This window comes from Seriola dumerili, unplaced genomic scaffold, assembly GCF_002260705.1.
Source record: "Seriola dumerili isolate Sdu_G_001 unplaced genomic scaffold, Sdu_1.0 BDQW01000147.1, whole genome shotgun sequence".
In the NCBI taxonomy this organism is placed as follows: domain Eukaryota; kingdom Metazoa; phylum Chordata; class Actinopteri; order Carangiformes; family Carangidae; genus Seriola; species Seriola dumerili.
The window spans coordinates 2,553,108-2,697,286 of record NW_019174402.1 but is presented as its reverse complement, the minus strand read 5'-3'; the positions used below and the strand labels follow the sequence as shown (position 1 = coordinate 2,697,286).

The 144,179-nt window shown below is 40.3% G+C and overlaps 5 protein-coding genes across 7 annotated transcripts in view; 2 read left to right on the top strand and 3 right to left on the bottom strand.

The window, feature by feature from the left end:
* The window catches only part of kcng4 (potassium voltage-gated channel modifier subfamily G member 4), a 38,194-nt gene extending 34,663 nt beyond the window's left edge, over positions 1-3,531 (bottom strand). The window contains exons 1-2 of the mRNA XM_022749965.1: positions 3,332-3,531; positions 1-463 (exon numbers count right to left, since the gene is read on the bottom strand). The exon at positions 1-463 is cut by the window's left edge and continues 315 nt beyond it. The gene's annotated coding sequence lies outside the window, so the exon portion shown is untranslated. The remainder of the gene's footprint in view (positions 464-3,331) is intronic.
* A 33,130-nt stretch (positions 3,532-36,661) lies between these two features.
* On the bottom strand, positions 36,662-81,874 carry LOC111225230 (PQ-loop repeat-containing protein 1-like). 3 transcript variants are annotated; one of them, XM_022749975.1, is made up of 5 exons: positions 81,806-81,874; positions 78,502-78,762; positions 77,812-77,945; positions 53,298-53,514; positions 36,662-37,296 (listed from the first exon to the last, which is right to left on the bottom strand). In XM_022749975.1, exons 2-5 carry the CDS (start codon positions 78,708-78,710, stop codon positions 37,122-37,124), a joined length of 735 nt encoding a protein of 244 aa, XP_022605696.1. In that variant the 5' UTR covers positions 78,711-78,762; positions 81,806-81,874; the 3' UTR covers positions 36,662-37,121. The 3 variants fall into 3 exon arrangements, with proteins under 3 accessions (XP_022605696.1, XP_022605694.1, XP_022605695.1); XM_022749973.1 differs by lacking the exon at positions 81,806-81,874 and adding an exon at positions 81,586-81,673; XM_022749974.1 differs by lacking the exon at positions 81,806-81,874 and adding an exon at positions 81,015-81,139.
* A 163-nt stretch (positions 81,875-82,037) lies between these two features.
* On the top strand, positions 82,038-84,452 carry hsbp1 (heat shock factor binding protein 1). Its single transcript, XM_022749849.1, has 4 exons — positions 82,038-82,216; positions 83,327-83,393; positions 83,645-83,771; positions 83,931-84,452. The coding sequence occupies exons 1-3, from the start codon at positions 82,172-82,174 to the stop codon at positions 83,764-83,766; spliced, it is 234 nt and encodes a 77-aa protein (XP_022605570.1). The 5' UTR covers positions 82,038-82,171; the 3' UTR covers positions 83,767-83,771; positions 83,931-84,452.
* A 162-nt stretch (positions 84,453-84,614) lies between these two features.
* Positions 84,615-111,217, bottom strand: LOC111225167 (DNA topoisomerase I, mitochondrial-like). The gene is given in 19 exon segments (XM_022749860.1): positions 84,615-85,195; positions 85,857-86,006; positions 86,895-86,995; positions 87,235-87,362; positions 88,057-88,171; positions 92,811-92,879; positions 96,338-96,523; positions 97,086-97,229; positions 99,195-99,339; positions 99,751-99,938; positions 100,029-100,151; positions 102,351-102,472; positions 104,253-104,368; positions 104,534-104,661; positions 104,787-104,874; positions 104,979-105,098; positions 108,631-108,677; positions 109,680-109,734; positions 111,093-111,217. Coding segments are annotated over 19 exon segments (2,253 nt in total). The 3' UTR covers positions 84,615-85,092.
* A 2,803-nt stretch (positions 111,218-114,020) lies between these two features.
* mlycd (malonyl-CoA decarboxylase) lies at positions 114,021-127,425 on the top strand. Its single transcript, XM_022749848.1, has 5 exons — positions 114,021-114,628; positions 120,073-120,185; positions 120,544-120,700; positions 121,097-121,249; positions 126,069-127,425. The coding sequence occupies exons 1-5, from the start codon at positions 114,083-114,085 to the stop codon at positions 126,612-126,614; spliced, it is 1,515 nt and encodes a 504-aa protein (XP_022605569.1). The 5' UTR covers positions 114,021-114,082; the 3' UTR covers positions 126,615-127,425.
* Positions 127,426-144,179: the final 16,754 nt, after the last annotated feature.

Sequence of the window (144,179 nt, the reverse complement as noted above, 5' to 3'; positions counted from 1 at the left end):
AAAGAAAGAACAGTCGTAGCTTTCTGTGTCTATGGTCTCACAGCCAGCTCATAACAAGGAGTTTTCTCAAGAACAGACAATATATGGCTTTGGCTTCCAACCAAGAGAGTGAAAAAACCCAGAGAGGAGAGGAATGAGGAGAGTCAGGAAACCTGTTGTCACATTTGAATGTGAGTGGGTTTTGATGTTGCAGTCAGAGGTCTACAGTAGACTCAGCTGGTGCATCAGGATTCAGCATCAAATCAATAGGTAATCCTGGTGTAAAGCGAGAGTCTGGAAAAGGAAAGCCTGAATATAGAGAGTGGGTTAGGACTGATCAGCGGCTGATAGCTACAGAGGAAGATCGAGATCAGTCAAAGATCAAAATGTGTGGCGGTGATGTGTCCTGGGACTGAGGGGGATCCTCTGTGTCGCCGCAGCAGGATTAGGGAGGGCCTAGACACGTGGTGGCATCATGCAGGCACTGAGAAGGAGACAGAGAGAGAGAGAGAGAGAGAGAGAGATGTCAGAATGGAGGTAGGATGGACTGAGACTGAGGCAGGTGTCACAATAAAGAAGAAAATGGGCAACGAATAAAAAAGACAGATGGTGTGAAGGCAGTAAAGGTTGAGGAGGAGACAGAGAGCACACCTCAGTGAGGCTGCAGTGCTCTAGGCTCCACCCACATCTTTCACTCCCTCTCAGTGAGAATCAAGAAAGACAGACACATTAGCTCTGCTGCTATAAAAGTACAGTCACTGTGTTTCATACAGGACTTCAACTGATAGTGAAGGAGTTTACAGTGAAAGCAAATTCCATTAATGGCAGTGTGGTGGCCTTACTTGGCATGGCTGTTAGAAAATTTAAGGAATAACAGTAGAAAAGAACATTCAGGTTGTGTGGTGTTAGTCACACTTTGAGTGAGTTACTGGCTGTTGAAGATGGGCAGCAATCCTTGCAACACACACTGAAACACAGGGTCCAAAATGTTTTTCTTGGCAATACGACTGCCCTGGAACTTATTGGCACTGTTAGCTGTCACACTTGCCCAGAATGGTTTGCTGTGTATCGAAGCCTTAAATAGTTTTGGTTAATTCCAAACTGGGTCTTATTATCCCAGTATTTTTCATTCACTGACAGCATCTAACTTGCAGTTCATTTATTTTCCTACTATGCACCATGCATGAAAAACGACATTTAACATAGCACAAATGTAATTAATAATGTTAATAAAGGCTGCATTTTAAATATGCAGTACCTGTGCCTTTCTTGCTATGACAAGTCACAATATCTGCAGTGAGAAGGGTTTGTCATATAAATTATTACATAATTCTACATTTGTTATTTAAATTTGACTCCTTTTCATTTTATTATTACAAGACACAGCAAAATGTGTGTCAGTGAGTTGCACAACATGCTGATACAACTTAAATCTCTCAGTCTTTATATAAAGGTTTTAGTATTGTCTTTGTGATGGGTTTTACAAGCAGCCCGTTGTTCCCATTTCTCATTAAACGTCGAGTGTTTAATTCTCAGAACGTGTGCTAATTCTGCGTGTTGATATATGTGTTTTTATTCGACAGATCAGTCAATCAGACAATCAGCTCCTAAATCTTTACAAATCAGTCTGCAGAGGTTGTAGGCGAGAATGTTTTTTGGTACTGAGTGTTGTAGTGGCAAATGATGAAAGAGGAAGGCCTGGGCTGAAACAGCTGGCATTATCCTTTGAGACACATTGTTCAGTAGCTTGTTGTGTCCAGCTACTAACAATGCAGCTGACTTATGTTTGGGGCGGCTGCCTTGCACTTTTCCCCTGCCACCTTTTATTGTGAATATGAAGGTATAATAGAATTTCTACACATGCCACAGCAATTTCAGTTAAGGCAGAATCTCTAAGGGCAAGTCCACACTTTTCTACCCATTTCTACACACACATGTAGGTACACGTTTCCCCTGTGAAAATGCAACACTCATCCTGTCACTGTGACTAGCCCTGACTCACAACCCTGATGGTGAGCACAGCGGGTTGTCCTGTAAGACTAACACAGACCTGGGAGTTTCTCAGAGTTACACAAACACTGCTCACAGTAAGACGAATATTATCAACAGCCTTCACATTATTCTGCACAGTAGCTATCTACAGTAACCACAGGCTTATTGAATGTGTGACTGGACAGTGCAGACAGTTTGAAGCATTGGAACGCACTAACATGCTTTACTAATTTAGATCCAGGGTAGGATCCTGTACTGGAGGAACCAATAAATCACCTCTGTCATAGTGCTGGTGTTTCATTTCCACCTCACAGAGGGAGGGGAGTATGATAAACTATTTATTAATCGATCTGTATTCCCTGTGGATGTGGCTGGTTTTTCATAGTGGAAAGTTAATTGAAGGAGGTGTTTTTAGCAGCACACTGGTGTGAGCAGCTTTACTGCACCTCCTGGCTCTGCACTGGACACTAATGACAGACAGCTGAGGAAGGATATCATTAGCTTGTTCTGTTATTATCAGGAGTTGAATCATGTGAAGGTTGACATTTTGCAAGATTAATTTATTCCAAACACATGCAAAGTACTGTTGAACTAAATCAAACTTATATAAAAGTTCTATAAAAAAATTGGGCATAAACAAAAAACACAAGTCCATAACTCAATACTTTTTAAATTTAATTTTTGTGTATATTGACAAGGAGTTTTTTATGACGAGGTAATTGATGAGTTCATACTCATTCAGCACTCAGTCAGTCAGCTTATATTATATTCATGGGCATGTCAACAGTGGCTGCAATTGCCAGGAGCTGGTTGAGAGTCCCACGTCTCGTATGGATGGGTTGCTTTAATGCAGGAAAACTCTCTCTCTCTCTCTCTCTCTCTCTCCCTCTTTCTCTTTCTTTCTCTCTCGCTCTCTCTCACTCTTAACTTGCAAACGTGCGCGCGCGCTCACACACACACACACACACACACACACACACACGCACATTTTGCGCCTTTATCAAGCCTAGACATTTAATTAAACTGGGCGTTAAATTGGGCGCTTAATTAAGATCTCATAACGATAATTTGTGGAAAGGAAAACAAACAGTGAGGGCGCCTAAAGTCAAAGTCGGATGTTGTTTAAAGGGTACTGTACATGCCTCTCTCAAGCCTATTGTGGTTTTTAAGAAACCTCCTTCTGGATCAAACACTGTAACAATTTGTCTTAACCTGCTTTATGACGCCGTGTTGACGAGGTGAAGAGAAACCAGCATTTCTCATTTTAAGTATTGAGGCAGCGCATTACAACTTCAGACTAATGCAAAGCTACGAACACAACCCCCGCAGACATCACTGTAACTTATGAAGTGCAGCTTACCATCCGGTGCCCCGCACTCATCTCCAGACGTCCAAACCAGCTCGGTGTGAAATCCCTGTGTTGCCTCGCAGTCCCTCCGATGATTCAACACCAAATCAGGGTGTCACCGACCATTTCCGACCGCCACATTTAAATGATAATAACAAAGATACCTCTCCGGTATCCGCATCATCCAAGCCGGTGTAATGCGCGCAGACAGTCTTGACATACCAAGCGGGTAAAGGTTTGGTGCGTTGAAAGTGTCCCGTTAGTGGTGCTGCAGGAGGAGGAGGAGGAGGAGTAGGGGAGGGGGGGAGTAGGAGCCACGGTGCGCAACAGAGGAGACTCCGGGTACCCAGGTTCAACTTTGCGTAAAGGTGACGACAAGCGTAATTGTGACCGGGAGCTCCCGATTAGAGAAAATAGGTATTTTAACAGAACTGTATGAAGAGAGTGGCTCTTAGAGTCCGCTCGAAATCTCTAGTTTTGCTTTTGGATCGTATAAAATTCAAGGACACTGAGGAGATGCTCTCAATGTTTCCTGCCCTGATCGCCTCGCGCGCAACAGGGGGCGCGGTTGCCTCCCAAATTACCTTCACTAAAGGTTGGACAGAAATCTGCAGTGAAGCACCAACTGACAGGCTACAATTTGTCTGTTATCATATAACTGACATGATTTATAGTTACACCAATAAATCATGACGTTGACGAAAACGCAATTTAAGAAAGGATAATATCACTTACTTACTGATACTGTGTTACTCAGGCTGGATTTTTTCGATGTGCTGTCTGAACCATGTAGATATGTCACATATGAAACATTTAAAATTAGCCAGTTGGCTGCTTGGAGCTGGGAGATAAACTTATGGTCTGAAGCAGCACTTTTCTGTGTCGAATTCATCTGGATTTTTTCAACATAAGTATGTTTTTTTTTTTTTGAAGTAATCTAAAAGTAGTGCTATTTATAATGGTTTGTTTTTGTAGCCTATATGTATTACCAAAGCTGCATGTTATGTAAAATAATCCTCTGTGGGATGGGCCAAATGTTTGGCATGACACAAAAATAAAAACAAACTTAAATTTGAATGCCACATAGAAGAGAAGATCTCTGTTCCAAGCAGGAAGGGCGGTGATAGTGACAGTGAACAGCTGGCCAAACTTCTGGCTGTGAAATAAGTGAATAGACCTCAGTGTGCACAAGTGACTTTGAAAACCCTGACTGTTCCAGACCGACACATGCAGTATCATGCCAACCTCTGCAAAACTGGCACCAAATTTGCACAAGGTGAAAGGTCAGAAAAAAATATATCATTATGCTTGCAGATTTATCTGAGTTGCCGCCCTCACACACACACACACACACACACACACACACACACACACACACACACACACACACACACACACAAACACACTTTGTCCTTGAAAGGCAGCTCATTAGGTTGCATGTGCCTGAGGGAACAGCTAAAACAAGCAAACACTTTGTCCAGGCCCTTACGGCTGCTAACGGAGCAGACAACACATTAGTGAGGGTAGAGATGGAAACTGAAGAGGTAGGGATCTGTATATGTGTGTGTGCATGCGCATGTGTGTCAAGAACAGAGGTGTTCATCTTATTGAATCCCTCCATCACTATTCATTAACCTACAGTGCAGCATATGCCCAGGGCTGGTTAGTGCAACATGAGACTGATCACACACGCTGGGCTATTCTCAGTCAGCTTCTTTTTTTTTTTTTCAAAAAGAAGATGACGTTTTAGGTTCCCTGCCATCTGCCTCAGAGAGACAGTAATAGAATAAGATATTTGCATTCTGTCTGTCATTTTCTTCTGTTATTCAGACACAAAACACAGGTACACACACGGACAGAGAGGCATAGTTCTGGCACAGGTGGTAGATAGGGAACACCCAAGTCCTCCAACACTAAACCAGCTAACTTGTTTATCAGGCCCCTCTGTTTCCCTGCCTCATTGTTTCTTTTTTATTAATCTCACACACATCCATACCTGCAGCTGCCCACACACACCACAATGCCAATACACCAGAAGCCAGCACAGACATGCACACATGCAATAGAAAACACAAAGATAGCCGCAGCCCTGTTGGTACTAATAGCAGGCTTCAGTCTGGCGGATTAAGAGTTTAATCCCTCACAGGCAAGAGGGGGCTGAGATGAGATCGCAGCAGCCGGTGTGCCGGGGTCTGATGCGCAGTGGTGTGAGGTGCATGCAGGAGAGGAACAATGAGTCACTCAGCTATTTAAAAACCGTTTGAACACACACTTTCACAAGGATGGCCACCTGAAGGTCCCACCCGATAGCCCTGTCCAACTTTTCCAACCTCTAAGCTCTAAACCTCACTCTTCTTTCTGCCTCTCCCCTGACTTTTCAGTGTCTCTTCTCTCTGCAATTCTCTAACCGCCCTCCCCTGCTGAAATTTGTTTGATCTCTGCACTCGCAAGTTTTGATCAGGTTAATTGCTCTCTCAGCAGACGATGTGAATAGACAGATTAACACTCAGCACTAAGGATGGAATAAAGAGACGGGAGGGGAGGGGGGAGGCAAAGGGACAGAAATGAAAAGAGACAGAATCGGGATAATGGATAGGCAGAGGTGAAGATGAGGCTAGGCGTTTGATGGGAAAAGGAGAGGGAAAGGTTGACATGGGGAGAAACATCTTTTACAGGGCAACAAAAGAGATGATGAGAAGACAAGTGGGAAAGCAAGGGTGGAATTAAAAGGAGAGGAGGACAGGCTGATGAAACACAGTGGCGTGCTGTCAGGACAAGCAAGGCAAGCAATGCTTGACCAGTTAAAGCTAAAAATAGATTTCGACTTACAGTGGTCTGTCCTTAAATGATCTGATTTTGCCTGTTTACATTCATCTTGTAATTTACTGTCCTCTTGTGGCTGCAGTAGGCCACTGTCTCTTGAAGCTAGCTTGACTACCAGCCATTGCATCTATCATTTCTGTCATTTTCGAGCAGCATCTTTTGGAAGTTTGCATATGCGCATTGAGGATAATCCTGGAATCTTTGACGGGTGACTAGTGAGATATTGCACACATTATTTTGCACATGCACAGATGTGTGTGGAAACTACTTGTGCATTAGAAAATTACTTCCCAGTCTTTTCTTCCTCAAGCCCCACATATATTTTCTGCATCCTCTTCAGCGGACAGCCCCCTACGTTTCTCCCCCATCATACTCCATTCCAGTTGGTGGCAGTAATGCACCACAACATTGTTAACCAATTTTGTAATCTGGAGCATGCGCAGTCCATGCACTTGTTAAACGCGCAGTTTGTACGGTCACAAATTTTGGTCTGCATGTGGACATTCACGAAGGGACATTTATGAACGTGGACATCAGCGAATGACAACATTTGCGTCACGTGGACACACGGACACGCAGATGCAGAAGGTATGAATTGGAAAAGGTGTTGAGAGGTAGCAGGTAGCAACAGTAAGTAAATGAGCAAATTACATTGTGATATATCATCTCAAATTGATCAGTGTTTGATGACAAGGAGTTCGGGTGTATTGTGTAGCGCCTTTTAATAACTCCTTTTGTAAGGTAAGCTTTCACAGATATTCATCAAATTACATATTTTCAGTTAATCTTGTAACTTAATACCCAAGGCTTTTAATTCTGTTCCGCCTTTTAGTTATCACATTAATCTTTTCCTCTCCGTTGATCAAGATGTGCAAGATCGACAGTAAGTGGAGAAGTTTGAGAAGGCATGCTGAGGCAGGAAAATGCAGGATTCTGCATTGTTACGTGATTGTTTCATTGTCAGTTAATGGTAAATATTTTTGTCTTAATATTTTGTAAATATTTTCTGTATACTGTTCATTTGATGTTACTGTCAGTTCAAAGAGTTAATCCTGAAACTTCTTCAGCCAGGAAGGAGTGTAGAAAGGTGAAGATGTCCAGGCAGAGTGCAGCAAGATGCAGGAGAGAGTTTAAGATCGGCAAAGACAGGCAGAACAAAATCATGAGAGAGGACAGGCCCTGAATGAAAGAGGTCTAGTCAGGGTAGTGAACAGCTGAATCTCATATTGAGATGGTGGTTTATGGGAGGAGGGGGGGAGGGTGATTAGTTGGTTCTTCGGCTCTGCTTGCCTACCGCACACCTCTGATGAAACACTAAGTTAACAGGGGAAGACAGCGTTTGCATCAGGTCTGTTTGAATTTGTGTCTCTGATAAAAAGGTTCATATGATCCCAAGATAATGATTTCTTTTCGTATGAATTAATCATCTAAACACTCTTGTGCTTTGCCTGAAATCTTTTGGTTTACATGAGACTTGTCTCGTACGCTGCCAGGCAAAAACTGCTCATATATGGACAAATGAGGATTCACAGCAGCAGTGACATACAGTACACACCTTGTAACACAGTTTAGCCCAGAAGACCTTGACAAATAGCTCTGAGACACAGAGTAACTGGCAGGTCTTAACAATGTTACAGTGATTAGATTAGATCAGAGTGGATGATTGCTGCTCCAAACATCACTTGACTTAAATTGAAACTGGATTGCAACAAAAAATAAGACACAGCCATACTAGTTGCTCTGCAAGACTGTACTCAAGCTAAATACTTTACTCGAGCTAAATGTGTATATCAGGATGCTAACATACAATGATAATGCTTGCATGTACTTTAACAGGTTTGGCAGGTGTAATGTTACCACATTCACCGTCTTAGTGTTAGCATACTAACATTTGCTAATCAGCACTAAACACCAAGTATAGCTTAAGCTGATGGGAATGTCATTAGTTTTGCAGGTACAGAGAAAAAAATTTTTACAATTCATCCCCTTGTGACCATGAATGTGATTGAGAAATTTCACGCCAATCCATCCAATAGTTGTTGATACATTTTGATAAAAAACTAAAAAAAAACCTGGCGATCAGAGGCTGATCAAAGCCATTAGAATTTATCCTCTGGGGATCATGAATAACTTTACAAAATTCCATCACACCCAAAGCAATAGTTGTCGAGATGACCAACTGACTGACATGGCTGGTTTTTGTAATTCACCTGTCTCTTTACTTAAGCATTATGTTTAACCTATACGTTCAGCATCACTTAATGTTTCACTTGCATGTGTCATCCTGCCGCCCACGCTCAGCGCATTACTGCACTGATTTTGAGAAGATGTTTTGCTGTGTCTTAACTTGCTGCTGCACATCAGGTAGACTGCTGAGTACATTGCCCCCCCCCCCTACTTGTGAGAGGGGTGGATAGAGATTGTTCTTTATTTCCCGATTGGCGCTGATAGATGTTTTAAACCTCTCTATGGACTGTAGGTGCCCACAGAGTGACAAGTCAGGGGGCAAAGATCCAAACTGTGGCTCTCGTTCGCATCTGTTCACATCAGCTGCCTGTGACTAATGATGGGAAAGTGGTCCGGGCAGACAACTCAAATCACACCACTACACAACACACTCCAGTTTGTTGTATATCGAGCCACCACCCTTCCTTTCCACACCGTCCACTTGCAGGGAATGACAAGTTGAGAGTTTACACAAAACTACTCAATAAACACTGTAATTTCTTCTAAATCTGTGGCTGACACAAAATATAAGCATCAAATTAATTAATTTGATAAACCTTTACAATAGGAAGCATATACATGTTCCACATGTTTTTGAACATAGTTTACTCTATTTACATGTTGCACATTATTTACAGATCTATTCTTTTTTTAATATCATTTGCTACAATATATTTTCAATGGGATGTTGGAATACGTGTCAGTCCCTAGTCTCTGTGTAGCTACAGACCCACATAGCTTTAGGCCTGATTAAAGTGTCTGTTGTTATTTAAGTGTAAATGGAAAGTGAAAGGTGATGAGTTAGTTTGTGGTTCAGGTTGAGTAATCTTTATTCAGTAATCAATAATCTGATAAGCCTAAAGGTAAAGCAGTGTGGCCCCAGCCTTTGCTGTATGAGCTAACACTCCTAAATCAGGTTGTCCTGTCTATGTGCCCACACCCACTGCACCCTCCTCCAGGCTTTCTCTCAGGCTCTGAGGGATTTGGCAGGAGGTTTGGCCACTGCTCTGCATGTGCTCTTACTGTATGTCACACATCTCCTGCGGGCTGCTGGAATCCAAGGTAAATATAATTCATGTCATTCTTTAAAAATGCTTCCAATCAGCAAGTGTGTCAGTGTGACCTTTTCAGTCGTAACAGTTGCAGGTGAAAGCTTGATGCAGTTTGTAAAAACATTAGAGTACCCTTTCTTATAATTCAATGTGTGAATACACAAGTATCAGAGTCCTTGTACTGTCAGAGTATCAGAATCTGTGTACTGACATGGTTTTGAGTTTATTCTGCGCGCCATACTTCCCCCACGAGTTGACGGGATCGGTTCCTTAGGTTATATGACGTATGAAACCCTGGCTGTCTGAATCTGTTGTCATTGGTTCACTGCAGTTTCAAGGTGGAAATGCACAGTCATGGCATTGACTGCTTATTTCACTCATGATATGTCTTGTATTGTATAAAAAAACACCATATGGACATGTTAACAAAGTTCAAAACTTGATTTTCATCGGAGGGGGTCTAATATTTCCATGCTTGTTCATTAACTCTTGACTGCATTGTGTCCAGCGAGCTCTTAATTAAGCCATAGAGTAACTTAATCAACACGTGGTAACATTAGCTACTGCTAGCTATACCAATTAGCTAGCTATTCTGTTGGCTTGGGCAAGCAAATTGGGAAAAAAAACACTCATGAAAATGATATAGTTTCTTAAGCAAGGCAGCTGTCCAGCTGTGCTTTCTCTGGTAGCCAACAGTGCCACATGCAAGAACTGATGGAATAGAAAATTAAAAAATGTTGGCATTGATGGAAATTCTGGGTGCAGAATCATCCTATAATGACATTTTACACTTGAGAGTCAGTTGGTTATTACCATGATTAAACTGGATAAAACTGAACTCGTGCTGGAGCTAGAACAGCAGCATTTTGATAAATAATGGCTACCTAACTCAGCCTTTATAATGATGAGTGATGTCTGATTTACAGAATCCAAATGGGTACTATTAATGTAAAAATATTCAGAGCTGCACACCCTCCATTGGGCTAGTCCAGTCCAAATGAGCCAGCGCTGTATATGCTGCTCAGGGTAAAATAATTCCTATTCAAAGCAGGTTCACATCAACAAGGCTCCCTACTGACTTCAAAATCCCTTTCAGCATAAAAGGGAAGCCTTTGCAGCAGGCTACCAGGTGGGCAACACTGACTGCTGTCTCAGTTCTCTCACTGCATCCATCTCTGCCATTAATTTGAATTTCTTCTTTTGATCCTTTTTCAGTCGTATCCATTTCGAGACTTAAGTTTTACATCCTTATGTCCCTGTTCTTCTGGACATAGCCCACATCACCTATTTACTTGAAGTGATTAAAATTAGATTCTCTGAAGGAATCAGTTTCAAATGCAAGCTGATGTCTGTAACTGAACTGCACAGTGGTGCAGACAGTCCTATTTCAATCCACTTAAAGAAATAGATGGAAATAAAATAAGCAACCCATTAAAACCCACTACTTCCACCATCTCTTTCCCTCTCAGAGGTCAGGTATCTTTGAGAAGACTGTTCTAAAACTATCAAGCAGCCACTGGAAAAACTCTCAGCACTCACTTTGTTTCAGCTTTTGGCTGAAAGCTTTGCTGCTGCATTTTCTACGAGCCTAAAGAAGAGAGGAACTCTGTACAGGCGGGAATAAAGAGAGCTGCCATCAACCAAAAGAGGAGATATCGCCAAGTTAGATAAATGATCTCATTCTGGAGAGATTTCACAGCTAAAGAAGGCAAAGCTGAGAAACTACCCTTGTTCATCAAATCTTGGATCAGTATTACACACAGCATTACTGCTGACTTCCAAGCTGCTTAGATAATAACAAATCACATGAAAGGAGGATGAGTCCATTTCTTTTATTCATGAAGGCGGTATAAATGTGATTTCAGGAGAGCAGTACTGAAAACCCTCAAACTCTAAAGGCCCACACCTGAAATATCTGAGATGTGAAAGTTTCTGTCAGTGCATTAAATCCAGGTGCCTTTGGGTGGGACTGTCTATCCATGTCCCCAGATGAGATGGACCTCAGTAGAGGTTTGGTCAAAGGTCACCAGAAGTGTTTATCCTCCCCGCTACCCTGATTTGATCCTGGAAGTTTCCTTTCTATGAGAAGGCAAAGGAAACACTAGCTGGACCACTGAAGAGATGATCTATGCCGACTCTTATTACACTCTCAAGTTCTCACTCAGGTATGCTTCTCTCCTTCTCTATCTCATTACAGGTAACAGAATACACAGTATCTTGCCCTGGGATCAAAACAGAGCTCTTGATAGAGTGATGATATCGCTGGTAAGAAGAAGAAGAACCCAATCTAGCCAGCTGATCAGCTGTGGCCAGCTATTCATCAGCATTAAGTTAATTGAATAGGTATTGATTCTCTTGAGGGCTTTGCATTTAGTTGGTTTCACAACTCTGCAGGGCAGCACAACGTGGCTCTTAAAATTCCCATGCATATGATTTCCTCTATCTGTCAGAGTGTGTGTTTAGGTATATGCGTGTAATGTGTTTATTAGGCATGTGCAGCTCTCCTTTGATACATATGTAGACACACAGTCCACGATCTGGAGATCTGTGACAACACAAAGATTTAAGGGTAATTCGATACAACTCAATTCAGCCATGATTAAGATGAGATATTTTTATTTTTTATCATAAATGTGCAACTAAAATAAATCAATTATTTCCTTGATTTTTCCACAAACAATAGCGAATGTGGGCAGCGATCCAGTGGATGATTTATTGACTCAACCCAGAGGAGGATGAATTATTCACTAAAACTTTTGACTTGTGTAGGTTTTGTTTACCTCAGTTCCTGGCTCAGTGTCTGAATTTGGCATTTTCAGTAATGATGCATGTACCTGTAAATAAAAGAGCACATGGCTGGAAGTAACATTAGCTGCTAATGCTAGCGTTACCTGCTTTGTGATGACTGCTCCTCTTGGTAACTTTACTGTCAGTGTCTGTCATATTTCATGACATGTGTTGGGCAAGTTACTTGAAAACTGTAATCAGTTACATTACTCTTACTCTCTTACTAAAAAGTAATTACATAACTTTATAGAGAGGGACTTTGGATTTGTTTTTGATATGTAGTCGAATCTCTGACTCTCTGACTCTCTGAATGTGGACATATGGTGTGAAATGTTCATGCATAAGCATTCCTTTTTTGAACATATAACATTATGCTAATGTGGGAGCATATCGGCCGGTGGCTCTGTTTCATGCTGCTGTGTCTTGCCAGTGGTGTGTTTGCAGTTTTCCCTGTTTAATTTGAGCAGCCTTGTGTGTGAGAATCAGCTGCCCTCATTGTTAATCAGAGCGTCCCCTAAACATGTCAGCATGTTATAATACGTGTCGAGTGGTCATTTTTTACCCAAACTGCCCGTGGGTTTTTGGAGTGTGAGGGAATATAGATGTGCTTTCACTGCCAGAGGCACGCAGGCAATCAGTCTTTATGACAGAGGGAGAAACAGAGGAGGAGAAAGAGTGAAGGCAATGAGAATTGTGCTAACAGGAGGTGAGACATAGACAGTTAGACTTATTGAATCCCTTCATCACTGCACAGTGACCTACAGCAGAGCATATGCCCACAGCTGGTAAGAATGAGACTGATAATACAAGCTGGTTCGTTGTCGCTCATATGCGCCAGTCACAACTGAAATGGATTAGCTGGCCTGCAGTCTGGCTCACTGTGACAGCGGCACCACAGTGAGCTAGACAACCTTATCAGTCTGTCCCTCCACTGCTGCCCATTTCTTATTCATTTGCTCTAACATCACGCATAACAATGAAGCCATGTATTTTGTTGTTACTAAAAAACCTGTCTCTAACACTTGTTGTGTCATTTGATAGTGTTGACTGCCTACATCATGTAAGGATGCTACAAAGATAGAACAAGCGAGTGAGTCATCAGAAAACACCATCGCCACCAACATCACCGTTACCATCATCATCATCATCATCATCACGAAGGTGATGATACTCAGTTACAGTCACCACTGTCATATCAAAATCCAACCAGTCTGAGTCACGGGTGCCTGGGTGACAACAGACACACAAACAGAAATGCATGCGCACATAGTCATTTTCATCAGGATGGGGAACAATTATTTCAGCACTAGTCACAGCCTTGACAAGGACACAGCGGTTGATTGACACACATACAGACACATGGTGCATTGTTTATGTTTTTATATTGTGTTAGGTAATAATGAGTAGGACAGTTTCACAGATATTTTTTGGGACTTGGGACACTCAGCTTGAAACTGGGACAATCCTTGACAAACCAGGACGTATGGTCACTGCAGGAAAATGTCACAAAACTATCATAGTTTATGTCTGACTGCAGCATTTGTTGCTGCGCTGAATGAATGAATATTAGCTGTGTGCATTGCTTTCTTACTGAGGGGCAAATGTGAAGATTGATACCACTCTCACATTTGTATGGTAAACATATAGCTGGAACCAGCAGCACGTTAGCTTAGCTTCACATAAAGACTGGGGATGGGAGACAGATTAAAAATCCAGCCTTGGAACAGAGCAGTATATCATATGTTTGGATAAGGAAAGTAGTTTTTCAAAAGCAACCATGCAATTCATTCAGTATTTATGTTCTTTAGTTGCTTGTAACAAATGTTGCTTCCCATAAGCCCTAGACCTTTGCGGGCTAAATGTCACGGCTCAACAAAAGAGGCAGGTCCATTAGCAAGTTGAGGGGTCGCGGTCAGCTCAGACATGGCTGGAAAAATGGCTTTAAAAAGACATTTGGTTCATTTTAATGGGTATGGACAAAACCAAGTTATGATAACGGAAGTTTCCACATTTGTACATTTTCATAGGTGCTGTAGTTTTTTCTGTACTCACAGAGTGATTGTTGTTTAACTTTGTTAAAAATCAGGAGGGTTAAATTAAAAGTGCTGTGGTGGATGTTCACTTTTCTTTGAATATAAAGAGTAGACCTCAGGAACATGCTTTAATTTTCCATCAAGACTAATGAAAGAAAAGTTGAATGAGAGATTGCATGGAGTTACAGAATCTAGTTGAACAGAGACTAATGTGATGTCATGACTTCAGCTCTCTGGTATCATCCACCTAATCTACCCTTGACAAGACAAGCTTGTTTCTCAAAATGCTGAACCATTTCTTTAAAATAAAGGCAAAGAAAGAAAAGAAGATTAAAAAAAGAAGATTAAAAGAGTGACTATTTTAGATTAATTAAAGGTGTGTGTGATCATGTCGGTGAGTGTTTGACCCAGAGCTCAGATTTTCCATTGCAAACACACAGACATGGGTCTCCAGAGTCGACTAAGTGGAGGTGTGTGCATTTGCCAGTAAAAGGACACACGCACACACACACACACCCGCACACACACATTCAATCCATCCATATCCACACACTCATCAAATCCATCTCTGTATCCCCAGCTCCCTCTCCATCCTCGCTTCCATCCCAAGCTCAAACCACAGCACTAATTAATTCCCACCCTAGAACATGACGTGAGGAGAGGAGTGGAGCGAGCAGGGGGAACCGTGTCAGCCGCAAGCAGAATAATAAGAGAAGCGAGAAGAAAGAGGCAGGAAAGTGGGGAAAAAAACATGAAGGCTTTCATTGTAGCTTCCACAGCAATGTGGACAACAATTAACCGTTGCTGCAATGTATACAGCACGGTGAGCTCCTACTTGAGTGAAATGAATGTTATGAGGTCCCTCATGAATGGGCCATCAATAATGTACCATACCTTGTATCTATAGCCCTGTTTCTCAATTGATTCAGATTAATGGAGCAAACAGAAAACCATGAGAGGAAACTGGAGAGCGGAAACATTTGATCCTCGTGTTGCCTATACCGTATATAGAATCTGCCTGAGCAAGCAGGTTATTCCTCTGATGCGGTCCTCAGCTACTGCACTGTACGGTTCACTGTGCTGTGCTTGTATGTTTTCATGTGTGGCTTGAAAAAAAATCACAGGATGGATTTGACTTGTGATCAAAAGCCACATACAATCCTGACTTGATCAAAATTAGTTTAGTGAATAGCGATTAAAAGGGGTTTGACATCTTGGGAAATATGCTTTTTCACTTTCTTGCCAAGAGTTAGATTAAAATTTGAAGCTACCACCAGTAGCCAGTTAGCTTAGCTTAGCACAAAGACCAGAAACAGCACTTCTAAATCAGATTTTGTTATCTTTGAACAAATCAAGGCAAGCTGTTTACTCCTGTTTCGAGTCTTCTAGAATGACATTGATCCTCTCACCTAACTCTCAGCAAGGAAGCTGAGTACTTCCCAAAAAGTCAAACTATTCCTTTAAAGGCTCTGTGGTGAGTTGTTATGACAATGCTTGTGTTCATTTTCCCACAAAAGTGAAATGGAAATGCAACTGAAACAACTACCACTTGGGGTTTTTACATATGTATTCAAGAGCTTGTGTGTTTACATGCTACACGGTTGCTTGTATAAGTGAGGCGGCGATAATTTTATCTGTTTGAAGAGTGCTCTTTTGACCTCAGGCACTGGAAGCCACAGAGACAACAAACGTTCAAAGCTAGCCAGAGAGCTGTCTGACAGAAAAAAAAAGTGTGTGTGTGTGTGTGTGTGTGGGAGAGAGAGAGAGGGACAGAGTGATAAAACATGACTTGAATTCACTTGAATTCCTTAGGTGCCCAAGGGAAAACCTAAGGCAAAATATACAGTGGTGAGATCAAACACGATCCTTTCATCAGTCTTCCACTGCTCTCCTCATTGTCAGCTCATCACACGCTACATCTCTACCTTCTTTTCTCTCTGGCTTTCTAGGTTTTTCATTTCTTTTCTTTAACCACCTTCACTCCCCCTTCTTGTTCTCATTTTCTCAAATTATAGTGTGCACACAATAATGAGGGGACATATTAAATTATGATTAACCTACAATCATCGCTCACTGTTGAATGGTGCAGAGACATTGCGCGGTGCATCAACATATGGATGGGCAGAGCTGTTCTGGGAGGCAGGAAGGGCCAACTGTTCTCTTTAATTGTCACGCAAGACTCAAAACCAGGGAGCACAAGGCTGCAGGCAAGCTTGCTGGTTCAAGAGAGAAAGGGGAGGACGTACTGCAACGCAATGAGTTTAGAAAGAGAGATGGAAAGAAAAGGAAAGAGTTTAATGAGTCATATACTGTCACCAGCTTTTCTGCTATTTTTCTTATCCACTTTCCATAAATTCTAATCCCTTCATTCTTATTCACAAAACCTCTTCCAAACACATAAATTAAACAGTATCTCAGAGTAAAACCTGCACACCACAGTAATTGGCTCATTTGTAACTTTCTGGTTTACATCTAAGTTCTTGTGCTCTGTGTTTGTGTGATTTGCAACACTCTGGCATACACTATTTACCATCACACAGCTAATTCAGAGATGCAAAGATGCAAATGAATATGTGGTGTTGCTCTAGTTTAATCCTCTTTTCGTTTTCTCCTGGCTGTTATTTTTGAGGATATTATATAAATGATAAACAAGCTGGCTAACGGCCATGTTCATGTGCCAGCGGAGTTCCCTTCAATGTGCGATTCGCAACTTTTCACTTTGATGAAGGAGGTATATTTAGTGCTGCCCTCCTCCCCCTCAGACGGCCAAGTCTCTGCCCCAGCGTTTGTCACTCATCATGATGAGCTGTCTACCTTCAGCCTGAGGCAGAAGTAACTGGCGTCCAACAGGAACAACAGAAGAAATCAACAACAAACACAAGGAATGAGCAATCGTAAAAAAAAAAAACAACAAAAAAAAAAACACGAGAAGGTTTTGTCTCCCACTTATTTAAACACATTTACATTAATGTTTATGTATTAACATCAATGTCAGAGAAATATCACAGAAAACTGAAACGACATGTTTGGAAAAAAAATGAAGTTCTCAAGCTGTAGCTGTGGCAACATGCTAATTATCCCTTTATCTCAAGACAGCACCTTTTGTTTTTCATATGATGGATAATTTCAGATCATTTAAGAGAAAAGACTTTGATTTGACAGATTTTTAAATTTTGAATGTGATGATTAAATATCACAAGTAAGAAAAAATCAGCACAATCATAGCCGCTCTTGGCTTCCTCAGCCCTTAACGAAGCAGATCTTATTTGTTTTATGTGGCCATGTTTTGTGAAATCCATGCTATTTCAGCTTCCATCCCCACACAACGAGGGTGGCTGTAATTTCTATTTGTGGTGGTCGAAGCAATAAAAAATATGAAGTGAATATGAAAAAAAACTCAACAGCATCTATTTGCAGAAACAGCTCCCCCATTTCTCTGGATAATCCAGTTTTCTCTGGGTCTATTTTTTTTCCTTTAGAAAATAGTCATTTCTCTGCCATTGTATAAATCTCAGAGGCGGATATCTCAAAACCTGTGTGCACAGAGTAAAACTGAAGTGACCATTCATAAGCAGAACCAGCCAACAAACCCATTCTTGTCTGTGAGTCGTGTCTATATCCATCCCCATGCTTTGATTATTCAAGCCTATCAGTGAACAGGCAAAGAGTCACGTATCACACGCTTGAAATGATACGTTGAAAGGAACTGGGGATCCATAATAATCAGATGATCAAATGATTTCCGCTTTCTGAATCACAGGCTCGCTGTGACATACAGTAAAATGCAGCGCTTGCACTTTGTGGCCTTGATGGTGAAGACTGTATGGAGCTGTACGTGTTGTCTCTTCTCTTCTTACACGTCTTAAAGCTCAGCTCTAAACACACACACTCAGTGTTTTGCATGATGTGGTTCAGGAGCTCCCCTGACAGACCCGGATGCAGAAATTCATTAAATGTATATGTAAAAGGAGAGAATAACCTCTGTGTGTCTGTTTGTCACCCTGTGTGTACCTGCATAATTCTCCCTTTGCCTGACACTGGCTTTTCAGTGATGTTCCAGTGATTCTGGGGCACACACCATTTGCTGTGGTCACAGTGAGCACTGAGCTGGGTTTTCTGCTATCACGCACTGGGAAGTCTGAGCTAAAACAGCATGACAGAAAGCAGTAAAGAAGATCACAAACCCATTCAACCTATTCCCCAGCATGCTGAGACTCTGAGGCTGGAGAAGCTTAATGAAATCAGAGTATGATGCTTTAAAGCAGCGTAGCAGTAACAGGATTATCCCTACTACTGCACTCACACACAAACACAGACATGCACGAGAACACACACACACACACACCTGGCATAATTCGTATTGATTTTAGTGTCTTCTATCACCTGACATTTGGTTTCTTTTTACACATTTTTCATTATTTTTCAGGAAATGCACAAGAAGTAGATTCTGCAGATTTTGAGCAGACAGTAAATGGAGCAGGAGGACTCCCCCACCTCAACAACACCCTCCAGATTTTCCACAAGTGTTTGCATGGCTGGCTAGAAAGTGACAGGGAAGCGCTGCTAAAAACAAAAGTGAAGGTCTCTTCTTTTAAGCTGAGTGTTTGAGAGATGCCCTCCTCTCCACTGGCCTGTCTAGGCTTGTAGAGCTATAGTTAATAATTCACACTGGGAAAAAGAGGTTCATAATGGCTTGCAATGATACGGCAGAGGAGAGGAGAGGTGCCTGTTTTAAAAGGCTAGGTGCGTGGGATGAGAAAAGTCTACTCTCTCTATCTCACTCGGCCTCTCTCTCTTTCTCTGTGCCATGTATCTGAAAGCAACAGAGACAGTGAGTGAGAGAAAAGAAAGACAGTAAGAGTGTGTGTGAGTGTGTGTGTGTGTGTGTGTGTGTGTGTGTGTGTGTGTGTGTGTGTGTGTGTGTGTCAGCAAACTCTCCGTGTGGGAAGTCACACAGGGGATGTGAGTGTGGAAAAAGGTCAAGGAGTTGTTTACCAGTAGAGATGAGACACAGTGGGCATCCCCTGTGTGGTGTTGTGTATGTCTGTGTGGGTTGTATATTTGGTGATCAAGTGTGCTTTTGTGAGTCTGTGTCACATTGTTCTCCAATACAGAATAAGTGAACTGACCAGTGTATAGCCTATAGTGTGCTGTCAATATTATAAAAAGGTGATGTGACAAAAAACGATCAGAGATCTACTTTTTGCAAGAGAATCATTACTGTTTTATAAAAAGTTTACTTTGGGGGAATCTGGTGCATGACCAGCAGCTCATTTGGCATTTTCTCTATTTGTTTCTCTTGTTGTTCTTTCACTTTCTGTTATTGGAGATTTTGTAACTGTGCTCATCAGGAGACAAACATGTTTTCTGTCAACAATTGTGCAGCAGAAACACAATGATTTTTAATGGCTGGAGACATAAAATACAGGTGGAAATCTGTTCAAAGCAATTCTATTGCCAGACAAGAACATGGCAGATTCTGCAAATCCTTTGATTATGTTCAGTAATTTTTTTTCCTTCACGTCCAGGAGCAAAATTCGAAAAAAAAATCTCACTTACTAAACTATCTGTGCATGGCAACTATGATGTGGTTAAAGTTAGGGCAAGACTGCGGTTTCGGTTAATAAAAAAGGTGTGTGTAAAGATGCCAAATCAAACACACCACCCACCATCTCAACCTCCGTTAGTGGTGGAAGAAATATCCAGGTCCTTTACTTAAGTACAAACGCTATAAGAATACTCAAGAATATGTTTTGCGTTTAAAATCATACTTAAGTAAAAGCACTAAAGTATTATCAGCAAAATAAAGTATCAAAGCAAAAGTAGACAGATATATTATTATATATTACATCACTGGATGGTTAAAACTGAAGCATCAGTGTATATGCAGCATGTTACCGTTGTAGCTGAGGTGGAGCTAGTCTCAGTGTATTGTGTTTTAAAATACTATGTTTTGTATGTAACAATATCTACTAACTATAGCTGTCAGAAAAATGTAGTGGAGTGAAAAGTGTAGTATTTGGTTCTGAAATGTACTTGAGTAACTGTACTTACTGTGTGTGTGTTACTCATGATTCCACATGTCCCTGCAAAGCGACTGATAATGACATGCTCTCTCCTTTTAGAGAAACTTATTTCTTTCCTTCTGTTCTAACTCAGTGAGAGCACCATGGTGAAAAACCACTTTGCTGTATTCACCCTTTAAATCAAGATAATGGTATGGTCAATAGAGAACAAGGCCTTGCTGATAGCTTCTCACTTCAGTCATTTTTTAGCTTCCTGCTGCAGGTTTGCTGCTCAATACGAGACTGTGTATCCTGGTGAGTTCAATTGTCATAAAATGATGGGCGTCAAAGTGATGATAAAGTATGCAATACACTGTTCCCAAGTCTGTAATAAAGAGCTCCATTCATTTCCTGTTTTGGATCATTCACCCTTCTATCTTGGTCTTATTTTACCTCTTTATTACACATCTTGCATCTGTAAAATAGTATGGATATAAATGCTGCACACTTTTGCTATTCTACTATTTTGGTCCCTCATCACTGCCTCAGCTTGGTTTTCTAAACATGTGTTACAAAATTTCAAACAAGCCCAGTTATTCACAGCAGGGCATTCTGCAGGTTTTTAGCCCAAAAGCTACAGGAGAAAAAAACACTTTTGTTCACCAATTTCTTCTGGCCGGATGATTATGAAAAGCCTGAGTTGTGCTTCAGGAAGGGAACTTTTTTGTAGCAGTTTTTATTTGACAAGCTTGGGAGAGAAGGCAGAATATTTTAAGACTGAGCTGTAAAACACCCTGTAATGAAATGAAATGTAATGTAATGAAATGTTTAGTGTCTTGTAGACCCATGAAAGTTGGCAATTTTGTGTGGATGACATGAAAATAAAACACATACATACAGACATACTACTGTTGTTGCCCGGTACATCAAAACTGTCTCTCACTGTTTATCTGAGTGTCTTTCACGTGTTTTTTCCTCCTTGTCTGTCTTTTTCTCAAGCCTTGTCTGATTTTCACCCGTGTCATCTACTGTCCCCTTGCTTCTCCCTTAGCGTCTTTGTCTCTGTTCCGGCTCTCATGTTGCCGTTACAAACAGAAGCATTCTCAGCCAACCTTCCCACTCATTGTCATGTCAGAGAGACAGTATCTAATGGAGTGGAAAAATACTTTTAGATTCTGTGTGTATTGGATCCATTTAGCCAGCCCTGGTCAAATAGCAGTGAGGTAAGTAGCTGCTCTAAGTTGCAAAATGTACAGTATCTATGTTTTGCATTGATGAGGATGAAAATTGTAATTCTACAGCCAGAATGTAAAGTGGCCAACTGATTTTTTATTACCAATTTTTAGTTTGTTTTTCTTTTATTCTGTCTATATAAGCCTATTATTAACAGTGACTGTTTAATTTGCCAGAGTTAGTCAAAAAGGATTTTCATCTCTCGCCACTAAAACAGCGTAACTGGAAACAGTCTTGATGAGAGCTAAAAGACGGTAAAGTACGAATGATAAAATGCTTTGCAGAGCTTAGGGGAACAACAGATTCCAGCGAAAACTATTTGTGTCACTATGAGCAAAAACCTTTCACATTTCATGTAGTCATTTAATCCATTGTTAATGTAAAAACACTAATTAGAACAGCTTTATGTATTTTTCTGTAATACTAAATATTAACGATTAAGTTAATAAGTCAAAGTCAAAGCACTCCGTTGCTCATAGAAAGTAGCTGCTTCATAAAACAGAGTTTTTAAAATCCTTCCTACTCAGGCTCTCTTCCTCCCTCTTCCTCCCTCTTCCTAACTCAGTCCATTTAACTATCTTGCTCCTCTGCAGCACACTCAAGGTCAGTCAGTGAGCCCATGGATTGTCCATGGATCACGCAAAACACCTTTCAGAAAACCGCATCCAGGGTGCTCTGTGGGCACAAAGCACTCGTGAACTGCAGCAGTCATTCATAAGTCAGCCGCATGAATACAGATTTTGACATCTGAGTAGCACTAATGAGAAAAATTTGTACACATAAGTTACTTTTAAATTACTGTGGTAAAATGATTTCCTGAAAGCAGAGCCCCATACACATAACATGTGTATTTGATAATCAGTCCTCATAAACATTTTGGCAATTAAAATTAACAGACTTTCATTACATTTTTTACATCCTTGCTCACTCTGAGGAATAACAAGGGGAAACAGAAATGATGAGACAGCTGAAGCAGGCATACTAAATTTCCTGACACTCCTGTTTGTGGCCTTTAAACTCCTTTTCTTTTCATCATCTTTTCTATCTTAGACGTCCTCCCTTCCCTGTCACGTAGCCTCTCCTTCACAGTTAGATTCACCCTTCCACTCCTCCTCTTTACTGATCCTCCTCCTTCGTTCTCATCTTTTCCTCTATCCTCTAACCCTCAAGTCATCAGTTATCTCCCTCAGGGTGAGGCTGCAGGGAGGACACTGCTGCCCTTGGGGCTCAAGAGCACAGCGAACATCTGTGCCTGGATTTTTGCTTTCCTACAGAGGAATGTGGCACACACAGCAAACTCATTGCACTGCAAAACATTACCAGTGCAGGTCAGTAATTTTCCATAAACAGGTGGGGTTAACAGGGTTAGGGGTTTGGACTTAATGTATTAGGTTATGACATGTTGGGATTGGGGCTTAGTTTGGGTGAAGTTCATAAACACAGCATTTGATTTAGTACTTATTAGTGGTAACCCAATAGTTATGCACAAGTAAGGGATGAAGATACACAACACATTTAAAATGAATGAATATCAATGCAGCAGTGGCTTTTACGATAGGCAAGCAGAGACAAGCCCTGCCCCCCCCACTCATTGTGTGATTCAGCCAAACCAATGTCAAAAATATAAACCAGTTTGAAAGATACCTTTTCATGAAGGTGGCAGTGACATTCAGGGCCTGTCCTGTGTTATGATTGTGTGTTGCATGTCTTTCCTGTGCTGAAAATCTTGCTGCTCTCTGCCCGGATATCTTCACTTTTTTCCTTCCTGGCTGAAGAAGTATTGAGAGTAAACATGCAAATATGCAGTATATAGGAAAAATATCTAAAAATCACTTCTATCAAAAATATTTACCATTAAATGTCAATGACAAACTCCAGTGATAATGCAGAATCTTGTATTTACCTGCCTCAGCATAGTTAACCAGCTGTCTTGAGGAGTCGTAGCTGCAGTTGTAGTTGTACCACAAATAGCCTAAAGTGTACAGGTATCACACTGTACGTTCACAGCTACACTGCTAACTAACAAGCTAACTCAGCTCTGGTCGCCAGCCTCACCGCTCTCTCCCTCTCTTTCTCTCGCCCGCTATGCACACAACCTACGTTCCTGAGCTATTCCTGAAAGGAGCTGCACTACTTGTGAAACAATATTCTATCTCAAACTTCTCAGACTTACTGGACATGTTGCACAGAGGTGAAAACATCTATGTAATTTGCTTGTTTACTTGCTACTGCGCAAGATTAGTTTCCACACGTCTGTACATGCGTGTACTGCATACAATGTCATAATTGATATCAGAATGGTAGAAGCTGAGTCAAGGACAGCTTGACAGAGAGGGGTCTGTCCGCAGACTGCAAGAGAGGGGCGTAACTGTAAGTATTGGAGCCTGCAAACGGATCATCTTCACTTGACAAGCACACTAGCTATCGCTAGTCACCCGTTAAAGATCCCAGGATTATCCTCAATGTGCATGCGTAATAGTGAAAAGCATCAATGATGGGTTTAAACTGCATGTGCAGATTACACTTATATAGTTAATTAAGTTACCCTTTAAATAGAGGTCAATGGTTGTCTGCAGCATGTAAGCTTTGCTGCTGACAACCACACCGACCGTACAGGATTAGGTTTTGTCACTGACACTTGCATTCAGCCTTTTATGAGCTGTGCAATAAAATCTTCCAGCTGTTTTGATGTTCAGTATCTCTCCTCATTATCCAGAGAACCTTATAACTCTAAGATGAGTTTAATTATTCTGCTTGTTGTCTATCTTTCATTTCCAGCTTGTAACTAATGATAATCAGAGATTTAATGACAAGAAGAGCTGTAGAACTTTGTGTTATCTTGGCATGCACATCATACAGATAACCTTTGGTCAAATCCCTATCAGCCACAAGCTCAGAGATGTGCTGTAAAGCCTGAGATAATTAAGCTAATGCAGTACCAAAACATGCAAATGAACTTGATTCAATAGCCGTCAGTGGTAGTCAGTAATTGTGCATAAACCCAATGGACTGTGAAATACCCCAGGTACACATTCTGCCTTCTACTCCTCAAGTAATTGTGGGAGAAAATCGGTCTGGTGCTGATGGCAATGAGGGTCATGATCCATATCAGCATCTTCATCATGGTCGTGTTTATAATTGTCTGCATCATCATCATCAGCATTATCAGCCCCCACCACTTACATCATCTGTCCAATGAACAGTCTGCGGCCTGGTGATGGTGTTCAGTGGTATGTGCAGCCCCTTTGTATCAGAAACGTCTTTCCACATAAAAAGACATAATTACCTCACCTGAGAGCAGAAAATAGCTTCAACCAGAAGATTAATAGCCCAAGAAGCTACAATGGCGTCCCAGTGTTCAATTTAAGTGCCAGATTAGAGGTCACTTAATTTGAATCTAAATTCAAGCGTAAAAACAGAGAGGATGGTGAAAAGAAAACTTGTTTTTGAGGGAAAGGAATTGGAATTTATTAAAATGTTACACAAGATGGAACGCAATGGAGTTGAGGGTATTGACCTCAATCTAATCCTGAGCTAATTGTTCGGGGAATGGAGGAATTGAGTATGTGTGTGTGAGTGTGTGCCTCTCAGCCTCTCAGTCTTCATGTAACCCCAACCAGTGAATGGGTGTGCAAGGGCAGAAGGAATTTATGTTAAATATGCTGCTTAGATTTTCACTGAAGCATCCCTGACTACTGGTGTGTGCGTGCGTGCGTACGTGTGCTTATGTCTGTCTGTGTGGTCCAGGTACTATTCATGTTGTGTTTGCACAGTTACATTACGGGGACTCGGTTTCTTGATGGGAGAAAAAACAAATCTCCGTTATGTGAATCATTACATTTTCAGGTGAAGACATTTTAAGGCTATGGTATGGTTAGAGAAAGTCTCAAGGACATGAATGTAAGTCAATGTAATGTCCTCTGAAGTCATGGAGAGACAACTGTGTGTGTGTGTGTGTGTGTGTGTGTGTGGGTGAATGAGTACATGAGTTTATATGATTGTGCTGTATGTGTGAGAGTACATGACAAGTCGTGAACAGAGGGAGGGAAATCAGCAGAGTGCTGCAGACTAGTGAAGCAGTCATGAGGCAAAAGGGGCAGTGAATACACAATCACAATCACAAGCACACATGTACACGTGCAGACACACACACACACACACACACACACACACACACACACACACACACACACACACACACACACACACACACACACACACGCGCGCACGCACGCGCACGCACATCTGAACCAGAAAACATATGGGCAAGCAACACAAAATGCTGGCTATTCTGTTTCGAATTGGAGACCAGCTGTGGCACTGTGACATCTCTTGGACTGCACTCCCCTCTATTAAACCGACTTATGGAGTCATTTAACGTAGCTGAGGAGAGGGGATATGGAGAGAGGGAGAGGAGAGGGGATATGGAGAGAGAGGGAGAGGAGAGGGGATATGGAGAGAGAGGGAGACAGGGGGTGAAACAGAGAGAGAGAAAAGGGTGAAAAGAAGTGAAGCAAGGATAAGTCATGTGCAACCCCATCTGAACAATCAAGTCATTTATTATTACAACTGAGCTAATATTAATATTATAGGTTATAGTAAATAAGTAAGCAAGAAAACGTTATTTGTATCAGACCTTTCACGGACACAAAGTGCCTGTCAATGAACCAACACAAACATTCTAATAGGTTGATAAAAAGAAATCAAATAAAATTCAGACAGGCTAACCAAAAGTCTGTCCCAATAAAAACATGTTCAGCTGCTTCATGGAGGTTTCACAGGAGTCTAGGGATCACATTGATAAGGGGAGAGCATTCCATATATTTCGGTGCCACAGCCTGAAAAGCACGGTCACCTCGGGTTTTATAGCGGGTTTCGAGGGACAGCCAGTAATTTTTGTTCAGCAGACCTGAGAACCCAATTTGTCGTATAAAGGAGAAGGAGGTGAGCAATAAACTAGGGGGTTTGACCATGCAGGGGTCTAAAGGATAGCACCAGTATTTTAAAATGGATTAGGAACTTGATTAGAGGCCAGTACCAAGAGGATAAAATTGGTGCGATTTGTGATCTCTTGTTATTTCTTGTTAAAAGCTGAGCAGCTGCATTTTGGACGGAAGAAATAAAAGCATGAATAACCACCTCCATCTCAACCTTGATCATAACAGGTATTCATTTGGCAATGTTCCTCAATTGGAAAAAACATGAGCACATAAGCTGGCGGATATGATAATCAAAAAACAAGTATTGGTCAAACATGACACCTACATTTTAAAGGTTATGCTGATCACAAACACTTAACCCCATGTACTGCTTGATGTTAATTGCATTTAACTGAAAGCAGTTGTCAGACAAAGAGAACAACATAGGACCTAAAACAGAACCCTGTTGAGCATCGCTATGTATAATTAATGTATAATATTAATATTTTGATACGTTTTTGTGAGGGAATTTTCTTATTTGTCCACCGCGAGTGACTGACTCAGGGTGAAAGGTCAGTGTGAGGCCCACAGGTCACAGTGCAGTGGTTTTCTGCTGATATTGCTGGTGCCACAATTGATAACAGAAGACCTTGGATGGTCAGTAACAAGTGGCTTAGTGTTCTGAGATCAGCACCTGGGCGTGTGTAAATCATGTTTCCTTGTTTATGGTTAATAGAATATTTGTATGTAAATGGATTTTTAAGATATCCATAGTAATCTTTCAAAGAGCATAAAGATTAGCCACAGTGGTTCCTGCTTCAGAATTGAGGTGACATCATGCACAGAAGTCTGTATTGATGATTCCTCCTTTATTCTGATCAAGCTTCAATAAACATCCTCAGCATAAGACTTCCTGGGTTCCAGCACTCTTTCTTCACCAAAATACCTCGACCACCGATGATTAGATTCTTCATCATTTAGTCTATTAAATGTCCAAAAAACAGCAAATGTTAGGTGATTGGTGATAATATTCTGTTGATCAACTAATCAATTAATCGACTAACCTTTTCTGCATCAAAAAACAGCAATGTGTTCAACCCTATCGCAAAACAAGAACATTCATATTGTTAAAGATCGTGCTAATGGCAGATAAATTTTGGTTGAAAGAATACTCCACCAGTTTGGCATTGCTCTCCTTAACAGTGTCATACTCATGATGGACATTTCTTTCTAACAACACACCCCCAGATTTTTCATTTTCAAACTTGTTGTCTTCATCCCATCTGGAGCCACAAACGGCTTTATACAACTTTTTTCACATATGCGGTTACACTCAGCCTCAATAAGGGTTTAAATAAAAAACACAGAAAATAAATAACCTTCAGTAAATATCTTAACTTAACTCTAACCCTGAACGTTTGCTCTTTCCCCAAACATCTGCTCCTACTGATTCTGCACTGCTCTCACCAGAACATTTAGCCTTTATTTGACTCCCTGAGTTTTATGTTCGTTTTTATGTCGTCTTGAGCTGTTTCAGCTCTGTTTAGGTGCCTGAATCGTTCTGTGGGATGTGTGAAATTACCCAAACAATAAAATGAAACTACTAGTCGACGTTGTACTCTTTTTCTGTGAAAGAAGACTTTTCTATTTGACATTATCTGCCTTGTCCCAATACATAACCGAGCTGATATTTTGAGCAAGTTATAGTACTAGCTGGTGAAGACTTCTTCTGTCATCTTCCCCTTCCTGGAGTTGAGTCTTTGTCGTTGCTTATCTGTTTACTGGCCAGCTTGCATGTCGTCTGGCTCCACTGCAACAACAGCAACTAATGTCCTCGCTCTACGTAACATGACACTTGCTGTGCTGCATTCTCCATCATGAAAGACAGCATGTACACGCCCACACATATACACACAGCCTTCAACACGAGAGCACACACACACGCTGCGTGCCTTGCAGTGACACAAACTCTAAACACCATATGAGGCAGAAAAAACTGGCAGAAACTTCATGGATAGAAGAACCTGTCCCCATCACCGAACTAATGATTCCAAAATAAATCTGAGCAAAAACAAGATGATGTAAAAAGAGCTACGTGGCCATCTGTAGACTTCAGATGGAGAAATGTCAGTGAAAGCAGAGGAATACATGTACACCACAGGGGAGCAGTTGGTGAAGTAAGGGCAACTAAGCTTGTTTATCCTCAAGCAGACTTTTAGAAAATGTTCCTTACTCCTCAGTTCCAGAGACTAAATGAGCTTCAAACAAATCCTTACTATTACAAAACATACTGCTGCAGCATCCCATCTGTAGAACTCATATATTCAGAGGTCAGTGCATGTACTGTAGGTTCATTTATAGCTTCTCTCAGTTGTTCTGCATGTCCTTCACATTTTTTCTGTGACGTAATATGTGACCTGTGATGCTCCGCTCTGATCTCTGTTGTGGTTCTGATTACTAGTCGCAGGCCAGATGAGACCATCCATCAGAGGGGTTTGATCCTCGTCCTGATGGGTCGTTCCCTCCTCTTCACGCTGTGTGAAGCTGCACTGGGCCTCTACACCATCTGCCTGCTTCAGGCCTGGTTTACTCCGTCCATAGTGACTGAGCACTGCTTAAAGAGGAAAACAAAATTTTCTCATCTAGTAAACACAAATAAATGGATGAATAAAAAGAAAATTAGGTGATTTTTTGAAATGTGAACTAAACATTAAAAACTAAAAAGAAGCTAAAACTAGAAGCCATATTTTCAAAACAGTTAAAATAGAATAAAATGTATAAACTATAAACACCTAGCTGCACACTGTTTTGTACTAAAGACTTTAAAATAAAAAATAAAAAACAAAAAGCTACAACACTCAAACGTGTCACACTTGTTTTGGTCCGACCAACAGTGCTAAACCAAAAGAGCTTCTGTTTATAGAAGCAGAAAATATTCACATGTAACTATGATGCAACTATCATTGAATTCTTGATATCTTTGCTAAAATGGCTTAACAGACTAGACTGGTATGTAAACAGCTGTTAATGCTAATGTTGGCTATGTGGCAATAGCAAAACTTATACAAATACATATACAAATAGCTCCTTTAAATATGTGCTGAAAAGTGAAATTGAAAGAAAATGGAAACAGCATTGCTGTTTAGTCAGCACATCACTCACTTGTTCCATATAGCCAGAAATCCGTTTCTTATTCACTACAGTCCCTGTACATGATAGATGCAAAATGTCTACACAGAGACACATCAGGACTATAATACAAAACGTTTGTGAGCCAACATGCTTTTAAAAGCTAAAGTGCAGGCTTCAAATTACACATTTTGTACATTCTATATCAGCTCTTATATTGGTTCAGCAACAAACTCAATGATCCAAAGAAGATATTTCAAACTGCAAAGTGGTCAAGTTGAAACCAAGGCACTTTTGCCCCCTGAATTCTCAGACACCTACATTTTTAAAGATACCCGAGTCTTCTTTACACTCCAGGTACTTTGTCCTTCACTTCCTCCCTGCACCTCTCTTTTCTCTCTGTCCTGCTGTGCCTGGCCTGTCACTACATGCCTGGGGGGTGGGGGGTGGGGGGCTGCCTGTCCTGGACTCTGGAACCACGATACTGCCCAAAGCCCAGAGCCATCTGGCTACGCAACATTTCCCAAAAGGATACAGTTTCACTTGAACTTTTGTCTTTTCCTCCGGTGCCTTAGAGTCTGTATTTTTGTCTTGTGCTTTCATTGTTAACCCTCTCATCCACTCTGTAACTCTGACATTTTCTGGAATAACGTATACAGCACAATCTGTATTGTGTTTTTCACTACTTAATATATGTCCCTGTCTCTTCACCTGCTGTCTCCTTCCTCCATTTACTGCTCTATCTCATGCCTGCACAGTTATGGAACTACAGTGAATTTCAAGACCATCTGGTTGTTGAACTCCCTAAACACTAGGATATTTTTTCTCTGTTTGTCTTACCGTCTGTCATCAGAGCTTTTCCTCTCCTCCTCTCCGTGCCCTGTCATCCACTTTTTGACCAAAGAGCGGGTCAAAGGTTAATTCCAGTAGCGATTCCTACTAAAAAATGGTGATGAGGTGAACTGTTTTTGTTAGTCTTTATGACAAGATAAAGAACCAATTTTTCTTACATTCTCCAGCTGAAGAGTTTTCAGAATGGCTCTGCTGCTTACCAAGGCACATTAATATAAGAACATCTGCCTGCCTAGGGCCAAGTTCCCCAAAAATAAAATGAGTTTGATATCTCTTTCTATATCCCCCCACTCACCTTGCCTTTTATCTGTGATTCTGCCTTCATTAAAGGAGGAAAATGGATGTCCATATTTCTACTTTGATAACTGAGGTGCTGGAAAAACAAAGGGTAAAAGATAACAGATCGATGTTGTCCATTCTCCAGGTTGACCTTATAAGGATTAAGCTGCATTAATGACAGAACATACACATCTGGCTGCTGTTGATTATAGTGTAAAAGGTTATACAAATAAGGGATAAAGTGGTTTTGGAAAGAAGTCATTATCTGCAGCTGTTGAAGGCAGCTTAAGTAAATCATGATTAAAATGGTGGTAAAGCCATATTACATCAGCTTGTTGGCTATAATCAAGGAAGCAGTTAAGTGCTATGATCAACAATTAAATGAGTGAGCTGTGCTTAGCAAAATGTTTAGGTTGCCTTAATCACAAAGTGACCAAAAAAAATCCAGTTTTACAAGCTATTAAACAATTTAATCGATTTATGTGCTTATACCTGTTGACTAATCATGGAGACATTGTCAGAGCTGCTCCTGTCATAAAAGTTGCAGTCCTTAACTATATAGGCTTTGTAATATACTGTGTTGGCAGACTGAGTATGTACCATAAAAATACAGCAAAAGTAGGATTTTCTGTTTTTATATGTAGAACTTTAAATCCCTAAAAACCTGGTTTCAAATCTTCAGTATTTCTCTGTAACAATAAAAATTCATGACTAAACAAGCAACAAAAATCCTTATTATCTACAGAGATAAACTCTGAAATTGGTGAAATAACCTTTTTCCAGCTGAGAAAACCAAGGACAAAAACACAGATACACAGACGGACCCTTGTGAAGTTTGTCAAAAAAATAAAAAATAAAACAAAATATAAAATAAAAATAATGTAGGTCCCAATTTCTCAGAGTAAAAAGAATATGTTTTCAGTGTCTGACCTATGCCAAGCAAAATACAACAGACTAGCACTCCTGTTTGAAGTATTTGAAGTTTTGTTTTAAAAAAACAAACACGTTTTTCTGATCTGCACAGAATATTCCTGGATGGCACACAAGTCTGGCGTTGCCTAAAATTGCTACACTTATGAATTAAAGTCTGGAACAGTTGATGGGGATGTAAAGTGCACATTCCTGTCTATTACAGCATGACGACACACTATCATTAATAAATGGAACAGGACAGGTTTAGTGCAGCACGTCACAGATGTGGAGTACCGGTGAACTATTTTAGCTTACTTCATCTATCATTAAAACAAGCCACTGTATAGACAGACAATTTCAAAGGATCAGCTGATGGATGTGTGGACAGACAGACAGGAAGACAGACGATGGTGGGCAGCCAGACGAGTCCATTATTAACAAGATATACAGTGAAATGTCTTGAATATATCATTGGCTATGTCATTGTTGGCTGAACAGAGGAGTGATAATAATCAGGCAGACTGGATGACATATGACGTACAGGTATGTCAAATTACCACCAGGAACACAGAGAGGCTCCAGCTGGTCTTGTAGTGAGCTTATTATTAATGGATGTACAAGGCAGGTCAGGAGATGAATAGAGTAAAGGCACCAACAGGTGCAGCACACAGTCTGTGAACTCATCTATTAACCATAGAGAGCCTCCCATTATCTACTGTATCCAATTTAATATTTTACTATCCATACCGCAGTGCTCCTCTGCACTGCTGACTGACTGTGGTCTAACCTCGTGATGCTTGTGTGCATCTGTGATGATGCATTAGCCGGGGGGGATTACAGTCTTGAAGGTATACACAGCTTCATTAACCCCCACTCATCTCTCTCTCTCTCTGTTATGTATCCAGCAGCAGGCACAGTCCGAGTTCAGCTCCTTCGTGATTTATTTGGTGCACAGGTATGCTCTCTCGATCATTTCAAATAGAAGAACACAAGGTTTACCCAGGACAACAGACACACACTCTAAATCATGGCTTTTGTATGGTAGCTGCAGTGGGAACTGGTGCATAGAAAGGATTTCTATGCAAGTGTATAAAAGCATATTTCTTATCAGTGAGTGATTCAGGTCTGATATTCCTGGGTGAGCTGGCTCAACTCAGTGGGCTCCCATGAGGTTCCAGTACAGATTTTGTGTAGAATTCCTGTCTAAGGAAGAGGTTACAGCAGCAGCCTGCTGGGCTCATATCAGATCACATTTTATGTTTTTCTTCCTTCTTCTTCTAATATCAATGTCAAACATTTTCCCCAAACATGCTGTAAGAACATCCATTCATTTCAAAACATGCCGCTAGTAACAACATGAGGCCACATGTCGTCATATAAATAGTTTATATTTGAGAAAATAACATGATAAATATTTCACATACATACAGTATGACGGTAAAAACTATTTGGACACTGACATTTTTCAATTTTTTTTTTTTTAGCATATGTGATGTTATTTATGTGCGTTTACATATTCTGGTAACCATCATGTTGCCATCACATGGCGTTACATGAGCAGTTGTTTTGGCACACTTTAAAATACTTTAAAGAGAACATTTACTTTCGGTTGTATGTTTGGTTTTACAGATCCTGAAAATGTATTACCTGAAGAAACATCAGCAACCATTAATACAGTAACTAAAATTCACACAAATCCTCATAATGCTTCTGTTTTATACTGTATATCTTACACATCTTGGATCTGGTAGAAGTAACAGTCCAACCCTCTCCCTTCTCAGAAATGACAAACCATCTACTTCTTATCATGTTGTAGTGGTGAGGCAATAAGTATGTAATGTGAACTTGGTTGAGGGATTATGACAATCAGGCAGTTTGTGTGTATGTGTGTGTGTATGTGTGTGTGTGTCTGTGTGTGTGTGTGTAAATCTGTCCTGCTGCCCTTGAGAAGAACAGGCCACATGGAGCCCAAATGTTAAACCAAATCCAGCGAGGGTGCTATGCTGAGCCTCTACTGAATAGGAAAACAATATAAAGATATACATCAGGATCTGGGGATAAGAGCATATAGAATACAGAAATAATGCAGTTGCGATGCAACTGTGGTATGCAGGGCAGAGCAGATAAGACCCACACAGCTCACAATATGGGTAACAAATGTAATATAAGATAACTGGAACTGGAAGAATGCAAGTATACACAGAGCCTTAGCACATACACACACACGCACACACACTCACACCTACATGAAGTAACATTTGAAGTGATCGCAAAAATATTTGACATGTATTACAGCACCAGCAAAGAAGCATTATAGATGCATAGACTCATACATAATGTGGTTCAGTGAAGTCCTAAAGCTTCCATTTGACACATTCTCTCAAGACTCACAACATTCCCTGTTAGTAAGGTTTGTTGTTTTAATATACAGATAACATACATGAACGCGGGTATATAAAAACAGAAGGGAGTGCTTCTCCTTTTAGACTATGTTCGCGTCTTCTTTGGCTTGTGACCTTATAATGCCTCAATAACAAAACTTGAAATAAAATGATTAACCTTAAAAGAATAGTTTGATGACTTTGAGGAGATCTCTACCACTCTATTGTCTGTATGGTAGATGTGAAGCTACAGCGAGGAGTCTATTAGCTTATTTTAGCATAAAGCCTGGCAACAGCGGAGAATCCTGCTCTGTCCAATGTTAACAAAATCCCCCAAGCAGCACCTATAAAGCTCACTAATTAACATGTCCTATATCTAGTTTGTTTGATCCCAGTGTGTAAAAATAACACATTGGGATTTTAACTGGACCAGGCCAAGAAACAGTCTGCCACATAACCTCCTGTAAAATGGCAAGTAGTCGTTTTATATGTTTTTTTAATCGAAACAGGCAACACAACACAACACAAGAGACGGGCTAGATAATTTACGTTTTCCTAGTCTGTATGGTGAACTAAGCTAAGCTAAGCGGCTCCTGGCTGTAGGTTCATATTAACTGAAGAGACATGAGAATGGTATCAATCCTGTCATCCAACTCATGGCAAGAAAGCAAGTATTTCCCAAAATGTCGAACTATGGCTTTAATACATTCAGTGACAATCACATCCTCAAAAAACCTGATGAATATTAAAGCAAAGGCACCACTTGACGAGATACTCAGTCACTGTTCGAGGATCTTGTGCATTGTCCACTCTTGGAATAATTCTATGTTTTTCAGATTATTAAAACTCAGGTCAACTTTATGACCCTGAGGACATCACTAAAATACATCTGCAATGCCCTATTCTTTACAGATGTAGTCCTAAGGCCGAGGCATACTGTTATACACACACAGTACAGTTTGTCTGCATGATGCAAACCATAACCACTGCAGTGTGTAATTTAAACATGATGTTTACTGAGGAGAAACTACACAGACAGGTACAGATTAACAGATGGACACAAACTGGTGAGTTAAAAAGGTGACTGAAAGACTTAATGAGGAGGTAGCTTTATTACTTAATTAAATCACGCCAAGGGGAGGGTAAAAAGAAACCTGTGCTGACTACTGATCAGCTGCTGGGACTGATTTATTTTATCCTACTTTTTTAAGAGGAAGCTATTGAGAAACAGGCAAAAAAAAGTCAAAAATCTACAGGCCACATTGTTAAATTAGTGTTTTGATAACAAACAAAACCTTTTTTGCATTTTGGAAGGTTGGAATGGATGAATAAGGTTTCAGTGTGTCTGTTGTGGCTGTAATGTTTATCCGGAACCTATTACAAAGAGAAATTCACCATCTGCAATCAGGATGAGTTAAAGTGACCTATGTGAACACACGGCAGATAACAAAATGAGCCGGGAGGTAGGCCAATAAGATGATGTGAGCAAATGACCTTGCTTGAGTCATCATTACAGTTTATAACCTCGTTCTCTCCACAGCTCAGCTGGGACCGCTATAAACGACAGCTCACCGAAGCTTTTACATGCAATAGCATGAAGGAACTAAACATAAAACATTAGCACACTGCATTACACAAACTGTCCTTTGTTTAAAGGGACGTTTCTGGGTGAATAAGGACACTTCAAAGTTTCATTACTACTTCTGATCGAAGCTCTTGAAGTTACTTAACACACTATGAGGGAGAAACTAAATATTCCAATCTAAGGGACTGCATGAAAATTATTTGGGCATAAGGGGTGTAAGAAAAGGGGAGAGTATTTTAAGATTAAAAGGGTAGTGAGCAGACTCTGGCCTTTTCTTCACTCTGGATTTATATTCTATTTTGACCTTCCCATGAAACAAATAATAATTACATAAATAGCTACATTGGGATTATGGGCTTAGACATACAATCAGACACTACTGACCTTATACAGAAGTTACAATATTATCTGATCAAATTGATAATTATTAACATTTTATTATTTTTTTCTATTACAGTATTATTTAATATTGTATTATTATCACCTCAGGACCCTCTGAGCCCCCTAACAGTGGTGTTCTGCCACTGCTGAATTTATTTTATTCTTTATTTTTCTGAGTCTTTATTAGATAAGAAGAGGAGAGGGCTCCCCTCCCCACAGCGGTTCTCATACATTCCCTAAAAGTAATTTCTTTAGTCACTAAACCAATTTTCTTTTTGATACAATTCAAAAATAAATGGGCCATTTCATTCATACATTTTCAAATAATGTATTTCTTGCACAGGAATAAAAAATATTTAAAATATTTACTAACATTATCATATTATGAATAACTCAATTTAGTTTGACCTGTCTGTTAGTTTGACCTGTCAAGTTAATCTGACATGTTCTTTGGTGCACACAAAGGATTTTGTGAGTGAGGTAAAGTGCACAGCGTGGTGGCATGCCAACATATTGTCACTGTTCTTTGTTAAGTGTGTAGCAGACCTGCATCGCTTGTCAGTCAAACCACAAAGCAGAGTCATAACACACAGATCGATGGCCTGTGTAGTCACAATTGCTTGCTTACATTCTGTGGCCTTTGCTGGGCACCGGATGCCAACAGCAAAAATCAATTTCAGGTACAGTCGCACCAGTAAGTATGCCAACCCCCCCCCACCCCCACCCCACCCCACTTCCACACACACACACACACACACACACAAGCATGCACAGACAAGTGCACATACACACACACACACACACACTTAGCTTGCAAACCAGACCAAGCGAGCTTGCGATGCCAGGCTAACACACAATATGTATCATGAGAACAAGTGAGTGAGGTGTGGAGTGTGAAGTGGGAGACTCATCAGTCTGGCAGTAGATTCCAGTGCAGAGCGACCGATGCAGGACTGGCTGTTACAGCTGCCAATACAGCAGCACAATGCTAAAAATCTAAAAAAAGGCTAAAATTGGTTTGATGGCACTTGGAGGTAAATCATTTGGTCTGCATGATACATATACAACACAAAATGTTTTGATTCTAAGCTGAAAAAATCTACACTGACTTTGGTTTTCTCCATGTTTTGGCACTTAGCATCTCCTGTGACAATTTGTCACCATTGCAGGGGGGTTTATTAAAAAGCCTGTGGAAGCAGCCGGGTTCAGCCCAGCTTGACCCGTGTGTCTTGGCTGTACAACAACACCTGGAGCAGGATGGCCACGTCAATCAGGATCTGGACTGAACCGCATACCCAGAACTGAGCCGGACTTTCGTTCATCACAAAGTAGGTGGTCTTGAAGACGTCACCTGCCGTCCACAGCAACACCATCTTCACACTAGACAAAAGAGACACAGAGACAGTGTGAGTAAAGACAGTGACAAGTTTTCTCCTAAAGGAACATTTGGCTTTCTGGCAAAGAGTTTATAGAGAAGCTCTATATTGTCCTCATCACTTTTTCTCATGCTATTCCTCTCTTGTGCTGTTCCGTCTTTCCACTCCTATCCCACTGTTGTCATCTCGATTCATTTACTACTGTGTTTCTTCAGCTCTTACCCTTCACCGTCTCTGCCCTCACTCGTCCACCTACTGCCTGCTCACTCTCTTGTTCTCTGGAGAGTGAAGTCCCATAGGTATGAATGTAATATGAGTTTATTCTTTTTATTAGAGCTGACTGGGCGTGGGGATGGAGCAGGACCATCAGTCATCAATGAGACATACTGTAAGGGTCGGACAGGGGTGAGGGAGAAAGGAAAGGAGAGAGACAGAGACAAAGAGGTAGCAGAGGACAGCATTTATCTAGCATGTGGAGATAGGGCGAAGACAACAGAGAGAAAGAGAGAGGCCCCTGTGAAAAAGATTTGGATGATGAGTGTGTATGGGGGTAGAGGCAGGCTAATGACTACGGGGACAGCAGTCCTGTACTATCCTTGGGCTCTCCTTGCCGAGTCACGTCAAACTCCCAACTCTGCCCTGGGTTCCCTTCAGGCCCCGATGAGGAACCGAAACATTAGAGGCAAACAATCCTGCCCTGGCATGGAAATAAGACCATTATAGACCGAATCTAGTGACTGCATGTGGTGTGGAATTGTAATTAACAACCCGGACTGTTGCAGGCTGCAAAAACAGGCGGTGCGGGACAGCTACCATGTGTGTATTGATTGAAGCTGAATTCACAGCTGTTAGGATGCATGGGACTGTCAGGCTGCACATCTGCACAATTTCAGATCCAATCACTTCTGCACTCATGCACTCATAGGTTCAGTCATGAACTGCTACAGAACAGACTGATGATCACTGTAGGTGAAGCTGTCAGATTCAGTGAGTCAAACTCAAATTAAAATCATTTTTTTATTTTATTTATATCCTTAGTGCTTTGTACTTACTGTTCAAATTGTAATTACCAAAATAAGAAAATCCCTGCCTTAGTGGGTTTTTGACAGATAATGTCAGCACTGTATTTGATTTGGTACAGTATCTATGAGTGGGTTACATTCCAATGGACATGCAGGCAGTTAACCACCGGACACTCTTAGCTGTGTATTATCCCAGCTGTGATTTGACTCAGTGATTTGAATCAAGGGGCAACACACAGAGATCACAGAGCTGAACTCACAGAAATACTCAACACCACTGGATCCACGAAAGAAAGACAACATGGAGTGTGCAAAGACTCAGCAGGCGTTGAAAAAAACATACTAAAAGTGATGTCGAGTGGAAATCAGAACTAATGACAGCAACCAAGGCCAATTAGTTACAGTGGAGCTTTCAGTTTGTAAATTTCAGTCAACTGCTGCCTTGAGAAACACCGACCCAGAGGCTTGTTTCAAATTACAATGTCAAAAAAATGTTTTTACCCGCTTCTGAAAAGTGGAAAGAATTATGCTGCAGTATCATTATAGTTTATATTTCCTGGCACAAAAAGTGACGAGAATTCAGATTTGAGTTCAACTGTAACAACAAAAAAAAAGTTTGTAATTTTTGAAAGGAGAAATAACACATTCTTCTTCTTACAAATGAAAAGTTGAACAAGCAATAATACTAGATCGATAAATTTTGCTGCTACACCTCAAATGGTCTCACATGACTGGAAGCTTATGGAGGCTTATAATAGTTACTGTTTACCAACTAAAGATAGGTATTGTTGTATAAAACTGAATTAGTTTGATTGTCTTTGTGACTCTTCTCTACTTGCGCTAAGTACTGGCTTTAAACTGATAGAGTATTTCACTCCAAAGCGAGAACAGATCTAATCTGAATATGAGATAAAAAATGCAACAGGACAGAGCCAATCTGCTTCAGTCAACACAAAGCTTCCTGCTTTTTCCCTCTTTGGTCCAACTGACACTCCCAGCTCTAATTTAACCACCTCAGGCGTTAGTAAGAATCAGGCTATTTCCACTTCTCCCCAAGGCTGACCAAGGAGCGCTGGTTTAGAGCACATCTGAGTCTCACTGATGGGTTCTGCTCCCCTAACAATTTAAACTTTCAGGGTAAACTCTCCAGGGTTTGATTGAACTGCTCCATAAATAAATGCGCTGAAGAATTTAAAATCATCATGCTTTTACTTCTCTCTCTCTCTCTCTCTCTAAGCTGCTGGTTCTCCTCTGGGGAAATACTTTTTTTGTTCCACTGAAGTTTTTGTTTTACCTCAGAGAGTACCCTTCACTGAACTTCAGATTTCATGTCCCATCTCTCGCCTCATCTTTTCCTTTCACTGCACCACTTTCTTCTTTTCTCCTGCTCAACTGCCATCATTACTTTTATTGCTCCTGTCACTGCCTTTACTGGGCTCCTCTTTTGACAATAAAAGTGGAAAAAGTTATAGTGACTTTTATCAGCACCTACTTTGAACCTTGACAAAGTCAAATAATAAAGTTGCATTTTACAGCATAGTAAGCTGGTTAGAACAAATCGTCCAAAAAGTACTTGTGAAGAGGTCAAATTACATTTAGAATAATGGAAATTTTTTTAATTCAAGCTACCATTTGAAAATTGGAAAAATTCCATATTTGATCACTAATTTTAAATAAAAAAATTCAGCGTTTAAGTGCACCACACTATGCCTACTGCTCTGGGGAGTATGAATGCACTGTCTGTGTGACTCATATATGCAAACTATGAAACCCTTTTCTCCTCACTTACTCGAAATGGAGAAGAGCAGAGAGCCGTGCTGAAGCAATAAACATGACACCAAACCAACTATTTTGCATTCCTCACCATAGATGGAAATGTTAAAGGAAACTAATGTTTGCCAATGCTTTACCTTGTAAAATACAACTCCACAGGAACATTAGCTTGTCACTGCTTGAGAGCAGTGGTGGGTGAAGTACTCAGATCCATTACTTAAGTAAAAGTAGCAACACCACAGCGTAAAAACACCCCATTACAGTAGAAGTACATAAACATAACCAGCACAACGTACTGAAAGTATTAAACATAAAAGTATTTATTATGAAATATGGCCTCCTTTCAAAGTGTAAAATGACATGTTTGATGAGAGGTCTAAAACTCCACAGGGAGCCTTTAATGGTAATAATTGGGAATTTTCCAACCTCATTCTATTCAATATATTCTGCCATGCTTGAGGTTTTTTTTATTTAATGCCAGTAGGATTGGAGAGCACAGTTACCAGAGACGACAAAATGAAACATTCCAACAATCTTTTTGAAAATAAAATGGTCACCTTGACTTTTTGAACAAAACAACTCTTGTGAGAGAAGTTGAATGAATGTAGCCATGTCCTCTGTCCTATTAAAATATCTTGATCAGATTTTTGTGGTTTATTTATGAGTATGAGTATGAGTATAGGTGCAGGATGAAATCACTGAATAATAATGAAGAGGAAGAAGAAAAAGAAGAAAAAGTAGACTACACCTATGAGAGACTTTTTCTTTTTTTTTTGCTTTTTCTAAAAATCTCACCCCTTGCACCTTTAAATTCACGCTTGATTTATCCTCTGTACTTCTCTGGAGCCCTCCAACCTTGAAGAATTTTATTCTTCACCCTCCTCTCTGCCTCTGTCTGTCTTTGCTACCCTCTATGCCTATCTTTCCCTCCCTGCCTTCGCCCTCCTTCACCCTCCCAAATTCTCCGCCCCCCGCTTTGGCTAATTTCTTTGCTCAAGAGACGTCAAACATCATTAACGAGGATGAGTCATTTTCAATGTAATTAAGGAGGGCGGGTCATATGTACAAAAGAAGTCTCTACAGCGGTACAGAGGAATGGACACAAAACTACTAGTTTGAGGTCATTCATTCATGGGGCAGGCGCACACACACACACACACACTCATACACATATTTCCCACAGACTGTTTGTCATGCTAGTCTCATATAGCTCCATCTGGCAGAGATAGCATTAATCGTGACTTGTGGCCCGGTTGACAGGTGATGAAAGACACACAGAACAAACAACTGAACTTGGTCCTGAGTGAAGCTTTGAGTGTCCACAGGGGGAAGGAGTGATTATGGTATTGATTGAGAATGCTGACTGACCGACTACCTCTCTCTCTCTCTCTCTCTCTCTCTCTCACACACACACACACACACACACACACACACACACACACACACACACACACACACACACACACACACATCACGCACACACACACACACACACACACACACACATATCCATCAACAAGCAGTTTGCTTTTATTTGCACAAAAACACACAGAAATGCAGAGAGAAACAGAAAATGCAAAACATGAAATTGTGCATTTGCTTCACGCTCTCACCAGAGCATTCACACACATATACACAAACAAGCAAACACACTGATGCACACACATGCACTCACTTTGACTCAGTGCCGCTCAGCTTGGACACATCTCTCATTGATTACTTCTGACCTGACACCTTCATCTGAACTAAGTGGCAGGAGATGAGAGAGGAAAGGGTGAAATGGTGAAGTAGGTACTTCAAGGATGGAGAGACAGAAAGATGGGAGCATGGAGATGAATGAGGGAGGGTGAAAGTAAAAGGAAAATGACGAGAGATGGATGACAATGTGGCTGGGGAGGGGAGGAGGGGGTAAATCTAGAGAGGGGTCAGAAACGAAGCCACCCTGATAGTTGGAGAGTGACAGGACAGCAGAGAGCAATGGAGAAAGCGAGAGTGGGGTTTGATTGCTTGGTGTGATGGCTGTGCCGTATGTGGGCCAGGCAGTAATTGTGCTGTGTATTGAACGACTGCTGTCAGGCCAGCTATTAGCTCTTCTAAGCGGCTGGAGTGGACAAGTGGAACACAACTACAGGAAAGGAAGGGCTGAGTGACATTTAGAAAGAGAGACAGAGACAGAGGGAGTGAGAGAGAGAGAATGAGAGAATTAAAAGGACATGAATGTGGTGTGTGCAATTTACTGATTTCACGTCCCATATACTTTTGAAAAGTTGCCTGATAAATTTTAAATGTCACTTTGTGAAACTGACTTTTAAAGTCACTGTTAAGTATGACTTCTTAAATCCTTATCCTGTTAAAAAGAATCAAAAGAATCAAAAGTTATACTGTGTGTTTTTGTAGCAGATTTTTTATGTCCTATCCCCAGACATTATCATGTCTCGATCGCCAGACATAATCTTGTTTCTGGACAATTTCAGAAGTCGTGCAGAATTTTTAAGTGATTGTAGCAGCTTTCAAATGAATCTAATGGCATGAGTTCTTGTTTGCAGAAAAAGAAAACAATCACAGTGTAAATCAATGCACTCTATATGTTACTTTCAGCCCATTTAGTCGAGGGGGCACTTTATGTCTAACAGTGTTATTCCTGATACTACCACCAGACTGCACCAAAGTTAAAAGTACAATTTCTTACAACTTGGGTTTGATTTTTATAGCTACAGCCATCAGCCATCAAAGTTATTGCTAAGATCTCGGAAAAAGGTGATATGACTTAAAATACTGTAGGTCAGATGGGACAAAAAACATGAGTTTTAGACGAGACAGGTTGTAAACAGCCAATAGTTTAGTGAGATGAGTGAAACTGAGCGCATCGATCGCTAATGTCGCTAATCATCCATCATTGCACAGGAAAACTGTGAGTGTGCACAACCTGGCAAGTACAGTGGCTCCAATTTGAACCAGGAAGTAAAGTTTTCTACAGACGTTAGGGTCACTATTTTGTCATCTGTCTTTCTTTTCTGTTCTAAATAAATCTGACTAACCACGGGTTTTGTTTACTACCTGACTACCTGACCTCCACAAAATGCTAAATTCATCAGGCTGGAACCAATTACCACTGACATTGGGTGAGAGGCGGAGACATAAGTGTCGCCAGTCTATCACAGGGCAGACACTAAATTCACACCTATGGGCAGTTCAGAGTCGCCAATTAACCTCACCTGCATGTCTTTGAACTGTGGGAGGAAGCCGTAGTACCTGGAGGAAACCTATGCAGGCAACGGGAGAACATGCAAACCGGTTGGCCCCATCTGGCCGGCAGGTTCGAACCAACCACTACAACACCATGCCACCAATAACTAAAACTAATAACTGAAATAATCAGTAAGTTGTAGCCGAGCACTGGTGACACCCATAGATCTTCATATTTAAATTCCAGTCAAGATCCGTAGGTTTTCTGAAGTAACTAAATACCTCAATCTGTGATGCCTGTGCAAAATGGTGCATCAGACACCAAGCAGTTTCCATTTGATGTATTGGTGTAGCAATAAAACACTTGTAACAAAAGGGATTAGAGATTAGATCAGAACAGGTACTTGATCTGGTTCCCTCTATTCTTTGTCCACTTCATATCTTTTGGCTTCTCTGCAAATTGCCCAGTGCCCTCACCTCCCTAACCCCATCCCTCTGCAGGTTTATTTGTACACCAATCTGTCTCTCTTTTTGTTCTCATTCCTCACGCCCTCCACTACTCTGTTTCTCTTTCTCCATTACTTCTCTCCCCCCTTCAACCTGCTCCTAAATCTTTATCTGCAGTCCTCCTCCCTCCTCTTGCCTCTACTCTTGTCAGATGCTGTCTCGTTATCTTCTTGTCCCAGGCTGCTGCCTTTCACCTTGTCCACTGCCCAAGGGACCACTGGATGGAGGGATGGATGGATGGATGGATGGATGGATGGATGGATGGATACAAGCCATCTCAGGGCTGAAAGATTCTTGCAGGCACAGCACAGACTGATATCATGTTCCTGCTGCATTTGTATCTATGTATGTAAATTTTATGACTGCAGTCCAGAATACAGAATCAAATGTGAACATGATGGTGAAGTCAATGACAAAACTGTCATGCAATTTTAATAGAAACAATAGAAACTATAAAACTGAACTCATTGGAATGAGCCACGTTTCCATTTAAGGCTGAGATACACTGGATGTACTGTTTTTTTGGCTTAACAGTAACAAATTGTTCACTGTATCTCACCAGACACTGCACACTTTCCACAACTGTTGTGGAAATAAATAGGCAGCTGATCACAAATAAAACCCAGTGTAGGCTTTAAGTTTCAAGCGGGGAGTCACACTTTATATGAGAGACTTAAAGAGTCTCCAGAGGAGGGTTAGACAGTCCTCGCAATTGCTTGATAATACTAATACAAAGCCCTACGGAAAGAGACACACTCGAGCAGCTGGGGATGATGCTTAAAGCCTCAAAGAGCTTCAATCACCTCTTCCATCTCTTTTTCAGCACAAGCTCGCGTATATGCATTGGCATGATGTCTGTGTCCATGCATGCTCGTTTATGTGTGCGCCCACACATGAGGGTGTGTGTGAGGTGATTTAGCAGCAGCGGGGCTGTAGCTCTCCCTGAGGGGGCCAGATAGAGAGACGAAAATCAAAGGGCCCAGCGAGAGAGAAGCCGTGCTGCTCTTAACCCACTAACTATGAATTATGCATGTTGATCGATCGCACACAGGCTAACACCGAAAAGTTCCCAACCTGCCGGAAAAAGATGGATTCTGCTTCACAAAATGAAGTGGTGGGGAGGTGAGGAGAAGGAGTATCACACAGAGTTGGCCTAAGGATATTTTAGATATTTTTTTAGAGAATGTAAACAAGCCAGAATAGATGAGCTGGCCTGTAAGGTGATGCCTATTTCAGTATTTTCATTACATCTATAGTCTTATGTAATCAATGGTCTATTTGTCATAGCTGTGCTTCTTAACTAACTACAATTACCGCCTTGCAGTTGTATGCCTCCACCAACCAGTCAAATTGAAGGAAATATGGTCACAATCTCCCCTTCTGTTGCTGAGTTACAGCGATGAATAATGACTAGAAGAGAGTGTTTTTACAGTGCAATATGAATTTGTGAGTTAAGGCCAAAAACATGTTTTGTGAGTTCACAGTGACCTTGACCTTTGACCACCAAAATCTAATCAGTTCATCCTTGAGTCCGAGTGAACGGTCGGACAACCCAAAACATAATGCCTCCGCCCAGCACGGAATCAAAGAAATCCCCATGAAATATGTGATTAAGCAAAGAATCTCTTATTTTTTCAGATAAATGGAAGAAACGGAAGTAATCCGTGAACTTGAGTTGGCTCACATGATCACACACATTATACAAAAGAGCAACAAGGGACTGAACATCATACTGTCTCTAAATTAGCTGCTGTTTAGTGAGTACGTTGATCCAATTACCTCTGTAATTTCCTTCAGCAACAGGGACAATCTAGTGATGTTAGCACAATTTGTCTATAGTACAGACGTATTTAGAGGCTGAGGAAGACCTTGTACTTTTAGATTTAGTACCAGTGCTCTATAGGTCAAGACCACCTTAGGTCAAACACGTTCCTCTAGAACATACACTCACTGAGAACTTTATTACAACACCAGTACAACTGCTTATTCATGCAATCCAATCCAATTAGCCAATCAGGTGGCAGCAGTGCAGTGCATGAAATCCTGCAGATACAGGTCAGGAGCGTCAGTCAATCTTCATATCAAATATCAGAATGAGGAAAAAATGTGATCTCAGCAACTGGCTGGTTTGAGTATTTCTAAGCGGCAGTTCTGCAGATGGAAACACCTCATTGATGAGAGATGTTGGAGGAGAATGGCCAAACTGGTTGGAGCTGACGGAAAAGTTACAGTAACCACCAGATAACCACTCTTTACAGAAAAGCATCTCAGAATGCACAACATGTTGAACCGTTACCATCTTCTAATGGCTACTTCCAGCATGATAATGCATCATGTCACAAAGCAAAAGTCAACTCAAATTGGTTTCATGAACCTGACAGTGAGTTCAGTTTACTTCAGTGTCCTCCCCATTCACCAGATCTGAATCCAGAAGGATGTTGTAGAACATGAACGTGTAGCTGACAAATCTGTAGAAATGATGTGATGCAGTTATGTCAACATGGACCAGAATCTCAAAGGAGTGTTTCCAACATCTTGTGGAATCTACGCCACAAAGAACTGAGGCTGTTTTAGGAGTATAAGTATAAGTATAAGTATAAGTATAAGTATAAGTATAAGGAGGCCCTACCCAGTATCAGTATGGTGTGAGTGTAGAAAACGTCTAGTTTTTGTTTGCACCTTGATCTAGATCTGCATTAAAATACTCAAATTGAGAGACAATCATAGGAGAAAGGTGCCAGTTTCATACAAGCAAGTGCAGGATTTCATTAGAAAACAGTGAAAATACTCAAAAATACTCTCTGTCTTAAAGTATAAGGGATTCCTTACATGATTTGTACTTGAACATGGAGCTCATGTTTCTTTTTCAAAAACTTCTTGAACTTGAAACATCAGTAACACCGCTCGCAGCAAACTCAGTATCACTGCTCGCAGCAAACTCGCCCGCTGATTAATTCCTGGAAAATACATCAACACTAGAGAGGACAGTATTATATATTTTCCTCTCTTGTTTTTCTTCTGCCTTTAGTCCAAAACTAACCCTGATACAACACAAGGATATTATAAAGTATATAAGGGGAATCATGCTGTCCTGACTTCAGGAGATCTTCTGTGTTATTTCACTTGATTTCTTTCCCGAAGAACCAACCTCTCCAGCTCTGGCTCACTGGGAAATGTCTTTTTTTGATTTTATGATGATTGATTTTTGACTGTGAGTTATAGGGGTCTTTTTTTTTTTACCTCAACAGTAAGGTTCTCCTCCACCATTGTGATAGCAACAAGACTGTAGAAGAAAAGGTGCTATTGCCCACTGAGATAGGGTCAAGGAAGAGGAGCCAGGCCAAGTCTGAAAAAAATGTTGCTTTTTCACTGTTGCGCCAGTGTGTGAGTTTATAAAGAAAGTAATGGGGATGGTTGTCACCAGTGTGTTTTGGGACTTCAGCAGCTTAGTTTTGTTTCAAACTGTACAATGTGGTCTTGACATTTAAAATGAGCCCATTGCTATTAGCTGTTGTGAAAAAGAATATGCATTGCACAGGAAGAATTCCTTGCACAGATTTATTTCCAATCACACTGATCATTTGAATGATGCCTTACTTACATTACTTGTTTACTCCCCAAATAATTAATCCAGAAATTTATTCACAGTACAGTCACAAGACTATAGACAGCAAAAACACCCCAAATTGCTTTTCTCCAAATCCAAACCATGTACTGTAGAAATAGAGAAATAAAGAAAATGTGACGCCTCAAAATACTATCTTCATGGCTTGTCTTGCCCCTGGACAGACAGGACTGTAATTTAACAGTGAGAGCACCTGAAAAGACTTTCAATACAATGGCTATGATCATGTAAATATACCCTAGCAAATACTACTGTATTATACTCTATGTGGTTTGTTTATACACTATACTATGCAAACACCAAATGCATGCACACTCCTGGTATTCAAGCACTGCAGGAAAGTACCACCTTGTATATGTTCAAAATATGGCTGCAACTAAGGATCATTTATATATTAAATTTCGTTTGAAGTTAAAGTACTGTTATAGTTAAGGTAGCCTAAATAAAGTTAAATACATTTCTGCTTTAATAAAGTTAAATAAAGTACTGTCATAATGAAATGAATAAAATCAGAACCACTGGTGCTTTTATTCTGAAGCAAGCAGATTGTCAGACAACAACAGTAAGCAGCTAGCGGAAGGTCAAACTGCTATCGGTCAGCATGAGGATCTGTTCAACATGAGGATTTATTCAACAAACAGCTTTCTGTTTCACACCAGGCTAACCTGCAACTGTTAGCTGATCGCTATGCACTCGCTCAGTGTAAATAATAAAACAAATATTGATTCAGGAATCAGTGTGATTAAAAAAATTATTTAAACAAAGTAAGAAAACAACAATTAAGTGACTCAATTATTTCTCCTAGCCCTAAATATAACCTAACAGAGCCACTAGCATAGCAGTAGACACTTGTTCATCAATATACCTAAACTAGAATTATGAGAAATACAAAGTTTGTACAAACATCTGATTCTAAGTCGAAGCAATAAAAGGTGTTCAGAAATAAAGCCCTAGGGCACCTTGGACCAGTTCTGCATCGCTCCTCACAACACTGTCAGCTAAAGAGGCCAAAAAAAGTCGGTGGCTCCTTCAATGATGATCTTAATCGTCAAGGTTTAGAGCTTTTGTAGTCAGTGCAAGCTAAGGTTAGTGGCTCAGTAAGTTTTTTGTATAGAAACATAACATAGTGGGAGCACAACTGTCTATTTGATGGTGCATAATCACAGAAATATCTTTAATCATATCTTCTTCCACCATATGATGCCATAAAAAACTACACTTCTACAAAACTGCACTTGTACCATCTATGCAGCAACTGTCCTCACACTCGCCTTCCAGATGTGGCTCACAAAGTGCTTAGAGGTCATCACAGTGTCTGAATCATATGCTCCAGGGCCAGACTGTAAAGGTACCGGCTATTTGTCTGAAATAGCCTTGATGTAATGGCCGTCTCAAGAGAAACGAGAAACCACCATTAGGCTGCCAATGAGGGGACATGTAATGGGACAACCATTACCGCTTCAAGGGTGCTACCCAGGACTGAGAGTGAGAAATAAGCTGTTAGTTGTGAAGGTGTGGGAGAGAAAGAGTGACAAAGAGAGGCAATAGGAGCTGAATATGCAAATATATACAAACATGTTTATGTATACAGTATATTCTATTCTTTTAGTTGAGCTCCAGTGCAGTAGGAAATTTGACTTCTCTTGTTAAATTCATGACAATTAAGATCAGCAAATTAAATTGAAAGAGACAGAGAAAAAGAAAAGCAGATGAACTGTCTACAGAAAACTAACAGATTAGTATCCCTTGAGACAGGGAGCAGTGCTGCATTTGTCCGAATACTTATGTGTTAGTGTGACAGACAGTCGTCCCCCGCCAGTGTCCCCTCCACTGTCCCCTCCACTGTCACTGAGTGACATTGTAAGGGTCGGGCGCTATTGTGCAGAGCTGGGAGAGGAGAACAGGAGAGGAGGCAAAATAGATAATGTTTAATGAGAGGGAAGAGAAAAACAGGCGGGCTCCCCAGGCAGCCGAGCAGAGAGCGCTGAGCAATCAGTCACACACGCAAACACCACACATTGTTGTTTATATAAACAAGTCGCAACTTTACCGTTCAATTGTGGCTTCCACTTGAGTAATGAGTGCTTTCAAATGTCAAGTGGGTGACAGCATCACTCAGCGACCAAATCGTGTTAGGTTAAACCTGGTATCTCCATAAAGCCAGTACTTAATACCTAGGACCAGCTAGATGAAGTTTTTGAAATAACATGAGGTCACAGAAATAAAAGTAAAATAGTAAAATCGTGTAGTAATGAAGGTTTCTTTCATACCTGTAATGTAGTTCACTGGGTCAACACCAAAGACATTCTTGTCTGTTTTATGTTAGTGACTGTCATCCTTCATTATCAGTGCTACTGGCACCCAGGGGTGAAAATCAAAAGCATGTTTACCCCATAACATGACAGCAAATCATGCTGCACTTCAGGTGTCTCTGCTTTTATCTTCTGGTGGTCACAAAGAGTTCACGAAAAGATTATTAATTGTGATTATCATTAATTTCTTTTAATCCTTTTATTTATTCAGGGACATTTCACTGAAAGTAATGCTCTCCTTTGGAAGAATGCCTTGACGACACTCATCACAACTGGAGGTTATCCAGGTCAACCACAGTCTAGTCTGATGGCCACTGAGGAGCTCCGCACGACCATCTGGGATGTAGTGACCCTTGAGCCTTCAGTGGTGGTAACAGGGGACGAGCTGAGGTCTTTCACTTTACCCACCCGAGTTTATCCTGCCAGACCAAACTGGCAACCTTCCTTTCACAAGCCCGGATCTCTAACCTTATATGCCCTAACTAATGACAGGGAATATAAACAGGACAAAAAGGTACTACTATAGTAGGAGAGCTGCTATGTGATCGCCCTGTTTCACTTATATTTAATGAGCCAAAATACATGGAGGACATAAGCTCAACACACCACTGTTATAACCATTTTTCTCGTGATGCATCAGGGAAAAATTCCCCCACATTTTGACCTGCAGGTATGTTACCATCGCCACCAAATGATTTTTAGCAATTATGATAATCATATAGATTTTTACATAATTTCCATTACAGTTCCCACGGTCAGCATCTACTGGTACTTAGGCTTTTGAGTTCATGCTAAAATCACACAGTATGGTTGGCCCAATTCATTTTCACACTTCAAACCAAACGCACAACAGTTAATTTGGAACAGATTGAGACCCACCTTGTCAAGCTGCCTCAGCCTGGTTGTTTGCTCTATGCCAGAATCCAAATGACAGCAATTACACCAGTCTAAATGAATTGTGCCAAATGGCAAACCAACCAGTCTGTTTGAACTGCACCAAACACTTTCCATTTCTATCACATCCTTCTTTTCCTTTGTTTTTCTACAACTAATCCATACTTGTTGTTCCACCCTGTTTTATTGTATCTTTCCATCACTGCCATGTCCCCACCTCAATTTCCCTGGAGTAGCGACATGTGTGTGAATGTGTGCTAACACACGTGCACACAGGCAAAGTGTCAATAGTGACCAAGCCACGTAATTACACCTACAGTAGTGCAAACGTGCCTCTGTGTGTGTGCGTGTCTCTATCTCTCTAACTCTCTCAGCTTTTCCACAACATGCATCTGTTTGATTTGGGCGACCTTGAAAAGGTGAGCGGTCCTTGATGAAACAGATCCATACACTCACCATCACACCTCAGTAATAGGACTCACGGGAATCTGACTGTGAACAACAAGTAACTGTTTCACATGGGATAGCATGAGAGGAGGGAAGTAACTACATGCTGCCATCATTTCTGGAAAACAGTTTGTTCCGGCTTAAGTGAACAAATGGGAGAATCATTAAATGCACATGACGAGGGTCAAAAGTTCTGAAACACGGCAGATATGCAGGAACAGAAGTGCTGAATGTGCTGTTTTCCTGCCAGCAGGGTCATTCGTTCAATTAGGCCGCCGCGATCAATAGTGAGGTTAGAAAACATTCATGCTAAAATTAAAGCATTTTCTGGTTCTCAATTAGTCTTGTGAAATACTTTCTAACATCTGTGTTTGTTTTTTTTGGTGACTGATATAACAGTATCATATTACTATGCAGGAACTTTGCCACAGATCTGAGGTAAGCAAACTGATGTTCTTAATTTATTCATCAGTCATCTGAGAAACCTAATGCAGTGTTATTGCGTGTTTAATCTTTGCCATGATATTCACTCTGAGCTGAATGGGCGCTTAAAGGAAGTGCAAGCCCAGATGTAGGCCTACACCCCGAGGACACTTTATGTGAAATGGGGCATACTACTAAGAAAGAACATCTTGCCATTCAAACAGTACATCAGCATCTTACAGCACACTATTGCTTTATTTGAATACTCAGATATATATGTTTATCTATCCCTTGTGCTTATGGATACATGTGCAATATGAGGTAAAATATTCACAGACTGAATTTTCCTCTGCAAATGTTTCAGTGAAAAAGCTACTGTGACAGTACTGAGTGACAGCTAATCCAGAGAAAACATGGGGACTTGAGGAAGAATGATAGATATACAGTGACCTCTGCACAATGTGGAGAATATATACAGCAGATGACAGCTCTGTCACTTGTCTGCCGTGAGAAGGATCATCTCTCAAGGGAAAAACCTCTCAGCTCCTCTTCTCACTGTTACTCCACAAGTGTACACTGTTTCTATGCTGTTCCCATACTTTGGGGAGTCAACAAAAAACAAATACAGTATAGAGAAGTAGGACAGAACAACGTTGCCAAATACAAACATAGGAAGGATTAACAAGCTGTGCAGGAATGCTTGAAAGAGAATAAGTGAGCAATGTGTCTGTACGATAAATTCTAGTCCCAACAAGTAGCTCTGATAATGAGTCAGTCTATGCAATATGCTGCAGCGGCAGATGTTCCTCAGCCTGTCTCATCTGTGTAAAACATGTTGTGAAACAATGGTAGTTGTGTCCTATAGAGAAAAAATGTAATATTTAGTTTCGTCTCTGGGCTTTTGTAGAGATGAGTGACGAGCAGAGCATGTAACTATGTAAGTACAAATACACACACACACGCACACACACACACACACACACACACACACACACACACACACACACACACACACACACACACACACACACACACACACACTATAAGAATGGTTTTTGCACTGATGACAGACAAGACACATAATGAGGAAATAATGATCATAATTAGTATGAGGTTCTGTGCCATTAGGGGCGTAATTGATCTCACAGTCTTCTACCTGAGAGGCTAATCAGTATACACACTGACCTTTTCATACCGTGCTATAATCAACAGGAAAAAGCTTCATAATGCAAGCTAAGCTTGTTTGTCCCGCTCCTTCACCCTCTACTCCCTCTGTCCACTGAAGGTGACCTTGAATTTAACATAGATAAAATCTGAACCTCAGGAATTACCTTAAAATGTAGCATGAACTCATTCTATCGATAACAGTTCTTGGAGGATATCTGTTGATTCTTTTAACAGACTTTAGAGGGAAGATAAGTTGTACTATAACAGTATTATCATCACCTTCATCACCTTTTTTCTGCCATTTGTGCAGTTTGAACTTCAGTGTTCACTGTTCATCGATGGAAATGCATTTACCCTTCAAACACAGGTAAGTTAGAAAACTGTTTAAAACTCAGCCTCAAGGTTTGTCCAATCTTTGACTTACTGTTTCTTATGTAGCTTTTAATCATTATAAATGACCTTATTAGAACATTTTGTTCACCAGAATTTAAATTCCTTTCACACCCTGGACATTGGGGTTAATTAGAATACATTGCATGAGGTTAGAGAACTGTGGGCTTGAGAAGTCCTAGGAACTTTTATGCCAGTGTGAGTACAGTGAGGTATGAGCTTTCTGTAAAGCTCTGTTTGACCTCAGAGCGTGTAGTACCTCATGCCTTTGGTGGAGTGGTTGTGGAAGTTTTGCAGTAGCTGTGGGAGGCCCAGCATGGCCTCAAACATCACGGCCAAGGAGCCCAGCATCTCTACAAACACAGCAGAGTCCAGCAGCAGCAGGGTGACCACTGCACACAGCACGGTGAAGCCGAAACAGAAGAGCAGGTAGTCCTCGAACGCACTCCACTTCCAGAAGTAGCGAAAGTCCAAGTCTGGAGAGGAGCAAATGAAGAGAAAAAAAAATTTTAATTAAAAATTTAATATTTAACCCAGTACAAATGTACTCAGCAAATGTACACTGAACAGACAAAGTGTTCGAGGAAAGTAAGAGTCGGGAACTGTGTATATGTGTCTGTGTTTGTGGTGCTGAAAAGTGAGGAGCTTCTTACAGTATGTGCAGCTGGAAACAGAAGCGCAATAATGACAGACAGAGATTGAAAATGTCGAAGGCATTATATAGCGGAACAAGAAGGCAGGAGGAAAGAGGAGGAATGAGTGTTTCATTAAAGGATGCATAGAAATTCTGCAAAGACAGCACTCCTCAATCAATACTGTGCAAATGCATAGGTGAATGGAACAAAGATAAATGAGGCACTCAGAGGCTTTTACATTTCTATTACTTTGGAATAACCTGGCCTTTGGCGTTACCAGGTTATACATTTAGAAAGTTTATTACCTTTGGTTTAAAGCAACCCTATTTGTCATGTGCTGCTTTTACAATTCACTGATAAATACAAAGACCATTGCTGTCTAAAGCTGATGTTGCTTCTCTAAAACATCTATTCAACTTGAATGGAAGAGATGATTGTGAATTAGAACCAAACAAACATTTAAATAGTCACAGTGTTCCCAGCAAGGAGGCTGTTTCAGGAGCTGCAAAAGAAAGTTTGTGAGAGGAAACATTAGGCATACTACATCAACATTCCCGTCACCATCAGCCATCTCCTCAATGGACCATAATGTGAAATGATCAATGATCTCTCATTGCTTATGTATGATCATGGCGCTGTGGAAACCAGCTGACATCAGCTAAATGGGATTGATGGCTAAATAAGAGCACATTAGAAAAAGGCAGCAAATCTACATACTGAAAAGCTGGAACAAGAGAATGTTTGGCATTTTTGGTGGAAAATGATTTAATCATTTTCTTTGTGTCGGCTTATCCTTTCAGCAAAAATTAGTTTTAGGTCAGAACTTGGATTTGGGATAAATATGATAATTTAAAGAGGTGATTAGGAGGTGTACTGTACATCAGTGCTCAAACAAATAAACAATTAATAGATAACTGAGAATTAATCAATGACAATTTTGACAATGAATTAACAAGTATTGCTGTTTATAGCCTCTTAAATGTTTGGATATGCTTGCTTTTCTAAGTGTTTTAGTGCTGTCAAAAAGGCTGTCATCGGCTTTAATGTGACATTTTATAAACTAACTGATTCATCAATTAAAAAATGAGTAGTTTAAATCATCATAAAAACATCAGGGATTAAGAGTGCGGTCTATTTTGGCAGATGGAGTCTGCTCAGTTGTCTGGAGACTGTGGGATCAACTGAACATTTCGGATAAGGTTAATAAGTGGTTGATTCACAGTTTGTTTGTGAATCTACTGCTTTTATGGTCAATGATTTTCTTAAATGCTATGGTAATACACAAGGGATTCTGTGTCACTTTTTTGTACTTGCAAGAGAGGTAAAAACTCAGAATTATTTCCATTTTTGAGTAGACTGAAACTGCGATGGTTCAGCCAATGAGTAACAAGGTTTATGGAAAAACGGGTATGTATTCCTATGTACTTTTTCTGGTCAGTACCACTCATTCTCTTTTAGTGAGAGAGGGGAGTTCACTGACTAAACAGGGCTATTACATTATCCATTACTATCATCTCACATAATGTACATATATGGTCACACAACATATTCCGTAAAGCACACATACACAAATCCCCATACACCCCCATCACAAGGCTGGGATGTCTCCCATTCCACTCCAGTGAGCTGCATCTGCTGCTGCATCCTGGGACAAACAGAGTGAGACATCTTGCAGCGAGTGCAGCATGGCATGTTTGTGGCAAACAGTGAACGTGATTAATAGCTTTATTACCGAGAGCCACAAAAGATACATCGCCCACAGCTGACGACAGACGTGCAAGGTGGGAGAGGACAGAGACGTGACACGACACACAGATACATACACACACACACACACACACACACATACACACACACACACATAATGCTTCTCAGCCTACTCACACACATATGACATGACAAATATCGATTCTGGGAATGACTTATGTCTGTCCTCACAAACTATGTCACTGATAGAAGCCAAAAAGCTGGAGACAGACAGTCTGGCACTCTTTACCTCTTATTCACAAGTCTCTCTTCACTCATGATGCCCTGTTACTTCAGCACGACACCGTCAAATCTAAAGTCATTGCAACCACCAGCGGCTGGCAGAGGGAGACAGGAGAGGCTTAGAGGCCGCCTGTTATCAGCAACATAAAAAGCCTTTCTTTTGAATGAGGCCAACGTGGTGAAGTATAAACATGCTGACAGCAGCAACAATGAGTAGTGGTATTTCAAAACTACTGTCAACTTTTCAGTGTATAAAACCTCCCACTGAGCCTCTAACATTTTCATCTTTGATTTTTAATTCAGTTTCCCCTCCGTCCCTCCTGCTTATCTGCAGCACACAGACACACACACACACACACACACACACACACACACACACACACACACACACACACACACACACACACACACCAAAAACACTTTTCTCTTGTCCTCTTACCAAGCAATCCAATCTATTTTCATGCATAAAGCAACACACCCACCTCCCTTTCTCTCATCCCCATTCCTCCTCTCTCTCTATGCCATTTCATCTCTCAGTTATACAGCCTCGTATGTTTACCTGCATAATCAAATTGCCTGGAAGAGTATAATGAAGAGAGAAAGCTATGCATCATTCATGAAGTCATCTCTTGTATTTGTCCTGCTCTAATACCTTGCATCATCCTCGACTTGCTCTCCCTGATCATCTCACTTATTTCCCCTCACTCTTTCAATCTTTTTTTCGCCCACCTTGCTGACTAAAGGTGTCCTCTCATATGAACTCAGGACAACGTCTACAGAATCAGGTCTGGACATTATCTGGAGCAGTGCTTTCACACATGTAGCACACAACAGTCCCTGTCAGATGTGGTCTCAGCTACTGGAAATACTCCGTTTGGTTAGATCAGGAGGCAGGATAGAAATGTCATTAATGCACCCAACTCGTTCAATGTGAATTCTCCAGACAATGACCTGCTCTGTTCACACAGAGACCCAATAGGACATTACACAGGCTTCGTACTAGGAAGCTGGCAGGGAAAAGTCAATTAAATGTCCAGTCCAAATGATTTGGACAGTTGTGTTCACGCATACAGCTCCTCCGGGTAATGTCTACATAAGTTCAGAGTTACAGTGCATGTGTGACAGCACTATAAAAAAAAAAAAAAAACATGTCGCCACTTCACACTCACACACACACATCCACAGAATCACATACACACACCTCCTTTGTGGCTGCTGTTCTGTCACCACAGGACATCACAGGTGGCCTGGCCTTTTCCAAACAGCATCCTCCTGTCTGCTGAGTGTCGAGGCCAGGGCCCCACTTCAAAGACCGCAGAGACTCGGGAGTGCCAGGAGGAGGCGAGGCACTCTTTCTTCACACAGACTCTTTGTTTACACAAAGCCCATTGAAGATCAAACAATTCAATTACTAAAACTGAAGAGGGAGCAGCCCCGAGGATGTCAATACCTGTATATGAAGTTACTCTAGGATGACGTGCAGTTGCTCAGGGAGGATAAGTCAATCAATTTGTGTATGTGCATGTCTGTAGTTGTGAAAGCCTCAGCGGCCCTATCTAGGGTATAGCATTGTCAAGACTTAGTTTCAGCACTGTTAGACCTTAACAGCGGTCTCACACAAGCTGCACAGAGGAGGGAGAGGATGATTACAGATGGAAGGAGGGATGGAGAGTGAGTCAGAAACAGAGGGAGAGTAGCCTTGAGTCAGTCAAGTAGATATATGGAGGCTAAACTCACTGCACTTCCCATCAGGCTGAGCAGAGAGAGTACAGAGGTGAGAGTAGAGACCCCGAGACAGAGACAAGGATAGACACTGACAGCTAGAGAGCTTTGAGATATGCTGACTCATCACTATCCGTCTGTGAGCAGAACGACTACACTCTGCGGAGCCTGCTTGGTGTATTTTAAGATGTGTGAAAGTTGCTGTTTGACATTTTTTTGGCTCACTGGTCTCATCTGAGGATAGGTGCGGCATTTTGAAGGACATGCACAACGTAATGGACTTTTCAGTTTATTGAAATGGATAAAAATCCCATTTTTTTCAGTTTGTCCACAGATGGCTGACAACACAAGTGACTGACATCCTTACCTTATCCTGACCAGACCCAAAAATTAGCCAAAGGCCATCTTACAGCATCTGTGAGCTGAACCTGTAGACTGCCTCTGCTTTTTCAGTACACAAGCACAACATGCAGCAGTGGCACACCAGAAAAATCTTCTAATATCTTCCTGACAAGCTTTAATAGGGACATGACAGGCACGCTGCGATCATCTGGACAGACAAAAAGTCGCTGAACCATTCTGAACTCTCACTGTCCTACAGATTGAACAGATTGTTTCTGCAGCAGAGACATAACTTGGTTCACTGGCCAAACAGGTCGAAGTGAAGACAGACAGGAAAGGATCCAAGCTCCCTGTGTGTCTCCCTTTTTCTCTGTCAGCTCTTACAAGAGCTTCTAAAATAATGTCCACTCTATAAGTTACACTGGGAATGTAACACACACACACACACACACACACACACACACACACACACACACAAAAGAGCAAATTGCCTCCCCAGTGGATTTACTGTCTTGAACTGGTACCCGCCATGAGTGAGTGAGTGAGTGAGTGAGTGAGTGAGTGAGCGAGTGAGTGAGCGAGCGAGTGAATGGGTTACACCACAGGTCGGCCGAGTGTTGGACTTCTCCCACTGGCTGTCGCTCTTTCAAAATGATTTTTTTGCTATAACATCAACACTGGATCCACAACAGTTTTTATGATCAGACTCCTTTATTGACTTTTATCAAAAAAAAGTACCCTCTGCATCCACGCTGTTCAGTGAGCAGCAGTTTGTTACCCAGGTGGAGGCTGTGCAGGGTGTGAGAGAGAAAATACCAAAGATATTCTGTCGCTTTTAACTTTCTCTCTGTGTGATCATTTTAAAAATAACTACAGCCAAAATCACATCACAGCAGTTGTCTTAAATTTATGTGTATGGTGACTTTGTCAGATGATGCTGTGGTTGTAAAATCAGGATTTTAGCAGTGCAGAAGCAGCTTGGAAATGGCTTGGAAATTACTCCTGGTTATCATGTAGTCTTAATGAGCTGTTTCAGTCACTATTTCATACTTATTCTGTTGTCTGACAACAGAAAAAGAAAAAAACAAGCTTTATTGGAAATTTGGCTGTATTAAAATCATTTATATATGAGCATAGAGAGTAGGACTGTCAAATATGAGTAATGCTGACAGAGCATTTAATCTTCTTATTCCTGCAGCTCCTCAGAAACTTTGCAAAGACCATATCGATCACAAAATCTTACCCAAACTTTGTTTTAGCAATCAGGTATTTATGAAACTAGGTTATCAGTGTGACAGCAAAGAAAATCCACACATTGATTAGTCAACACAAACATAAACTGGTTAGATGCTCCAATGTCAGAAGTGACAACCCTGGCACTGTGCGGAGAATGTACAGCTCAGGTCCAGTCATGCTTTACAGGGGTTATTTGTGGTAACGATTTCTATTTCTGCCCAAATTCACATCTCCCTCCTGTAAACTTTTGAGCCCTGTTCCTGAGAGCTTTCCAGACTGAGTTCAGTCAGCAGCTATTGTCTTCAATCACACAAAAAGGGAACCCCACAAGAATGCTCTTAATTGGCCTCTTAAGCTGCCAAAAAAAAGCTCCAAGCAAACATGTTCTCATTGAGAGTAGTCAAGGCACAGAAAAATTCACAAAGGTCTTAAACTAATTAATGGCCAATTTACTTTTTCATTTCTAATGGCTTTGCTGTGTGTGTTTGCCATAGGGGAAAAGGGAGCATTGTAATGTTCTATACATGCATTGTGTATTTGACATTGGATTTGTTTCTGTTGCATTATCTTTTCAGCTTACATTTTTAATACAGTTTTGGATTTGCTTCACTGACCAATTAGCCCTAAGTACATCATCTAATTTTATCTTGTATAATAAATTAACAAAATAAATTAAGTTGTAACAAAGGGTCACATTGTTTCTATGGTCCTTGACAGCACTGCAGTGGTCGTTATGACCTGTTTGGTCAGATCTGCCAAAAACAAAAAAAAGTCTGCCTGCATCTTCTGATGAATATCTATTCACAGGGAGAACTAGCACATTCATTTGCATAATACTTTGTGTATTACAAAAGTCATTCAAGCAGAAACATCCAAGTAATACATTCAGAAGTCAATAGTCTACAGTTGCTGTTTTGAATGCCTAATGGGGAGGCAATATGTGCCTTTTATTAGAGGTTCCTATTAGCAACTACAAAGAATGTGCTATAAGTTGCAAGGCTATAAGATGATAAAATGAATGGTGATATTAGGAAAGTTAGCTTAGCACATGCCGCTGCCTCTAAGATGTCTCAACAACTGCTACCAAATTGAGCCAGTTAGCTCAATATGCCATTATAATTTAAGAGGGAAAGAAAAATTCATTTTATGCATGTTCTGCAGCAAATAATGTTTGTCAGGAACACTTTTTCCTCAGAGTTTCTGCTGCAGTAGCACTTCTCACATTGGGCAGCTTTGACCTTGCTTGCGAATTATAACTGTGTTTTTCTACCACTGATTGCTTCCTCACTGAGTGTATGTGTGTGTTCTTTCTAGCCTCCTGACCCAGACGAGGGTTAACTAATGAGCTCTATTGGCATTAACAACCCACTACAACAATTCTGTGACCACTTGACCTCTGTTATGTGCTAATGGATCTCCACATTCATACCCATTTCTCAAAGTCAGGATATACTGTACACTCCTTCAGTGACATGGACTGAACCTTCACATTATACACATTACATCTAATCTACCCTTTAATATTTATTTATGCCTTAGCTCCTCTGTCCACTTTCGTCCCTAAAGTCTCTGCCTGCTGTCTGCAGCTCGGGAGATGAATGAGTGCGAGTCAGGCAGGCTCTGGTATGCCACGTCCCCCCCCCCAAAAAAGACTACTACTATACTCCAGATATATAAAACGCTAGTACCTGGCAATATTCTGTGCATGGTCACTCCATGTGTAGCAGCTACTGTATAATGCCATGTATGTGGCAAGGTGCTTAATTTAATTTGAATAATATTTTGGTATTGGAAAAGCATTCTAAACATACCAAAGTAATGATTTATAGGCTATATTGCCCTGCTCTAGGCTTATGTAAATGTCATCATAATTGATTTCTTTAGTCTCTCTTTCATTTTTGTCTCCCACATTCTACTAGAGATCTTCACAGGTCCCTTGGACCTAAGTCACCCAAGCCCAAAGTGCATAATTTAAAGCTACAATATCCAAATTCTGGAAATCAAGCTAGACTCGCCAGGGTGAGACTCTAAAACTTCAGAGGGGAATATCTCTGCTCTGCTGCCAGACTGTTCAATGAAACCGAGTCACAGAAAATTTTGATAGCACCTCTCCACATTAAGATATGTTTTGGAGCATAAAAAATATTAGAAAGAGGTTACACACCGTGGCTATAATTTTATAAACATAGATCTGATTTGCAAGTGTAGTCTGAAAGAGTGGCAGTACATGTCTTTTTTCCCTGCACTTCATACTTCACACATGCCATCTCACCTCAAAACATTTACTCCTCTAGCACCAGGTCTTTGGACCCTCGGTGGTTCTCACTGACTTGGAGCAGAGAGGGTCTTGGTCTCTGCATCTTTTAACATTGAATTCTCACTTGCCATCGTTCTTATAACTCTTTCCATTCTCCCTCTCAACCTTTTCAGACACAGTACCTTCTCCCAGTCTACCCCACTGTCGTTTTCTGCATCTTTGCAGTACTGTAAGCTCCATTAAGCATAAAGAATAAGAGATAAAAAAAAAAAAAAACCTTCAAAGGAATTGTCCTTCACTTGTCCTGATAGCAGCTAGAAGCCTCTATATCTTGCCTTGCATGCCAGCTAAATCCGTAAATGTCTCAACTCTTTTCAAGATCACATGAGATTGGGTGTGTCTGCAGGTGGTTTGGCCTTAAGAAACTTCAGCGTTCTCTGTTTGAAGTTCATCACTTGTTTAGGATTTGCTGTCTGCAGCAAAATGAAAGTTTGACGTTGTTTCAAAGAAAGTGCTGTTCTTTTCGTTTCATGTCTTTTTCAAAGGTTATCTAACGTGATGAGTGAGCGGATATGTTTTCCTACTATGGGTGTTAGCTGTTACTAATCCCAAACACTGAGGCTATTTTCGTCTCTGCAATCAATGGCATAACAGACTCTTAATCATTGTTCTAGCCAGTTTCTCAAATCATTCTTAACTATTCTTAATTAATCATTTTGTTTTCAGAAACTTTAAATACACCCACTGCCTGATCTAACTTTCATTTCCACCATCAGGAGATTCAGATGAGGCAAAACATCCTTGGCCTCACTTTTATTTTTTCCTTTGCAGGCTAGCACTTTCAATCAGCGTTCAAGCAGCTCATGCTGTCAGACAACACCGAGCTGGAGTTGTGAATGCTTGTTTGATAACAGAACATCAGGGCAAGGAGCTGACACTGAGCTGACAGTGAACAGGAAACTCTGTCTTTTTAGACGGTTCTTATGCTCATAATTGTAACTACATACAATGCAGTCCCTAAGTATATGATCCGTGACATGTTTTCTATTGTTCTGGCTCTACTCCAGCATACTGGATTAGAAATGAAACAATAACTATGAGACTGAAGTGCTGGGTTTCATCTTATACAGTGTTTGATGTTCCCATCCATACTGGGTTAACATTGGTCTACTCATATTGGTTTTATTACAGTCTTGTAATTTTAGCAAGACAATTTGGCAATTTGGCTGTGTGCCAAGACATCATAAATAGAAAATGTTCACCCATTCCTGCTTTTTTTTAAATGTCCATGTGATACTCTGTTGCAACATGAATCATAGTACGCATGTGGGTGCATGTGGGAATAATAATACTAATTAGTTAAATGAACTTGCCTTGTTTTTGACACCCCAAAATGCTACAGAACAGGACATTAATTTGGCAGGTTTCTATTTGCTTGGAATTTTGTTGTTGTTGTTTGTAGTTTACACACACATATTTAAAGTCAAATTATTTCAGATTAAGGCATTAAATTCCAAAGTCAAATGACACTTACACAACAGGTGTGAACTACTCATATATCTTGTTCTTACCTAAGAAGAAAAATGTGTGAAAAATGTGTGAAAAAACTGGTGAATGCAACAGGTTTTCCTCACTCACTCGTATGTGCCACTAAAGAATAAAGCTGTTGCAACTGTTATAACTTAATATTTTAATAAAGTAACACTACATTTGCTTGACTGCATGTTTGTGTCAACTCTGATTATAGCAGACATAAAAAGGTTCTGAAAAGCTGATGTGCAGGTGTAGTGGATCAAGGAGCTGTATGTCTCATGGATGATAACTGGACTGCAGGCGGGGAGGGGGGGGAGGTGAAGGAGTGAATGGAACAGAGGAAGTGAACCATCACTGAAAAACTCCACCCCTCTGCACACATGCTGGGAGAGCATGTCAGAGACAGAGGGGGAAGAGATCAAATTAACTACACTTCTGCTCTCTTGTTCTCTTGCTCTTTCTCAACTCTCTCTGTCTCACTCATACACTCGGAGACACGGGAAGACACACAAATACATGTCAGTGACGTGGGTCTGCAGTACAGTGCTTAATGATCTACATATAGACAAAGGTACACAGACTATGTTTTGTCTTTGTCTGTCCCTTTCCTTTCTATTCAGCACACGTGCACACATGCGCGCGTGCGCGCACATACACACACACACACACACACACACACACACACACACAATCAAAGTTAAACCTGGCTATGTGTGAAGGTGATCTGGTCCAATAATAATCAGCTGTTGACCAGATGGAAGAGTCGGGAGGTCCAGATAAGGACGCAGCATCATGGGGAGCCAAAAAGGTCCAAATTATTTATTAGGAGAGGGCAGACACAAAATCAGTGGCAGGGTTTCATCCTATAGAGATAAGCAGGTGTAAATCCAAGATAATGTGACTAGAAAACAAAGTCACGCTGGGAAACAACACTATTATTAGCTACAGATTTACATTGTCTATGTCAAAGGCTTTCCCAATCAAACAACATGACCTTCACAGCAGAAACGATAGTTTGTGATGTGGCATGTCTGTATACAGTATACCAGTAGTAGTTTTAGTGAGGCTATTTCCTTTAGGGCATAACATCAACATGAATTTTCAACTTAGAATTACACAACTGAATACAGCATGAGTACCCGATATGCACGTTTGATATACACTACATACAGCTTCAATGCAGTTTATATTAGCAGCATTTTAAGGTGATGTCTGCCCAGGGCTTCTGTAAATAACATTAATTATTGTAATTATTGGGAACATGCTGACATTTCCTAATGTTATAGATATAATAGAACATATTCTTTTATACTTATTAGTATTCACAGTGTAACATCTACCATGCATCTACAATTTATATTAGTGTGTTCATAAATACAATGTGACATGTTTGGATGAGAAGGCGCTGAACTCCCACAGAAAAAGGGTGAAATATATGACACATTATGAGATTTAACAGCTAGAAATGTTAAGGAAACCCCATTGTAAATTTGTATAAATTACACATGAATAAACATGAGGTGCCACAGTTGCTTGGAAATTTAGGAACTCATAGAACAATGTGGTTAATGCTGTAAATCCCTCATTTCCTGCTTGGTCTCAGTACTGGAAATGGGCTCTGAGTCTGTCTCTATCACAGGAAAAACTGTGTCTACATGAATTACAAGTGATTGTTATCAAATGTGCGCTAAACAAATATTTACCCAGGATTAAATGTAAAGATGAAAAACTGAAGTGCTGGTGTAGGGAATAGTCAGAATAAGTATCTGACAGTGTGATCTGCTGCCAGATGTTAAAAGCAATTTTAAGAAACTGTACACGGCACAAAATAACCAATTTTCTATAACTTACACATGACTGCTGCTGACTTTGCATGCCAACAGAAACGGCAGCTTAATTTTCTGCATGAGCAACGCACAGGAAAATACAGAACATGATGCAATAACTGAAACTGTTAAGTGATCATAGAAATCATATGAAAATTATTATTTCAGCAACAGAGGATATCTGTATCTATCTAGTCTCTATCACAATTTCACACATGCACACACACACACACACACACACACACACACAAACACTTCTTCATCTTCTTCCACAGGATACAATTACCTCATTACCCAGTCTGAGTCCACAGTAATTAGCATCGCGGCGGCTCATTAAATGTCATTATTTAGATATTTAGAATGTCCATTGACCTTCCTCACTACACAATTGGCTACTTTCCCTTGTTTTCTTCTCCCTCTGTGTGTGTGTGTGTGTGTGTGTGTGTGTGTGTGTGTGTGTGTGTGTGTTTGTGTAGTTACAACCCTAATAATGCCCATAGCGGTTTATTGGGATTGTTTATACCTGTAGCTTCTTAAGCACCTACAATACTGGGTGAATGGTAAAGCAAGGCAGGGGCTAACAAGGCAAAATATTTTACCATCTGAGGCAAGCAGAGGAGGATAACAGACATGAAGAATAAAAACATACAAAACTGAAGCATTAAAATATTATTATATTCTCTGAAACATAACACTGTTAGTGTCAAGGAGTCACTAAATAGGTAACACAGTTCTCTATTTGTGTCACCTGGCATTGCAGTAATCGTTTTTCTTTTTCACCATCTTTAGAGTGAAAACAGACAAATGGCACAAACACAAGGACTGCCAAGGGAAAATGCTAATTAGCCGCTCAGATTGGGTCTATTTACAGTGTTCTTAGCTGTTAATTTGAATCTGTGAAAGGGAATTCTTAACAAGTGTGTTTTTAATTACTGTATGAGCATCAAGAAGTACAAGCGACTTCCTGACTGACCAAAGACTGAAATGTACTTTCTTAGACACAAGAAATCAAAGAATATAGTACAATTTGTATTTTTTGATTGTGCATTGCTTGATTTATATGTTTATAGCTGCTTTACAACGAGAGGAGAAACCAGCTTTATGAATCTTAGCTGCTCTGGTAGTAAAGCCCTTTCATGTCACTAACAATGCAAAGACAATGCATTTTACAAGGACTACTGGATACTGGTTGTCATGTCAACTTTCCTTATAAATGCTAGAAAAAGAGACACATCCCTCAACAAAATCCCTGTCAGAGTTAAACGCTGTTTGATGTTACACGTTGTCGCACACATCTTAATAACAGGGATTGTACCTGACTAGATTTATTCATAAACATACTTTAATTCACTGGGATCTGTATGGATGTCTTCTCACAAATTTTCCTTTTTGTAGCTGACTGATTTTCAGTGGTTGTTTCTGTAACATAATAGAGATGGAAGAGGATCAGCCAGCATGTTGTTGCTGTGAGGTTGCATCAGTGTCCCCTTGCTCGCCTCAACAGTTTAGACAGAAAAGAAAAAGAGAAAGATTTACAAGGTTGGGTAGAGAAGAGAGGAATTAAAAAGAAAAAGAGATGGATGAAGTCTGAGAATGATAGTCAAGGGGAGGGTGGAGCAGAGAGAGTGAGATGGCTGCTTCCCAGAGGGAGAGAATGAGAAATGTTTTGCATCTTGCAATATTCTCGCAATGTTCTTCCCTGTGACATTAGCCTATCGTCCAATGTGCCGACTGCTCCACTGTCCACAAGGTGTACAATACATCGAGGAAATGGGACATGTTTTACACCAATACATTTCTTCATTCAGCAAACAGAATCATCTGTGAAGCCGTGGTAACCGTGACTATTAAGAATGGTGTATTGGTTTGCAGTTTATTTAAAGGTTACATATACTGTATTACTCTGAACTTAAAAATAAATTTGGACACAGAACTGAGCTATTCCCCTATCCACGCATCTGCAGAGAACTGATCACCTGAAAGATTGATCATATTAGGGCGTACAGTGATGCAGACTTTCTAACATGAACTCTGTTAAAGCATTGTGGGCTGTCCACTAAAATTTAGTGCACTGTGTTAAACTCAATCAGGATTAATGTAACAGCAGCGGTGTTTAAAAGTTATTCATCACAGTCCAAGAGATGCAGTGGAGATGAGGAGCTTCTAGTTGTTGCAAGCTGCTTTTGTCTTGCTGAAGTTGTTATTCTCATAATTATCTGAGCTGTGGGACACCCTGATTAGGTGGAACTATTTGATCTGCAGATGCATCACCAGCTGAGGAAAAGTTACAAAACTGCTCAACCCAAACATCTGACAACAGAGACAGATTGTAAGCAAACAACAGACAAACTAATCATCCGGTTGTCTGTTTTTTTATTCCTGATATCCTAGTTTTTCAGTGACGTAGGTATTTTTCTTGCCAGTTTGGGATGTTTGTCATGGTCTGATTTTACAGGTTTGTGTGTATGTGTGTTTGGGTTTGAGGGCGGTCCTGCAGGCACTGATGTTCTCAGGAAGCACAGCGTGACATGTTGGAGACGAGTGAGAGGAGTCTGCACAAGTCTAGTGTCTCATGGATGGCACAGTGCCCAGGGCACAGCACCACCTCTCCAATTAGGACAGTGGGAAAGCAAGCACCCTGCGATATCCTCTACTATACACACAGCTGTAAGTTCTTGTTCTTCTACAAAATCAGCCCTGAAAGTTTAGAGTTTGAAAACTTTCTATGAGAGGATGTGTATTTACTTCGCTTGCAAGTGTGAGTAGTGAATCATGAACTTTGCGATGCTAGAAGGGTTAACTGACACAAGCATATTTAATCATGACTCTAACTTCCCCTGCAGCCTAGACAATGTATATTTGGCCAATTATCCACTGAAATAAGGAATATAAACCAATTAGAAACAAAGTGTTTTTACCAGTGGTACAGCAAGTAGTTTTAGTGAGGCTATTTTCTTTAGGGCATGGGTATTTATGACGTTGCATCTCTGTGTGAGAAACCAGACTGTGAGACAGACAGAGTTTTCTCTTAATGAGCGAGCCAGAGGGTTTTTAAAGTTTGACTCTATCACATTCTCTGTGATCGGCTCTGATCAGAGCCCAAAACACTGAGCAACGAAGCCGTGAGAGAGTGACGGAGGCCGTGCTCATTTCAGCTCAACTCAATGAGGGGATAATGAGTTTAAACCGCACTGGGATCTGTGTTTATCATGCCGCCTCCTTGACATTGTGGAGTCAAGGACTAATGTGCATTAACCCTTCAAGGATTGCATGAGTAACTGGACAAATTTGCTCGCCCTTCATGCATCATTGGAGGGATTTAAAGTTATTTCTCTGCAGTTCAGCCTGTTCATAATCAGTAGTTTTGCTGTAACGTACTTAATGTATTGAAGTGCTAGTTATCATTTGTCTTTGCGCTGTGATTCCCTTTGGTTTGAACAGCTGGCCTGACAAAAACTGCAAACCTCTAAAACTAACACATCTTTGTTGCTTTCCTCACTTAAGGTAAGCAAGGGATTATGTGAAGAAGAGACAAAGCTTTTTAGATGTGGTGAGAAATAATTTTCCAAAGATGTGAGAAACATGAGGAGAGGTGGAAATAGAGATAATAAAGAAATAATGGAAATAGATAACTAAAAAGACTGAATGAGAAGTGAATACGTGTGTGTGTGTGTGTGTGTGTGCAGGCTCTTTTCTTTCCCCTGCTGGAGGCTGCCACATGCCACTGCGCTTCAGCGACACCACAACACAAATTTAGAGAAAGTAGACTTTGGGAATTTATATTTAATGTGTGTAGCTTTAATAATGGTGGCAGCCAGGCCACAATACAGCTGATTAGGGTCTCAGTTCGCTTACACAGTGCTGGCGGAAACAGAGTGGCCCATCGACCGTGAGGGAAAAAATGAGAGAAAAAACCATGTGCAGGACCAAAGAGAACTAAGTAAAGTAATAGGGATTTTATTTTACCCTCCACATGCGAGAAAACTACAGACAAAGCAGGGCAACAATGTTAATGCAATAATACAGAGGTGCTTTGGTTATTTAAAAGCAATATGGCTTAGAGAAAAATGCTGATACTCTTAATACTGAAATGCTGATTAAATAGATTGTTACTGTATCTGACACACTGACTGTAAACTACCTAATCTCATACAAACCAACAGCAGCTAAGTTTAATTTATGACTATGACACAGTTAAATGCTATTTTTTTTCATTAACTTAAAATATTACGTTTAAATCAGAAAGAACCCTCTAGTTTCTTCAAGCTTTAGTCATGTTAAGATACTTTAATACAATAGCAGTATTACTTAAATATCAATATAGGCAATGTAGGAAAATGTATTGTGATAATATCTTTTGCCATATTGAACAGTCACTCAGAGGGTTTTGACTTCATGTTCAATTAGCAGGCATCTGGACGCCTACTAAAACAGATGCGCAACATGCCCTAAGAATATAGTACACACACATAACAGATGGGTACATATACCTTACTGTAACACCCCTGCATGCACGCATGCACGCACGCACACACAGACATACACACAGGCACACGCACACAACTGTCAGGTTACATGGCAGAAATAGATGGTGATAGATGCTGTCTGTTTGTCAGGTCTTCTCTCTTGTGCTGGTCTAATGAGGTGACACACTGTCCTGACTGACACAACCAGTTCAACAGGGTCAAAGACAAATTCATGAATTACTAACCCACATCCATAAATAACCACAAGGTATCAGGGCAGACCCTCAGAGAGAGGCTGAGAAATTTGCTCAATATTAAATTTTCCATTTGAAAGCCACGACTGAGTTTCCATTCTGTTTAATGTGACCTTTTCTGGACCAGGTAGGTCAATTAAGAACAAATCAGATTCACACTTACCATTAAATGCTTGATAAAAATGTATCTTCATTAAATCATGCTCTAAAACTAGTAAATATATCAGGCTCACCAGGAGATCTGGTCTCTTAAGTTAAATTTCAACCTTTTAATTAAATTTAAGGACACCAATGTTTCTTACATTTTTAGCACATTCACTACAAACCACCTACATTTACCTTTACAATCTGTAACATTCATACCATTATTTCATATACTGATGAATGATTTCCACCTGCCTTCCATACAGCCCTTCAGGTTATTGCAGTAGTTTTCAGGGCTCCTTGCACACTTACACAGGTGTTTTCCCTCTTTTCAGCTGATTAAACCCCTGATTCAGGTTGATGGGTAGGCTGAGGTAAGTCTGAATATTAAGGTGTTACTAATAACATTAATAAAAGGTCTGTTCTATTCAAGTGTCCCTGTAGTCATGGCAGTGTGTAAGTGAGCAAACATGCACAACACCAGGATCATGAAACTGAAGCAGCTAAATGAAATTCAGCAATCATTCATTTGATTATTTACATTTGTGTTTTTGCTATTGTGACATTTCAAAATGCATAATGTATAACACACACACATATGCACACTTTGTCTGTAGAATATCAGCTGCACTCCTCACAATTAAATAATTAATTTCAGGACATGAGAATGACAAACAGTCTATGAGAGCTGCATGGTCACCTCAGACATCACACATGAGGGATAGTCCACATTTTTGTGTTAATACCTTCCAACATGCCACCCCTCCGGCTGCAGATGTCTCTTACACTTAAAAGTCACAACAGGCAAAAAATGAGTGGGAAAACAACTTCCTCAGTCGAAAAGGTAATTACAAAACTTATCTTTGGTTTAGGAAAATGTTTACACATTGTGACTCCTCTATGAAATTCAGTGAAAATTTACAAGCAAAAAAATTATCTGTACAAATACTCCCTCTGAGGCATGTTATTTATTTTCTATTTTCTAAATATTCTGCCCAAGTAATCCAATATGCTCCTCTGCTAATAAACCACCTCTCACCTACCTGACTTCATTTGACTTGCTAATTAAACTTAACTGCTATTAGGGATTTAATTAAACACACTTGACGTTGAAAGTAAGCACAACACTTTTCTGTGTGGTGCAGGATATGTAAATGTAATTGGCTGGGTTGCACAGTATCTGTCTTTGTGTCTGTGTGTGTGTGTGTCCATGTGTATGTGTTTGTGTTTGTATTGTTACACCTGATTCACCCAGCTGCAGTGCTGCCTGAGTGTTACAGATAAGGCTGAGTGGCAGAGTCTTCATACTCTGCATTGCACCAGTAAGTGAGTACATCACTGTGACAGTATACCGGGTTAAAGTTAGGAAAAGTGCAACACACATGTACAGTATGCAAGTGCTAAAGACTCACTCTCCCTGCCTATGATGTGCGACAAAACAGACACACAGAGGGCACAAAATAAGCCGGTCGTTTCTCTTCAAATTCTCTCAAAAGTCACACATAAACCTATAGGGAAATGCAAACACCTTCACCTTTAAAGTGGTACACTGATTCAGGATCACAACTCACTAAATCTGTGCTAAGCACCTGTGTACTTAGAAACAACCTGAGGAATAAGAAGTTAAACCCTAGATGGTCATTACGAGGCCTCTGGGCCACATGTAGCCAGCAGAGCCTCTGTTCTTGTCACACAATGGTTTCAGTTTTACACAAAGGCCTCTGTATGGTCATCAACTTACTGCCACTTGCAGGCAGCATGTTGTTGTTATTATATGCTTCGACTGTATCAAGAGGTCATCAGGTTAAACCACCATCACATGAGTGGACCATGTCGAATTACAGATGGTTTTGTGATAAATCAAAAGCAGCTTGAGAAAGACAAAGACAAACAGCCAACCACCACACAAAGGGAACCGTGTCAAACGCAGGACGAGGATGGAGAGGACGATGAAGAGGAAGAGAACGGACAGGCAAAAGAGTGCAAGGGAGAACAGGTCAACAAAAGGAGAAATGTTCGCACCCTAGAAAATGAACACAGAAAGTTTCAGGGGAAATTGACAGATGAGGTTTTCCTTATGGAAAACAACTCAAACCCAATGTGCTTTTTATGCCAGAAGATGTGTTCAGATTTTAAACAGTGCAATTTGGAAAGGCATTTTAAAACTTTGCATGCTAACATCAGTGTCAAATTCCCACCTGATTGCAATTTAAGAGGGAATAAAAAAAATTGAGAAACTCTCTGCTCTAAGTAAATGGCAACAAAAACTTGCTTGCTCGACTGCTGAATAATTTACAGGAGCAGCATACGAAACTGCATGGATTCTAGCAAAGCATAAGAAAGCATTTACAGATGCAGACATTGTAAAGGAGCGTTGTCATCTGCCAAAATGATTTGTCCAACTTTAGTAACAAAGAAGCCATTTTACAACGAATACAGGGGCTGTAGTTGTCAGCTGAGCGTGGACCTGTCAGCTGTTCAATGCTTCACCTTGACTGTGGATGAAAGCGCTGACACTGGTAATGTTGCACAACTATGCACCTGGGTCTGGTTCCCCAAAGACAGCTCTTTTGGTGAAAAGCTTTTGTGCTTCCTGCCAATGCGAGGCCAAACTATAGGCGGGGACATTTTAAATGCACTTGAGAACTTTTTGGATGAGAACAATCTCAACTGATCTCTTGTATCTGTATGAGCCACTAGAGCCTTTAATATGTGTGGGAAAGTGATGGGTCTTATCCAGCTGTTGCGAAGAGACAGGATATCCCCAATTTTGCCGCTTTCCACCGTATTATTCACCAATAAGCGCTCCTGCCAAACCTAAAAAACATGGATCTTAAGAAATTAATGCAATTGGTTGTACAGATTATCAACCAACTTGATCCTCGCCAGAGCCCTGAATTAGCTTCAAATCCATGAATTCCTTTCAAGCACAGAGAGAAGAGCCGGACTCTGTGAATCCCTGAGTGGGTGCTTAAGTTGGAGTTCTTGACAGGCGTCACCTGCCACCTGAATTCACTAAATCTCCATCTCGAGGGGAGAGAATAACATCCGAGTATAAGCAGGGGTGAAATGAGGTGAAAAAAGGTTTTCGATCCAAAAAGTCTTTTTCCATTTTCTGCTTTGTTATTTATCTATTTATTTTATATTAGAGCCCTAAAATCCCATCATTGCAGTCCAATTACATCTGCAAAACTGAACTTGGAGCAGGTGTACACCACTTTTGCAACGTGATCTCTGACAGTGAGTACCCATCTGTGAAGCACATTTGCAGAAGCTGATGTCCTTTGTTGTAAATAGCTATGCCTGTGAATCCACAGTTTCCACCATGAACATTAGGAAAAGACACAGGACCAGACTTACCCATGCACACCTGGACTGTCTTACATGGACTGACGTGACCAACTACAAATACAGTAGTAGTAGTTCAGCAGCAGCAGAAATACTTGAGTGTTGTTTAAAATCTTGTGCTCTATTTTAGTTGTATTTAAGCACAAGCATACACCACACAATACACAACTCTACAATCAACACTGTGAAGAAACAGTGTAAAAATTTGTAATTTTATATATTTATATATATTTTTTTTGCACTGAAAGTTCAGAAACATTGAATGTATTTTTTTGTTGTTGCTTTATTTGGTAAATGTCTTATTAAAATGTTGCACATGCACGTGATGATTGACAATTTTTCAGTATGACCTGATGTAAAGAAATTGTGTGACTACCACTAAGTTAGGCATTCAAACTTTAAAAGATTTGAGATGACAGTGAAAAGGGTAAAAATTAAGCTCTCCATTCCCATCGAGTTATGCTTGAGAAAAATATAGCGCTGAGCCCGCAGCAGTAGTTAAGAGTCTATTGATAAATCTGATAAAAACTGATTAATTTAAAAGTTAAACTCCAAATCAAATAGCTGGTCGTCAATGAATTTTCAGCTATAAGACAGCCTGAACAGCCCCGGCTAGGAACCTCTGCTTGGTTCTGAACAGATCTGTGGCTGTAAAGAACAGCTACGGTGTGACTTTATGAGGCGATAAGTTACTGGAGAATAGCGTATGTGCTCACTTGTTGTTGCCTGCGTAAATAAAAGTAGAGTGAAAGTTCATTTTGCAACATCACAGACAATGAATTAGCCACTGACTGAGCCCACATTCTTTAAATAATTCCTCTCACGCCTTCAATGTCTGCTCTGTCTAACCTCTCCTGAAGAGGTTATCTAGAGCAAATTGAAATTGCTTTCACCACTTGAGTGCCAACGGTTTTAAGGATGACCGCAGGGTCAACACCAGCTATCGAGAGTCCCATCTCTTCCACTGTTTATGGTCTGGTAAGCTCTCGCTGGCTCCCACAAACAGCATGTTAAATAGCAATTGTGGCTCGGTGCCTGGTGACTCACAAAGTGAGATTGTAGACGAGAGCTGAGAATGTTGGATGGTTAAATGTAAATGTAAAGAATATAAAACTGTATGCCCAGTGTACAACTAGAAATACCTTAAGAGCTGAAATTTGTTATAGTAGTTGCTTTACCCAGTCCAACCAGTAGAGGATGATATTGTTCCACTTTTTATTGGATCTAAAATGAACTAGTTGATGAAATCAAGAAAATTTATAAATTATTAATTTTTGAAATTTAAATAATTTACATTAATAGCGTAATAGATGTAAGCAGTTTGCCTTAACTATGCGTTTCTGCAGCCCTTGAATTTTATATTTCGGCTCGTTCAAAGTAACTCTCCGCTTTCATTGCACCAGACCCGACACTGTAGCCTGAGGTCACATTTGCCTTTGAACATATTCTCTCCCCTCAGCCTCCCAATCCCTGTATCATAAGGCCAGGGCTGTTAATGTGGTGCCCTGGGGCAGCCACTGGAAGTCACGGCAAAGTCAAAACTGAGTCAGCTCAGTGTAGAGACTGTCACAAAGACTCTCAAATTTTAGTCACCAAACCTTCCTTCTTAAAAATATTTTCACTATTGATATATAGATATGTAATGAGTTTTACCTATATCGGTGATTATGTGAAGAATAACATTGTTGTGGGCTCTGTTACAATGCTGAAATAGGCAGATCAACAGCTTCTATTTTTGATCATCTTTCATTCTGTTAATACACCATCACTGCATTACGGCGGCATAAAGGAAAACTAATGTAGACCATAGCAACACACAATTTGCCAGGTCCATACCTACTCAAACTCATTAATGATGATGAAGGTGACCTGACTTGAAAATTCTATTCCTAATCTAATTATGTTGATTCTCACTCAGCCTCCTCTTGAATGAAAAGGCGGCCCTTGAAAAGATTTTTAAAAATCTGCATTTTCAGCGTGCTCACGTTGGTTCCTTGGAAAAGTCTTGTAGATTTTGCATTGTGGTTAAGATAAGACAAATAAGTTATTCAAATGTTTGCGAAGAAGATGCATTTTTACGATGTATGGTATGCGTATTTAAAGTTACAGTATGTGAGGTGAATATCACACTGACAATTTACTCAAAAATTGTCAAAAAATTGGTAATATGGTCAGTTTTCCATGTTACCAGGGGAATATGCAAAATTGAGTGGACAAAGAAACAGTAACTGAGTCCTCCTGAACAATTCTGGTCTTAGCTTGTTTCCAGGCAGACTGTACAGTTTGTGTGTATAGTCAGAACACACTATATACTTGTGACACATGTCCTGATAACATCATTAACTGCGTCATTGCAGTGACAACAGGAAAACAGATATTCAAGCCCAAGATGATGCAACACAACATTTATTTCCTAAGAAGACTGTGGTGGGAGGGGGCTTAGCTCACACTCCACACTTGCAGTCATGCAACACCACCCCCCACCCCTACACTTTGCTGAGGGAAGCATCACACAAACTTACCATGGATGGAAACAGCAGCAAACAAGTATGAAAGCAGGCCAGCAGGTTTGGGGGACAATAAAATTCAGTTTGGGACTGACACAAACAAACCCGTTTTGAAAAAGGCCTGATTCAAATTACATCAAAGCATTTAGAATCACTGCAACGATGCATAGCCAGTTGCATTTTGTGGGAAAAGCTGTGTGTGCGAGGTTGGATGCCACATGAATCAAAGCAGCATGCCAGATTTCATCAGAGGCACACTGAATGTCCTTAGGCGATATACAGAACCAAATGCAGCAGACACATTGTATATCAGGGAAATATGGAATAAACAGCAAGAGATGCCTTCACAAGTATGGAAAAAGGAAACAAAATAGGTGGAGGCTGGGGGAAGTCAGTACAATCAGCAACAACAGATTGTAACAGGTAGGAATCATCAGCATAACAGCAGCTGCACTTGTGATTTTCTGTTTCACCTTATCTGTCAGTTTGTGTTTGCATGTGTGTCTTAAGGAAGTGGAAAATGAGGTCAGTAAGTGGGGGACAGGTGTTGGTCGGTGAGCAGAAGGATCATAGATGACCCTGCTATAACACACATTGACTTTGACAGTCTCAGATGTCCCTACTGGAGGAAGGGTTTAGGGCAAGGAAGAAGAGGATAAGAGGTGAGAGCAGGTGAAACAACAACAGAACGACAAGAAGAAGAGAAAAATAAAGAGCAGAGAACGCTGCTGAGAAATGACCGATGAGAGGTCTCAGCATGAAAGATCATCAAAAATAATCACATATTTGGAAGGCATGCCAACATGCAACTTGGGCCGGGGAAGCTACTTTACATAGAGATGACCCTGATTTGCTGGAAAGACTTAGCGATGAAGGGATGGAGGGAGGAGCGGACAGTTGGGACGAAGGGCTGTTGAGCTATTTTTGTCCGGACCCCACCATCCCCCATCGTACCCGCACTCTATGAAACACGATCTGAGACTCGCCCTTCAGAGTGGGGGGGCTTGATGTGAGAGGGTGGTCATGCTGAGTTTTAGTAACCTGGGTTATAACGGCCAAACTTGTTTATGAAGATTTGATCCTGGCCTGTATCCCTTTTAATCAATCATCCTCCTTCCCTCTGTATCTAGCTGTCTGGCAGCAAGACCTATTGTCCACTGTGTTTGCAACATGTGCACTAATACTGAGCACAGATAGATATAAAGCCTATGAAAATCATCCACCCTCAGAGAGAACACACAATCCTCCACCAGTCGTCATATAATATTTTATTCACCATGAAAAAGTTGCCTGAAAAAGCGTGGGTGGGCCTTAATGAAAAAAGGGATGACAATGAGTAATACACCAACTCTTTGCAGAGACAAGAGAAGCACAGATGCAAAAGATAAAGACCATTACTCTCATGTCTACACACACACACAATCTCTAGTTTCTCAATCTAACCTCACTTAAAAACATTTGCCACTGACAGCAGAACAAATAGACTTACATTATGTAGTTCTTTATAAAGAAATATGTCCATCAATCAGTATAAAATCAAACAGTAATTATAATTTATGTCTTTAATAACAAATTTAGCTCTGCATGATCAAAGTATTACAAGATTCCATCATTCAATTTCATCCCATAGGCTGTTATCTAATAAAAACTGTACTTAGATTGAATTTCCGTCAGCACATTTGCAAAAGCAATCAACTCAACCGTCACTTACGAAAAAAAGCCCAATTACCCATAAAAGACAGCACCCTATGAAGAGTGACCCTGAAAATAATCTTGGATCAGCTCCCTCCTTCTGCAAACACACACACACACTCACACTCACACACACACACACACAATACACAACACAATCTGATATTGGTCTGCTTAATCTTAGCCCTCTTCATCTCCTCTCATATTCTCCTTACCCAGCACTGATGCCTCATCCACGTCATCCTCTCACACACACACACACACACACACACACACACACACACACACACACACACACACACACACACACACTAACTCTAACACTCACTGAGTCGGGCTCAGAATAGACTAATCTCACATGTGACAGTACACCAACTAATATATTCACAGGACATTTTTGCTTTGCCTTGCACTTTCTTACATATCTTAATATCTCTGATACCATTATTTTTCATTGCCCTTTGGGTTTTACTATTACTAGTGTACAGTAGCATGTGTTTTAATGTCTAGACACAAGGAGCCAAAAGCAACCATTCAGTAGAGAATATGGGAGATGAAAATGAGATAACAGGAAAAAAGTGTCCGTCACAGGTAAAGCATTTTGAAAACAGCAGCCTTGCCATTTAAGCTTTTCCAATGGCCCCCTCTTTTGGCAGGAAGAAGGAGGTGACGCACTTGGCATCTAAACTGCTGACACAGAGAAGTGGTATGCTGGACATGTGATGCCAGGAAATAATTTTTGTTTACTGTATATACGTGTAAATGATTACGTTGTTGTGTTAGTAATGACTAACTTGTTGGTCTTGGCATAAAGGCAGTTACCTGAAAGTCGGTGCTGTTTGGTGCTCACTCGGTTGGTGTTTTGGACTGTGCAGCAGAGGTGCAGCATGGCAAACATGGTGAGGATCATCACCACACTCTGGAGCAGCAGGGTCAGCTCAAACTGCTTCCCTATCCTAAAAGGACGTGACCAAAACACCATTTTTTATATAGGAGGTGACTTAAATGAATTAAGAAAAATACAGTGTAAACACGTTAATATGTTATTTGCAATAAAAGTACAAATAAAAATGATAACAAATAAACAAGGCATGTAAACACCACTGTTAAAACACCAGACTATTCTATTTAATTGTATGGGTTTTATTACAGGACATGTCATAGAGGGTATAAGGAGCACAGCTAGAGATTTTATAATCATAAATGTTTTAAGCAGATTCCATAAAGAATCTATCACATTCCCTCTCTGGTCCCTCGATTCAGAACAATGACTTTTGCTCTCTGATGTGTAAAACTATTACAGAAAAGCTTATCGGTGAGCAGCATATGCTTCTGATTGTCTACTCAATCTCATTTTATTCTGTGATTTTATTCCTACTCCTTTAACTTCTGACACCAAGACTGATCTGAGTGACCTCATCAATGGCACAAGTGTCCCAAAAGGCAAAACGGATGAAAGCAAGAAAAAGAAAATCAGAGGGATGTACAGCATGCTTTCCCTCTCATTCTCACCAGAAGAATATGCGCAGGATGTTGGCTATGAGCAACACCAGACAGACTCTGGTGGAGAAGCCCTCAGTGTTGCTGCTCCTCTGGATCTCCTGGTACTGTGGCACATAGGGCAAGGCCCCTCCAAACACCATGAGGCAGGACGCCAGCCAGGACAGCAGCGTCCACGAGCCCTCCAGGTCCTCCTCCTGCAGAACCACCTCTTCATCCATCACACTGAGAGAAGCTCAGGGGCGTCCACGCCACGGGGTCTAGCGGTTGCACCTTGGAAGCAGAAAGTTAACAGGATTTATAATCTGATGTCTTTTCTGAGGCAACCAGAGGTCTGTACGAAACCAAACAGCAGTAAAATCTATTAAACTGATTAGGTTGAAATGCCTCAGTTGTGTATGGCCCAGCTGCCACTCCTCAACTCATAATACCTATATACTTTTAGGGGAAATAAAATTCATATCAAACAATAGACCAGTATGCTTTTTTATTATAAGACATTTTGACATGTCACAGCAAGAAGAGCAGAGGTGTAAATAATAAAATGAGTGCTGACTAAATTCAATTTAGCTGCTGTTGTTTCAGGGTCCTGGTATAGTTCATGCTGGTTCTTGACACTTGAATAGAACAGAGCCTTGTTTAACATTATTAGTAACCCCTGTGCTTTTCCTACTGTGACAAAAAAAATGTCAGTTGTAGATGGCAAAAGTTACATTTGGGTTTAGTTTATATATTCTTATATCTTATATTCTTCATCAGTCTTGGATGCACACTACAGCAGCAAGAATTCAGCATAAAGACTTTAGCACTTAATCGTTTGTTACTCTTTCTGCTGTGCATATTTAATACAGTTAAACTATGTGCATGCAGACCTTTCTCTGTAGCTAATGTACATATTTTTCTAGGTCAACATCTGTTGATGTTTTTAGGTTGAGCACAATTATATTTCCCTTTTCCTGCTTTTTGTTAAGGTTACCAGTAGGTCATCTGCAATTCAGTCAGTCAGTCAGTCAGTCAGTCAAAAGAGCATTTCCTTTACTGCCTGATTAGTCTGTCAAAACAGATGCAAGTCATTACATTATTGTTTTATTCATTTAGTAAAACATTAACCAAGCTTTAAAACATCTACAATTTTCATGCTTTACTTTACTTTCATGCTTTACTTTACTCTACCAACAATTCGTTGTTGTAGTGCAAAATGCACACAGGCAGTATCGGTGGTTTAAATAAACATGTAATTTAATTAGTAAGTTATTATGCTGTAGGGATATTTTTTGCTGTGCAGGACACACAAGAGTAACTACTTTTTAATCAAAACTGCTTTTAAGTTCACACATTTGAAGCAAAACCCAGATGTGTGTTTTATGAAAAAGCCATACAGTGGGATGGGGATGGCAGGTTTGGAAGTGAAGCAAAAATGTGAAATATCCCATAGAGAGAGAGGAAGTGCAAGGAAAGGTTAAATAGCCAATAGCCAGTGAAGGCAGTTATGACAGGCAGGTATTGGGGGCATTGCTAAGGTGACCTGGGTGGGAGATGTCAGCATTAGCTGCCACAGTGTGGCGATAACAAGCCAAAATGCAAGTCTTTGTCTCCTCCTACTAACCGACTTCTATCAGAGTGAAAGTACACTCTGAGGAAACACATAGTTAAAGACATGTTAGAACCAAGCTGTTTTGTCTGCATTACTAGTAATTCAGGTAGTTGAGTTCTACAATCCCCAATAGTGTTTTATGCAAGTATTAGCAGCCATTGTTGATGTGATAATTACATAGATTACTAAGGTGACAAGGTTAGTGATTCTCTCCTTGAACATAGCAATCTACAGAACAAAGAGAGTGTTTTTTACAGTTCAGTGTGATTTTCTAATACTGATAAACAGCTCCTTGGAAATGGCATGTGAACGTATTCATGTAGCAGCCAGTGTGTTGCTATATACACAAAACCATGACCAAGACATTCTGAGCGAACAGTGAGAAGTACAGGAAGTTGGTGGGACATGATTCTTATGTGACTCTTCTTGTGGCTGTGTAATAATCAAGTTAACAGCACTATTTTCAATGTCCAATCCAAAACAGTGGGACCAGTACAAACATAGACGCCTTTGTTCCGATACATGTTTGGCAGCCAGTCAGTTGACAAGTCACTCAGTTTAGCTTAGCGAACCAGTCAACACTAGGTCAACACACTGAGAAGTACTTTAGGCATGACAAAATAGGAAACCTCACCAGCAGGTTCTCTAATAGTAATTTGTGCCACTCTCTGGGTATGATTGCTGATAATAGGCTATTTCAACAGAGCAGCAGATGCATGTTTACATGGTGGAGTTATCCAGAAGATGAACAGTCTGATTACTCATTAGGCATCTGTTATTTCACATAACTCAGCTTTAAGTAACAACATAAGGAAGTCCTAATTTCTCAAGAACGTCACACTTCACTGAGATACTAAATCTGTCTCACATTTATGTATCTTAGAGTCGTTTAAAAAGTTAAGATTTTTAACAATGCAAAGTTCATGCAAACCTGCAGAGCAGCCCTTGATCACATTCCATAAAAGATGTTTTTACAGGTTCCCTACAGGTTAAACATTATTCAGGAAATTAACAATACAAGGCGTCTCCAGCTCTTCCCTTCTGCTGGCGGTGTGAGTAAACCATCACTGTATAGCAGTCTAAACGCGTTGGGCAATCTCCTGTAACATTTGAAGCTGTGTTATGTAAGCAAAGCATAGCTCCATGGGGTTGGGCGAACATGCCTGAACTTTCAGACATCAATTTTGGGCTACTGGATAGGCTACTGCAAGTTCAGTAACAGGACACAGAGAAACAGAAATGAACACTGTTATAAGGACATATAAGACTGGGTTTGACGTGTGTAATGTCGAATTCACAACTCTAAGGTAAATATATCTCTAAAATCATCAGAGAAAAATCTGCGTCTTTTTCTAAAATAGTAGTTTCAGTTTTAAAAAGCACATTCACTACACGCACAGTTTCCCATCGTTCCCAGTAAGAGTTTAATGCTTGTATAAGTGGCAGAATTTAATATTCGACATTTTATAGGTAAACCGTGGACAACTTCCAGCTTCACTTACCAGTCGCCTTCATTCACTTTCCTCCACCTTATCACAACCACCCACCCGCACACTCACACGAATGTTTCAGCGTCAAAACACACCGGGTTCCCCCTAGCAGCTCCAACTTTCAAATCTCAACACGTTCACACGAGAGGAGGAGAAACGCGCGTGCACATACACACTCACGCGCGCGCGCACAGACACATACATCGTTGTTTAGTATAATTTGCGGACTAACCAAATTCCAGCAACAAACATGCAGGTCGTTAAGGCTGGGGAATTTCATGTGATGTAGTCTACTTACTCTGGCGAACAAATGCTTTGAGTGAATACCGTTTAGGGTGTCCCTGAGGCCATGAGGGGTAAACAAAACTACAAAGTACTGTACACGCTCCCCATTCAAAACTCAATGTTCCACATTTCTTAGCATCCTGACTCGGTTCTCGCGAGAGTCTCTGTGTTGTGGAACAGCTGACTGTGCAGTGGGTGGTGCGACGGACTGCTATCTGTTTCGAACAGTTACGAACCTGATAGCAAAACAATCGGTTGATAGCTCTTTGAATTTTAATACTGTTTAGGCACTGATAATCGTTTACAGCACAACATGGCTGAGACGGATCCCAAGTCGGTTCAGGACCTTACCAATGTGGTGAGTCGTAATCGTGTTGGCAAGCCTGCATTAGCTACAGTAGCTTAGCCAGCAGTGGCAATAAGGATGCTAATGATGGCAAGCTATCGTTAGCTACTAAGCAAGCAAAGGTTAGCCAGAGTATAGAGAATATATAACACTGTGTGCTAGTTATTTGACTGTGTAATGAAATAGGTTCATGGGCTCATAGTATTCAACGTGTCTAATGTCGCTAGAACGCCCTGGCTTTTGTTTAGCTTGACCGTGTTATGTAAGTAATGGTCAGTTGGTCTTTCAAATGACATCACTAAATCACAACCGAGTGAAACGCATTGTATTACATTACCAGAAGTTATGCTGCAGCATCTCTAGAGAGACACTTTTAGTAATAGTAATTTTTACATTGTCGGTTTCCATTATATTGAATATTTTGAAGGTTCACACAGAGAACTTACACAATTCATTGTGCAAATGAAATCCTACTTATGTTTTACGACACAGATAGCTGAGGTAATGTTTCTGGATGTTGTCATGGTGATAAGCTTTACTAAGAGGTGTTAAGTTTCAGACATAACAATCCTCTCGTTTGCTTTGTTTCTTTTTCATATAGTAGGGTCCAAAAGGTGTCTGTGTGTCTACGGAATACATTTGGTGTATTTAAGAATGTTGCTCAGAAAAGCTCCTTTTCACAAGTTTTTAGCATTTAAAGCATAAATTCGGTTAAATTAAGCTGTGATAGAGCCACATTACGTAACGGGCAGACAGGTAATGCAGAAATACAGAAAATTGTATAGACACCTTTTTTCACAGTCAACTGAGGAATCATCTCCCATGGTTACTAGGCTTTTGCATTGTTGTCAAGGTAACAAGTTACATATGTTATCATTTTACTGCTGCTTTTTTAGAATCATTTATAGAGCACAGGCTTAGTGCATTTGAGCTTCAGTGCAGGTGCCACGGTATTATTAATACTGTATGGTCCACTGGCAGTGTTTCAATTTAAATTCATTGTGGTGTCACATTCAACCACAAATTAATCTGGTGGATTTGATGAATGGCTCCCATCACCAGTGAACCAACTTATGAATTCTTATTTTGTCACTAACAGTATTTGTGTGGTTTGTTTCACAGGTGCAGACACTGCTGCAACAGATGCAGGACAAGTTTCAGACCATGTCAGACCAGATTATAGGAAGGAATATCCTATCATATGAAATGCACTCACTTGTTCATTGAGTAAATGCTTAATGTTAATAGTTTTGATTTAGTTTAATTTTTATCCAATAATAAACTGATGTCTCATTGTTGATTTTTTTCTCTTTTTCACTGCATTTTCCTTTCCACAATCAAAAGTACTGATTTACAGGCTGACACAGATATAATTTTGGTCATTTTTAGATTAACCTTGAGTCATTTCATTTTAATTATGTGCCTTAACCACCTCTCCACTTGATGAGATGAGCACACGTATTGATGACTTGGAGAAGAACATTGCTGACCTGATGACCCAGGCTGGTGTTGAAGAGATTGAGGCAACACCAGAAAAGGCTAAAGAGGGTCAAGGCTCATAATGAAGGTATGAAAAAAGTCCATCTACCTCTCCACCTATGATTTTATGTTAATTTAGCTTTGTCTGGTTTCCTATTAATGTGGAAAATTCATGTTTAATGTTGATGAATTCACCTTCAGTCTCAGTTTATAACAACATGGATCATTTGTTTTCTTTGCCCTACAGGTTCCTAAGTAACAAGGTGTGAAGTTGGTCCTAAATTCAGGAGCAGCAGACTTTTCCATTCTGAAATGATTTGTATTGATTTGGTGTGTCATTGTGTGAAATGCTTTTTTATATATTGAATATTGTGATTAACGGTTACAGTTATGTAATGACTTGAAAAGCTGAACGTTATTTGTAAGCTAGAATAGTGTGATATGCCCTCCAGAACTTAAAAATGCTCATGCAGGAATGCAATTTATGGATTTAGTGTGCTGACCTGGAGGTTATTTCGCTGCCATTATATATCATAGCTAATTCAGTCCCATAAGGTGATGCTTGGTGGGGACAGCTTTGCCCAAGCTTGTGCTGCAAAGCACACCCCCCAGCAGGCTAGCAGGCCAGTAGAAACCTCCATCTCTACCCACATGGGAAATGGGCACTGTGATCATCTGAAGCCTGCAGTGTTTTACAAACAGCACTGTTACTACCAAGGATGCATTCCAATTCTAACTGATTTTCTTCTATTAAAGCTATTTAATACAATGCTGTTTGTCATGTATTACATAATAAATATTTGGCCAGGTGCTGAGTCAGTATTTAAAATATAATTAACTCTTAGGTGCTCAGTGTTTGTTTATTTTTTTTTATTTTTATCTATCTATAGATGTTTTTATTATGCAAATTATCTGGAATGTCTCAGTGTTGCATGTTTTTTTTTTTGTTTACATTGTTTATAATGTATTGAAATCATATTTTAGTATTACACTATACAATCAACAAATATAAGGAATTGGAACTAATGTTATATATTGGTGAAAATGTTTGTAGCTCAAATTTAATGTATATAGAATTAGAGGTATTTGCAATAATGTCCACTCAAACGTGGCATTTAAACAAATAGTAACCATACTTTTACTGCATAATAGGAACCCTTTATTCAAATTAATACAAATACAAAATACACAAACAAAAGTGCCAAAAACATCAAATAGAAATGAACAGCAGTAAACAAAATGTGTCACAAGGATGGAGCTTGATTATATCACACAATCTCAAAGTACAACATCAGCAGTCAAACATATTATAAATGCAACATTAAAGTACTGTATGTTATATAAAGTGAATGGTTCCTTCATTGCATCATAGTGTCAGTTTATGAGACTGGAGTTTTAGAAGATTAAAGTTAGAACTCAAAGTCAGCCTCTGTCATGTCAATGGCCCAGGCAAACTTGTCTCTTTGGCTCTTATTGTAGATTTTTTCTACAGGTACCTCTGTGTTTTTACACCTGCAACAAATGGAAAAAATATTGTAAAATAAACATCAAACAACACAACAAACAGTTAAGGGTCTAATAAGTCGTGAAATCTTTTGTCTTAAAAACAACCTACTGCTAGAATACAGGTAATAGAAGTGGTAGATATACCAGAGAGGCCAAGTGCTTGCACTACAAACATTTTTTTTTAACTCTGAATGTCACAGACAGCAAAGTGGGTAATGACCTGGAAATACATGAATTTGTCTCGGTTATTATTATCTTGTGAATGCAGTGGTGTTGTCCATTTTGGGTCTTTGTAGAACGGTGACTCAGTTTTTACAGAGAGACAGATTCATCAGAAGGTGGGCTTATACTTTTTGATCCAATCCACTGAGCTAACACTGCCTGGACAGGTTAGTCATACAATGCAGGTTGCCATGGTGATCTACCCTGATAAAAAGTGGACCGACTTCATGATACCGTAAAGCCAAAATAAAGCTCCAAATTAGCTGCCTGGTTTAGTAATCTTGCTTTGTGATACAGGCCCCTGGTGGAGGTGGTGCGGTTAGTTCAATTTGAAAACCAAAATTTGTCTGGTTACTCTTATGTAGGTTTGCACATGCAAAAATTTAGTACGAATTAAGTACAAGTGTTTTCACCAACCTAAGAGTCAACGTTTGTATTTACTCACCAAGCCACGCTTATGCGTGGGTCCAGATAGTTGAGCTTTGAGGTACCCAGCGCAATTTGTTTGTTCTCTTCTCTGTCAGTCGCCTGGACCTCCATCTTCAGCAGCTGCTCCTCACAGCGCTTCACTGCTGCCTTCTTCCGCTCCACCAGCCTGGCAGAAAATATTCACAAAAGGCAAGTACAATAGAGTCACACAGTTAACTCTAGCAGAAACAAGACTCCTGATTTGGAAGAGTGTCAATATGGATCCTTTCCACATTCTGAGCAAGCAAAACAGAGTTTGTTTTCATCAGTATGTAGCCTCATTGAGAGGAAGATGTTTATGTAAATAACACAGTGCATCCACAAAAAATAAAACATCCAATGTTGTTAAACAGTCTAGGGATGACAAGCGAGTAAAATAGCAACATCCAACACCAGGTAGTTTTGTACTGAGTACTGGTTTAAATGCAGACTCTATAGGTATCCGTTTTGCTGTCACAGATGGCTTACATTTTTCATTTAAAATTTTCATCTGACATCGAGTAGAACAAAGTGTTCGTTTTCTATGCTTTGCTCAACACAACGTAATGTCTGAAGTCTTAATATCTTGTTAATAAACTTTTTAATCATGAATGCAATACCCACAGAGAAGCAGAGGTCCATATGTGGATGCCTTACTGCACTGCAATGTACAACTATAACCTTGTTTGTAATTGCCTTTTGACTCTATACACAAAGACAAAAAAATTAACAGCAAGGAAGCTCATCACCATGACTTAACAGCAAGGCTACCAAAACAACAAACATCTGTATGATTGCAAATTCAAGAACTTACATTTCCCATGGCTTACAGCTCATTATTCATACTGAAGCAGTTTGTGTTGTGTGTGTTGCTAGGTGCTTAGCCGTACAGGGTACCTGTCTATTGAGTGTGCAAGCATGTGTAGCTTGCTATTTAGTCTACAAAGAGGCGCTTCTATTTTAAGATTGTTGTCAATCATTTGTAATTGTAACAATTTTATTTTTTTTTTTTTTTCCTGACTACTGCATCACTTACGTCTGCAGCTTTGGGTCTGGGCTGCCTTTGGCCTTGGCCTCCTTCTTGGCCTGTTTCAGCTCCGTCTTAGCTAGGGCAAGCTGTTCCTTTCTACCATCAATCTGGGTGGAGCACATTAGGACATAGGTATGATTTTATACATGCATTACCATCAGCTTCAAGCTATCCTTGACTGGGCTATAATGTTCTCAAAAATATATGGTCTCTAGGATTATGCACAGGGCTTCTTTCAATAAAATGTTAGTGACACAAGAACATGAAAAAATATCATTGTCCCCACCGATGCACCGTGTTAAAGTGATGAATGACTGACCAATAAATCAAGTCAAGCCATTCTTACCTTGGCCTGTAGATTAGCCATAGACTGATCAAATGTCTTTGGCGGCGCCCGCTGGTGGTTGCAGAGAATAGCAACTGCTCTGTTAGCCCTGTTGTAGGACAGCAATTTCTCTGCCACATTGTCAGACTCTTGGAGGGTGAGAGAATAGTCATTTGTATTTAAACAGAAACAACCCACTGAGAACACATATCTGACCAGAATTATGCACAGAGAATTTAAAAAGATAAAATCATGCTGGCATCCCTCATATTATTACTGCCCACCCACCATCTGCACCACAAATCTCTCACACACACACACTTTCATTTATTTTATTCAGAACGACATTAGCTTTGTCTATTCTTCCTTGGCTCCACATAACACACACTACAACCACATGTCAGCTTGCAGATTGGTTCTCAGTAGCAATCCAGAAATGCGAAGAGAGTGTGACACTTCTATCTCTGAATGAGAAACTGTCGCAGAGGCAACCAACGGGACCCTGATAAGAGTGAGGCAGAGACGCCCCACACTGGGTACAGTGATAATGTACTGCTGCCATGGCTGGAAAAGCTGACTAACGTCAGGATATCTTAAATCAAACAGGCTAAAAATAAAAAGTGTCAAAAGTGTGGCAGTGTGTTTTATCATGGGACTCCAAGGCACAAGCGGCCAGGTAATGAGACAATGATAAGAGACAGATTGATAAAGGGTTACTGCAATAAAGCCGCTGGTACCTGTCCAGCAGCTGGGTATGAGCCAGTGCTTTATAAGCATGAGTATGTCATACAGCAATTTATGTAATGTTAGACTGTTTTATAGTATAATGAATGTGTGACTTACTGTTTGTGAGCTCTTTGAGCTGCTGCTGCAGGGTGATGGAGGCGTTATATGTCCTGAAGACCTTCGCAGTAAGACCTAGCATTAGGGAACTCAAATGCTTGTTCAGCATGCTTGTCTGCCATGAAGAGAAATGGGGGGCAAAGAGAAACAGACAAAGAGCAACACATTCAACCAGTGTAGTATAGAACAAACACACTGTCATCACAGAACCATTAAGGCACCTATAGCAGCACATTTCCTCTAACACTAGGTGGCACTGTGGCATTGTACCACTGCAGTGTTAAAGGCGTCTGTAATATACCCTAACAAATAAAAACACATAAAATACTATCTCTGCCTTCATTATCATTATCCATTAGAGCAGGGAGATTAAAACAGATCACAGTACTATTTCCCCTCTGACATTTCTCTAGGTATTATAACAAGTTAGAGCTGTCATAGCCAGTGGTTAGATATCCATTAGCTCCTGTCAAATGGCTACAGCTTCAGCTGAACAGCAAAGACGTGAAACAGAGTTAAGAGTGTACAGGCACACACAATGGTTGAAAACAAAAACATGTATGCTCACTGCACACATCCTGATATGAGGGGAAAATATGTGGCAGATAACATTTATAAACAGCAGACAAATGTGAAAAAAAAACTTTGCTGTTGAGCTCACAGCTCTGGAAGAAGAAAAAAATAACTCTGATGAAGATTACAATAATGATGTGGTTCATTTAATCAGAGCGAGGTCAAGATCCAGCTGTCTGGGGCTACTTGTATAAATGAGTGTGTCTCACTGCAGGAGCCTATGAGAAATAGGATGAAGGAGGGTTTTCACATATATACATACGTGTGCATGCATGTGTTGGAGAGCACACAGGTACACGCATCCACACACATTTGTTGTCGTGCCTGTCCTGCTAATGAGCTACCTAACCATGCCCATGCAATGCTAATGATGGTGTCTGCAAGCTTGAGGGGCAGGTATGACAGCTCTCACACCATCAACTCCCTTGCCATGGTGTTTTGTGTGTGCACAAATGTGTGTGTGTGTGTGTATGTCATCCATGTCACCTCCTAAGGCATTATTACAATGTATCATGACTGCACTTCTAATTTCCAATCTATAATACACAATCCTACAAATTGAACTTTCTCATTAACATACTGCTACAGCAATTCTGTGGTGATGGCAACTAATGTCAGAGAGAAATCTTGATTGTTGCCATTCTAGACAGGTTATATTCATCTGCTCTTCATTTTTTACTGGCTCCAATTTGTGTGTTCTCTGCATCAGTTCCCATTTAAAAAACTCTTTTCTGGTTGATGGTGAAAGGGAAACAATAGAGTGGAGGGAAAATAATGAAATTTGCCAAAATAAGGCAGCTCATAGGGACTATACCACTCCGTAGTAATTTAATTCATTTGACTAAGATGTCGTTAAAGAGATCCCGCTGAGGGTACAGTTAACCTGAAACTGCAGACAGTGTGTGTACTGTAGCTCTAATGATGTGGACTCAGGAGAGGAGGCTTCCAGACAAGCCTGACATACACCTGCATTTTAAGCTCAGATCAGACCTCAACATGGGGCGAGAATGCGTGCATGCACTCGTGAACAGACCCACACACACAGGCAAGTGCACACCAACATGTGCTCACCATGGCTGAGCATTTTGCAACCTTATATTGATGAGCGTCATCTCCCTCTGAAATGTGAGTACAATAAAATGTTTGCAACACTGAATGCTAACAGATATTTAAAAACACAGGCCACATCAACATTAAGGATTTTGTCGACTTCAGTGCACATCGTTTCTGTAAAAACTCAATGTAACTGCATTTCTGCACTTCAGTTTGGCATTTTGTGAAGGTAGCCAGAGAGATTACAGAATGCAATGCAGACCACAGGTCCTGTGCTAGTTTTACAAACAACAAATAAAAAATAGGCTTTCCAAGTTCTAATTCATTCTCTATGTGTTGGCAAATATGTCAAAAAAAGTTTTATCAGAATCCACACTTGACAGTTCGCTCACAGTGTAGGTAGTAGTAGCTAGCAGAGCAATATCATTCCGTGGGTACTTTGTTTACATTTCTAAGAGGGCAGGATTATGTTCTCATTTATTTAATTCCTCATCCTCTTCCTCCTTATCTAACAGTACAGGTGATGAAGACGTGGGTGCAGGGCAACAGTCTTTCTACAACTCCATATTTCACTACAGTTCCGTATCATGCCATCTTTGCAAAGCCAAGCCCATTTTTGAGTGATCCAATAAAATTTTAAGGAATTGATATAAATCCCTCTCGTAACTAAACCCCACCCACATATCCAATGTTACTCAAAAATCTGTCACATTGCTAAAAACAAAGACACTCTAACTTCCGTTTGGCTGTAGCTTTAAAGGTTCAACTAAAGTGCTTGTCGGATGGCTAATTAGTGTCTGAAAGTCCCTTGTCCCACACCTTTCTGATGGAGGAATTGAGGGCTTGCATCTGACAATTTTTGAACATTACAAAACCAGCAAGTTGCGGTGTGAAGTAGATGTGCTGATCCACTTCACACCGCAACTGACCAGGTGTGTGGCAGAGAGGAAGCATTTTCACAAAACCGAGTGCAACGCTCTGAATGCTTTGAGGAGAAGCATTCATAAGTGTTTTCTCAATTTTTTCAATTTGCACATCTCTCCCCTATTATTCGAGTATGGTCATTCAAAACAGCTACAGTGAATGGTATATGGTAATTGACCCATAATGACAATGTGAAAACTAAATTTCAGAATTTTATGCAAGTTTATTAAAAAGGAAAAACTGAAATATCACATTGACAAGTATTTAGATGCTTTGCTATCACACTTGAAATTTAGTAAGGGTTCCTTCCAAGTCTCTTGACCATCTTTGAGATGTTTCTACAACTTGATTCCAACCTATGGCAAATTCAATTGATTGGACATGATTTGGAAAGTTACACCTGTCAAAATAAGGTCTCACAGCTGACAATGCATATCAGAGCAAAAACCAAGGCATGAGGTGGAAGGTGGTTCCACTGGTTTCACTCTTCTCATCTTTTGTTTATAAAATCTGAAACTCCTCATTCTGTTACATGTTCACAAGAGAAATTAACATCATGCTCACTAGCCAAGTTAGTTTAGGTCCAAAAATCAGTCATTCAACTCTTTCACTCCCTACCTTATTCATGATTTTCATTTACCTTTTAGCCCCAGATTTCCATTTTTGTCTGTCCTCAGCGCCTTCCACAGCCTCTGTCTGAAATGGCAGCTGAGGATAGCAGCACTCTTTAAAGTTCCATCACTCATCCTCCATCTTCTTCCCCCTCACCTCGGCCTTACAGTAGCTGCCTGGCTGTCACTTCTGATCCTTTATCTCCTCCTTCCCTCCATCTTTCCTCCAACTACCTTTTTCCAGCCATCGTCCACCTTCTCCCTCCTAACCTCCCCTCACCTGGACCAGCTGTCACTTTCCTACCACTCTGTCTACTCACACTCACACTCTGTCTACTACTGTGTGTGTGTACACACATATACACACATATACACACACACACATACACACACACACACACACACTGGCCTGGCCTTTCCGGGTGTCAATCAGGCCTGCCCACAGCAGCCATTACCATTCCACCTCCAACACACCCTGACATTTCCTGACACACTAGAGGGCAGAGAGCAGAGGCACCGGACTCCCTCCTTCAATTGCTCCATCTCTTCATCTCATGCTTTTCCTTCCTGTCAATCTTTATATGCCAACGTGGCTGGCTCTCAGAACTTCCTTTGGCTCTCTTATCTGCATATCTTTCTTCTTCCATTTCATAAGTCCCCTCTCTTTTGATTTGGCTATTCATCTGTTCCCACCTACATACAGCCTTGTCTCTCTTGAGCGTATCATAAGACAAGGTATACCTCAGCAATCAGAGCACTTAACCCAAAGCACAAGCTACTGTAGCCTGGTTTCCACTACAACAATCCTGTATAATTCTGAATGTTTACCTGACCTGAAGGACAAACTGGGATGTAAATTCAAACAGACAAATAATGCAGTTAATCTTGTTTTATAAAGACTGAGAGCAGCCTGAGAAGCCGCACGTCTCCCTGCAATTGACTAACCCCTGTGCACAACTGCTGCATTCTGTGTGGACCTGCTGCCTGCAGTTACGGGAAGAGGTTGAGAGGATGCCAGATTCTTGTGTGGAAATTCATCCATCCAGCATGTTCACTCTCAATTTTTACTTGCGCAGTTTCATTTTTATCTGCCGGAGTCCATCCCCTCTCTCTTTTGAAACTCCTTCTCTGCTTTCAATTTCCCCACTTCCAATATTCGTCCCCTTCTCCTCACCTCCCGTTTCCTCACTTTACCCCTTTCATCTCTCCACACCAATGGCTCATCCTCATTCAATCTCATCTCTTCCGCCTTACAATTTAGTCCCTGCTTTTCCTTTACCGTAGCCTTCTGTCCCCAGAAAACATAAAAAAAAAATGTAATTCTATTTTTCTTTCACAGCCTTTTCTTCAACTATTATGTACCTCAGGGGGGTTTCGCACACTTTTTACACAACCCTGATAAAAAAAAAATTGAAGTACTCTTTTACTTGTGAGCAGTTCTAACCAATACCAAGCATTTCTTTTACCACTTCCTTTGTTCAGCATCATCTGGTAATATTTTATAAAAGCTTCACAACTTAACATCTGAGGTGGCTAGAAAACATGTAAAATACTGAAAGAAAGAAATGTAGAGGCAGTAAGTAAGATACTCACATTAAGGCGGTCAAAGAGGTCATCTCCAGGTTGCTTGTTCTCGAGGAACAGTTTAAGATTCTTAAAAACCTGAAAAGATACATATTTTTATCAAGCCAACCTGGGGTTACCTACTGTGTTGCACTGATAGTTCTGAAGTTTGTGTTTCACTGGAGGACTAAAAAGTGTGTAAATGAGGACATTTGTGTTGTCTTCAGCCAATCATTTATCAGTTATCCAACATTTCCTAACATTACAGGCTCGACTTGGGCAATATTAAATATTTTGGGTGCAAAACATTAGAATTGAAATTACCTTCAATGCATCAATAAATTCAATGTGAAAGGTGGAAAGTGATAGCGATTCTTTGAAGGCTAGCTTACAAGTCAAATCTAAAATATCATAAATATCAAAATTACACACACAGTATAATGCAATTTAGACAACAAATGTAGTGCTGACATTTCCAGCAACTCTGTGGGCTCCACAGATGCACCGTTCCCCAAATAAACTCATAAAATATGCAAGACACCAATTAATAGCAACAGATGTGTTGCTGTATAAAACACACTGACATATTTCACTGTCTGGTTTGTGTGGCAATTTGGTTCCCCCTTGGCAAATAAACTGAAAGTTTTATTTGGGATGAAAATGTAAATCAATATCTGTCTAAAAATCTGTCTTAAGAGAAGCAGAGACACCAAAGTGAGCTTGCCTAATTGGTTTAGTGATGTGTCTGGATGTGTGTGTGTTGAGAATGGAATATTTGGAAAATTTAGAAAAAATGAATAAATATTCAGCAGCATGAATGTACCTGACACAATAAGTTTATGCAGCCACGGGTGTCCACATTCTCTGGGGCTATTTGATAAAGTCATTCGGCGAGTAATAAGTAGGTACTTGTTTTTAAACAATAAACAGATACACTGAGGTACTGATGAATCATTGGCTAAGCATTCAAGGGTGGGAAAGGCAAAGAAAAAAGGTACACAAGTGTTCATATGGATTGCTTATTAATGACCCTTATGTCTTATGGCAATGATATGACTTTATCTTATGGGACATACAGTACTAGCAGTTCAGATCATGCACAGCATGGCTCCACATAATAGCAATTTTTGCATTAATTCCCAGTAGTGTCCTGTGTTCTCTGCATGCAGAACTGTTGCAGAAACTGCAGAGACTACATATACAACATAGATTTAAGCCAAATATATAACCCCAAGTATTAGATTCAATAATTTCATATCCCTCCAGAGGTTTAATATGGAAATTCCTTCTTTCCATCCTTGTTCCATTTTATTCAAAGTGACATTTAGCAGCAATCCCACTGATTTCCCTGGGAATTGATGATGCTAAAATATGCAAGGGACTAATTAATTCTAGCTAATGTGTTGCTTTTGAATGCACTCATTTGAATAATTATATGTTCTGCCAAGAAACAAAACACTTTGGCTGTCAGGTGCTAACATTTCTTTTTCCATCTCTGGAACTGGAGATAGCATGGGCTGACACCAGAGGAGGGCTTGGAAATTTACATATACACACATACACAAATACAAACATACACACATACACAGACACACAAAAACATGATAGCTGTTTGACAGATTGTAGACAAGTAAACAAGATAAAAAAGTTCACACTTTGTTTTCTTCTATTGTGGCATTAGCTAACCTGATCATTGCACTATGCATCATCATTTACTATATCAGATCACTAACAACTGACAAGTTGCTGCAATGCTTAATTACATTATGTTCTTTTATAGCACTACTGCTGTCCTATGAGCATTAGAATATTGTACCCTGTGCAAGCCACCGACATTATGACGGCTTCCAAAAAAGGTTTTTGCACCTAACATTACAATAGAGCAAAGCCAATTAAGCACTCCACTTAAAATGACTTGAACTGATTACATGACATTGTCAATGGATATGTGAAAGCTTTTAACTGATTTGGGGCCAACACAGGCCTGTTTAGTGGGCAAAAAATATATCCATTATTTTCCACGTCAACTGCAGTGATTTTGCTGCAACAGTACACAAAACTATTCTGTATTTCAGCAAAAAGCCAATATGCTGAGTGCAACTGTGAAAACTTTGAAGTGCTGTAAAAATTCAAAGAAAAGCCTCAACAGGTTTCCTGTTACCACACTTTCTTGTGAAAACTTTTGATTGGCAACAGCATGACAGATCTTAAAGAGTCACTCCACAAATTTAACATGTGAATTTTAGTTTACATATTATTAGAAGCACAACTCAGCTCGTGACAACAGTTGTATAATGTCTCCAGTGGCTCCTGAGGGAGCATTACAAAGTTTGAAAAAACAATTTTATGCAAGACTAAATAACACCAACTTCAACCAAATACTTGAGACCATGAACCTACCTGAAGCAACAGTTAACAATGAAATATTGTCTATTACTAAAACTAATGTGCTTAAGGTCTGTTAATCACAGGGCTGTCTAAATTTGATTAAGATATTTGCAGTCTGTACTGTGTGCTGGTTAATCATTTTAAATGAATACAAGCATGCACAAACTCAGCATGGAGATGTTAGGTTGTTCAACTCCTGTAAACTTGCTTTTTAAGATCAGTTGTTCACATGTCCACTGACTCAGTATCCTGTTTTAACCATTTATATTGCCAATTAATCTGCAGCTAATTCTTTTGATCAGAAAAAAAGATGAATTCCTATCACCAGTTATGTCAGCCAAACCTATGTATTAAAGTTGCTACTTCTGACAAGCAGTCAAAAAGCCAAAACTATGTAATGCTGTGAGACAACAAGGAAAGATGATGAATAGCAACGCCAGTTGTTTTGTGTACTTTCTTGATAAATGACTTCAGCTGCTCCTTCAGCACTGCCCCTGACTGAATGCTCTGCCTTCCCGAGACATCTCATCAAAATAGTGTTGTTCAAAGTGAAACTTGCTACACACTGATCTTTGACTTATACTAACACAAGGAAAATAAAATACTGATTCCTAGTATTATACAATACTGCTCATGGAGTTGAAACTTAACCAATTAATTAAAATCATGTCATGATGCTTAGATGCACTGACCAGCTCCAGGTTACAAGGTTAAAAATTCCCCTCCATGAAGATGTAATCCAACAGAAGCAGACTGGAGCAGAGGGACAGTTCAGCAGTTGGAACAGACAGACAAATTAAACCACCACAGCCACAGGAAACCAATCTACAACTGCGCCCTGAGGACATTTCTCAGTTCCCTCTCTGCTTCAGGCTCTGTGCGTATAGATATGCATGCAAGTGACCTTCTCTGCAGGGACTTCTGCCAAAACCCAAAGGGTAAAGCATAGATTATTAGACTGAAATATATTGGTTTGTATTGCAATGAACAGCCCTTATGTTTTGCTGATGTCTTCTCAAATGGAGAATTGGACTTGCCCTGTATGAACTATATTAAGTAACAAAGATATTTACAAAATAGTTTTCAGGTCCAAACAATCTACAAATTAAAAAGGAGGAGAGGATGGATGTGGAGGTGTTCATCAGTTTATGCATCTTTTGTTCCTTTACCTTCCTGATGACAGGGACCTTGTTGTAGTAGCGAATGGAGTCTTTACCCAGGAAGTCGAACTCCACCACACACTCGTTGCCTTCCAGTTGCTCATGCAGAGTGATGTGTTCGACTCGTAGCGAGCAGCAGCCCACTGTGTCTGCCGTCTCTCCTTCCTCCTTCTCATTACCAGCTCTCAGCGCCAGCTTTTTTTTTAGGTGAGAAAATGCAGATAAATACACATCAAATTCAAACGTACACACCAAGCACTTTGACCACCACCTCTCCTATTCCCATAACAAACATGTGCCAATCAAATAAGTACTAAATATATAGGCTCAGGACATGAAGCAGAAATAGAGACCTGCACAGTAAACACAACAAAGCCAAATCGGAATTGAAAAAGTCTTCGGCATGAGCCAAAAGCAATCACACTCTCGATCTATCATTTCACTCAATGCAGACTGAGATAATTAGCTTGGGGTCACGGGTAGAAAATGACTATATATAATCCATTTTCTCATTGTAAAAGATCTTCCATCTAGCTGTGAGAAAAAACAGAAGGAATCAAGACACAATGCATTGATTTCCAATATGTTCACATGGCCCTTGGTGTTCAACCTGAGAACTATGGAGAATCAGACACTGACAAAGGTTTCTTTCTAGCATTTGTGTGTAAACATATAAAACTTGGTATCCTCATTCTTTACATCTTTACTTTTTTTTTTTTTTACAGTTTTGCCCTTGACCATCAACTCAGAACCAGACCTTGTCTATGAAGTAGAGGGCCACAGCTCTCTGACGAGTGCCCATCTCTTTAGACTTGAGATCCTGGAGGTACTGGTTACGGATGTCGTCCACACATGTCTTCAGTTTCCGAGCAACCTCATATTTCTCCCAGTCCTTCTCTCCCTGTGTTGACAGGATGACAGGAAGGAAAAGAAGAGAAAGAGAAAGCAAGAGTGAGGGAAAGATGAGAAAAGTAAACATGAAACAAAGAACTAAAGAGACAAAACTTATTTAATTTATTTATTTAGATCTTCATTATCCACTGTATTGTAACAGTGGCTATGAAATAACAACATGAAGTCATTTTCCTTGAAAAGCATCACATCAAATTGTTTTTCAGTATAGTCATATGGTCATGACACAAATGCAGATTGTTATATCACACAAAAGAAAAGGAATATAAAAACACACAGCTACACAACTATAATGAAAAAATTCTCTATTTTTGCTACTGATTATAGATTGCAACCAAGGAACAATTAAACCCGCCATCAGTGAATACACACACACACACATATTGTCATGGAGACTGAAAGTGGAATAACTTAACCTTTACAGATGAAAGATGGAGAGAAGGAAGAGGAAGAATGAGCAAATGGAAGAGAGAGAGAGAGAGAATGAAAGAAAGGGGTAAGAATAAACGAGACGTCGCACACAAATCTTTTTTAACACACATAACTCAGAGGGATTGCCATTTATACTCCAACAAAACCATTATGGAATTTTAATAGTTCATAAAAAATATTAGGGTCTTTAAATGCAAATATTCTACACTAACAGTTTTGGACCATGATAAACATGCATATTAGGTGCTGTTCTACAATACAAATCAATATTAGAATTACAGCTCTAGTCTAAAGCCAACAGGGTCAGGAACTGTGTTCAAAGTGACACCTTCTGAATTTGTAAGGAAATTAAATTAATGACCGTGCTTCAAAGAAGAGCACAGGTTTGATTTTAAACCAATGTTAATAGGCTATAAATTGATATTTCTACATCACTAAAAAGTTTTAAGTTTATTTGCAAGTAAAGATTTAGTTAAACAATATACTTTTATATTGACAAACGTTTCTGTGGAGAAATGACATTCAGAATCAGCAAACTGAGCAAATTTTTCGTTAAAGTGTTTGGAAGATCCCTAAATATCTACTGTGAATTTAAGACTCTGGTCAAGTGAACAAACAATGAACAACTATATATTTAAGGCCAAGATAGACCAAGCCGACATCAAAGAACTAGTACCAACAAAGGCCAGCTGATCAAACGTATTATGTCATCTTATGTCTTCTGTTGAAAGTTGCACTTTGGACAGGCAGCGACAGTAGCATATTGATAATATGTCTGTTAAAAGAAAAAGTTGCAAAAGACTTTGCTTTTTTTCCTTCCTTTTTCAGTGGCGTCTTGCTTGAAAAAGCAGAGATGAAAAATAAAGCTATGTGGCAAATAAGACAGCTCTCTCTCATTCAACTTGCACTGTTGGCTGAACAACTTCTGGTAAGGCAACTACTCAATGGTGCCGAATACATAGCAAAAATGGTGCTATGGGACAGCACCCTATTTCAATCATAACAAAAGTAGTTATTTGATTCATTGTAAATATACAGTAAACTAAAGTATCTACATTTTTTAAAACTAAACTCAAAATCTATCATGTCTAAAAAAAGACTAAATTTTATAGGTCGTCTCCCAATTACAAATGTTGACCATTTTCTGAGAAAGACTGTTATGGTTTGATTTTATGAATGTGTTCTTTCTACCTTTCAGGCAGTGACAGGTCTCCATTCATGCCAGTGTGATATGCTTGAGATGCATAATCCCCCACGTTTAAAAACATGACATCTGTCATTGTTGTCAAAGCTAAATTTTTGTTAAGTGGCAAATTGTTGAGTACGAGGACTGCTAAAGCAACATTTGACTGATGGTGCATCCAGGTGCTTGTGGATGAATATATTTATCAACTGACTGTCAACAACGGATTAAGTTTTAAAAAAGTAAAACTGGTTGCAACTTTTTTGTGACTAATGTGCCTGTGTCTAATTAAGTCGGAGCATTTTCCCTGTTTGCAGCAGGCTGACTGGCTTGAGTTACCTTGAGTTTTGAGTTGGCATTGAGCATGATGTATTTAATGGAGCCCTGGATGTTTTCAGTCCAGCTGGCCAGCCACGTCACTGTGTTGTCATGTCGTACCTCCTTCCAGTGGTGACCAGCAGGCGGCACCGGGACACATGATTCTCTGTCAGAGCAAGAAAATTCAGTTACAGCATTGAAGTATAAAGGGGGGGGGTCTCCTGAACATAAATATGTGACACCAGTACAGCCTTGCACAACAGGCAATGAATAAGTGATGCATAACAATCATTCTTGAGTGACGTGCTACCTCAAACCATATTCCAGAGGTTAACTAAAGAAAATACATTCTGTGAAGCTGTGTATTATCAATACATGTGCAGCTCTATTGCAATCCCAGAAAGGTGGTAAATGTACATTTTGAAAAGATTGAAGTGATTTCTCTATGAATCCAAACTTTTAAACACTTTGTGCATAGAGGTCTTGCTTGGTGTATTTATAGCAGCTAGGATGATGGATTTTTCATCAGGCCAGCCTTTACTTATGCATCAGTACGATGTCATAATCCCACTCTCACTTGCTGCAGTTGATGATGACATCCTCTGGCTGGATCCTTTTCTTCAGCATTCCCTGTTTGGGGTGTTCGCCTCTACCCCTGAACAGCCCTGGAGGCTCAATCTTAAAGTTGCCTATACGTTCTTTGTGGTGGTCCAGCAAACAGTAGCCATACTCATCCACTATCTTCTGATTAGCTTCTTTCAAAACCTTCAACAGATATAAAGCAAAAAATCAGTTATTCAGAACCTAAATGACAGCAACAGCACAGAAGAAGAAAAAAAAAAGCCAGAGCCTTACCTGTTTCTCCTCCTTGGTCATGTTTTTCCTGGCCTCCACCTTGGCTTTATGCATGGCATGAATGTCTCCAAAGTTGCATTTGTCAAGATCTTTAATCAGTGACATCTCCTCATGGGTCATTTCCTGAACAGGCACAAAGTGTGTTACACTGAAGTGTGTTCTCCTCTTGAGTCAGCATATAAATGGTCATATCCTTAAAACAATTAGGAAATTAACCAGTAAAAATTCTGAATATCAATTTATCTTTTCAGTCATTAATCAAACAGAGAGGAAAAATGCCTCTGGGAAACTGATGGGCATTTTTCACTTATTGACATACACTGACTTTTCTAAGTTTATTAAATATACATATATATAAAAAAAAAAAAAACATTTAACCAATCTATCTAATCTATAATGAAAATAATCCATAGTTGCAGCTTTAATAATCCAAGATGTATGATTAACTGTCTTTGCCACTTTGAACTAACTGCATCAGTGTGAAGAATAATAAACATACATAATAGGGGTGTAGTGATTCTGAAATTGTACTTAAAGTTGGGGCAACCTGAACTGAATTTTGTAAATATTACACATTACACTCATTTTATTGTCTTCCAATTGTGTGTGGCAGTTTAATTAGCACAAAATGGACAATAACATTAAGATTGCAGATCCCCCCTGGCATATTCAAGTCAGCGGTATGGGAACATTTTGGAGGCGGACAGAAAAAGAAAAAAGTGGTGTCGTTATGGCCAGAGCCTAGACGGTTTCCTCCTAAGAAGGCCACTACCAAGCAGGCAACACAAACACTGCTGACACTACAGTACACTAAAGGCAGCAACACCAGAACAACCGAGTTTCAACTGTCGACTTTCTAAAGTTATTGCACAAGCGGTCACCCCATCAAAGAGGTTACTAACAGGCCAGCAATACAGTGCGACTCAGTGGAGACTTTATGATTCATCTCAGTATTTTCTGGCGTTAAAATGTCACGACAACATGATGGCTTTTAATATGGCCTCATGCTGTCAGACGAGAAAGCTATTGCTACATGAACTCGAGGACAACATTTTGAGGACGATCTGCTCATATACACCTCATGGATGTGATTTTTCAAGGTCACACTGGCCTTGAGAGGCAGAACATAACAGTAAACAATGAAAAGGGCCTGGACATCTAGATCTTTCTGTCATCAGTCATCACTACAGCAGTGCTCCTCAAAAACAGGGCAGTAACCCTAATAGTGATCATATAAAAACATAGATCATAATATAAGCAACTTAAATGGGTTAGCTATTCAGCACACAAAGGGCATCTGACCTCAACATATCCACTTAGGATAAAAAAATGACTCATTTATCAAGCTTTTTAGAGCACCACCAGTCCAGTTTTGTTATCTAGGGTCATAGGAGATGAGACGTCAAAACAGACCTCAAGATCAGCACACATGCACAAACACACACACACACCTCTGTGCAGACACACACTGACAGTGTGGACAGGCAGTCAGTCTGCATGTCTAAGCATGACTGACACCCGACAGTGGGCGGGCACTGAGGGCAGTGGAGCGAGGAGAGTTTTTTCCGGCTATAATAAAACTGTTTAATTGGATTTGTTCATATGCAGGGGAGCTACTTGTATGGATTAGCATATCAATGCCTTCACACAAATCGTATTTTCAAGTGCATTGAGCACTAAGCAGCGCAAAATTAATTCTGCATGATATGCCTTGGGGCTTGGCACAGTGTTTTCTCTATACAGAGGACACCCTGACAGACACCAGCATCCATGTACCAGTCACACACGCAACACGTACTTTACACACATATATTCTACTATTTACACCACACAGATATTCTAACACAAAGCTGCAACTACAGACAACTAATACTGTAAACGGATGTTATCAAGAGAAAGTTTCTGCAGCTGACATTTGCAGAAGCTGACACTTTTGATATGTTGTACTTTTATGCCAATGTAAACATTATTCCCCTAAAGTAACAGTAAACACAGTAAAGACCCATGTACACAGCAAACTAACCATGACTGACAAAGCCTCCAGCCATCATCGCTGTGGCAGCATCAGGGGAAATGAGACTGGATGAAAACCACAATGGTTCACATTCAGAAATCTGACAAGACTGTTGTTCAGCATGGGAATATCTTATTTGATTTTTTAAGGAGATTGTTTTAATGTAACTGTCAAAGTCACTTAATTTCACTTGTTGATTTTAGTTTTACTACTAGGAATAAAACTCTGAGGAACAGGTATCAGCTCTGAGAACCAATTATTTTTTTCCTTCCAAAACTGAAAAGATCCATGATGCCTTTTGGCTTTACCTTCCTCCAATCTTTAAAGAAGTTCTCCCTGAAGACCTTTTTGGTGGTGTACTCGTGGTCCAACATCTGGGCAAAGAACAGCGCCACCTCCTCAGCTGCCAGGCTCAGCTTCACCTTCTTACCTGTATACAGACAAACACAAGCACACGACTTCAATGATTATTTTTTTGGACAACATTTTTATTTGTCTATCATTAATGCACTCTGTCCTCAATGTCCTAGAGGTTTAGCAGAAGCTAAACAATGAAAATTAAAATAGCACAGCATGCAGCTTGTCCACTAGTCCCAATAGTTCACTTTTATACCTTTGATCAAACTCCAGCATGCAATAACACCCACCTCAGCTTCTCTAGAGTCCTGTCAGAGTAATCTATGAATTTAAAGAGGTAGGTTTAGAGACAAGGACAAAGATCTACATTCAGCCCTGCGACTAAGAGTGAGGTACAAACAAGTACATGCACACACAGGAATTAACAGATCAAACCAACTCCCCATAGGACACCGTTGTGCCTTGACTGCTAAACAAAGCAGAAACAATTACAGTCATCAATCAGTGTTTGACCCAATACACCTTTGGTGTCCTAAAGATGTGTGTCTTGCGTGCATTAACAACTGAATTGGGAGGGCTGTACACTGGCATTATTAGATTTACTTCAAAGAACTCTTTTGTTTTATACACAACTTTGTCCACTGTTCCTCGTCCTTGGAGCTTGCACTCTGTTTGGTTTTAATTTATAAGATTCATATTTGAGAATCTAATTTTAAAGCATCTCTACGAGTGTCTTGTGATTTTCCAATATTATTCACCCGTTCCCTTTTCAAGTGTTCCCAAATATACTGAGAAGGTTTCAAGGTCATGTTACTGTGGTCGTGTGACTGGAGGGAAAGCTATGTAATTTAAACACTCCACACTTTTTCTTGAACGTCATACAGGCCTGGCGTTCCATTAGTGGATGTTTAGGGTTAGGTGTCCCGCTGAAAGATGACTCTTCCAAAGAACGAAGCCAGAAAGCATTTCATAGGAGTGATACTTCAGACTTAAGCCTTTGCACTTATTGCACTTAAGCTCTGGAACAACCTACTTGAATAATTCAGACTTGAGAAATCACTATCTTCTTTTAAAGACTTCTGAGGGCATTTTTTTTTTTTTTAAATCAACAGGTTTTCATATGATTTAGACTATACAGTACAATTACAGTGTTGTAATGGTCCATCTCTCAAAATTTTTCAAAATGATGGATTCTTTACTTATACTTGCTGTCAGTTGTTTTACAAATTTCGAAATATGTAAAATACATTTACATATGTGTTATGTGCTTTCTGCTGTTGTTTTCTGCTACTTTTTAATTTATCTTAAAAGATTTCTCCACAGACCCATCACTGCACTCATATAACATCATTAGACTAATGTTTGACAGTTTACAAAAAAAAAAAAAATCTATGCAGCAGTACCAGAGATAGTCTCACCCCCCACTAGTATTACACTAGTAGGGGCTAATGTAGCCTGGAGTCTCAAGCAGAGATGAGGAGCGGGCCACAGGTTTGGTAAACTCAGTTCTTTCAAACGCCACACCTCCCAGAATTTTTTCATTTTCAAAGTCTTAGGACCCAACTGACGCCGACTAAGGTGTCATCACCTGAGACAATTTAGCAAATTTTGCTCAGGGTCTTTTTGAGCCACAAATGTCCTTTATACAACTTTTTCCCATATGCAGTTTTACTTCACAACACCTGTCAAACCGTAGTGCATGATTTTTCTGAATGTACTTAGTAGCTCATTATTTTTAAATTACTGTCATAAGAGGAAAAATGTGGAATGTGTCAAAAATAGCTTGAGTAAAACCCTTTCACAACTGTTTTAATCACCCTTTCTCATACATTCAACTTTCACACTCAACTGACCATCGTAGTAAAAGTGAACGTTGTCAGGTAGAGACTGGTAGTCAGGAGGGAAGTAGGGTCCTTTGTGTTCCAGGAACTTCCATTTCACCCCATCTTCATACTTTTCTTCTTCCCACCTGACAGAAAGCAATATAATGAAAATATGAGGATGTATCTGAGAAAGTGAAAACTGCTCCTCTCTGCATTGTATTTGATTGTCTGTGTCTATGTCTGTGTGTGCTGGGGTGTGGTGGATCCAGATCAATACAAGATGGAAAAAAAAAAAAACAGCATTTCAAAACCATCGCCAGCGATTCTGCTCCTCCTCCTCCTTCTTTTTGATCTTCATCTGTCTTGCCTCCTCAATCTCCTCCTTTGTCCTCTTAGGTTTTTTTGAGGCTGAATGCTCTTCTTCCTCTTTCTTTACCAGCTGTGCCGAGAAAAACACATACGATATGAATTCAAACACTCCCACATTGAACCACATCCCCAACAAACTTCATATAGCAGAAGTATTATTGATGACGACAGATTACCACAGGAAGACATGTTTACCTTTTCTGTTCTCTTCGTTGACTTCTTTTTCTGCGCTTCTCCATCAGTTTTGTCTTCCTGCCCATGTTGCTTGTTTTTTTTCTTAGAGCTGAAGGTATCCAGAGACAGAAAGAATGCTAACGGCTTATACAATACAGAAAAAATGACAGGTGAAACTACTTGCCAATCCAAGTCTGACCTGGTCACACTTACGTAGGTGTGGCAGTGGAAAGTGAAGGGCCTTCCATGGGCTCATCTTTAATTCTTTTCCTTTTCAACCCCTTCTTCTTCACAGTAAAGTCCTCATCCTCTGGCTCCTGTTTCACCAACTTGCTAAACCACAAAAAGAAGTGTCAGAGTCCATATGAAATTGACGGAATTAGCACAAACAAATACTTATTAACTGTTTTTTTGCTCTAATTTGTCTTAGGAAATCCGACTTAAAATGTTGATTTTGAATTAGCCCCTACTTAACAAGCACATACAAAGATAGAATAAAAGCTTAATGGTTTCTTTTAACTGCTGTCTGACAAATTCTTGGCTAAAGACAGGACTAAATTACCCTTCTATGCGGAATAGAGAAAAAAAATCCTAGAGCACACAATGATGATTCATTGACCACAAGAAATCACACATAATTATGGTTATTAAACAACATTATCGAAACAGCAATGATATTGACGTAATCACAGGGATTAGAAATTAAAAAATAATTACACAACTGCAACCTTGGATTTCCCTGCAGAGTGAGGAATTGATGGGTAGGAAAAGGTGCCAAATTAAGAAATCAACAAATCAGTGTCACCACTGTTAATAAATAACAACATTCCCATTCTTTCACATAACATTTAGTTAAAAGGGAAATGGGGAAAATGGAAAGCACTGTAGTACAAAACTGGAAGTGGCTTACTGAATCCCAATTACAAGCCGTTGTGTTAGCAAGCACCTGATATGAGCCTAATGCACTCTCTCTGCTCTTCTACAGTGTGATCCCTGATGGCTTCTGATTGAGGATAATGTGCCTTCTCTCACTCTCTCACGTGTCACAGTAGTAAAAGTACAGGTATAAACTAGAATCACCACCTTGTCATTGTATGCCTCCAACAACTAGCTGCAGGAAATATGGTCACAATCTCCCCTTCCTGAATTACAGCATGAAATAATGGCCAGAGTGTTTTTGCAGAACATCATGATGTCACAATGAGGTTGGTCCTTGGCCAATTGGATATAAAATTTCATCACTTTATCATTTTTTCCTTTTAGATATTTGTGTTACATGGTGTCATAATTGGTTTATGAATTTGTGAGTTATACCAAAAATGTGTTTTATGAGTTCACAGTGACCTTGACATTCGACCACTAAATTCTAATCAGTTAAACTTGAGTCCTAGTGAATGTTTGCCTCAGATGATGAATGAATGAAGTTCCCTCTGGGCGTTCCTGATATATTGCATTCACAGGAATGTGAGGTCATCTTAACCTTGAACTTTGACGACCAAAATCTAATAAGTCCGTCCTTAAATCCAAGTGAATGTTTGTGCCAAATTTGGAGAAATTCCCTCAGGCATTACTGAGATACCACATTCATGAGAATGAGATGGACAGATGGACGGACAACTCAAAAACATAATGCCCTGGCTGTCAACAGCGCATAGGCATAATAATAAAACTGGTGTCAGGGTCCCTGTAATGTACTGGCTCACTGTCACACCGGAAGAGAACTGAGCCATTATTCATTTTATTAGGAACACGTGTGCCGAGTCTGAAATCACTCATTCACTACTCTCTACAAATTTGTAGACATTTTATTGTCAGCATCTTGATATAGACAGAATCTGCTGCCTTGCACTTTTTTCAACATAATGGCAGAATGACCCTTTGAAGTCCAGTCCTTCATATTGCAAGTTAGTAGAGAAGAAAACAAGGTTGCTCTCTACTAAGGGAGGGATGATAATCACTGACCTTTACCTGCTTTACACTACAATTTCTTTAATCAAACATCACACTGTCATTTTAATCATTTTTTGACCTTTGCATTTATCCAGCACGTCAAGTTCGATTAAACTGTGAATATAAATTCCAGCCCCTTTTGCCATGTATGCTTTTTTTCTTCCAGCAAATGCTCACAGGAAAACCTGCACAGTAAGTGCATGGAAACATAATGAGGGACTCCTGCCCTAACTACAGTTATGCTACACAAACACTGTGCTTAGTCCAACTTCCACGACATTCTTCATGAAGACATCATGCTGACAAAACAAAACTTCTCCTGTACAGTCCAGACCATATGTGTTTCCACACTTAAACATTTTTTGTTCTTGAGGCTCTGGGCTTCAGCACACTCAAATTGAAATTAAGTAATGGACACTACAATTGAGTGACAAGTCTCAGCTTTAATTTGAATAGGTTACATTATTATAGACAGAACTGTGTGTGAAATCCAAAGGATGCAAACGATTTTTCAACAAAATATTAAATATGATCATATAGTTTCACTTCATGTGTGTCTGTCCAATTAGTTTTGAACCCCTGAACTTTGGGCCGTCTGTGTTAAAAGGGCTAAATTCCCCACACAGTTCTTTCAACATTGACATAAATCTACTCAAATTAAAGCTGAGACTTGGCACTTTAATGTATTATCCATTACTTTATTACAAACTAAATGTCCTGAAGCACAGAGCCTGAAGAACAAGAAATGTGCAACTGTGCAAGTACTTTCAGTCTGGACTGTGAATTGGTCTATTAATGCCATAATATAGCCATAAATATATCCATAAGGACAGAATTGGTTCCATTAGGTTCCCTTTGCATAAAGCTTTGGGATTTAGGGATTTTTAATGTGACAAGTAAATGCAAAAACCCAACTGCCTGCCTGCAGGTGTCACAATGTGTCACAATCACAAATTACTGTTACATTAATGTTCTTAACCTTCGCAGTAGGCAAACTACCTGTGAGCCAAAACTCTTTATATATTCACTATAAATAACATATATCGGAGAAGTCTTTGTCTAACTTTCTGCCTGTTCTGTTTAGTTTTTCTTTTAGATTACTTTGCACTGTGTGCACTGTGGCTTAGCTGTTAAGTTCAACTGCTCGATGTGGAAAGAGAAAAAAAGGGTGTGTAAAAATGGTCGTGTTTTTTGGTATACTGCACCGCTGAGCAAAATCCATAAAAAGCTATACAAAGGAAGGTGGGTCACTGCGTCCATTGACATTTACGGTCAGTGGTTCTAATAGCCTTATGTTTCTTCCTTAACTCTGCTGCCTTAACTTTCCTCCCTACATGAAACCCACTCAACTAGCGCAGTTACCACCTGAGCCTTTCTAAAGGAAAAAAACCCTAAAGGGAGACATTAAAAGCCAGAATTTAGCAAAATAGTTTTTCCAAGTGACATCTCCTTTGAAATGTCACTCGTTATATTGGGTTGGGCTAACTCCGCATCTGGGATACAATCCATTACCAACTGTATAGAAACACTGCTGTGAGACAGATTTGACGCAGCAGGCCTTCGGCCAAAGTCTGCCATCCCAGCAACACCCTGCTGAGCATCCAACTACTCAAACCACGCATTCTCATTTATTACTTTCCTGACAAGCCACAGATATTTGTCTTCAGTGCACAGTAAAATTAATTTTCTGTGAGAGCTTAACACATTGTATAAAATTGGACCGGCTTCTGTCCAGGGCCCTTGAACATCAAAACACAAGAATTAATTTCCATCACCTCAGGAGGGAAGAGGAAAGAGGAGAAGGAAAGCGGAGAAAAATAAGATTTCTGGCACAATTGCTCCATAGTAGCTTGTCAGCAGATTATTTTACCCTTCAATAATCTTAAATCTACTGGCATTAAGACTTCATCCCTACCTGGGACTGTTGGCTGACTCCAGGGTCTCTGTCTTAGGTGTCTTGACCTGAGGGAAGGACATGCATAAAGCTTATATAACACAACATAACTGCACTCCAAGCACACCACAGCTGGCCCATGACACTGTGCATTGTAACACACTAACTTCTTGCATATAAACAAATTTATGCAAGTGTTCAAACATTCATACAACCGCAAGATGTCGTATCATATCTTCAAGGACTCCTAGTGTCTGAATAATGTACCATTTTGACTCATGAAACATATAAAAATATCAGGCAAAGTCTTTCATCTTAGGCTCTTGATAAGAGGGTAAGAGTCTAAGTCAATCAACAGGAAATGAATCCATTTTCATAATCAATTCATCAAGCAAAAACACAACTCATTCAGTTTCCAGCTTCTCCAAGGCGAGAATTTGCTGTTTTACACTGTTTGATATCATTGTAAACTGAACATCTCTTGGTTTTTTTAACTGCTGCTCAGACAAATCAAGCTACTCCAAGACGTCACCATGGGTATTTTCCACTATTGTCTGAAATTTTATACAAAAACAATATTATGGTTTATTGATTGAAAAAAGAACTGGCAGATTAAATTATAATGAAAATTATTTGTAGCCAGAAACATAGCACCGTGCTGTGGAGTGGGAGGCAGTACAATGATTATTAAATGAACTTGTGTTATCAGATAAATTGTGTTACCATTTAAACACTGTAATCAAAACACTGCCATAAAATAATTACTTCCAACAGCCTGGGTATTGGATGCATAAATATACTCAGCCGATGTTGTGGAAATCCAATAGCAGGGAGGGATCCTACTGGGACAAGCTGTTGTAGTGTGGCTATGTCAGTCTGAGTTGGGGTCAGTAGGTAATAGGGGATGGAATTTTTACCCTGGAACTTAATGCTAATTCCACAGAGGGCAAGAGTTATAGATGGACTCTCATGACACTCAGTTGGTCAAGATGACAGTGTAATCATCGGGTCAAATTTTGGACAGATGTATCGTTCAATACAGAGGAGAAGGAAGAAAATAAGTGATTTACCTTGTTTTTAGACTTTCCATTATCAGCTTTCTCTGTAGATTTAGTTGGCTTTGCGCTGCACATCAGGGCGTCAAGATGTTACAGGAATGACAATGAGAAGAAGAGGAAAGGCTCGTTAGTGATGCAGTATTTGTAACACATGAGCAGTTAGGGAAAATAGTACAACTGCAAGAAAAAAATTAATAAAAAAAATCAGCTTTCCCTGTTACTGTGACATGACTGAAAAGGCCTCTTAGAGACAGTCTGAGCTGCACTTTTCAAGTGCAGGCTTAAAGTGAGAGCATATTAGGCTGATGTTAGATTCATGTCTCTGTCTGGTTAGTATCATTCTAGTCAGACAATGCTATAAAATGCCACCAATTAGACAAGCAGTGTCCCAGAGGTTTTCCGTACAGCTTTGAACATGTTTCATTTCAATTTGACCTTTCCAGCCTTCAGGGCTGAATTTATCATGGAATTGAGCTGCAATTATTTTCCAGCTATGTTCATTTTTAATTCAGAAATCCAAATTTTGATTTTGGCAATAAAACAGTTAAAGCAGGAGGCACTTTTATGCTAAGGAAAATTAGTTCCATGAGTCTTGCAGCTGGGGATGATAAGTCGATGCTTAATCAGTAATTCAGTCAGTGTGCCATGAAATAACATGAGCTGTCACAGAAAACTGCCTGCTTACTGCCAGTAGCGCATACAGGTGTCTATTCATCTCTCTGCTCTCATCAATTACACAAGCCAATGACAGATCACTCCACATTCATTTGTCTGTTCACATATGCATGGTAATAAACGCATCAGATATCAAGGTAAATTAATTTATTCATATGAAGATGGAGTACCCACTGTACTCAGTGAAATTAATGCACACACTTGATGCCATCAGCCTCCTAGACAGATCAGCCAGCATAGCATTCTCTCAGTAACAGTTTTGTGTCAGTCCTTTAGTAGCACATACATACTGCCATATTGCTCTCACTCTCATCTGATTTATCACCATTGAAAGTATTCGTTTTTATTTTATTTTTTTATGCAAATTAATTTGTCTCCACATTTCAGCAACATGAAAGGAATTGCCTCTTGCTTGCTCCATGCAAAAACCAGCTTTGATGTGTGGCTTGTGTTGATGGTGAACAGATGTTGGATGTAATGTAGTCAGGCCACATGCATATATTATTAGAGAGCTGCTCTAACTTTGTTCTTATGACAGGGAGTCACTCAGGTAACTTGTTTGATAATGGCACTTGACTCGGCCTTGAGGGAATAATGATTAACTGCTAGCTAAACTGTTCCTGTCAGCAAACATTTTTTTTCTATCCATCTTTCTTTCTTTCTGTTCCTCACACGTGCAGGCGCACGCGCGGGCGGGTGGACACACACACACACACACACACACACACACACACACACACACACACACACCTGTTCATGAGCGTATCTCCCCCAGCACCGGCGCTTGCATGATCACTCAGCCTTTTCAGTTTCGTTGCTTTGTGCTTGGCCTTCCCTTCTCCTTTAGCGTCCTTCTCTCTTCCCATCTCTCACATGGACCTTAGTGGAGCAGTGTACATTAACCGGTCAGAAACAAACGCATTTAGTTACAAAATGAAAAATCAGGATTCACAATATTAAAATGTTAACCGTCCTGGAAAGCTTTGGCCTTCCAAGTTAGCCAGTTAGCTAGCAAACTTCAGCCAACGCGGGCAGAATAAAAAAAAAACTGACTTGAATGTTAGCTAGTTACCACTATTAGTGAGCTAATTACAATTATCTCTTATTCCGCATCGGGGTATCAAGTAAAAAAAATGTAGTACATAGCTAGCCTGTAAAACTGTATGGTATCAATCGACTTGCTCACCACTTTTAATGTCGGCAAATATTGGGTTATTTTTCGAGTGAAATACAAACTATTGGGCGGTTAAATTCGCTTGATTTACAGGGCGCGGTCTCGCTAGATTTTTGCCTTTTGCTCGCATTGACCTGCACTGGCGTCATTTCAAGTTGAATTCTGATTGGCTGAGGAAGTTCTGAGAGTTGCCACGTTGCCACGTTGCCAGGTTGGGTGGTGTTACGCCAAATTCTATAACCCGTGCGATTCTGGGAACTGTATTGATAGGAACATGCATTGTATTGTGTTCAGGTGTTGCAGAAATGACTGGTTGGGGTCTCCCAAACACTTGACTTCTCTGTGCCAAAACTTGAAAGGAACTGTGCTGTGATCATTTAAATTATTATATGGATTGGTTTGGCAATGGTGTTAAATGTTTTGTAACTTGGATGGATGAGGCATCTTGATATTGACTGACAAAACCTCTATCATTGTTTCTTTTGCCTTGCACTGTGCAGTATTACTGTTTGGAAAGCAAAAATGTATTGTGAACTGATGTAGGCCATGTGTGTAATGAAACCAGTGGCAGAAGTAGAGAATATTAGAAGTGGAAGTGCAAAGTTGCACTTAACAGGAGTCAATCAAGCAAATCTCAAGCACCACTTGATTTAATGACCTCAGTTTAGCTCCTGATTAACCTCTTGTCTTGACACAAGTTTATTTCACTCCAGTCATTTGGTTTGTGTTATGGCAGTGCCATCACATCCCCTCTTCAAATCTGCAGTATTTGACCTCACTTTCCCTGCCATTTCTACAGAAAAATCTACTCTTTTTTGTCTTCTCAGCCCACTTTTTACCGAGGCAAGGCTTTATCTCCATCAGCCCCACTTCCTCCCAGGCCCAGAAGATGAATACTACTGCATAGGCCATATTTGGCTGTTGTTTCAAATTTCAGCTAACATCTGTATCAAAACTATGTTGTTTTAGCAGACAAGACCATTGTTTTATACTAATGCTTCCAATAATCAAAAAATTGATCTTTGCTCTCTTAGTGCTCTTCTAGTTTTAGGCTGAATTTAAATCCAAAATGATACAATCATAATAATTATATTTTTTCTTGTGATAATTGTATTCGTGTCAGAGTAGAAACCTTACTGTATAAGAAATGAGACAATATTACAAAATTCCTCATTAAAAACCATAATAATTAGGCTACAATAGTTTTGGTTAGTGGCATCATATGACTCAATATTTCATTATTTCAGCAAAATCACTTGACAACCAAAAGACAGGAAGAAAAAGGACATTTTTAAACGAAACAGTATGTAAGGTAATTGCACTTTACAGGCTGTTTTAGAGTTGGTGGCGAGATAGAGTGGCTCATATATTCTGAATATCAGTTTACAGGGAGGCAGAGCAAATATTATGAAACAATATAGGTCAGATGCTTGATGTTTTTACATCGGATGATGGATTCCAATCGAAGAGGAAGTTTTAACTTCTTGGAATAGTGCTGTACAGAGAAGCCTTAAATGTATGTGCCCATGGAGGTCCATGAAGGGGAACTGCAGAAGGTTGTCAATGCAGTTTTTTTCTTCAGAGGCTATTGTATTCTCAAAGGCAGAAATAAGATGGGTGTAGGCCAATAAAAAATTCATATATGGGCTCCAGAAAGAATTTTACAAAGGCCTAAGATGATGGGGAGCAAACCTTGAGCTACATATGGTGCTTACACCAACACATAGATGCCCAGGAAAGTGTCTGATGCGGAATATAAACACAGTTAAGGTTAGATTATAGTAGCATAGAGGCTAAAAAATGTAATCAAAAAATGGTTGTTGCACTGTGGTGTGTGTAACTGTCAGTTTGCCTGTAAAAACCTTTCTTTACTGCATTTACACAAAACTATGGTGGTTTTAAAACTGAAATAATGAATATGAATGCCAAGGACTCAGATAATCCTCATGAACAGCATGCAGATCTATTAGGGATAAATATAGAAATCTCTTTCCAAAAAGTTATACAGTCTGTGGATAGTTAGGGACATGGAGGGGAACATCCAATTAATTTAGATGATTGATATAAAGTTAGGATCTGAAGAAAAATGTATTTATACATGCTCACTGTACATGCAACTCATAAAATAATAACATAATGCAGGGCAGTATAAAAATAATTTAATTATCATAAAATAATATAAATAGTTTATAAAACATCAAATCAAACAAGGTATTCAAATGACAGTATTATTATTGTAGTATTACACAGTATTCAGGGATTTGTCCAGTCAGTGAGCTGTACTGCAAAGGAGCTTTATTGATAGTGATATGTTATTTTTTGTTGATTGTAAGTCATTTTCCCTCAAGTATCACCATGTTTATCCCTAAGCTTAAATACCAAAAAGATTTCAATATCTGGTTTTGTTCTTATAAGGAGTGGACCTGTCATGAATAAGTCTAACCTTCCAACCTTCTAGCTTGTTGCCATAGCAGCTTTACTGTCTCTTTAAGAGACCCGGAAACGATTCCTCCTGTGTGTTCACTGGTCGCGGGTTCCAGACAAACAGCTGAGCTCTCCCCCTGCGATGATATCCCACCCTGTTATCTGGGGCTTTCGTGGCAGCGTGAGGTGCTGGCGACACCGGGCTGTCGTCAAAGCGGCTCTTAAGGCCTCGGACATTAGCGGTTGGCGCTGGTACTCTTCCCCAAGTCGTGTCGGTGTCACGGGCATGGAGGAGATACTAGCGAGGGTCGTCGTACCTTTACCCACATACGAAACGAGAGATAAATCCCCCCCTCCCCCTGAATCGAACAGCTTGGACTTCATGCACTTCTACAAAAGTCTGGACAAGGAAGACAGACTCGGTTTTCTGACGAAGCTGTCGCAAGACTTCGGTGTAGACCATAAAAGCGTTTCAGAGCTAGCTGTGAAGTTGCTAGACACTCAGCTACGGGACTTGGCGACTATTTTGCAAGTTGAAGACAGGCTTCGGTACACATTGACTCCCCGGTATAAACAGCTTCTTAATCATATAAGCAGGGTCGATGGTGGGGTGAAGTTTCTGGTGGATCTCCGAGCCGATGTGCTTGAAATCATCTCATCAAAAGCTAGCGAGAGCCCACACATAAAGGTAATGCATTTGTTTACATTTTCGACGGGTGCTGGCATGAGTCAAGCAGTGCGCGCTAAGACATTTGGCGCTGTTGCCTAGCTGGGCCTGAATGCTGAGTGATTTAAGGACATTGATTGTGGGCTATTGAGACAATATTAACTGTTGGCTGAATACAGCCAGCTAGACAGAGAACCCACACAGGCCTAAACTGACCCTCTTGCTTTGCCCCCCATCACATGGTTCACATTTCATCACATTTTAAGTGTCAATGACCTTTGCTCCAGTTTACCATTCATACCAAACTGGAGGAACTAAATTAGATTTTTTTTCAACTTCCTCAAAGCTTAAGGAGTTTTTGCAAACAGGTTAGACAGAACTAGTTTGGCATAAGACAATGTCGAGCTCCATTTCAGGGCTTCCTTTATATTTTCTGCATGTCTTGGTTGAACAGATTAACTTACAGTACTGATCGGAGCGGGCTTCTACTCCTGCTGGAAAGCTCTTGTGTTAAAATAGACTCAGACCCAGTTTCAGACTATACATGAAGAGGCAAGAGTCTCAGACTCAAATGCAGCAACAAGGTGAGAGAGGTGAATATAAATCAGGCATGTAATGAATATTTTGAATGAACCATTGAAGACAAAGTGAAAATAAAATTGAAAGGAAAGGCAGTGAAAAAAAACTTGAAAATGTCCATCACACACATTCTTGGCTCTCATGCTCTTTGTCCCCTAAATGACACATTTTTGGCAACTTATTTTACAGCAAAGCCACCTGTCCAGTTTCATTCACCTCATTGTTCAGTCATTCATGTTCAGTCAGATGTTATTACAGTTTTCAGTTCAATTCAGCACTGAAATGTTGCTGTTTCTGTGCACACTTTGAAATAAGAGTGGCAAACTTGGTGGCAAGCTATCTGTCATGTTAAATCCATGCAATTTTTCCAAGAAAAATTAGCAGTCTAATTAGTCTAATGCCCCACTGCTCTTTCCCAAGTCAAGTTTCTATGGCCTGGTTTTCTTCCCCCAAGCATAAAGGTACAAGAAATATTCCATATATATTTTGATATTAATACATGCTCACTCATTTAGTGCAAATATGGGGTAATTTGACTTGACTAACTCTTTTAATACCTTGCCAGAGAGTGCAGCTTATAATTAAAGTCCACCTTACGGTTGCATATCCAAATACGTTTTTAGCAGGTGCTTAACCTAAACTAAAACACTGTGGCTGTACTATAAAGACGCTAATTTAATTTTTACCATAATTAAGCAATCTAAATGTATATACAGAAGTCCCTGCACTTGAGTAGGTAACTGCAACTTAATGTCTGACATTAAACCCAGTATGGCTTGAAGTACTTATGTTGGTTCTATGCCTAAGTTGGACTCACACTGAGATGACATGAAACCACATGTATAATTAAATCAACCGGTGGCGTGATATATGATTTTATGCTGGTAAATTGCTTTTTGTATCACAGGCCACCAGCAGCTCTTTTATTGAAACTAGAATCAGAAAGCCCCTGTGGTGTCTAGGAGATGTAGACATACATTGTAAGCCAGCTACAGGGATTCGCTATTAAGAAAGATTCTTTAGTTTTGTACTAGAAAAAACACCATTAGATTAGTCAGCCTAATCTAAAGCACACTACTTCATTCACTGTTGCCAAATCATGTCCACTTTTCTCAAATGGTACGACATGAAATCCACGCCGCTGATTTGCGAGCCTGTTTTGGAGAGATGCTTTAATCAAGATAACAAAATTGATAAGTGTACCATCAGAAGCTGAGATGGTCAAATTAAAACTGCCCTGCACTGATTGATGATGGAGTTAAAAAGGTTTTCTATCGTCTTTGTGATCAGTTATAATGTTTTGTGTCACTTTGGAATTGAGTTGAAAGCCTGTGTGCCTTTGACCTTGCATTATCAAGAGTTAAGAGCCACTGCTTAATATGATTTTTATACAGCTTGACTGCACTATTGCCAGAAGACCTCTCCTCTCGTGCTCAATATCTATTATATTCCTGCTGAGAGGTGGTTCTGATGCATTTAATCTCAATAACCCCTGCTCACCGAGAGCTTTTGTAGTTAAAAAGGTCTAAGCTACCTACAGAGTACTCACATGTGCTCAGTGCTGACCACCTTGGTTTGGGGGTACACAGCAATCTTTGCTTGTTGTTATTGCTAGAATTGATCGAGCTAAAGATGAGAAAAGGTCATGGTAAATATGAAGCTTTTAGTACCTGTATTGATGGTATGTCCATACCAGGGGAGAGAAAACAAAAGTCAATAAAAAAAAAAATGATGCAGATAATCAAAGACGCACTGAATCATAAATGGGAATAAAAAGGTACAATTTCTAAAATTACTAAAGTCTGGAATTTGCAAGGCTGCAATTGCTGTTGTTCTTGCAAGTGTGTTACTTTGGAATTCTACGCTAGATTAGTCTCTCTTGGTTGGATAATTGATTTTTGATGTTCCTCCTCACTCCTTCTGCCTCCAGGCCTTTCATTCTTGTTCACCTGTCCACAAGCTGAGGGGATGAAAGATGTAAAGACAAGTCAGAGATGTCATTTTAGTTGGCTCTTTGGGATTACACAAAGTATTAGTGAGGCTATTTTTTCCCCGCAGACACACTGCCAGGCTGACAAGTGGCATGCAGCCTACTGGAGAAAAGGTATTGGCACTCTCTGAGCCTGACCTGTAAACACTTTGGCAGTCAGTGGTCATTTGGCCTTGGATAGACAGACTGTTCCTTCCAGGCACTGCAGCCTCTATCGCTCTGTATAATCACACAATAACTGTAGCTCAAGGTAGAGAGGGTCCTTGTAGCAGAGGCTGTATCAACTCAAACATCAGCACCACATGGCATTGATACAGCTCCAGTGTCAAACAGTGTTGCTTCATTTTCTCTCTAATGGAGTGCAGGATTTTCTTCTTTACCATTCCCTCCTCTCCTCGGTCTCTTTCCTAACCTCAGGCTTCAAATGTCGGACACTTCCATTTCAAAAGACTTCATCTTCTGCTAGGTCAATGGAGTGCACAGCTCAGTTTGGCCTTCTTTTTGTGTGGATGAGAATTGGCTACCCAAGGCAGCAATTGCACTCTAGCTGGTTGTTGATGTGCTGCGATTTCTGCAGAAATGCCAGGCTGGGATTATGAACCATCATAGATTATTTAACCTCTGGCGGCTCGTGAAGTTTGAGTAACAAATACACATGTATACACACACATTACATAAGTAGTGATGGAAATTTTGCTGGACTTTTTACTTTATTTACTTTTGATTTGCTCCTTATTCAACTGAATTTTTCAGGGTGAAATTGCTGCAGGGTCTGAGATATACATGTGGGGAAGAATTAGAAATGTAGTTTGTTTTGGTTTTCGTAGTTGCTTGCAGAGAATCTCATTCAGTGGCTTTTATACCATGACTGTATTTGAGCTTGTTTGTATTAGCTATTATTATGACTGACAAGCGGGCACAAAAGTAAGAGCTTTCATCCTATGGAACAGCCAACATAAGCTGCATTTATTTGTTTAAGTGTGCTTATGTGTGTGCACCATGTGCACTTGTTTGTGTGTTTGCAAGAGATTTGCTTTAAATGAAGTATGACCTTTGCAGGAGGATAGGCCTGCTTTGAAATGGCAAGCTGTTTATTGAAGTGCCTTCCCTACACCCATTGCAAGCTCAAACAAATTACTACTCATAATATGAAAACAGTCAAACAGCATACAGACACCCACGGGACCATATACCCTGCAAAGTGTGTAAGATGCGGATATGGAATTGATCATAGCCAACAGACAAACTTGAGCAATAATAATAATAATAATGATAATAACTTGGATTTTTATAGCACCTTTCAAGGTACCCACTTTACAGGGAAAGAAACACAAAATGAATAAAGAACAAATGAATGAAAAAAAGACGAGACAGAATAGGGATGGCAGAGATTGGAGGGGATTTTAGGAGATGAGGCAGCTAGAAGCCATAGGACTTGGTGAACAGGTGGGTTTTCAGCAGTTTTTGAAAATGTCCAGCGATGCTTCTGTGCGGATCTCTTCCGGAGGAGAGTGCCAGAGGGTGGGGGCTGCCACAGTGAATGCTCTGTCACTGAAAGATCGCAGGCTGGTGTAGGGGGTGGAGAGCAGACCAGTGTCCGAGGACCGTAGGTTCTGGGACAGGGAATAGGGGTGGAGGAGTTCAGACAAGTACAGGGGTGCAAGATCATGGAGGGATTTGTAGGTGAGGGAGAGGATTTTGTACTGGATACGGGCTTTGACCAGAAGCCAGTGAAGTTGGATGAGGGTGGGGGTAATGTGCTGCCAGGGCTTGGTGCAAGTTAGAACCCTGGCAGCTGAGTTCTGGGCATACTGGAGCCTGTCGAGGGTTTTGCTGGAAACCCCGAACAGAACTCCATTGCAGTAATCCAGACGGATGGTGACGAAGGCGTGGATGAGGGTCTCTGCGACAGAGTCAAAGAGTGATGGCTGGAGTCGAGAGATGTTTTTGAGTTGGAAGAAAGCAGATTTGGTGATGGACTTGACATGTGCGTGGAATGAGAGAGTTGAGTCCAAAATGACACCCAGGTTGCGGACTTCCAGGGATGGGGAGATGGAGCAGCTGTCGATGTCCAGAAGTAGGTGTAGATCTCGAACCTTATGGAGCAGGGCCTTGGGAGCCACAACCATGAGCTCTGTTTTATTGCTGTTGAGTTTGAGTAGGTTAAATGACATCCAGATTTTGATGTTGTGCAGGCAGTTGACAAGTGATTTTTTGGGAGCTGGGTGGAGGGTTTTGTGCTGAGATAAAGCTGTGTGTCGTCAGCATATGAATGGAAGCTGAGACCGTGTTGGTGGATGATCTGACCAAGGGAGAGCATGTAGATGGTCAGGAGGAGGGGTCCAAGCACAGAGCCTTGGGGTACACCGTGGTTGACTGGGGCAGGGGCTGAGCTAGAGCCTCCAATGGTGACAAACTGTTTTTGATTAAGCAACCTTGCTGTCAATTAATAAGATGGAGTCTGGCAGTTTTGTCGATAAAAGATGTCATGAGGTTGTAAAGAAAGACTGTGTTTATCCAGTTAATTTAGTATTCATAAAAAAGGTGCAATTTCTAGAGAATAGTTTATTGTCTCTAAGATACAAAAAAGAGAAAAGACTGCCATAGTCACAGTAAAAGGATATTCTCCACAGTGCCTAGATAACGCAGTACAGCAGATACCATGACCTTCTTTTCCTTATTCATGTGCGTGGAAGATTTATCTGTATACCAGTGTTTTATGTATACATTATATACTATAGGTCCCATACCTTGATAAAATACATATGCAAGGCTTTCATTCTCCCCTATGCTTGCTGCTGAGCTGTTCTCCACGAGGGAAAGAATGTGGTGAATTTTTGATTATCAGCTGGATGTGGATTTTAATTCTAAACTCTCACCTTTTTTTCTCTCCCAGGATCTTAACGGCACGCTGAAGAGCTTGCTGTCTGAGTGGTTCTCTGTAGGTCTGCTGCGACTGGAGAGAATCACCTGGCAGTCCCCCTGTGAGATCCTGCAGAAGATCAGCCAGTATGAGCATTCATGCACCCCCACACTGTGTTTATGTTCTTTATTTATTTTCCTCTTTCATTTCATTGTAATCTCTGTTTTACATAAATATTATACAGTATGAAAATTGACTGGTCACTTTACCCCCTCCTCTGACCAGTTATAGTCCAATCATAGTTTAGCAACTATAACTAGGCGTGGCAGGCATGTCAAGCTGTACTGACACATACTGAACTTAAGGAGTAGACAGTAGAAGTCTGTCACATTACACTGCATATGTACAGACATGGAAAGTTTCACAAGCATAGCAACACTAACCAATGAAGGCGGAGCTTAGTGAATGGTCAACTGAAATACTAACTATCTCTGTCTCTGTCAGGTATGAAGCAGTGCATCCTGTAAGGAACTGGTCTGACCTGAAGCGCAGAGTGGGGCCATACCGCCGTTGTTATGCCTTCACCCATGCCGCCATGCCAGGAGAACCCCTGGTTGTACTACACGTGGCCCTCACGGAAAACATTTCTGATAATATTCAGGTTAGAAGCTACTGCAGGCTTCTGTAATGATTTGTCTGACTTAACAACAACTTGGGGGATGGTTAAACATCTGGGAGTAATCTGGGATTTCCTCATGTCAGTTGACAAATGGATTTTAACTGTGTGTAAAACAATACCAAGACCTTTACACTTCTTATCCCTCTGGCAGCGACCTCTACAGTGCTGACTTCCTGTTCTTGTTGTTTACAGTTGGGAAAGGGGGTTTTGACAACACTGAAATTTGAGAATATTTCACGATGTTATATAGTGCACATCTGAAATATTTGGATATATGACTGCTATCCCAAGAAGAACACTGAGAATGGACTTGTATCTGCATGATACAAATGTACAATTTGTATTTGTGACTTAACAAAATTTGTGTTTTTCTTTTAGAGTATCGTCCGTGAGTTTGCCACTCTCGACTCTGAGGAGGATGTTAATAAGATAAATGCAGCCATTTTCTATTCCATCTCCTCAACCCAGGCTGGCCTTCAAGGGGTGGAGCTGGGCAACTACCTCATCAAGAGGGTGGTGCGAGAACTGCAGGTGGGTGCAAGAGGGATTCAGGATGTAATTTAAGTGCCTGTCAGAAAAGCATTAGTCAAAGAGCTATTAAATATGAGGGATGAATATGACAGCCAAGAAAGTAACTCATCAAAGTTCCATTCATTTAGACTTTTAGACATTTAGAGCTCTCACACCTTGTTGTGGCTTGCTTTCATGTCTTTTAACAGCTCTATTCAGAAAAAAATAATTTGAGTCAATACTCACTGTGAGAACTGGAGGAATCATCACAAATACACATTTTGAACAATATGAATTATAGTATTTTACCATTGCTTTGGCTCAGTTTTTAGACCAAAGTTCCAATGTACAAAACTTTTAATGAAAACTGACCTAAACTCTTACCCTTACAAAATGCTGTGCTGTCCTACACTAAATGACTTTCTCAGTCCTCAGAACACAGCCACATCAAATTGAAAGAAGATTGAATGCTTCTAACTGAATGTACAAATCACTGAATCGATGCAACCCGCTTTTTAAAGCATTTCTCTTTATATTAACATAATAAATTGTGCATTAAATAGTATTTTTTATCATTGCAATTCAAGTAATCTTTGAGTAAATAATCATTTTATTTAGATATACAGCAGTGATTAATTGTTTGGATTTGAGAAGTATTAGGAATGTTCATTTTGAATTTTTTTTCTGGCTGATAGCCAACATTCATTAACATACCATTAACATTAACTGTTAACTGACAAGATTAAAATGTTGACAAGTGTCTCTAACACATTTAAAAAAATACCAATACACAGTGGTTGAAGTTGACCAAAACGATCACACACACACAGGCAGGAGAGAAGCCCCATCTCAGCAGATTATCACACAAGGTGATGGTCCTCTTAACAACATTTTTGCAGAAGAAGCGACATCCCGCTTACACACATAAAAAGCTCTATGTTATAAATTCTTTATTATAAAGATCAGCTCTACGTGTGATTAACAAAGACTAGAGGAGCAGAATCACTTCTTGATCGGCAGAGAAATGCACTTCTGGTGAACAGCCAGGCTACTGCTCGTGCAACACAGAGTTGGACTGGCATTAAACATCAAAATCAAAACAACAGGCCAGGCCTACCTCAGTCCTCAGCATAGTTGACAGCCTGTCTAATGAGTTTTATTCAGAAATGGCAACATGTCGACATGCTGTCGGATTAGTCTGATGCTCAGTCCACTAACTTTCAGACCTGTGGTGGAAAATACCCACTCAGATGTCCCAGGATATTTTAACTGTTTAAAATTCTTATTGTCGGTTAACGATTAAGCAGTTAATGATGAACAAACCTAAGTACTATAGCACTATAGGTGTTAATCAAAACACTGTGGAAATAGAGCCTAAGCCATTGTAAAATACAGTAAAAGAATATTTGAATCCATTCTATTGGAATTCCTATAATAACTTGGCTTGGGTAAAGCAGAGGTGGCACTTAAGGTAAGAGAGGAGGCAAGGTTACGTAAACACCTGTTATCTAAAAAAAATAACCATAAAGTACCCAGTTTTATCAGTGAAGTATTCAAACCATCCTGTCCCATAAAAGCTAGATAATAACATCTTATCCTGACATTGCACACAGCACATGCTCTGATATAGCTATCCATCATTACCTCCCGCAGAGCTCCTAACCTCCTTCCTTATGGTGTAGTATCAAAAATTGTTGCTTGTCTCCACCCCAGGAATAAAATGTTCCGCTCTGTATGACTCGCATGCTGAATTCAATTAAAAGCTGTTTGTTAGCCTTCAGGTGTAGCCCAGCTGGCACAGTGTTATTCCAGTAAGAAATATAGCTGTGACAGGCTAGATTAGTGTTTGATTGCTTTTCAAAAGTTTTTATTTTAGTCTCAGTACTGAATCATAAATCCTCCACTTGTTTCTGTACTTCCTTATACGCACATGAATGCATACACACATAAACAGAAGAAGACACCAGAAACGCAGTAATGAAATCGCATCCATCCCTCTCAATAAGCGCAAGAGTCCTTGTTGAGCCACTCCAGCTAGCACTTGTCAAATGATTGGAACCCTGAATGGAACATCAAAAGCCACTCTACCCAACAGATGGGGAACCGCTCTTTATAGTGTATCCTCATAAAAATCAGATTTCAGAGCTTTAAGCTGCTTCCACTTCAGTTTTTCATACAATGGGACTGTTTTGATTGCATTTTCATTAATGGCAACATACTGTTCAGTGAGCTCTGCAGATATTGTTTTGTGCTCTCTGCGTCAGCATTAGGTGCTGTTTGTGTCAGAGGTTGGAAAGTAGGTTATTGCACTGTGTTGTTAAAGCCTTACTAATGTGGAATGTTGTCTTAATCAGAAGGTCTACTAGCTTTGCATGTCAACATCTACTCCTGTAAAAAAAAAAAAAGTGTTCTACTTTTCCTTCAAACAATAAACAGCAGTAACTGCAAACCAGTGATACTGAGAAGAAAGGGTTCAAAGTTTTCAGGCGGGCAACAGATAAAAAAGTTGTCATTCCTTCATATTTTGTGTGTTTTTCTGTTTTAGTTATGCAGATTACTTTACCCAAATAAATCACTGCTATATAAGCTACACAAACACACACTCTCATATGCATTCAAACCTTTTCTGGACACTTTTATCCGAAGTACCCATGAGTGCATACACTTTTTTATGACCCTAGTGAGAATTGAACCCCTGACCCAGGCAGTGTAAGTGCAATTCCCTGCCCTCAAGGCTACACAAAACCACAACCCAGACTTGTATTCTGCAGAGGCCCAGGCTGTCTGACAGGGCTTTACCTTACATAAAGGTGAAGAGAGGAGCAGCGCAGCCACAGAGGGACCACTATGATGATGGATAGATGATAGAGTGGAAAAGAAAAGGTCACAGTTGTGATTTAAGGTGAGGAGAGGAGGTGTTGCTTGTCTTTGTAGATTAGACCCTGGAGCGCAGTTCTGGCGCAGCTCCTCTTTTTTTCTACCTATCCTTTCCTCCATGTTCCCTTTTCACCTTTCCTACCGCCTCTATCCTTATTTCCACCATCTTCTGTTTTCTCTTCATCCTGCCCACTCTTGACATATGAGCACTCAGTAGTTTAAAGCAGAGGTTGGAGTGACAAAGGCGAGATCGTGAATGAGAAGAAATACAAGGGGAGAGCCGGCAGGACATGGAACGTGAGAGGGCTGGATTTTGAAGTGAAGGGAGGGTGAAATGAAGGAGGTAGAAAGGAAAACAATGTTGCATAGTGAGGCAGACAGACAGCAACATGTTCCTCCAGGGGTTGTCTGACACTTCCACTTTCATCTGCAGCCTTTCACTCTTCTGCCTTCTGCCTGCCACATCACTCCGTCACTTATCAACCCAGACGCCGGTGAGCGAAGACGGGCGGAGGGGTGTGTGTCTTGACAAAAGGAGAGGGTAGAGGGCTGGCAGAGAACTCATGAGATGGGTGGGTGGGTGGTCTAGACGAGACAGAGACACGGGGATGAGGAGAGTGAAAGAAGAGGACGGGTGTTTAAGGTGAGAGTGCAGGGAACAGAGGAGGAGGAGGATAGAGTAAGAGGGAGGGGATCATCCATCTCCATCAGCAGGGCAGGATGATGAAGCAATGGAAGTGATTTGTTATGCTGTCCTGTCCCTGTCTGAGGAACTGAAGGCCCGAGCAGCAGCCTGAGCACAAACGAGAATTTCTTTTTTTTGTGTGTTTTGATGCCGAGGTTGAGTGTTCATCTCCCTTATTTCTGCTGTTGCAGAAGGTGTGCCCTCTGCATGCCAGTGGGGATCAAATCTCTGCTGCCTCTCATCTGTTTTCTTTATACCTTTACCTTGTTTTCTCATTCCCATCCCTTTCCTAGTTTGCTTTTTGTTGTTGTTGTTTTCTTCTCTTCCAGCTGGTTAAGGCAGGTTGAGGCAATTCTGCACTGAACTGACTCTGCATGTAAATGACTGCAACTTTTTCTGTTTCAAAACAGGGGATTAAAAAAATGAAACTTTTTAACCCTGCCATGTATGGATGTTTTTTTTTCAAATATTTCTATACATGTTTTGTTTTTGGAGACTTGTTCCATATTTAACACGGACTGAGCTACAAATCAAAATAACATTGCTTCTAACATTTGCACAGTGTTAATAATAAAGCCTCCAAAATACATGTCAGTTTATTTATTTATTTATTTATTTTTCTAATCATTTATAGATGCCAAAAAAAAAAGTGTAGTCTTTTATACATTATGTTCATCTATATGGTACTGGCCTACACTTAGGCTGTAACTGCTCAGTGATGGGCACAAACACAAAGTGGGTAGCACAGTAATCGCAAATCACAGTACTGTCTGGTGGCTGTGGCAACATGGTTGTGCCCACTGCACGCGCTGGTCCACAGTTTTGCTCTTTTTGACCTGCGAGCTACCATCGTCATACTCATGCTCCAGTTCTGCTTCTGAAAGATCAGACTGATGAGTTTGCATAAAAATAAAATCCTCATCATCAGTTGCTTCAGACGTGTCTTCATTTTCAGACTTACTGTCCTGAAAACCCTGCAGTGTACCTGACACACTTATGATGCATTGTTATGTGACTGTGACATGAGCAGTTTTTCATCTATATGTCAGCCTCTATTCATAGTATCGAATTGACCCAAAAAGTAACACAGCTTTAAAGACCCTAAAAACAGAAAACACTAGAAAAGCAGTGATTTTCAACTATTTCATGCAAGAAATAGTTTGAGGAATAGAAGGGATTTTAGGGCCTTGCTGAATTAAATGGATGAATAAAACATGGTGTAAAACGGCCCTACATTTAAGGGCTAAATCTGCCTCTCTCTTTCCTCATGTCTTCCAGAGTGAGTTCCCTCACATGGCCCAGTTCTCCAGCCTGTCACCCATCCCAGGCTTCTCCTCCTGGCTCCAAGGCCTCCTCAGCCAGTACAGAAAGGAAGGCCGGGGCTCTGACCTCCTCTCTGAGCAGGAGTGGAAGGAGGTGGAACAGGCCACTGACTCACCCTCAGGGACCCCAGCTCTAGATGCCCTTCGCAAGCTGATCAGCACCAGCGAATGGTTGCGCTCAGAGCGGCTGTCACGTGTCCTGGAGCCCGTCTTGATGCGTCTCTGTGCCTGGTACCTCTATGGGGAGAAACGGCGAGGTTACGCCCTCAACCCAGTGGCTAACTTCCATCTGCAAAACGGTGCCACCATGTGGCGACTCAACTGGCATGCTGACACCAGCCCCAGGGGTGTGGCGAACTCCTGCGGCATCATGGTGAACTATCGTTACTTCCTGAACGAGACCTCTAAAAACAGCGCTCTGTACCTGCAGAATAAGGTCGTCATGGCATCAGAGCAGGTGCTGGGACTGGTGTCCCAATTTCAGAAGAACAGCAAACTGTGAGAAAGAGACAGCCATAAATACTTCTGCTTTTGATCTGCAGTTGAGATTGCACTTGATATCCCATATTTACTGATGAACTTTATTTTGTTTGTCTTTAATATTTAATTAAAAAACAGCTCCAGAAGCCCTACTGAGTGGACATCAACTGATACTGTTTTTGAATAGAAATTAGACCATTTCTCACATGACGTGTCTCATCCCATCTGCTGTATCTAGTGCATAGGTTGGGCTGTTTGCCTCATTGGGTTTCTAGTAGAAAGTATTTGATATTGTGCAAGTGTTTCCCAGGCTGAGAGACTGTAGCTAATGAAGCGTGAGGCATCTATCAATGCCTCTCCATGTTCTTGGATAACAGTGTGTGTAATGGTGACGCAGGAGCAATGAGAGAGTGCAGCTACTGGAATAAATGATGTTTAGGTTCTTTCATTTAGCTGAACTGTCTCACTGCAAACATGTTTAGGAATAGGAGAGTTTTGGATTTTTTTTTCTTGGGCTGGGTTGATATACACCTGCTTTTACATTGCTTACTCCCACTAAAGCTCATTGCACAAAAGCATGAAACCACAGACTGGAAGTATTATTTCATATTAAATAACTCTAAACGAAACTGGATTTATTTTCTGCTGTGCATCACAACTGTGCTAACTCTGATCCTGGTACCTCCAGTCAGGTGTATTTTTAATAATTTTGCCTTCATATGCACACACACACACACACACACACACACACATACACACATACACACAAGTGGTCAACCTCTCCAGAGAGCCATCACTGATGTCCTAACTGCTCTGTACAGGTGCCAAGCAGGGCTCATATCAGCCCACACCCCATTGTTGTGAAATAATATATCACAGCAAGTTGACTGTGAAATTACATTTTATCTCTCCAAGGAGCCAAACTTTCTTTTCATTTTTTTCACCCCCCCCCCCCCCCCCCCGCCACACCACCACACCACCACTGCGCACCCCTCCTTTTCTCTGCCTGTGCCGCTCTGTGTCCTAGAAACTAATGGAGTGAGAAATAAAGTTAAAGTAAATGGCTAGATTGATGGTGTTCAGTTGTGAAGGGGGGGGGGGGATAAAGAAGCATAAAAAGGACAGTTGTTTAAAGGATGCCCTTGAGAGACAGTGAGGGTGTCTCTGGAGATATTGGAGACAATAAGAGACCCATACCTCTGTGTGCACTGAGCGTGGGGAACACGGGAAAGAGCAACACTGTCATGCTGTCTCACAATGGAGGAGGATGAACACTGTGGTGTGGGTTGCCATGGAAACAACAGTGACATATTCCACATCTGCTGCTGGCAGCTAGAGCTTGTTTTGAGTCACCTTTGCCCAGGAATGACTGACGGTAGTGACCACAAAGCAGTTCAGATTAAAAGTCCAGTATTTTTTAATTATAAACTCCTTTATAAAATAAATTATGTTGTATGGTGAAAGTAATGGCATTTTTAAAGTTATGTTCCGTAGGAGCAAGGAGAAAAATTGCTCACATGGCAACAAGTTAGCAGCACTGAAATCTCATTTATGGACACCTTGGGTCCCACTAAATGAAATTATACGGACCTCCTTAGTGGAGGCTTTTCAGTGCTGGACACCTACAGTATCTGATGGAAAGGCTTCTAATTGTTTTAAAGGTGACGATAAAGTGCTAATCAAGTCCACTTTTCATGTGTTAAATGGAGTTAATTTGAAAATGGCTGTTCAAATGAGTGGTATCTGAACATGTAACTACTCAAAATGCCATTGTAACAAAGAGTGTTTGATACTTTTAAGGATCTCTGATCAAATTGCAGTAAAATTGGATTGCACAAGCTCTTTGTAGACAAATGTGGCAGCAAGTATTCTGATCACTGACAATTTCCACAAAGGCACAGTGTGTGCTTAGACCAGTCTTCATTTGTATCTAATCAGATTGCAGTTTTGTCACATTTCCAGCCCGGCACATGTTGATAATGGATTCACAGCCAAGTTCAATATTGTACTGCTCTGTTGTCTGACACGTCTTAGAGCCAATACTTTCCAAAAAGCAGCAGAAGACCTAATTACAATTGATTAGAAACTGTCTGCTGTGGAAATTCATGCCTCATCTAAAAATAATCCAGTAATTCTGACAGTCCTTTCATTTTTTTTAAAAGATGGGGAATGCATGTGTGCATGGTGGTGGTGGTGGTGTATTCATTTCTTGTCCCTCGTTCAGAGGAAATTGCCTTACAAATGAAACTAATCCATTTTTTACAGATCACAGTGGCCAGAAAAGTCAGAGTGGTGGCCATGGCATTTTCATGTTCTAATTCATTCTGATAAGGTCTGAGATGTGAAAGTCTTTTGTCTCTATCTGTTTGAAGAGACAACAATAGAAATTAATGCTGGACTGTGTCACTGATAAACTTGGATATTTTGAATTTTATATAATATAATATAATATAATATAATATAATATAACATAATATAATATAATATAATATAATATAATATAATGTATCAAAAAAGCAAAAGGAAAAACAGTGAACGGACCTCTGGATATGGCATCATTTTACCCTAAATAAAATGAACGGAAATACTGTGTACTGACATGAGTTTATAGTGGTTTCAATAGATTAATAATGTCACATTTAGTTATCAGGCAAACAGCTCCAAAACTTCACCCAAACACTGTATATCATCTATCAGACAGATATGCTTCAGTCTCATTTCATTTTATTGAAGTACTTGATTATATTAAATGGTATAGAATATAAACATTGGCACAGGACACAAACAAACCCATTCCAACTCAGTTTAGTCCAATATTTCTTGTGATCACTGTGCCACAGTGGAAAACGTGGATTACAAACATACCAAGTTGCATTCAGTTCATCAGTGCCATTCTCAAAGGCAAATGCAGCAGAAAAATTACAAAAGAAAAAAATTCAATTAATTTGAGTAAACCTTCAATGTCAACTATGTCTCTTGGAACCATCAAATTATTGTCCCAGCCAGCATACAGTGACCGTTGCCAAAAACTGAAGAATAACTTAATCGTTTCTTTTTAAAGTTCCTCTCCAGAAATGTTTTAAACTATGTAAAAATACTCTGTTATGGTTAATATTTGAGAAATTCTGGATCGGGCACGTGCCACGCCCACCATCGCTGCTTGCGCTAGGTTTACAGGTAAAACGGCACTGCTGTTTTGAAGATGGAGGAAAGAGACTCAACCTCAGACGTTTGTTGAGGAGTGAGGAATTTGTCGTGTATCAAAATCTGCGATTAAAAGACGTATCACAACGGTAAGCATAGTTATTTGTTCACTGTGTTTGCTAGCTTATTTGGCTGACACACTGTTAGCGGCTGCGCTAATCTAAACTCTCTCTCTCTGTACTGACTGAAGAGCTGTGTGTATCAAGATGGTTAGCGTTAGAGGAAATATCAGAGAAACTCAGCCACATGTTTGAGCCTCAGTCAAACCCAGACTCAGATGAGGAGTCTGTTGTGACCAAAATCGGCAACTAACAGAGATATCAGAATTGCGAAGTTAGCATCTTTTATATGTTTATGTTGTTTGTTAGCTTGCAAGTGGCTGACACAGTGATACTGGTTGTGTTAATGCAAACTCTTGCTCTCTGTACTGACATGGTTTCAGGTTTATTTTGCCGACTCCCTGTCCCTGCAAAGTTGACGGGATTGGTTTCTTAGGTTTGTTACATATGGACCCCTGGCTGTCTGAATCTGTTTTTATGAGACTGACATTGGTTCACTGCAGTTTCAGTTTGGAAATACACAGTCAATGGGGTTTGTTACTTATTTCAACCATGATGTCTTGTATTATATGAAAAACACCATAGCGACATGTTAACCAAGTCTAAAACTTTATTTTCATCGGAGGGGGTCTGTAACACACCACAAAATCTTATCTTAAACCAAGCTTAAAGCCCCTGATAACCTGGTCTTTTAAGTATTTGTGATTAAAGAGGCACAACCATGTTCTGATAATCTTTAGGCATTGTTCATTTAACATTTAATAGTCAGCTAATCTGCTTCATCAGGACTGTGTGATTGTTGTGTTGATTGACAGTGGCCAAAACCCTGTTACCAGACTTTTGACTCAAATATCACTACATTCTTATTGGTGGACAAAACTACATGAATATGAACACATGGATAAAACACAGACAGAAGTCTCACACTTTATAACCAAAACTGTGGCAACTTTGGAGAGAAATGATTTTCAAGGTCTTTAACAAGCAGCAGCTATACAGCCTACTTTTCCAATCAGTGATGTGCATTTACAGTGGTGTTAAAAGAAAGGAGCCATTTATGTTTTTCAAAACATCAGTGAACTTTTTGCATGTGTTTTTTTTTTAGGGCATCAGCTCACTTTGAATGATGTGTCCCCTGCAATTTTATAGGGTGGAGCATTTTATTGTAACATTCATCCTGACATTTCAGGGAAATCGATGCATCCCACTTTTTCAGCTTGAGTCGTTTTTTATAATGAGGACTTTCGCACACATGCTCTAAATGTCATTGTGTGGTCTATTCACATCAGGATTCACAGGTAAGTGATGATGAGGAAAGTAGGATTTTGAGTTGATACTGAAAGGCTGGCTTTACCTGCAGGCCATTTACTTTTGTGTGTATATGTGCGAGAGTGTGTGAGGGGAGGGTTCATCCAAGTGTGTTAATCCATTCTTCCTGGTTGCTGTTGCTGGCCCTCCTTCATGCTTCTCACCTCACATCATCACCATTCTCCTCCTTCTCCACCCCCTGGTAACCCGACCCTGCACCCACAGCCCATCCAATCCCTTGGTCTGTCTTCAAAGGGCTTCACGGTTTTACGACCAATCAGGACACGCACATACACACATTCCACATGTGCATAGCCACACACAATACACACTGCCTTTTGAGTCTGTCCATATTTTGCAAGCTGCAACCTTTAGAGGGCAGCAGAGTTTCACTCAGAGTGATAAACAATTCATTCCGATAGTTCAAACAATGCTTCTCTGATGCGTTCCCTCTTTCCCCTCACTTTTCTGATTTACCACAACCTCCCTCTATTCTTTCATACCCTCCTCTTGCATTCCCTCCCTTCTCTCTTTCTTTTCCCTTTGGGTCCGCGCTCTTCCTTCTCTCAGCTCACCCCACCCACCCCCTCGTCTCTGTCCCAGTTGCGGAGTGAGTTGGAGATTGACAGATCTGCTATATCTGGTTATAGGCTGTAATTAAAACTCATTTGGCTTGCTGATGGCATTTTCCGCCCCCCTTCATTCATTGCAATTAGTCAGTATTGGTTGACCTGACGTCTTGTATCAGATTGGGTTATTGAATGAAAAAGAGGTAAACAGGCAGAGGTGGCAGCACCCTTGGGTGACAGCTATTCTAGGCCTGATACAGTTGCCAGACAGATTGAAATGAGAGTGTGAAAACTCTCTCTCCTTGCCTCTGTGTGTGTCTCTCTCTCACACACACACATGCACGCACACACGTACACACACACGCACGCAGGCACGCACGCGCGCATGCACACACACACACACACACACACAGACACACAGAGAGACTTACAGACTTAGTCTATCCTTTCTTGGATCACTGATACAGAAAAAACTGAACAGAAGTTAAACACCTTCCATAAAGTGCACCAGTATGCAGACAATGGACTCTGTTGCTGAGTTCATTGATCAGGTAAACAGTCTGAGGCCAAAAGGTGATGATCACTCACAAATCACTGTTGTCCTTTCCTCTTGAATTATGAGCCAACTGGAAAAATCTGGAAAGTTTTTGACTTTGAAAAGTCACATTTCCCAAACTTTTAACAATTGTTAAACAAAGCAGATGTTAAGAAATTCAGCATCACAGATGTTCTGACACACGTTGTTTGTACCTGCTCTCTTATATCCTTCTGCAAGGTTTAGCATAATCTTTATTCCTCTGAGTAGAAAAACGTCTTGCAGAGACAAAGATGAACAGCGTAACATTTGCAGCTTATAACACAGTGGTAGTGACAATTCAGTGATCAGTTTCTCACTGTGCAGCAGTGTCTAACCTCTTGTTTATTGAAATCATTGTCATTATAGTTCCATGGTATTCTGCGGTATAATCACCAGCCACTCCACAGAGATGCAAAGCACAAATTGTTACAAGAGACCACCTGATCCATATTAAACGGTCACTAGATTTAGCATTACACTGCTATTTAGTTGGGGAACTCAACTCAGAGACAGATTAAGCAAGATTAAGAGTCCACGGCTATGCTAACAGTTCTAGGAGGCTCTACTTTAGGGCACAGCAGTGCTTTGAACGCAATGCTAAAATCAGCATGCAAACATTCTGACAATGACAATACATATGTATGTATGTATGTCCTGCCCACATCCTGCCCTTGTGTATTTTGTATGATTACCAGCCCGGCTCAGATGTGATTCACCTGATCTGTCCCAGTACATCTCAGTACCTTGTGTCAAGTGTTCCAGCTGTTTTCTCCCTTGTGATTTCTTGTATTTTTGACCCATCTCTCGCTATGGTTAAGTTAAGATATCCTGACTTTTAGTCCCTTGTATGAGTGAAGTGTAGAATCCAAGATTTTTGGATCCTACGTCCATAACGCAGCCAATAGACAAAGACCTACATGATTAATGGCCATGTCTTTCACACTCTCTGCCACAGGTTGTAATGTCTACAAGTAATTGTCTACAAGCCTTAGCCTGTTGACATCATCAGGGTTGTTTTCTTTGACTTAACTCAGCTCCTCCAGAGCAACAGAAGACATTATAAAACTGATTTCACATGATGACTAGCCTCCTCCTCTCCAAAACCTTGTGGAGCTTCCCTTTAAATGGTTTGAAGAAGCCTCCTGAAAGCCAATCCCGCCCCAAAAAATGACAACTCAGAATCTTTTTTTCTCATATTTGTAATAAAATGTTTTAGAATAATTTATGAAAACATTTGATTTAAAACTCACAGGTGTGCCATTTATACACCATCCAAAGTTCCTAAAATCACGAGACAAGCATTTCTAATGAATTTTAGCTCGTCTCTTCCAACGATTCCTTTATCAGATGAAATATATAACACATGCAGTGACTGAGAGACTTTCTTTCTTTTCCCCACAGACAAACTGAATAATGAGTCAATGGCTTTTCCTGTCAACATGGTTTGCCTTTTACAGTCACTGCATGGATCCCAGCGATCCATTAAGACTATAGACCTCCTCCACACTTTCAATCTCTCTCATGCATCCGCAGAGTTATCTTCAAAAATCAGTTCATTCTGTTTCTCTCCCTCAGATCAGCTCACACTGCACTCTCTCTGTCTCTCCCCCTGCCTTGACTCGGCGACGTCAACCTCCCTTCATCCAGACATGCACAGTGGTTGCAGAGCTGCATATTGAAAGGATACGCGGTCTCACTTCATGAAGCTGTGTCTCGTTTAAATAGATGCAGCAGCTGGGCTGACACGCAAGGCTCGCCTCGTGAATCCATGCTCCTCATGCAACGGGAGTTAAGGGCGAGCGGAAGCCGACAATGGTGTGACAAATTGCGTTTTCTTATTTTTCATTCCGCTGATTTATTCCTTTCCTCTACTGCACTGCCAGCCATCAACACCCCTCTCCCACCACCCACACCTCTCAGCCACTCCCCCATCCTGTTTCCCATCTCCTTCTGTCCTCTGGAGCGGAAGGCCTATTGCAGTGGTAATGAGGAAGGTTAATTGGCCTTGCTGTGACTTTAGGAGGTTGGATAGTGACGCTGGCAGAGGTACAATGGGGGGGGGTGACAATTTTCTCAATTTTCTCTGGATGCCCACCTGCATACTCTCTGCTGTTTTCACATAATCTGAAATCTTCCCCACTGAGAGTCCTTTTTATCAAGGCAGCGGGCAGATAAAAAGAGGGATTCTCCACGCGGAAACTTTCCAAAAAGACACTGATACTTTTCACTTTATTCAATTACTCAGAGGTCACACTCTGATACTGCATGCCATCAGAAGGTTGAGTTCATTTGCATTTCCATGGAATGATAACACAAGTTGGACAAAAATAAAGGAGATGAAATGTTCTCTGTGATGGATTACCTGTCTCAAGCTATTTTCACATCTCTGCAAGTGCATTTTCATAATGAAATGAATGAAAAGCCTGTGCATTTTATACTTGTGTGCATTTTAATGCACACTAGTGTACTTGGTTTGGATCATATTTATTATGAGATGTACATTAAACAAAAGATACCTGCTTATCCATATTCCTGTATGTGATTTTTACAGTATACAGGTTTCTGATTGTGTGTATCATGTCTGACTTCTTCATGACTGAGTTAGGATTATTATATGATTAAACATTAACGGATTTTCCCATTCATTCTGGCATAGTAAACCATCATTATTAACTAAGCACTATATCATTTGTGTTGAGGATGCACCTGCGCGAACAACATAAATTGATAAGAAAACTGGACAAGGTTTTTATACACTAAAGCAGTGTAGTGGTGTCCCCATAGGTTGGTATACTGTACCCCACCAACCCCATCCCCATCCCCAACCCCATTCCCAAACCTGACCCCTTCAACTTAAAGGTTCTCTATGGAGTTTATGACCTCTTGTGGCACTGTAGAGCAGTTTTTTTATGAGTGGGTCCCTGTTTTGTTTGCCTCGTGTATGGGCATGATGACACACTTACATGTGCAATTCTTGCTACTGGTTTGCAGCTACTGTGCCAGAACTACCACAGAGGTGGTTTTGAGTACTTTGCCAGGTGTTTATATGTCTGTCTGTCTGTCTGTGGACAGATTTTGTCACTGCGATAGAGTCACAACCGCCCAGTTTGTGATCTTCCCCATCTCTCATTCCATGATTTCCTATAATCTCTGTACTGTCGCTGTCCAACAAAATTCATAGTAATTATAATAACAGGGATATTAATATGCATGTGGCTGCAGCACTGGCTGCCTTGAAGACAGGGAGTCCGTCAAAAAGCTAATCATATGCAATGGACAATGGTCAGCAATAACGTTAAGTACGCTGAATTTGTAGTTACAGCAATGGGTTCAAACATGTGAAACTACCTGTCTGGTCCGTAAAGTGAAACAGTTAAATGAAACTTTAAATATTGGGTTGCACACATAATGGTCTTCACACCAGCCACGTGCGCAAAGAAATGCAAAATTAGCTTGTTCAAAAAATGATGTGAATTTAATCAACATAAGTAATAGCATTTGCAAAAAGTGCTCCTTGTTAAGAACGTTTTTCATTAGCCCTAGATTGCTCTAAGTATATTGTGTAAAAGTTCTGCATAAAATTAACAGGCAGTGTGAGTCTTTGTGCAGTTACACAATCTATCAATGTATGTAACCTACAGGTATGTGTTTAATCATTTTACCTCAACCAAAGTGAAATGACCACTGAAACTGTTTTGTAATAACAATAACTACAGTATTTTTGTGTTATAACTCAGTGTCTGCAGAAAGGGGTTGGAAGGTCAGTGTGATCCATTATTCCTCATCTGTCTCTTTCTTTCTCTCTCTTTCCGTTACCCATTCTTTCATCAGCACAAACCACCTCCTTCCTCTCTATTTCCACTCCATCTCAGCCACTCCTTTCTTTCTCCATTCTAGTCCCTTCATCCATCTTGATGTTGTGGTCAGTTAGGCCACTCCAGGTGACCGATGAGCAGAGCCATTGATCACTATAAAGTCAGCCTTTTACACTAAATGAAATCCCTGTTCGCTCACTCCACACATGCAAAGTGTTTGGAGGACACACACAACAACAACAACACACACCAAAACACACACACACACACACACACACACACACACACACACACACACACACACACACACACACACACACACACACACACACACACACACACGGAAGTCGAGTGTCGGTGAGAACTTGATTAAATCAATACAATTGGAGAAAATAAGAAGCAGGCAGATGGATGGATTCCACAGAGCATATTCATGTGTTGTACTCAACACTGCTGCCTGTTCAGCATCAAGCATCTGTTACTTTTTCTTCTTGACTTTTTGCCCCCATCTCTCTCTGCCTCCCTGCATGATTTTAGATGTACCGTTTATGAATGATTTAAAGAAGTCTTTGAAGTATTCAGGTGTATCCTCATAGACCTGCACTGTGTCAAGACTTATTTATACAAATGATCACATGCAAGTCTCTAAGTGCTTCATGGACAACCTAGCAGAACAAACAACTCCACACAAAAAGGACAACTAAAATCACCCAAGGTCAGAGCAAACTGTTGCTATGCGTCTGTGTCACATGAGCTCAGCTCTTAAGGCTTTGGTTGGTCTAAAGAAACACAATAGTGTTTGTGTGTGTGTGTGTGTGTGAGAGAGAGAGAGAGACTAACACATATATTTAGCCTACTGGAATGGACAATGACTGCCCTACTTCAAAACGTCAAGCTGAACATTTGATGAATGAGATAAGCGGTGTTCAGTATGCCATTAAAACTATTGCACAGATTGTATGGATATTGCAATAAAACAACAAAAACTGTGCTGTTATATGTCTTGGACTTTATTGGTAAATTTTTTTTTAGATTATACTTGATTAGAGGAGGATATCTTCCACCCAGTTCCCTCACTGTACTCGCTAAATGCTGTGTATCATGTTGTAAATGGTCAATATACCGTTACACCTTACAAACCTTACATGTGTGGAAAAACAAAAACCACTACTCTTCAAGAGGGATCAGCTGAAGAGCCCATCTTCCTTTCTGACCACTCCACCTGTAGCAAGCATCCGTCCACACACCATAATTTGATGCATAGAAACAAATCTAAATTTCAAAGTTTAGAAAAATGCTAGCACTAATTACCTGGAAATCAAGTCCTGTTGGAGGTTTTTGGAGGCGAGAGCCCAGCTGTCCTCTGCTGATTTCTAAAATGCAACTCAGGTAGCAAAGAGCAGCAGGATATTTATGCTTTTCCAAACTAGTTTGGGCAGGAAAAGGAGGAATTTAGGTCACATACTCGATCAAACTACACAGTACTTGCCAACATTCATCAGTAAGTGGAAGCATACAATAAGTAATAATGTTACACACGTGAGGAAAAATCGAAAGCACTAACATCCCATACTACAAGGTGTGTAGCCAATTTCAAGCACTAATGATCACTTGACAACTGGAGGGTGAGAACTGGCACACCTGATGTATCTTTCTGTGAACTGTAACCTGCACCTACAATGGCTAAAATCAAAGTCTGTTTATGTGATGCATTAACTGAGGCAACTGAAAGAGACTTCACCGACCATGAATCCAACCAAGACTGAAGCAGATCATGTCACAACACTCTGCTGGAGGCTGAGCCTGCCCCAGCACACAGTCTTGAGTCATCAAGTGGCAAGTGGAGCTGGGCGGTGGTGGGTACCTGTGAGATGAGTGACACGGAGAATTGATTGGGAAGAGGCTCGATAGTGAACCAGAGGCTGAAGAAGTTATTGCATGGATGAGATTATGTGGGAGGTAGAAGAAGACAGGAGAGGTGGGAGTAGACTGAATCTAACTTTGGCTCAGACTCATTGCAGAACTAAACTTCCAGAGCTATTATGCTTTCATCTGTTCATTCCTTGGCCATCTTTACTTCCACTCTTGTAGTCAACAAGTCCTCCAATTTGAACAACCACCTGGGTCATTTGTCCCTAATCTCTGATACGACTCATAGGACCTTGTCCTGAATTAGAGGCCAAGCAGCGGCAGGAGATGTGCCACAGATAAACAGTTACAAATCACTGTTGAAAAATAACTAACCCTTTTATGATGTGACATTGCTAAGGTAAATGTTTGATTAGGTTTTGGTATAAAACCTACTTGGTTAGGTTTAGGGAAAGATCACAGTTTGGGTTAAAATAAGTACTTTGTTACTTTTGTCGTCATGGTTACTACACGTGGTTAAGGTTACAGAATCATCATGGTCATGCTTGGAGAAACAATGCAGATGGTTTGAAATAAGAAAAGGAAGAGGCAAACTATCCATCCACCCCCCCCCCATTCCTCCCATCATGGACTTCCTGCTTTGCTCCCATCATGTAGCCACTACCACGGCCACTACAGGACCGTCTCACTCGAACGTGAATATGTCATTTTGAGGGTATTTGCTGAGAGAACTGATGCAGTTTCAGTAAGAAAAAAACATAACTATGGGTTGTAATGAGCTGCTTGCACAACTGACCTTTGAGGTTGTTGTTTTTATTGGAGGACAGTCTCACTTTAGTAAGGTAAACAACAGCAATGAAAACACTTAAAATGTCAAAGTGGAGTAGAGCTGTGTGGGAAGAGCCACAGCTTCTGCTTTGAGTATGGACACTTGAGACTGTGACCTGTTATTAAAAAGAGGGACACATTGTCTACTGTGACAGATACTGAGGTGAGGGAACTGTGCTTTTTATTATGGTAGATCAGTGATTAGTGTTTACGTAGATGTCCAGATTGGAGCAGAGGGACAAGCGTAGCACTTCATCGTAGCACTACATCAGTACGAAACTAAACACAGCATTGTTAACTATTGGATTTCTTAGATACAACGACAGAACTCCAATAATGGTGGCACTGCAGGAGCATGTTTGAGACATGTTTTCAATGCCCTCAGCGCTCAGTCTTTCAAAAGAGATATACTTACCAGAAATATCAGCAATGGCGCTGCTGCTACTTTTCTCATGCAAAAACACCTTACAGATACACTGCTTCACCAACATTTTGTCATCTAGTGCAGATATTACAGAGATGTTACTTTCTGTTGGCCCCTTATGTCAATGCACTTCCCTACTATACATATGCTACATGTAGTTTGGAAATTACATGCTTTTTCCTTTAATGCAGCTTTGAGCACCTCAATAGATGGTTTGCAATAGTGGATTAAGAACCGCTATGAAGACATATACACACATGCACATACAGTAGCTTTTTAGCCATGTATTTTTTTCTCTCAAATTTTCTTTTTAGAAACACACACACACACACACACACACACACACACACACACACACATACACACATGCATTAGAGTGTTTGCGCAGCCTTGAAATGGAAGACCAAAGGAACATTAATGGATCTATCAAGCCTCTCGCTGTCTTCCTTCCAACCATAGCGACATCACAAACAACCTTGTTGCTACTCTGCCACGGACAGCTTAACCAATCTAAGGCAAAGCAGACAAATAAACAAGTCTGCAGAGGAGAGGAGACGAGATGAGAAGAGAGCAGCAGGGAGAGGATGAGAGGATGAGAGGAAGAACATGAAAGAAATAAGATATATAAATAGAGAAACCGTCGAGGCTTTTAGGCAGCTTCGTGGTTCATATGCAATATTATACTATTATATCTATTCAACCCCACAAGCTGACCCAGAACTCTTCCTTTGGGGTGTGGGGGGTGGGGGATGTCAGTAATTGTTTGCTGACAGAGGGAATTAAATGTTAGGAAAAGTAAAGGGAGTGATAAGAAAAGTAAACATTAATATTATAAACTAATGAAAATACTTCACACATAGTTTAACGGAGACATGGCACACTGAGGGGCAGCCATGGTACCTCCAAAGTCAACACAAAAGCCAATAAAGGAAAAAGAAGAAACAGAAATGTCAGAGAGAGACAAACAAAGAGATAATAGAGAAATTAGCTCTTCAACAAAAGGTTCCAACTCCATTTACAAATTTAAGAAGGCAGAGGGATGATTGTGTGGCACTCAGAGCCCTGCCTCTGCTTCTCTCCGTCATACAGCCATGACACTAGGCACTGAGCTCAGCTGTGATCAGAAAAAGTGGGTCCTCTATGCAGTGTGTAGATGTTTTGAATCTTAACTCACCTTCTGTGACTCTAGGCCTTTTTCCATCCAGCCCCTTTTATTCCTCTGCCTCTCCACGTTTCACCTACTTTACATTGACCTGGCTTCCTCCATCTCCCTCTGTCTTTATCTTCCCTCCTCATGCCTAGTATGCCTCCATGGCTTTGCATATAATTGAGATTCCAGTTCTATTAGATTGCACTGGCATTAGATGAATACTTCTTACAAAACCCAGAGGGCACAGTTCGCTTTCAATATTGTACACTAGTCATCAAGAAATCTCCATTTATCTGCAATGCTATCTATATGCTTTTCTCTCTTTCACATCACATAGGCTCATGGTGTGCTGGCAACAATACTGCAAATATCAGCTAAATTACACCGAGGGATTATGTTTGCATTATAGGTGAGGTGCATGGTAGTTCAGATTTTTGTCGGCAGATGTTTACTGACAGTCTTTCTTTTAAGTCCCATTATATTTATGTATTTCCCATTACTAATAATTTTGTAATTATGCACTGCCTTTTGAAAACCAACTATGCCAATATAATGGCATGGCTATAGACCTTATAATTAGAGATGTACTACTGCTGTGTTAAAAATATGAATTATATCAGCACAAACATTTCCTTTAGCACATGGTTCAAATACGTGCTCAGAGTGGAGCGGCAGATTACAGATGCTTGAGGGAAGAAGCTGAAAGGCAGGAAGTATGACATTCATAAGTGCAGTATAAGTGTACAGTTATTATGTAAGTCAAATCACAGCATAGTGGCTGCAGATTAAACATGTAACAGCTAAAGGCTTAAAGAGTCCTTGGAGCTGGCTAACATCTCCGTTCATGAGTCTACCATATGCAAATCATTGAGAATGGTGCCAATGGCAGGACACCAGCTGTGTTCTCCAAAAATAAATAAATAGAACTTAAGGCTACATCCACATTAATACATTTTAGTTTTAAACCGCATCACTTTTGCTATGTTTTCGCCTGGTGTCCACACCACTCCACCGTTACCGAGGCTTAAAAACTTTTGGTACCACTGCTGACCCCATTTTAGTTTGAAAACTCTGGATAGGCATAGTAGTCGTGACGCAGACACATTCACCTCCTGATTGGGTCTTATCGGTCACAGTTGTTAATGCACGTGTGTACATAGCTTATGTTTGCCGAAGAACATTCCACAACACTACTGGGAAAATGTTTTATGGAGTGATGAAACTAAGGTTGAATCGTTTGGGAAGAACATGCAGCACTATGTATGGTGGGCATGGCATACCAACATGAAAACATCATCCCAGAAGGTGGAGGTAGCGTCATGATTTATGGCTGCTTTGCTGCTTCTGGGTCTGGACAGCTCAATATAACCGAGGGGAAAATGAATTCCCAAGTTTATCAAGGTCTCTTACAGGGTAATGTCAGGGTGGCTGTCCACCTGCTGAAGCTTAGTAGAAGCCAAGTGATGCTGCAGGACAATGACTCTAAACATTTAAGTTAATCTACTACAGAATAACCTTTTGGAGTGACCCAGTCAGAGCACAGACCTTTACCCAATAGAGATGCTGTGAAATGACCTCGAGACCTGTTCACACCAGACATCTTAAGAATATGTCTGAGCTGAAGCAGTTCTGTCAGGAGGAATGGTCCTGGTCAAAACTGTATTATTAAATACAGTAACACAAACTCATACAATAATAATTCTGGGCATAATATTAACCACATAAATGTCCAGGGTGCCACCTTCAACATCAAATTAGCAATGGATGATCCATGACCCCAAGAGGACTCCTTGAACTCTTGTACCACCATCTTACACCACCTCACTTTCTTCCTGACACAAGTCTCTATATTGACTGCACCTTTTGTTGAGCAAACATCAAAGTAGAAAGCCACAGTGTAGCCCACATAATTCATTCTGTCGACTGCTGCTGAACTCAGTGACACATTTGTCTGCTTACACTGTGTCAACACAGGAGATGTAGCATGAGCAGCACATTAGCAGAGCAGCAGCAGCTCCAGCGCTCCATATGTGTCTTCGCATGAGATGTTCAGGCACTATATTGAGTTGTGGGTCACCTGCGTTTTGGAAGTGATCAGAGGCCAACACATGATCACTGTAGTTATGTTTGTAAAATGCAGGAAAATATGCTACACGTTTGTGAACATGAGCCGTCTGTGTAGACAGCTGGATTGATTAAAATAGGAGGGCATCTGTTCCATGGGATGCACTAGAGATGGATGAAAAATGCTGCTGAAACACTCTCCATGTAGACATGCTATTAGGCTCCCACTTTGAACCAATGTGCAAATTTATAGCATTTGGACATGACTAACAGATTTTTAAAAAGAGCAGAGACAGGTTCTGCAAAATTGTGTATATCAAAGTTTGTATAAAACCAGTTGCACAAAGATCAGTCATTTCTAAGCTAAGTTCTTCACAGAACCAGCAGTCCTTATTCTATTATGCAGCATATTGTATGGTTACACTCATATAGGCACACAATCACACACATTGTACAGTATATCACAATGTTATTACTGCATTCAATTGTATTTCTTAAAGTTAGAAGTGCTTCCTTCCAGGCATTTCCATTTTTTCTTCCCTTCTGAGCACATTATAAAAGGCTATATTCATCTAAATATAAATGAATAAAATATTACTTGACTTGGTCTTTTCCCTAAATTATCTCTCCTCGTCTTTCTCCCTGTTTGCCTAATACGTGTATTTTTATCTGTCTCTCCTTCTTTACAGTTCACTTCTAGTAAGGTTCTTTGACTTCTGTATAACTTAAAATTAAATATATAAAAATATAAACTTATTTACACAGGATAACCCACAAATTGCACAGTGAACAGTTTTCATTGGCATCTGTTTTCTACTAAAGGTCTGTTTATTACACTGAGTAATCGGGACATCGTTTATTGAGAGATTATTGTAGAATATGTCAACTGCAGAACACTATCCTTCAGGTGTTGTTTAAGGGAAACTTGATGGAAAGGAACTGGTGCATGCAATTTAGCCAGTCAGCTTGGTCAGTTATATGATATATATCAGTCTTTCTCCAGCAGAAATTTACACAAATTCCACAGGGAAAAACATGAAATAGTAATTATTCTGTAGTCATCACCTTAAAGTGTGAGACAGATTCAGTTAGTCAATGATAAATCCATAAAGGATGAGTTAAAGGAAGACAGGAAAAATCCTTGTCCTCTGGATGTACCAGTAGTGTCAATAGAAATGGGAGAAGTCAGGCGCTAAATGACTCATTATGATGTCCATGCATGACATCCTGCATTAGCATATCAAATCATAATAGTGTTGAGCTGCCCTTGAGTTGAAGGCAAGGGGGAGATATGTATATTTGTATGTCAGAATTAAAGGGGGAGGCCAGAATACACACACATGCGTAGACAACATAGCGCTCTCATTCTGCCTCTTTCTTTTTAACACAAGCAAAACCATTAGATATCTGTTGACTGGTTACAAAATAGCAAAAATCATAACGAAAATAGTATCAAATCAAGCTCAGGAAACAATGTTTGTGCTGGTACTGATTCTTTCCATCTGTTTTCATTAAAATGAAAATGAGACAGTTCATCCATCTTTCTGCCAAAGTGATATGCAAGTATCCAGGGAACAAGGAATGTGAATGCATTTAGCATCCAATATCCATTCAAATGACTATGCAACTAGTATGTTCAGTATGCAATTGAATAAATTACTCATGGCTGAGGTCATGAAACCTCGTATTTCTCAAGAGAACTGGATAAATTTCACAAAGT

Coding starts and splice junctions, on each gene's coding strand:
- LOC111225230 (XM_022749975.1), bottom strand. CDS start 78,710: ATGGATGAAGAGGTGGTTCTGCAGGAGGAGGACCTGGAGGGCTCGTGG. Junction 77,946..78,501: donor ATCCTGCGCATATTCTTCTG/GTGAGAATGAGA, acceptor ACGTCCTTTTAG/GATAGGGAAGCAGTTTGAGC. Junction 53,515..77,811: donor CAAACAGCACCGACTTTCAG/GTAACTGCCTTT, acceptor GCTCCTCTCCAG/ACTTGGACTTTCGCTACTTC.
- mlycd (XM_022749848.1), top strand. CDS start 114,083: ATGATATCCCACCCTGTTATCTGGGGCTTTCGTGGCAGCGTGAGGTGC. Junction 120,186..120,543: donor ATCCTGCAGAAGATCAGCCA/GTATGAGCATTC, acceptor TGTCTCTGTCAG/GTATGAAGCAGTGCATCCTG. Junction 121,250..126,068: donor GGGTGGTGCGAGAACTGCAG/GTGGGTGCAAGA, acceptor CATGTCTTCCAG/AGTGAGTTCCCTCACATGGC.
- hsbp1 (XM_022749849.1), top strand. CDS start 82,172: ATGGCTGAGACGGATCCCAAGTCGGTTCAGGACCTTACCAATGTG. Junction 82,217..83,326: donor TTCAGGACCTTACCAATGTG/GTGAGTCGTAAT, acceptor TTTGTTTCACAG/GTGCAGACACTGCTGCAACA. Junction 83,394..83,644: donor AGACCAGATTATAGGAAGGA/ATATCCTATCAT, acceptor CCACCTCTCCAC/TTGATGAGATGAGCACACGT.